The following is a 144,179-nucleotide window of genomic DNA, read 5'->3' as shown; positions in this document are numbered from 1 at the left end:
GCTAACTACACTGAAACTGTAAACAGCTATTGTTTACAGTTTCAGCCTTAATGAGCCCACTGGAGAGCTCTATTGTTCTTGTTGTTTGCTTTGTGTCTGATGATGGAATTATAGATGGGGGAAAAGATGATGTCTAAGGCCCACATTCCTGTTTAAAGAAAGATTGTCTTTCCTAACAAAAATAGCTTCTTTAACTCCCCTCTCAAACCATTTCTTTTCTCTGCCTAAGATCTATACATCACTATCTTCAAAGGAGTGGTTAGTGTCTTTGAGATGGAGATGTACAGCAGATTGTGGTCCAGAGGAGCTCTCACGATGATGTTGGCTATGGATCAGACCTGGACGACTGAGGGATTAAACAGACATAAATTGACATAGCTAACCTGCTAACCGCCGTGTTCCAAACATCGACTCTGGCTAAAATTCACTTTCTATTGAAAAACTGTGCCCCCTCTCTCTGTAACTGCTGCTGTCAGACTTGTCATTTTGGTCTTAAATGTTCATATTGACCCACTTTATATAATGCTATTTTTAATTTTTTTTGTTATTATCATTATTTGCTACATTAATATCAGACAAATCAGGTGCCTTCTTTCCCTGAGGTTGCTCCCGCTAACGTTAGCAACAGGTTTGATTGCAGATTGGAAGGGGCATTATCTTCGACAGCCTCGTTCCAGATTGGCTTTTTGGTTGCTATGATACTCTCAGTCAAAATTCCAAATATGGAACGATGGGAAAATGAAGAGATGACAGTGGTGCAGGTGTGGTTGCCCTAAAACTGGAAGGTTGGTGGTTCAATTCCAGCTCCGGCTCCGACCTTTTACCCATGTTGTCTTATTGTGAATGTGATGTGTTTGTCAGAGAGGTTCTTGGAGCAGATTAGCATCATCAAGAGTTCTGTTCTGTAGCTGTTTACAAAGACCAAGTGTGAGACAATGTACTGCAACTTTGACTATCCAAAAATGTGCCAATATAAAACAGATGTACGATAACTGAACAAAGTGAAATAAAAGTGGTAAAAGTAGCAGCAGCAGTTGGTGTAGCAGTACTGAGAAACGGTTTCTGAATGATATGTCCTTGGCACCATCCTCGTCTGACTATGATCTCAAACAGACTCCACTTCAAAAGGGCCCATATTACTCTATTTTCTGATCTATGTTATAATGTTGTTTCCTCGTCAAACACAGACCTGGAGTCTGTTCCACCTTGTGATGTCATCATGTGGTAATACAGGAAGTGCTCCACTGTGTTTTTAAACTCCACACACCTTCACTAGAATCATTTCAGCTCTGGAATTGCCCATCTCTACTGAGTTAAAGGTAAAATGTAGCTGTTTACACTTCATGACATCACAAGGTGGAACAGAGCGTTTTGAGCTTTGGAGATGTAACAGACTAATAATAAAGGATTGCTGAAACGTGTGTGAATGAAACAAAACACAACTCCAGGTCTGTTTTTGAGGAGGAAACAACATTAGAACACGACTTAACGCTCACCAGAGTCCATTTTGTGTAATATACGAACTTTAAAGTGCACTATATGTACGAATTACATTAAACATATCTCCAGGGAGACAAGCAAATTACACCACTTGACCAAGTTACAGGTCAGATCTGTGGAGAGACAACCCTGCTCACAGTAACAATGCATACTGTGGAGCATTCCAAGCAAAGACATCTCCATAGAGACAAGAAAATGTACACATTACAGTTTTAAATAGAGTCTGTTTGTGCTCTTTGTTACTTCTGTTCAGTGTAGGTGAAATGGTAAATCTGAAATTATGGTGCATGGGAAAACTATTGTATGTCCGGCCTCCTTCACATTAAATATAAGACAGATACAACTGTACAACTGGGCACACACTCATCATTCTAAAACCCACCTCTCCCTGGTATTTAATAGTAGCTAGACAGGATACTTTGGTGTTTTATGGTTATAATGTCATATTTTTTTGTGAAAATCAAAATAAAATGTTGCACTACAGCAATAATAACTCAAAAAAGAACTGTTATTAAGATGTCAAATATGTTTTTCTGCATAAATCTCTCACTTGTGTCGCCTGCTCTGCTTCTGAGCTGACTCTTGTGTTGATTCAGCAGTAACCAATTTAAAAATCCATACAAATTGGAAAGAAAATGATTCGGCTCTTTTAAAAAATGAGATCTTCATAAGCTTAGGCTTCTGCCTATTCCTTTTTCAGACTTTGTGTACTTTGATTTGCTTTTGTTGACTTAAGACAGAAATGTCTGAAACAAATAAATAACATAACATAACATAACTGGATCCATGAAAACGCACTCATCGTTCTAAAACTCACCTCTTCTCCCTGGCATTTAATACTAGCCAGACAGGATATCTTGCCGTTTTATTGTTTTAATGTCATATTTTTTTGCGAAAATCAACAATAATAATTCAAAAACTAACTGTTATTAAGATGTCACATATGTTTTTCTGCATGAAACTGTCACTTACAGTTTAAAAATCCATAAAAATTGGACAGAAAAAGATTCGGTTCAACAAAAATGAGATCCGGATCTATGAAAATGCACTCATTGTTCCAAAAACCCTCCTCTTCTCCCTGGCATTTAATACTAGCTAGACAGGGTACGTTAGTGTTTTATTGTTTAACTGTCATATTTTTGGTGAAAATCAAAATAAAACATCGCGCTACAACAATAATAATTCAAAAACTAACTGTTATTAAGATGTCAAATATGTTTTTTCTGCATAAACCTCTGTCATAGCTTAAAAATGATTCGGCTCTTTTAAAAAATGAGATCCGAATCCATGAAAACACACATTATTCTTCTCCCTGGCATTTAATACTAGCTAGACAGGATATCTTGCAGTTTTATTGTTTTAATGTTTTTTTTCTGTATATCTCTTTGTGTTTTACGCAAACGACTTTGAGCAGCTTAAGTCGCATTTTAAAGCTGCTATACAAACAAAATTGAACTGAACCGAGAGCCGTCCCTGGACACTTCTGCAGGATCTTTGACTTGAAACCATTTGTCTTAGAGCTATTGATTCGGGGCCGGCGTCTTTAGCATCAGAGGAGCTAACGCCAGTGTTCCTGCTGCTGAGCGACCGGGCTGACCAGCATTGGCAGACTGGCTCCACTCTCACACTGATATACTACTGACCACACAGACTTTCAGCACACATCAGCTTTTGAGAGCACATCAATTATTCAGCCTCACTGTGGCCTGTTGTAATTACTTTGCATTGATAGGCTGCCAGGCGCCCCAGCCGTAAGTCAATGAAATAAGCACCCAAATGCAAAACCGAGATCTTGTGCTGCAGCCAACTGGATTCTGATGAGGTTGTTAGTTTAGTTTGTGGTATGTTAAATCAAGATAAAGACACAAGAGTGTAGCGACTGCTTTAGGCGTGGACTTGGACGGTTGGTTGGTTCAGTACTGACCTCTCCTGATGGTATCTTTTTCGAGAATACCGTTATCTTGCTTTGGTCTGTACCGTTGAATACAAAACTGATTCAACGTGTTCCAATTCCACTCACGAATCAATAATAAAGAGATTAAAGGCACACAATGGGCCGCACAATGGCACTTATTATGTTAACGACTTCAGCGGTTTAGCAGAAGAAGAAGAAGATACAAGGGTGACAGTGGCTTAGTTGGTAGAGCGTTTGTCACGGGCGTATTCCGAGACGACAATGCCAGGATTCATCGGGCTCAAATTGTGACAGAGTGGTTCAGGAGCATGAGACGTCATTTTCACACATGGATCGTCCACCACAGAGTCCAGACCTTAACCCCATTGAGAATCTTTGGGATGTGCTGGAGAAGCTTTGTGCAGCGTCAGACTCGACCAGCATCAGTGCAAGAGGTGGAAAATTAATGCAACACTGGATGGAAATAAATCTTGTGACATTGCAGAAGCGAAATCAAAAGAATGCCACAGCGAATGTTTGACGTAATCAAAGCTAAAGGTGGAACAACCAAATATTAGAGTATCTGATCTTTTTTTTTGGTAGCAAATTTTTTTGGCCAAGCTTTATATTTTATAATTTTTTTTATCACACAAAGCTCCCAGTGTTTTTTTGTTTTTGTTTTTTTCTGTGGGCTCTATAGGGATTAAAGGTTGCTGACCCCTGCGCTATTCAAACTTGCCTTGCCTATAAATCATCAATAATCATGCTCATTTTGTTGCATTTGAGTGTCCTTGCGTGGCATTTCATGTTTTATAATACTCATACATATCAAAACATGTTACTTGGATGAACAAAAACAGCATTTTAGCAACATGACTGGCCTCTTAATATACAAGTAATACATTTGAGTGAACACATTTTGAGTATAGAACTGCTCAGATCAACTCCGGTTTATGGTTTATGGACTGTAAAATACTGCAGCGTTGTGGTTTTTGTGCACTCAGAGGAAGACGGCTACATACCCGGATTAATAAAACAAGCCTGAATGAAGCAAAAATACAACTCCAGGTTTGTTTTTATGAAGCATGAACTCTAAGTCAATAACTAAAAGTTTTGCAAGGTAAAAGAAACTTCTCACACATCACGCTGGGGTAGCTTAGAAAAAAAAAAAAAAGCGCAAACCGTAATCATGGGTTCTCCATTCCAGTGCCCTTGAAATCTTTGGGCTCGGAAGAAAGTCGTGCAGAGGCAGAACTACAGAGAAAATGCAATCAAAACTGCAGGGGAAAAGCTAAAGGCCATGGTTCAGAAATGTGCTTGTGTGTTTCAGCCAATTGGATACTGACGAGGTTAGCCAGCGCCAAACCAAGACAAAAGAACAAGAGACTTACATCCTTTCCTCAGCTCTGACGAATGTAAGTTTCCAAAGTTCCTTGTTCCTCAACATTCATTTCCAGAAAACGAAATCCCTTCAGCGACCCGCCTCGAATCGTAATGAAACCGAAACACACTTGTCAGCCAAATCCACACAGAATTATAGACTGACATAAATAGAGAAAAACAGAGCAAAACGCCGCCCCAATCTTCCAAACGCGAAAGCTAATCAATGTCTTCCTGTTTACACTGCGCTCGCCTTCAGTCTCACAAAGCCCCGGTAATCGCACCAGAATATAGATCGTCCAGTTGCTAGTCAGTTCACGAGCGACGTCATAAGAGATAGCAAACATAGAAGAAGAAGAAGAGAGAGAGGACCGGAGAAACACGCCGTCCCAGTGTCACCTTTCGGAGTTTTATCGGGCGGGTGAATGTGTGCTCAAGCAGACAAGGGGATCAGGAAGTAAAGAGGAGGGTTAACGAAGGTGATAGTGGACAAATGGAGAGTCAGCGTGAAACAGATTGAGTTGTAAGCATGAAAAAGTACGAAAGAGGATAAGTAAGGTCATGGTTGTATAAGTCTATAATGTCATACAGGGGTGTCCAAACTAAAGCCTACATTGTCCTGGGATGGACTTTTTATTGCTAGTTTTAAATCGTCCACTTAAATGCAGTAGCGAACCATTTTTCTGAGCTTTTTCGTCATGTTATAATGGTTTTACCTCCTCAAAAACAGACCTGGAGTTGTGTTTTGGTTCATTTACACATGTTTCAGTAACCATTTATTATTAGTCTGTAACATCTCCAAAGCTCAAAATGCTCCGTTCCACCTTGTGATGTCATGAAGTGGTAGTTTTCATTTTACTTTTAGCCTTTTGTTCAGTAAAAATTGGCAATTGCAGGGCTGAAATGATCCAATTGATTCCAGTGAAGCTCTATGGAGTTTAAAAACACAGTGGAGCACTTCCGGTATTACCACATGATGACATCACAAGGTGGAATGGAGTGTTTTCCGTTTGAGAGACTTATTTGACTTTTTTGAAGCAAGATATATGGAATTATGTAGTAAAGAGAAAGAGATAAATAACTGTATTCAATATTTTTCAGCAAAGGAAAGGCTCTTTGAAGATTTTGAAGACTTTGATGATATAATTCCGTATATCTTACTTCTTATATTTGATGTTTTCTGTATTTATCTGAAATGTAGGAAGTAGTAAAAATTAAGAAAATGAGAGGGTGTGTCCAAACTGTTGACTGGTTGTGTGTATGTATGTTTCAAATAAGTTTGGACACCCCTGTTGTAACACTACAAATGTCTTTGGGATAATAGGTTGTGTTCACAGACGCCACAACGTCTAAAACTGCCCATAGTTCTTGATGATGATTTCTTTATTTTTGGTTAATTTACACAGACACTGGGGCTGTTTGCAGCAGAGTATGAAGTGGCTGGGATGAGAATCAGCTCCTCCAAATCCACGGCCATGGTTCTCGACCGGCTTGCCCTCTCCAGGTGGGTGGAGAGTCTCTGCCCCAAGTGGAGGAGTTCAAGTATCTCGGGGTCTTGTTCACGAGTGAGGGAAGGATGGAGCATGAGATTGACAGGCAGATCAGTGCAGCGTCTGCCGTGATGCAGTCGCTGTATCGGTCCATCGCGGTAAAAAAGGAGCTGAGTCGAAAGGCAAAGCTCTCGATTTACAAGTCAAGCTACGTTCTACCCTCACCTGTGGTCATGAACTCTGGGTAATGACCGAAAGGACAAAATCGCAGATACAAGCGGTTTCCTCTGCAGGATGGCTGAGCGCACCCTTAGATATAGGGTGAGGAGCTTGGAGTAGAGCCGCTGCTCCTCCACGTTGAGAGGAGCAGCTGAGGTGGCTCGGGCATGTGCTCAGGATGCCTCCTGGGGAGGTGTTCCGGGCATGTTCTCCCGGGAGGAGGACCCGGGGAAGACCCACTGGAGGGACTATGTCTCCCGGCTGGCCTGGGAACGCCTTAGGGTCCCACTGGAGGAGCTGGAGGACGTGTCTGGGGTGAGGGAAGTCTTGGAGTCCCTGCTTAGACTGCTGCCCCCGCGACCCAGCCCCGGATAAGTGGAAGAAAATGGATGGATGGTTAATATTTTTTCAGTAATTTACATAATTTACAGTATATAAACATACTTTTTTTTACCCCAAAAAAGGAATACGCTGACGCAATGCTTATATATTGCCTATTCTGTAAATAAATCATTATTTAACCAACTCAAGCGTTAAAAATCCATTCCGCTTCCATGTTCATTTGAGTTGTGAACAGATTTTGTCATGTCTTGGTGTTTAAAGGTGTTACAGAGGTGAGAGTGTGTGGGGCGGCTCCTGTTGGCTCTGCAGTGTGTCACATATACTGTAGAGGTAGTGCACATACGAGTAAATGCACATCTGTACACATACTTTGAAGCTATAAATTGATCCGTTACTACATGGAGTTTTGACCTGGATTTAAAGCCTGGTCAGATTTACTGAGGTTTTATCTATAAAAAAAAAAAAAAGACACATTTTTGAGTCTAGTTTACACAAATACAAGTAACATATCTAAATTTACCTCTTTAAAAGTTTTTGGATATAATATTAAAAAAATGAACCAAGGATTATTCATATTTATGGACACATAACACTTTAGAGCGTTTTTATATAAAACTGCTTCTTTTATGGAAATTTTTAAATATACACAACTTGCATATCTTTTTTAAATTTACTTTTAAGACTTTTTCCTATTCGCTGCAGTGTCTGGCCTTAATATTTCTTTTCCAAATGTACAAAAAACACTACATTTGGTGGAGAATAGTTGGCTCTTCTAAGGTCTGGAGTGTTCCATTGTCTGGTTGTTTACCGGGGACAGAATGTACAGCATTCCACAAACCTTGGATTTTTTGTTTGGAACAAAAACATGGCATTGGAACTGAACCAAAGTACAGCCACTTTAGCCCAAGGTCGATTAACTTCTGAACGGATTCTGTGGAGAAATACACAGTGGCTCAGTTGGTAGAGCGTTCATTGTCTGATCTGAAGGCTGATCCGAATACTGTCGTTGTGTCCTTGCGCAAGACACTTAATCCATCTCACTCCCCTCAAACGTGTGTGAATTAGGGATGGGACGATAAACAATAATATTGTTTATTGTGATAAAAAAGGTTGACATTTTATATACAGTATTTTCCGGACTATACGTTGCTCTGGAGTATAAGTCGCACCAGCCAAAAAATAAATAATAATGAAGAAAAAAAATATATAAGTCGCATGTTTTGGGGGAATTTATTTTACAAAATCCGAGACCAAGAACAGACATTTTATCTTTAAAGGCGAGTTAAAATAATAATAATAAAATGGCTGAATATCAGAGCATCACGCTAACGTAACACATTTATATTTATTCAACTACATGAAGCACAGACAGAACTGAACACGTGTCTGGTTTGTTAATGTAAGATTTTAACAGTTAATCAGATAAATAAAGCAGAAAAAACAAGCAACAAGTTTACTCTGGATCTCACTCCGAATCAATAAATCCTTTGAACTCTTCATCCTCGGTGTCGCTCCTGAACAACTTCACCAACTCTGGAGGTCGATGAAACGCCACTTCCTCTTCAGACTCAACAAAATACGATTTGATTTTTGGGGCATTTCCTGTTCAGTCTTTCTCAGAGGTATTTTAAATTACCATAATATTGACATTTTAAATTTTCAGTGGTACAGGAGTAGTAAATACTTATACACAAGTCTGAAGTGCATCCGCGCAATCGTCAGTGTGACAATAACAAAGATGCGAAATTATATATTTGAATAATTTCACGTATAAGTCGCATCTGAGTATAAGTCGCACCCCCGGACAAACTATGAAAAAAGTGACACTTATACTTCGGAAAATACGGTAATCATGATAACCGCCGACAAAGCTAATCGCTGTTGTATCACCTGAATGTGCAGAAAAACACGACTTATCCACAGGGGAGTCAACTGGAGGGACAAAGGGGTCTATTATCCGGGGCCCCAGGGTTTTAGGGGGCCCAGAATTGTACCGTCTTCCTTTTAATTTGTATTACACGGGGGCCATGTGAGGCTTATTACCCCGGGGCCTCCAAATTTCTGTTGACGGCCCTGCTCATCCATAATATTCTCTGTTAAAGTTATAATTATTCACATCCATAACAACTTTAATAATTATCGTGATATAATCGTTAATCTCAATTATTTTGGCCATGATAATTGTCACACAAATAATGTCTAGTGTGAATGTGTGCGTCGTCGCTTGACGTAAAACGCTTTCAGTGCCATGAAAGTGGATTAGCCACTGTATAAAAATGTGACCGTTTACCATATTCTCTCCACATTATCCCCGGAATTCCACCGCCGATAACGTTCATTATCCGATCTAAAGCCGTTTGCTCTAGAAATGATACTAGTTACACTCGTATTTGGAAATGTTATGGGTATTTTGTATTAATTCCAGATAAGTAAGTCCATTTTCACAGCTCAATTGGCCCAGTTTATCAAATTCGTTCACACTGCAGACTCGCGCGTTAATCTATGGGACCATTGTGAAGGCGTTTCCAAGTTCGTCTATCTCCCGGTATCACAGCTGGAGTGCGGAGACGATAAAACCATTTCTGTTATTGGCTCTCCCTCGGCGCCCCCCCCCCCCCCCCAAAAAAAAAAGAAAAGGAAAAAAATACCGAGGCTCTACGGACTAATATGGATGTGTTTTTGGCCCGCGCTGCCAGAGAGGGCACTGTTTCAGGAAGATAAGGAATCCAATGGACGTTCACACCGGGACAACCGATCTGCTGCTTCTGCGGGTCAGTCGTTTGTAAAGGGACAGATATTTAGAGCAATGAAAGATACACTTAGGCATTTACACGGATTATTATGAGAAGGAATTTCACTAACCGCTTTCCACGCGGCGCTGGAAGAGGATTATACTGTAGATGAAAAAAGTGGAGAGCAAATATGACGTTTTGATTGCATTTTAAAGGTGCAGGATGGAAGTTTTCTTGTGGTTTTATACGCCGCCGGGTTGTCTTCTTGTAGATTTGATTGCTTTGTTACAGTACGACATCAAACTTCTATCTATCTGGCATTTATTGAATTATATTTGCTACAAAAAACACATCAGATAACACAATACACAGGAAAACAACAATAAAACACCTGTATATCCTGTCCAGTGTTAAATGCCAGGGAGGAGAGGTGGGTTTTCAGTCTAGTCTTAAACTGCGTTAAAGACTGAGAGGATCTGACAGGCAGAGGGCGCTGTTCCATAGTCCGAACGCTGCCACAGAAAAGGCTCGGTCATCTCTGGTCTTGAGCCTGGCTTTGGTCAGTTGACCTCTGACCTCAGGGCTTTGGGTGGAGTCTAGGGCTGCACACGTTTAAACACAATCAAACAAAACCGTGATTACTGCTCAAGGTTAATGTTTGTTTTATGGTTAAAATGAAGCGAACTCCTGGTTTTGTAAGTAGCTAATGCTTTGTTTGAGCTGTGTGTGTGTGTTGTACGTGTGTGATATTGTGTGAGTGTGTTTGTCTTTGATTGTATGCTTGTGTGTGTGTAAGATATTGTGTGAATGCATGTGTGTGTTATATTGTCTGAATGTGCTTGTGTGTGTGTTATATTGTGAGTCTGTATGTATGTGTTATATTGTGTGTGTGTGTGTATGTGCATGTACGCATGTGTTATATTGTGTGCGTAGGCGTGTTATATTGTGTGAGTGTGTTATATTGTGTGAGTGTATTTCTGTTCTATTATGTGAGTGTGTTTGTAAGTGTGTGTGTGAGAGTGCGTGATGGGGTGTGCATGCGTGTGTGTGTGAGCGTGTTGTATTATGTGAATGTGTTTGTGTGTGTGCGTGTGTTATTGTGCGTGTGTGGGGGTGTATGTGTGTGTGTGATATTTTGTGAGCATGTATGGGTGTGATATTGTGTCAGTGTATATGTGTGTCTGCATGTGTGTGTGAGTGTGTTAACTTGTGGGTGTGTGTGTGTGTGTGTGTGAGTGTGTATGTGCATGTGTGTGTTATATTGTGTGTGTTTGTTTGTGTCAGAGAGTGGACAGTGTGACTTCTTATTGTTGACTCCGTGTAATCATGTTGTATAGTTGTGTAGTTGTACAGTTGTATAGCTGTACAGTTGTATAGTTGTACAGTTGTATAGTTGTATAGTTGTGTAGTTGTATAGTTGTATAGTCGTATAATTGATGTGTGTAAATCAGGTTCTGCAGATGCAAACTGCTCTTTATCTCTAATCTGGTTAGAACATCTCTGTTTAACGAGCTTAATGTCTCTGCACATTGTCCCTTCAAATTAAGACTAAACTAAACTAGATCTGACCATTAACTCCTCTGGCACCTGCTTTTCTCCACGGAGCTACAGTAGATAAGTTTAATGCCGTACTGTGAAACTTTCCAGGGAAACAAAATGCCCCTTTAAGGTATCATTAACTTTTACACAAGATGAGACTTAAAACCTTTTATAAATAACCAGAAACAGGGCTGTGTGTAGGAACAGACAGGCTGATCGTTTATACACTGACAATAAAACATTTTGTAATCCTTGCCCCGTCTCTAGCTATTGGTAAGATTCAGAAGATTTCAGCTGTTTTAGTTTCAGTTTCAGGGCGGGCTGACTTAGATGTGGCTGCTAGTCAGTGGTTATGGCTAGAGATGCACCGAGACCATACGGGTATCAGATATGTGCACCGATATTGACAATTTTGGTGGACTGAACTAACCCTTAGCAACGCTGTCAATCAAACCCGTTGCTAACGCTAGCTGGAGTGGCCTTGGGGAAAGAAGACGCCTGATTTGTTTATTTGTTCATTCACTGCCCCAGTATCAGTTGATATCGGGTATATCAGATACTTAAAGGCAAAGTATCGACATCGGTATCGGAACAGAACAAACTCGATCGGTGCCTCCCTGGTTATCATTTCTCCAAATCCTCCCAAATATAACCAGATTCATCCAGGCTGGTTGTGTTTTGCTCAAGGACATCAAATTCTACCACTTTCTCTGATTGGCCTTCGCTCACTATGCAGCTGGTTGAGTTCGGGAGGGCATCTCACTTAAAAACAACAACTTATTTTGTACAGACGCAGTTACGGCCCTTTGTGCTGAATTCATTGTGAGAATAAATCCCGCCAAATCAAACTTGAACGACAGAGTCAGAGATTTCAAGCGTTATTATCGTTTCGACTTTTGTTCCATTGAGCATCCGCCTTTTGAGACTCGACTCGTGCTCATCGCAATTAGTCCTTTGTGCGTTTTTGTAAAGCAGAATTCAGGGACACCATGAAAATCAACAGCAAAATGGAGCAGGTGTGTGTGTACATGTGTGTGTGCTTGTGTGTGCATGTGCTATGTGTGTACGTGTGTGCATTTGTGTGGATGTGCTGTGTGTGTGTGTATGTGGATTTGTGTGGATGTGTGTACATGTGTGTGCAGGTGTGTGCATGTGTGTGTGCAGGTGTGTGAATGTGTGTAGGGGTGTGTGTGGGTGTGTGTGTGCAGGTGTGTGGGGGTGTGTGTGGATGTGTGTGTGCAGGTGTGTGTGGGGGTGTGTGTGCAGGTGTGTGTGGATGGGGGTGTGCAGGGGTGTGTGTGCGTGTGTGTCGGGGGTGTGTGTGCATGTGTGTGTGGAGGTGTGTGTGGGGGTGTGTGTGCATGTGTGTGTACATATGGGGGTGTGTGTGTGAGTGTATATGTGTGTACATGTGAGTGTGTGTATGTGTCTGTGTGTGTATGTGTGTATATATGTGTGTGTATGTGTCTGTGTGTATGAATGTACATATGTGTGTGTACATGTGTTTGTATGTGTGTGTATATGTATATGTGAGTGTGTGTATATATGTGTATATGTGTGTGTACATGTGTTTGTATACATGTGTGTATATATTTATGTATGCGTTTTACTTCAGTAGATTTTGGGATATTTTTGCTTTTACTTTTAGTATTTTTTGCTCCAGTACTTTTACTTAACTAACAAAACTGACACCACTGACTCTAACCCTGCAGCAAAAGTCATATGTTTTATTATCTACCTTCATGTGAATTGTCTTCAAACACTATTGTACAATTTTAAGGCTTGGAAATGTTGTGTGAGAAAGACAAGAAACTACATTTATTTTTTTATATATTTTTTTATTTTTTATTAATGCAAAGAAGCGTTCTCGCTGGTTCTTGTGTTCCCGGATCTAAGGTTTGGAAGGCCCAGATGTGGTGGACCTTTTTGAAAAGACTGAGATGCGTTTGATCCATTTCGGTTTTGTGAAGAATGGTTTGTTTTGGCGGCGTCGCAGGAGCTTGCACAGTCTTGAAAATAGCACACGCAGAGGACGAGGAATCAGTCTGCTGAATGTGGACTTGGAGGCTTTTTCTGTCCCAGTTAGGATCTCTGTGACCTCTGAATCCTGTAACAGGTTGGTGATGTCCTCCATTGCAGCAGCAGCAGACGGGTCCTCATTGATTTCCTCTAAAACTGTAATTATGTCCAGTTCATTTTGCTGGACATAAGCATCATCAGGTTTAGATACAGTCCGATTTGTTTCACAGTTGACAGGTTCCTCTTGAGCCTCTGTAACTTCCTGAAACAGAGTCTCTATGTCCTCCAGTATCTCAGTATACTCAGGCTGTTCCTCCGTCTTTGACTCCAAAACTGCAACCATCTCCAGTCCATTTCCTGGCTCATTTTTCTGGACGTCATCAGGTCCCTCAGCTTTAGAAGCCATCTGTGTTGTTTCGCATTTGACGTTTGGAGCCGGGGTTGTTCTCTCATCAGCCTCAGCCTCCTCGTCGACTGTTTTTTCTGTAGTTGCATCTTCAGATGAAACTAGTCTTATTTCACCAGGAGATGTATTTTGGCCAATAGGATCTCTTGATTTGTTCGGTTGACCCTTTTCTCCACTGGACTGAGAGGCCACATCTCCATTGGTTTGGTAATGTCCAGTTGATCTTTGAGACTGGCAGACTAATATCTCACCAGGGGAACCAGTTTCATCAGCCCCATTAAAGAAGCTCACACTAGTAGAGCCGTCATCTGTGAAGCCGGTGAAGTCATTTGCAGCTAATGCTTCTTCTTTTTGCTTTTCCTCAATCTTCTCGAGGCTCTCTCGTTGCAGTTTCCAGTTGTTGTTTTCTAAGACAAAGTACTCCTGGGCGTACATTGCCTCGTCCAACAGTTCCTTTGCTGGTGTTCCCATGAAGTGGGCGAGCTTTGTCATGTTGTCAAAGTTGGAGAAGCCAAAGAACTCTGCTGCGGTCAAATAGCAGAAGAAGAAGAGGCAGCAGGCCAGACTCCACATATCTACAGCCTCCCACAGAGGCAGCCCCAGTGTCACCTCTGGAGCACGATCAAAAGGGGGCTGCATCGTCTGTCCAGGGTACACTTGGTCAGAGCGCTTGGCCACACCAAAATCTATCAGCTTCACCTTAAATGGCTGTTCTCTGTGGTTCACCAGCATTATGTTGTCTGGTTTGATGTCGGCATGAATCACGCCGACGTCCTGCAGTCCTTGCAGAGCTATCAGGAGCTGCTTTGCTATTGGACGAGCTTGGCTCAGTGAAAAAGGGAACTCCTCCTGCATGAGGTCACACAAACTGATGTCCAGCATCTCAAAGACCATAGACTGACGGTCTTGGAAAACAAAGGACTCGATGAATTTCACGAGGTTGACATTTTCTCACATTTCTCTCTCGTTTAAACTCTCTCAAAGTTCAAACCTTCGTAGGCGTCTTTGTCGGTGCAGAACGTTTCATCGACATTGTGGGTTTTGTCGGGAAGAAAACGAATTGCAAACGTACAGCACTTCAGAGTCACACTTCGATCCAACGTTTATGTAAATTTGTCTGAACACATTCTGTACTGTACAGGAGACACGGCACGGAGGAGACTGATGGACAATGGTCTACAGTCCAACAGCCAATCAGGACACAGGACACAATGTACGTTCATACAGTGTAAAAAAATCTGTATGTATGTGTGTTTATGTGTGTGTGTGTGTGTATGTGTTTGTATATATGTGATTTAGCATCTTCAAAGCTGCCACAGGAAGAAAAGAGCCCTCATCCACAATTGGGACAGGGCCATAAAGGCTGAGGGCTGTAAATCTCTGCACCCATGGGAGAGATGTGGGTGCTGTTACAGTGAGGGCAGTGTCCGAGCGGGGCCCAGAGCGCAGTCGGTTAAAGGAGTAGTAATAATAAACATGCAGGGGACGGGGCAGCTGCGAGAGGAGATAAGAGAGCTGGCAGAAGAAGGGAAGTCAGCAGTAGAGTGTAGAAAGTGCTTAGAAAGAATAGTGTTTGGAACAGAAACACGAGGAGAACAGTGAAAACAGATGTTAAACAGACACATCAGCTGACATTAAAGGGCCCATATTACGCAATTTTATGATCTATGTTATAATGTTGTTTCCTCATCACAAACAGACCTGGATTTGTGTTGTTTTGTTTCATTCACACACATTTAACACACAAACAAACCTGCATATTTAGGCTGAGGTCTTCTCTCAGACTTAAAACACACCGTTCTACCTTGTGATGTCATCAGGTGGTTATACAGGAAGTGCTTCAGTGTTTTTAAACTCCACACACCTTCACTAGCATCATTTGGATCATTTCAGCTCTGGATTTGCCAATCTCGACTGAAATAAAGATAAAAAGGAGACGTTAACTTGAAAACTACCACTGACATCATGACATCACAAGGTGGAACAGAGCGTTTTGAGCTTTGGAGATGTAGACGAACTAATAATGAAGTGTTACTCAAACATGAATGAAACAAAACACAACTCCAGGTCTGTTTTTGAGGAGCTAACAACATTATAACACAGCTCAACGCTCACACGAGTCCATTTTGCGTAACATGGGACCTTGAAATTGAGCCATCAACTTGTTCACTGACCTGATTATTATACAACACATTTTCTTCCTCTCTCTCAACATTAACTGGCCTGATTCTTAAAGAGCGAATTTTACAACAGCAGAAACTTGGCCCATTGAAGCGCTCGCCTTTGTCTGTTATTATCTTATGATTTTATGGCACAAAGCACAAACGCTCAGTATTTGGCATTTGTCATTAAAATCTATGGGTAGAAAGCTTCAAAGACCCTAGATTTTATATTACAGGGACAAGTGAGCCCAGTCTTAAATGTGTTTTCAAATAGAAGCTGCAAGGTTAGCCTGAGATGTTGTTGTGGAAGTTGGAGATACTATTTTGCAGATTTAGTTACACGTGACTGGACGCCAACAAGAAAATACACTTATTATCATTGTGCAGGTTCTAGATACAAGTAACAAGCGATTTCCATGTTATGATCAGGGGAGGTGACAAAGGGGTCTGTTGTCCCGGACCCCAGTGTCTTACGGACCCAGAATTAATTTATATTAGAAGGGGGCCCATGTCAGTCTTTCTGCCCTGGGCCCCCCAAATTTCTGTCACTGGACCTGCTTCTTTCTGCTTCATTCAGTCGTGTTGTGTCCAGTTAAAAACCTGTCGTCGTGCTGTTGTTTTCCTAGCTCTCATGCTGGATGCATCCTAGCTCTCATGCTGGATGCTGGATGCATCTTTCAAGGTGTATTGTGGGAAATTTTAAGCACATTACTTTTTATTCGGGCACCTAAAAATGCTGTGACCCCAATATATTGATCCATAGACACTTGAATATTGGCTCTAAATATGGACCCTCTTCCTATTATTTTATATTGAGGGGGCCCCATGTGATATTTCTTGCCCCGGGCCCCCACATTTCTGTCTACGGGCCTGGTTATGATATAAACCAAGGGCCCGCGGGCACCATGTCGCCCCAAGGACTACATGAGGCGCCCACAGACCAGTTCTAAAAATGGCACAACTCAATAATGAGCTGCATCTAAAATAAAATTGTATTCTGTTGCTATCACCGTTGCATTTATATAGATTTAAAAATGACAATATCTTAAAAATATGTTCATTATACTTGACGTTTACATAAGTTAAGGTGAACTCTGACCTACTCAGGTCAAAGGTCAGTATTGTGCGTGTGACAAAACCAGTGTGAAGATGTGCTAAATGCAGTTTCTTACCCCGAAAACATGGCAGAAAAAAAAAGATCACTTTAACAACAAATTTTACGCCTGTAAAAGAAACCTGCGGAGCGACTGTGGCGACGGCAAAAGCAGCACAATGTGGAGGGACACTTCACTACATGTCACAGAGCTCCACACTAACTCCCCACGGCACTACGGGCAGAACAAGCCCAGAGGTAAACGCAGCTTTGGGTAAACAACAGGCTTTTTTCACGAGACCAGCGAAAAAGTCACAAAAAGCAACCCAGATTTATTTAAAAATATGTAAGTTGATTTTTCTTTAAGATTACATAATTGATAACTTTTTGAAACATGATGCAACATGTTTTATGTTTTGTTAAAAAGGTTTTTCCGTGGCTCGTGAAAATGGGACATTTTTCCTCTGAGATGTAGTGATGTAAGTGTCATCTGAAAATTTAACAATTTCTAAGATTAATAAAGTTAAAGTGATGAATACTGATATCTGTTTCACACCTTCTGTCATTGTTGATTGTGAGACATCATTAATGTGATCAGTGTCTTCACGTAGATGATTATCTTTAATCATTATTAATAATGTAGAACTAAAGGCAAACTGAGCAAATTTGTTATTTCTGAAGAGAGACTCAAACTGGTCGCCCTTCGTGCGACTCAGTGCCCATGAAGTAGCTCTCAGTTTCATATATAAATAGACCTATTGCTCCTTATATGGGCAACATACTGTACTTATGAGAATGCAAATAATAATAATAATAATAATAATAATAATAATAATAATAATAATAATAATAATAATAATAATAAGAAATAAAATAAAAATCTGATAAAAATGATATAGATATTTTGACTATAATCCTAATACATCCATAATAACTGTACATTTTTGGAGTGGAAATCCAGCTTTTTATGTTGTGCTGTGTTTATGTATTGTTCCTTGTACGGGCAAAATACTGTACTTTTGAGAACTGGAATAAAAAATAAATAAAATAAAAATCCGAAAAAAAATATATAGATAGTTTGACTATAGTCCTAATAAATACATAATAACTACTAATAATAACCAACATTTTGGGCGTGAAAATCCAGCTTTTTATGTGGCATTATGTACTTGAGAATGCAAAATAAAAAAAAAAAAAAAAAAATGCAAATAATAATAAATAATAAAAAAATAAAAATAAAAATCAGATAAAAATTATGTAAATATTTTGACTATAGTCCTAATAAATACATAATAACTGTACATTTTGGGAGTAGAAATCCATTTTTTATGTTGTGTTGTGTTTATGTATTGTTCCTTGTATGGGCAAAAAACTGTACTTATGAGAACTTGAATAAAAAAATAAAAAATAAAAAAAATCCGATAGAAATAATATAGATATTTAGGCTATAGTACTAACAAATACATATTACATTTGTGGAGTGAAAATCCTTTTTTTTTTATGTAGCAGACTATTCATAATGATCCAATTTCAGCTTCAGCTCAAACCATCATATCCTCTCACCACAATTATGCTCATTTCTCTTGTTTCTCTCCGAACGTGATGCAAATATATGTAAATCCTCTGTCCCAGTCCATATGTTAAAATGTACGGGCAAAACTGAAGGGCACATTTAAGGCTCGGGCGTGTGAGTTTAGAGTCAGCGTTTTTACAGCAGATAAAACAAGGTGCTTTTGACGAGATGTCACGCCCCATGTGAACGTAGGAGCGAGAGAGCGGAGAGCCAGCCTCCTCACTCTGCGCAAATAAACACTGGAGAAAACAATATGTAGATCAGTGAAAATGACTGAGATTCTGAAAATGTTCTGAGTAAATGTGACTGTTTTATTTTTAGAGTTATTGCCGTTTTAAAATGATGAAGTTAAACCTAGAAATCTGAAGGTGACTTGCTTAAAAATACATATTATGCTTACATTTTATACATGTTATTTTATGTTAATTGTACTGTTTGTCCAAAATGACATAATAATAGAAACAGACGCTTTGACTTCTGGTTTAAAAGTAAAATGAAAATTCAAATCGATCAACTGGACAAAGGTTTTAGAGTGAAGACGTTTCCCTGTTCATCCCAGACGCTTCTCCAGTTCTGATCAGATTACTGCTGGATACTGCGTTATATCTGTCTGAAAATAACTAAACCACTAAACTTTTTGCACAGAGGGTCAGATTTGATGAGGTGAAAAGGTGAGGAGGCCGAACATTCACCCTGATCATTCTTTGACATGAACTATTTAATTATTTTTTGATTTTTATTGCAATTGGCTTTCACCTTTCAAAAACAAAATGAACTATACCCCGATTATAAATATGAAAAAGTGAACATTTAATCTGTGGTTTTGATTATCACAATAAAGTAAATTCACAGAGATTTTCAAATTTATTCACCTCAGAAGGAAAACAAATAAAAAACTGAGACTGAAACTGAGATCTGGACTGTAGTAAATAGGCCCGGTCTGGCTCAAAGACGGTGGTTTGGATCCACAAAACGTCACACAGGTGAGTCAGGCTTTTCCTCACACGGTTCTTGTTAAAGTTCATACACAAGAACCAAACAAACTCAGCATTTTCTTAGCAAATGTTTGAATTTCTTTAAACCTGTCTTTATCCACTTGGCGATAAAAGTCAGCGAGAGCGCAACCTTGGAGCATCTTCTGGTAAAATATAATACTGCTTGTACATGTGTATTTTACATTTGTCAACAGTGGAAATTTGTACACGGGCCGCAATTGGCCGGACTTTGGGTATGCCTGAACTATACTAACTAAAACTGCCTCTTAAACTCTCCTCTCAAACCATTTCTTCTCTCTGGCTGAGATCTGTACCTCTCTGTCTTCAAAGGAGTGGTTAGTGGTTTTAAGATGGAGATGAACAGCAGCTTGTTGTCCCGAGCTGCTCTTGTGACACGTTGGTACATTCTCTTATGAAGTGGCTGTTTAGTTCTTCCTATTTAACACTCACTGCAGTGTATCACACCAGGATGACAGAGGGATCACACAGACATCTTCTGTTTCAAAACTCATCTAATCCTGGCCATGTTTTTTCACAGTAGAATTTCACCGTAACAAGCTGTAGATTTTCAATTACTTGTTTTTACTGTTGAAACTTACATAAAAACCCGGCATATACGACTTTTTAAAACTTGAATTCAATTTTATTTATGTAGCACATTTAAAAGGACTTAAGCCTAGAGCCAAATGCAGAGAGATAAGGGTTTGGTAAAAGTGCTTCACACAACAGCGGTAACACGATACAACTGTTTACCTAAAACAATACAGGCCTCATTATGAATCTAAACAAGTCAACACAACTCAATGGAAGGTATCAAATATTGGTTCAGCCAATATCCCATTTTGATCTATTCATTTGTGTAATAAGACGATTTACTGGACAATGATGTTGGTTCAAAATGTCTCATATTATTAGACGTACGAAACTGTTCAGTCGTTACAAAAAATACTTTTTCTTTAAAGCAGCTCTGTGTGAACAAGTCTCTCCATGGACCAGCACCAAAGAACAGGACTAAACCAGGACTAAACCAAGACTAAACCAGGACTAAACCAGAACTAAACCAGGACTAAACAAGACTAAACCAGGACTAAACCAGGACTAAACCAGGACTAAACCAGGACTAAACCAGGACTAAACCAGGACTAAACCAGGACTAAACAAGACTAAACCAGGACTAAACCAGGACTAAACCAGGACTAAACAAGACTAAACCAGGACTAAACCAGGACTAAACCAGGACTAAACATGGACTAAACCAGGACTAAACCAGAACTAAACCAGGACTAAACCAGGACTAAACCAGGACTAAACCAGGACTAAACAAGACTAAACCAGGACTAAACCAGGACTAAACCAGGACTAAACCAAGACTAAACCAGGACTAAACCAGGACTACACATGTTGAATCAGCATTTCCGTTTTGTGCAGTTAAAACCTGGAACATTCTTCCTGAAGATGTGACACAGACCTCGACTTTGACAATGTTTAAATCCAGACTCAAACGGTTCAGTTTATCTGTGCATGTGACTGAAAGGGGTTTATTCTGCCTCTTCTCTTTTAATGTTCATTTTATGATGATTATTTATGTTTTGATTTGTTGTATTGTGATTTTAATGCCTTTCTTATTCTGTAAAGCTCTTTGAATGACTTTGTGGACCAATCGTGTTACACAAATAAACTTGCCTCAGCACATTTGGATATTTTTTACCTCATGCCATTTGTGTTTAAAGGGAATGAATTATATTTTCAGTCTTTGTCTTAGTACCGGTTGATATCAGCAGAGAAAGCCAAAGTATCGGCGTCGGTATCTGAACACAAAAACCTGGATCATCTCCTCTCAAAATTAAACAGTTTTGTAGTGTCCATGTTCCCTCACTGTCCCAGCGACGTCTTTGTTCAAACTTTGTCATTTAAGCTTCTGATTTGACCTGAAGTTGAGACGAGATTGTTTTTGAAAGGTTCAACAGACACATCTGCACACACATCCACACACCCGCACACACATCCACACACCCGCACACACATCCACACACCCGCACACACATCCACACACCCGCACACACATCCACACACTCACATACACACATCTGCACACACATCCACACACCCGCACACACATCCACACACTCACATACACACATCTGCACACACATCCACACACCCGCACACACATCCACACGCCCGCACACACATCCACACACACATCCACACACCTGCACACACATCCACACACCCGCACACACATCCACACACCCGCACACACATCCACACGCCCGCACACACATCCACACACACATCCACACACCTGCACACACATCCACACACCCGCACACACATCCACACACCCGCACACACATCCACACACCCGCACACACATCCACACACTCACATACACACATCTGCACACACATCCACACACCCGCACACACATCCACACACCCGCACACACATCCACACGCCCGCACACACATCCACACGCCCGCACACACATCCACACACACATCCACACACTCACATACACACATCTGCACACACATCCACACACCCGCACACACATCCACACACCCGCACACACATCCACACACCTGCACACACATCCACACGCCCGCACACACATCCACACGCCCGCACACACATCCACACACACATCCACACATCTGCACACACATCCACACACCCGCACACACACCCCCACACTCACATACACACATCCACACACCCGCACACACATCCACACACCCGCACACACATCCACACACACATCCACACACCCGCACACACATCCACACACCTGCACACACTTGCACACACATGCACACACACATACACACACATCCACACACACATGCACACACACCCCTACAGTCATACACCCACACACATATACACACACCTATACACACACACAGATATATACACACACACTCACATATACACATACATACACACCCCCACACACAAACATATACACTCATACACACACATATACACACAAACAGAGGTTCAAATGTGCCGTTGCTCATTGTGATTCCCGCCGCAGCCATGTTTGGATGTTTTATTCAATGGCAGTATCTTCCACATCACGTCCGCAGTCGCTCCCATAGGAAACATACAGGCGGTGTATGCAAACGGATCACCACGATTGTAGCGACAAACAGCCATTATGGAAGGAACGGCCCGGCGCTGCTCGCTGTATACGGCCATTTTGTCACGCTGATGTATTTAAAGGTACACTATGGGGCTTTTCCTGCTCGTCTCCATGGAGGTGTTATTGCTTCGCCTGAAATGTTTCAAGATGGCATCAAATGGATCTATCATTTATTTATTTGTGTAATATGCTTTTGTCTGCTATAGTCTACAGTTATAATCTGTTACTCACCTCAATCGTGACTTTATATTTTGTTCATTTTAAATCTCAAACATCGTCATAACAAAGTGTCGCCCTGTTGGACCCATAGACTGTATATATAAATGCACATAGCTAACCTGCTAGCGGCTGCGTCCTTAATAAGAAGTGAGCATGGGCGCGCTTTTGTTTCCATCGACTCTGGCTCCAATTCACTTTCTATTGAAAACCCTTCGCTCCTCTCTCTGTAACTACTGCTGTCAGACCTGTCACTGTCACTTGTAATTGTGAAGGAAGAGCTTGCAAACCAGGTAGAGCAGGGGCGTCAAACTCATTTTCACCGAGGGCCACATCAGCAAAATGGCCGCTATGAAGGGCCAGATGTGACTGTGCGGCAGGATAAATATCACTAAATGTAAACAAATGCCATGTAAAATAAATGTAACAACTTTTAAACTTGTTAAATAACTGTTTCTGTATTTATTAGTTATTCAAGTTGCAAATATTACGTGTCTGTGTAACTGTGTATTTTCCTGATAAAGCCTTTTTTAATAACAGACAAATCAGGCGCCTTCGTTCCCCCGAGGTCGCTCCTGATAACGTTAGCAACAGGTTTGATTGACAGTGTTGCTAGGTGCCCGTTCTCTGAGAAGGGGCGTTACCTTCAGCGTTGTTGTGGATTGGCGCTTTGGTTCCTATGATCCTTGCAGTTGGAGTTCCAAATATGGCACTTGGCTTCAGATTCGCCTTGCTAGCATCGATGAGCCTCATGAGATGGCTCATCGATGCTAGCAAGGCAGTGGGCGTGTCTGATGGGCGGGGATAGGGGGATTTTCTGAGCGATAGCATCTTTCTTGCAGGCAGGAAAATAAAGAATAGTCACAAATACATAATTCACTTAAAATACAACTTGAACTGGGTTAATGATGTCGGGAAACCAGGATATCATAGTTAAATAGTTATTTTTTTGTATAATGTCGTAAAAGTGCTGTTTTTATTAATCAGAAGTACTTCGAAAAACATACCTACATCCTTACTAGCCTAACTACTACTCACCTCTCCATAGATCTGACTTGAAACCTGTGATTTAATGCCATACTGTGGAAAACTTAAGGCAATTATTTATTCTATTTATTTTTATAATAATGTTTAAAATACAGACAAATACAAACAAAAGAAATAAACATATATAAGTCCATTTAAAACATTAAAAACAGGAGCAGACAGACAAGCAGCCACCTAAAAAGTTCCATACTGGGTCTTTTTTGTACGTACAGGAGTATATTTGATGCATTTATTAGAGGGACATGTCCTACTCCACTTTAAGTATGAATATGTCAAATTTAACCTGCAGTAAAACCAAATGAGGAAATCAGCCATTATAGACTTCTATTTCTAAAACCAGCAGTGGGATAAGCACCATTAGGATTAAGTGGATTTCATTAATAATGTGGTTGCCATGGCACCCGGCGGAGTGTGGTAAAATTGGGGGAAGTGGCCGTTTGGTGCTCAGAGCCAATGTGTTAGCAGCAGGACGAATGTGTGAAAATCTAAGTGCTGGTAACAAGGGCAGCTCCAGAAAACACTTTTTTTTTTTTTTTTCCTACAGTCTCGCTTCACTTCAAGGCCGTTTCATATACAACGAGGAATTTAAAATGGATTCAGATTTCAAGGTTTAAACAATATGCCGACTTTCACTTCAAAATACCCAAATGAGTGTTCTGCATTTGACCCGGTTATCAATACTGCTGGGGCAAGTTTCTGGGTACAACGCCACTTTGCATTTGGATTAATGAGGATCAGAATGTTAAGAGGTATTAGAAGGGATTTGAGAGGTGTTTTAGTATATTTTGAACAGCTGATGACATTAATTTATTCGTTCATTCATTTATTATTTTAGTTTAGATCAAATTTGCATATTTCAATATTTTAAACTGTATAAAGAAGTGAGCTGAGCGAGTGTGACGTGACCCACAGCGTTCAGCTCCAGTGAAATGAAGCTCGTCGAGGCTAGAGCGGTTATAGTGGTGAATTTTGAGCCAATTTCCATATTACGTAGTCCAACCGTGAGTATCATAGCAACCGAAGAGCCAATCCAGAGCGAGGCTGTTGAAGGTAACGCCCCTTCCCGTCTGCACCGCTGGTTTAGCAGGGAGCGGGTGCTTAGCAACGCTGTCAATCAAACCTGTTGCTAAGGCTAGCAGGAGCGACCTTGGGGAAATAGGCGCCTGATTTGTCTGTTATTAGCGAAACAAACATAGCATGGTCATACAGAGCGGGTTAATATGAACATTTAAGACCAAAATTACGAATCTGACAGCAGCAGTTACAGAGAGACGGGCGACAATGTTTCAGTGTAAAGTGAACTGAAGCCAGAGTTCATGCATGTCTGGAATGGATACACACTAATCTCTCTTTGTACTTTTTACACAGACGGATATCATCACGTCTCCAACCAAAATCAAAAATGAACGTCCAATCACATTTGTTTTTTTTTTCAGTGACGCACGTGAAACGAAGGAGCTCATTGGTCAGCTATCATTTCCCTCACCTCAGATTAACAGACCTTTGTCCTTCGCTCATCGGTTCTGCAGAAATCAGCCATATTTTTCAACCCCTTGTGACATTTCTTTCCTGTTATTTTTTCCTTGTAAGCAGCCATATTTGTTCTGATACGGATGGACGATGCGTGTCTCCGATTGGCTAATCCACCTGTCAATCACGCCCACCTGAACTCAACGGGATTCGCCGGTGACCAAACCCACAACTTCGTCTCGATCCAAGGCAAAACCACACAGCCCTGATCTGTCAAAGTGACTACTAGAGTCACGTTTCGACTTTAATTTCCTCAGGCTGATTTCTGAATTCAAACATATGCGCTGTTCAAGTTAGCGACGCAGATTTGTCCCATAATAAGTCTCTTTGTGAAGCAGTGGCAGCTTTAAAAAACACTCCACACTTCCTTTACACAACATGAGCTGAATATAAAACTCCCAAACAATGTCCCAATCCCCTTTGCTGTTTTTCAATTCCACTTTGATGTACTTTTTATTAAGTCATAAAAACTACCTCTGTATACATTTACTTTGACTATTCCCACTGCTGAGAAATACCTGCTTGTTCCTATCCGGGCTACAGGCCGTAATATAGCTAAGGCTTTGGATATTCCCAGTCGTGCAGCTCGTAAAGCAATTCTCTCCGGGGCTGCACACAACACACATACTCCACCTGTCAAAAGTTTGGACACACCTTTTTTCTCAATGTAAGTAAGCTAACTGCTACGAGTAAAGTATCCAACCTTTGCTTTGTCGGCAGCTCAAACTCTTGTCCTTCTCTATGAGCTTCTTGATGAAGTCTCTTGAAATGTTTTTCTCTTCACAGCTAAGCCACATCAGGAGCAAGAAACGACAAAAGTGCAAATCAGGGTTTAAAGCAAAGGGTAAAATGTTGAGTTTATGTTTTGTTTACTACACTACACATGTGTCACTCATAGTTTTGAGAATCGAAAGTGTAAATAATCATGGAAAAAAAAGAAGAAACAGAAATGAAAACATTCACAACCAGTGTCTGTGTAATCCCTCAGTCGTCCAGGTCTGATCCACAGCAGAAGATGAAGTTTGAATCTGTGCACTGGACAAATCGTTGTGGGAGTGAAGACGTTTGGCTGCTCATCCAAGCCGCTTCTTCAGTTTCAACACCGTAGTGAGAGCTGCTCTGGACCACAATCTGCTGTACATCTCCATCTTAAAGACACTAACCACTCCTCTGAAAACACTGAAGTTCAGATTTTAGCCAAAGAAAAGAAATGGTTTAAGAAGGGAGTTAAAGAAGCTATTTTTGTTAGGAAAGAGAATCCTTCCTTAAACAGGAATGGGGGCCTTAGACATCATCTCTCCTCTCACTCCATCCTCAGACCCAAAACAAAGAGAACGATAGCAGGGTCGTTAAAGGTTGAATAGGGTAGTTTCAGCTGAGACTGGAGACAATAGATGTTTACAGTTTCAGTGTAGTTAGATCCTCTCTTCAGACAAGGCAGTGTCCAGCAGTAATCTGACCACAACTGAATGAGCTGACAAACGTCTTCACTCCTACGACGATTTGTCCAGTTGACAGATTCAAACTTCATCTTTTTCTATTCATAACCAGTCAAAAGTTTTGCGTCGTTGATTCTCACTGAAGCATCAAAACATTTCTCCTCCTCTTTCCCCTCTTCTCTCCCTCTCTCCCCTTTCCTCTCTCTCCTCCTCTTTCTCTCTCCTCCTCTCTGCTCCTCTATTTTAGACGTAGACAATCAAGAGATCTTATATTAAAAGTTCTTCTCCACCTCTGCTCTTCCCCTTCTCCTCTCTCCTCTCTCTCCCTTTCCCTCTGTCCTTCCCCTCTTCCTTCCCTCTCTCTTTCTTGCACTGCCTCTCTCCTCCTCCCTCCCTCCCTCTCTCCTCCTCTACTCTTCAGTTTTTAGCTGTAGACAATCATGACATCTTGCATTAAAAGCTCTTCTCCACCTCCTCTCTTCCCCCTCTCATCTCTTTGTCTCTTCCTCTCTCGTCCCCTCCTCTTTCTCTCTCCTCCTCTAACTCCCTCTTTGTCTCTCTCTCCCTTTTTCCTCTATCCTTCTCCTTCCCTCTTCCCTCTCCTCCTCTATTGTTCAGTTTTTAGCTGTAGACAATCATGACATCTTGTATTAAAAGTTCTTCTCCACCTCCTCTCTTCCCCCTCTCATCTCTTTGTCTCCTCCTCTCTCATCCCCTTCTCTCTCCTCCTCCCTCTCTCTCTCCCTCTTTCCTCTATCCTGCTCCTCCTTCTTCCCTCTTCTCTTTCTCTCTCCTCCTCCCTCTCTCTCTCCCTCTTTCCTCTATCCTTCTTCCCTCTCCTCTTTCTCTTTCCTCCTCCTCCCTCCCTCTCTCCTCCTCTAGTGTCCAGTTTTTAGCCATAGACAATCATGAGTTCTTATATTAAAAGTTTCTGTATCAAAGTTCAACAAACAGGTGAGATATTGTCGTCATCGTCCCTCGTAAACACATTTTATAAACACATTTACACAGTGTTGTTCTTCTGACAAATGCGACGGCCGACCTACTTTTCCATAGAGTGAACGGCGATGGGTTTAAACTCATCACCTGTTCTGAAGGGCTGAGTGAAAGAGAGAATCTACAGGTTTAAAACAGAGGCTGAAGTCTGTGTGTGGATTATATCTCCATAATCTAGTTCAGAAACAAAGCTTCCTTGTACATTTTCTTTTCTGTAATTCTGTGGGACACTCGATTTATTTCTATATACAAACTTAGGTAGACTTATTGTAAAAAACGAGACAAAAAATATCACCTTTTACACATTTTAAAAGTCACTTCGTTGATGAGATGCTGATGAAACGTCGTAAAAAAGCATCTGCCAGACACAGCTGACGTAGTGTTTGCTGAGAACCATGTGGAAACAACTGCCTTGGACATTTTTGCTTGTTATGGCTCAATATATTAACTTGTACAACACCAAATCTTATCACAAATCAGAAAAAATAGCACTTAGATCTTGTTTTCTTCTTTAAAACTTCAAAAACGTGTGAATCGATCGTCGTACCAAAGACCCATCGCTCCAGTCAGCCTCTAATCTGAATAAAGTACAGACAAATATCTTGCTTTTGTCAAATGAGTTTGCTTTAAAGATACGAAATAAACTTCTCGGCGCGAAAGTCTATACATTCATATTCAGAGAGCATTTGTTCTAAAACAGAAACATTGCAGATGTCAAAACAAGAAGAATCGCTGGCGTCGGACGAGACGGGCTGAGAAAAAGACCAGGATGTTTATGAAGACAAAACGATACAAGGTTATGAAGGCTGCATCCAAATGACATCATCACTCAAAACATCACTCCTGCTTAATAATAAAGAGGAGTGCGCTACAGGAAAGGAATCCGCGCACATTAGCATACGTAACTCAATCTGCTCGCGTGGATGTAGCGATGTTCATGTTTGGAGTTTATTGGGGCTCTTTGTAATAATCTTGGGGGGCCTTCGTTTGCCAAAATGGAAATATTACATAAGCTCCCATGATACAACGCTGCAGTAATTCACAAGCTTCTACAACGCAACGCTGTTTGAAGTGAGAGTAAATGTAACGTTTCAGAACTGACCCTTAGGAGTAGACGGGCAGTGTGCCAAAAGCATTGATCTCACATTTTTAAGAGATTATACAGTAGATTATGATTTTTATTCACAAAATACGTAACGTTACCTGCTGCTTCTGTGAGTTCATATCTAAATATTTGCATAAAACTAAAGCTAGCTCCATGGAAAAGTGTGTTTTTAACTTTCCGTTTGTTGTTTTTGTTGTTTTTAGGGATGCAAAGATCCAGCTTTTTCAGTTCTGATACTGATTTCGATACTAGAGCATCAAGTAACTGCCGATATCAACCAATACCAGGGCCTGAAAACAGCATTTATTTCCTTAAAACAAAAATAAAATAAAACAAAACTAATCCAAAGGTGTTACGGAGTTGTTTTGTATCTCTCAAGTAACCACAGAACAGCTTTGTATAAATAAAAACTCAAACATTATGAGACTTTGTGCCAACTACGCTAAACGTTAATGTGTAGATCCAACCAGGATATGGATTTAACCGATATTTGAGAGCCGATATCTGATCCAACAAATGTTCTAATATCTGATCCCAGTGTTGGATTGTTCGTAGCTGCTTTAACAGAGAAGCAGTGACTCACAACATGAAAATGCACCAAAATGTCTCTATTAGGTCAAATTTTGTATACCGTAAATTTCTGACTATAAGCCGCTACTTACTACTACAAAGGTGCGGCTAATTTATAGATTTTTACTGTCTAACGGCCACCAGGGGGCACTCTCTAGCACTAAACGCAAACGTGAGACAAACGTAGGGAAAGATTATGCAGTGAAGAATACATGAGTTTTGATTTTGAACTGTCATTTTGGGCCTCATCATGGAAAACACATGAAGAAATGAAAATGATGCAGCTTTTAAGAGAAAGGCGATGGAAAAGAAGGAAATAGAGCCACTGCACGTAAGTTTGACGTTAAAGAAGGAAATAGAGCCACCGCACGTAAGTTTGACGTTAAAGAAGGAAATAGAGCCATCGCACGTAAGTTTGACGTTAAAGAAGGAAATAGAGCCACCGCACGTAAGTTTGACGTTAAAGAAGGAAATAGAGCCAATGCACGTAATCTTGACATTAAAGAAGGAAATAGAGCCACTGAACGTAAGTTTGACATTAAAGAAGGAAATAGAGCCAATGCATGTGAGTTTGGCATCAACGAAACGATGGTGCGACATTGGAGGCAGCAGCAGGAAGAACTGAGTCAAGGTAAAAAGAAGACAAAAGCTTTCAAAGGAAAAGAGGATGCCGTGTTGATGCCGATTTTCAGACACAGTTGGTGAAAAAAACCTGTCTTAAATTAAAACTCAAAAAACCTCCGTGCACAGTCTTTCTGTGTAAATATAATATACAACATATTTATAACATGCGACTTATATTCAGATGCGGCTTATATATGTGCAAAATGTATGTTCTTTTAAATTTTGCTGGTGTGGCTTATATTCACGTGCGCTCAATAGTCCAAAATTTATGGTAGTTTAAATACACATTATTTATTCATTTGTGTTTTTTATGTATTTTTGGTTACCAGGAAACCGTAGGCAAGGTCACACTATGCCTCACCTACCCAGTGACAAGGTCTGACTCGCAGGGTGCAAGGGGGGGCGGAGGGGGCGGGGCGCCGGAGGGGGTCTGTGCTGTCTGTCACACCACTCCCCGCTGGGACGCCTGTATCTGCACCTCCACAGGGGGCAGCAGAGGGGCAGGACGAGGCAGGAGAACAGAAGGAGAGAGTGAGGGGGAGGTTGAGTCAGAGCTTTGTCCTGATGGCTGCTCATGAATACGGAAAACAAAACAGGTCAAGAGGCATCGGTGACTCGGCTCTGTCACTGCAGAGCCCAAAGCCACAGGAGGAGGCAGAGACACCGGGGCCAATAACACAGTATTATGTGGCTCAGTGCGGACAGGAGCTGGTTAATGTGGTTTGGCTGCTCTGTGCAAAACCAGTTCAGCGCATAATGAAATCAATTATTCTAATGACTTTGGAATTGCTTGTCAACCTGCAAGCTTTTTCCTCTTTGTGACTAAACAGGTTTTATTTGTCAGAAATATTTCAATTTGACCTTTCAAAACATCGAGTGTGAAACATCTGTCAACCTTGCAAATTCACTATGTGCTTTCACTTAAATTTCATGATTTTTGTTTACCTGACAAACTAATCTCTCTGTGTTTTTTTGTGTGTTTTTTTATGCAGATTGAAATCAGTCTGGTCCTCATGTCCTTTGCTGTGTCTCAACCCCGGCCAAATGTGATCGTCCAATCAGATCTGTTTGTTTCAGTGATGCAAGCGAAATGAAGAAGCTTATTGGTCACCTGTGATTTACAAATAAAATCAAATGTATCTCACCTCAGTTTAGTTCTTCGCTCACCGATTCTACAGAAACCCACCATGTTTTTCAGCCCCCTGTGACATCTTTTAACTTAAATTTTTTCCGATACCGACTGACCACAAGTGTCTCTGATTGGTTTATCCACCTGTCAATCACGCCCATCTGAAAACAAAGACCAGTGACTCACCAAACTTTGTAAAGTATTGGAGAAATGTGCATTATGGATCCCAGGCAAACATCATTACAGCTTTGTCCAACCTTTAATGAACAGGCCAACAGTTTATATTAGTGAGTTTGTGTATATAGACCTTTTATAGACTTTAAAGGTGCACTATGTAACATTTCTGGTGAGAGTTCTCTACCTGTGTGTCACCATGGAGATGTTATTGCTCTGTCTAGAACAAGGGTCGGCAATCTTTAACACCCGAAGTGCCATTTGGACCCGGTTTCCAGGGAAAAGAAAACACTGGGAGCCGCAAATACTTTTTGACATCTAAAATGAAGATAACTCTGTATATATTGTTTTTTTTTACCTTTACTCTTTGTATAAACAACTATAGTGTTTCAAATGAATTTTAAAGCTGAACTTAAATCAATCATGTAGCAAACTAAAAATGCCGTGAGCCTCATCCTCATATCTCCTTTGGGCTTTCGGCACATGTAGCGGAGCCTTGACCTGAATTAAAAAAAATAAAGTGAAAAAAAACCAAACAAAACACTATGTCACTAAACGATGTAAAATAAATATTTGCAAAATATCTGCTTAAATATTTGTTTTACCTGGTTAATGGGACGTCTGAACCTCTGCAGAATGTCTGCAAATCGGGGATGTTATGAAGTCACTTTCATCTTTATGCAGGACGGTGAGCTGTCGTCTGTGAGGCGTGAGCGCTGTTGGTTTTTAAAGTTCATAGTGGAGAATAGCTGCTCACAACTGTGGATCTGAAGATCGACAGGACTCATGCAGATTTCTTCATGTTTATGTTGGTGACGGGATGGAAAGTCTCGATAAATGCACGGCGTTTTGTCGGGTATACAGGCTTCTGCAAGTGTGACGCTTATTTTGAGCGACGAAAAATGATAAAATATGATTTTATTTTAATATTTCAAGATCACAATAATCTTCCAATGTAAACATAAAAAAATAATAAATAAATGAATAATAATAATAATAATAATAATAATAAATAAATAAATACAAGAACCAACACAAATAAAATACACTTAAATAAAATACTTTAATTAATAATTTATTTATAATAATATATTTAATGAATTTATTTATTTAATTTATAATTTATTTTCCAAACCACATGGAGCTGCAGTATAAGGATGACCCCGACACCTGATCTAGAATGTTCAACAGTTCTTGCATTTATTCAATCAGGCAACAGTAGCTCAGTGTGTTTGTCCACTGATCCAAAGGTTGGCAGCTCGAATCCAGCTCCCACAGAAGAATACTATTGTTGTGTCCTTGGGCAAGACACTTAACCCACCTCGCCCCCAGTGTCTGTGTACACTGGAGTATGAATGTGTGTGTGAATGGGGGAGTTTTGAGTGACTTGAAGGTGAAAAAACACTGTATAAAAATGTGATAATGTAACCTTATAGTTATTTTTATAGCTCCAAAACATCTTGAAAAAATTCTTACTGTAACTTACCTGATGTGACCTGTAACTTGTCTCGGTGGCATCAAGTCCTTGTCCTTGTCTCCACTCCAATCTCTAATGCCATAAGAACCTCTGGCTGACATTAAACACTTTCAAAATGTTTCAGTATAAATGCTTCAGTGCTTTGATAAGAGAGTAACGCCCCTTTGTTACTGTACTTTGAGTGATTGAATCTTCTCGTATCTGGAATCTTCTGACCGAACCAAACTTTGCCAGAAAGGATGAGCTGCCCATAATAAATAACGTTGTGTGTAATGCTTTGGCGTGGACCTCAAGCCAATCCGTCTTAAGTGCTTTGAGTCACCTCATTGAAATCCATTATCATTTGGCCTGGAGCAAACCTAAACAGTTTGCTCATTTCCACGGGTAATAGCCTTCCTTATTTCACACAGTTCTACTAATGCATTCACTCGTATTTGCAGTTTTACTAAATGGAAGCAACAAACTTCTTAAAATTTACCTTGAAATCGCTGCAGGGAATAAACGTTTAAGTCCGTGTTACGCTGAGACGTGTCTTCATTACATGTAAACGCAAGATTTATGTGTTTGTAGATAAGATTAGCTTGTATTAAATGGTAAAGAAATCAAATGTAATGCGTTTTAGTGCGCACATTTACAAATATCTAAGAGCTAGCCAACATGCAGCTGTTTTACTAGCAAAGACTATGCCACAACAATGGTATATGATAAAGATTGTTACGGCCAAAGGATGGATCAAAACATATTTAAGAACGACACAGGAGAACAGAGGTAAGGGTTCAAAGCTGTTTATTATTTTGGTAACTTCTGGTTCTTGTTAAGTTTGAAAGGTGTTGGAAAAAAAAAAACCTGACCAAACCCGTGCCCAAAAAAAACACTTCCCTAACGAAAAAAACAACCCATAAACTTTCCCTACACAAAATAAATAACGAAAACAGGACGTCCGGACTCACCAGGCCCAACAAAAGACGTTAAGCTAACTAAAGCTACAGACCCGGCATGGAGACACCAGCAGGGGGCAGCACCGGACCCAGAGGGAGCTACTAACTAACTGGAACTAGAAAAATATAGAGGAAAAAAAAATGCGAACAATTAAAACTGGGAAAATGGTCCTGCTCCTGAATCTCAGCTCACCATATTAACTCCATATATTTGAAGAAAGGTGGAGAGTCCTTGCATCAGGTACAGGAACTGAAGAAGCGGCTTGAATGAGCAGCGAAACGTCCTCGCTCCTGCAACGATTCGTCCAGTTGACAGATTTAAATTTCATCTTTTGCTATGGATCAGACCTGGACGACTGAGAGATTACACAGACATCTCGACTCTTGTTCACGAGCGAGGAAAGGGTGGAGCGTGAGATTGACAGGTGAATCGGTGCAGCGAGTCCAGAAGAAGGAGCTGAGTCCAAAGGCAAAGTTCTGGGGTGAAGGAACTGTGGATGTCCCTGTGGAAGAAATGGATGGGTGGATATTGGAAGGCTGTGGTCTTTAGCATAAGCAGATGGAGGCCAACGCTTAAACACCACAGCAGGTGTCATGGCCCCTGTATAAAGATTAAAGGGTAGACTATACGCCATAGAGTGCACATATATTCCCCCTGCTGTTCTGATCCAATAAACAAACTCACATCAGAATCCAACTATCCACGTACTTGAGTTTAGCTGTAGGATCTTATTTTTGTCCGTAACTACAGGTTTTCAGATTGTCATATACAGCGCGAATAGAGTTCTTTGTTTTACAGAATAAACACGCAGCTCAGATCTGGGACAATATTTGTTTTGACACCAATTCTGTGCAAAAAAAATATTCAGTAGTGATAGATTTGAGCTGAAGAGCGTTTAGAAATAATACATCCAAAATGTGACGGTATAAACTGGGACAGAAGTGGCTTGTTGATGGTTGATTCCAGTTCTGACCAGCGCACATTATTTTATCGTTGGGCAATACGTACACATCTCCCCATCATGAGTACGAATCCCATGTGTATGTACAGTGTATGTATGAACTGAAAAAAATATAATACATGCATTGTGTTGTGCGTCCTGATTGGCTGTTGGACTGTAGACCATTGTGTTGTGCGTCCTGATTGGCTGTTGGACTGTAGACCATTGTCCATCAGTCTCCTCCGTGCCGTGTCTCCTGTACAGTACAGAATGTGTTCAAACAAATTTACATAAACGTTGGATCGCAGTGTGACTCTGAAGTGCTGTACGCTTGCAATTTGTTTTCTCCACCGACAAAACTCACAATGTCGATGAAACGTTCTGCACCGACAAAGACGCCTACGAAGGTTTGAACTTTGAAAGAGTTTAAACAAGAGAGAAATGTGAGAAAATGTTAACGTCTGTGTGAGAAAAGTGTATAAAGTGTGTGGTGAGGGGTTTTACAGACAAAAACATAGAGAATAATGTAAAAAATAAAGCTGATACTTCGCGGATTGAACCTATTGCGGGTTATTTTTAGAACGTAACCCCCGCGATAAACGAGGGACCGCTGTACAGGGGCGACAGTTGCTCAGTTAATCTTCTGACCGAACCAAACTTTGCCAAAAGGATCATCATAAAGTTAACATTAAATGAGAAGAGTGCAGAAAAAAAACAACAAAAAAACTTTGTCCACTGATCTGGAGGTTGGCGGCGCTTTGAGTGACTTGAAGGTAGAAAAGTGGGTCTAATCGAGGGCAGCTGAGACCATCACCAAACAAAATACGAGAATTTGTCTACTTTAAGGGCAAGGAGTTAAAACGCTCTGTTCTTTATTTGTCATCTTGAAGAGAACTGAAAAAAAATATTGTAAATGTAACGTTTAAAGGTGCAGTATGTATCTTTCCTGGCAGCAAATCAGCCATTTGCTTATTTTCATGGAGACCTTATCGCTTTGCCTGGAATGTTGCACAGTATGACCTTAAACGTATCTATGGAGACAAGAAAGTGACACCACCAGATGCTGACAGTAAGAATACATGTTTTTCAAGGTAATTTACAGCTGAATAAATGTAAGATAGACAAAGGTTAATGCGTCATTCAATATTCCTGGCCAAGCAATGACATCTCCATGACGACGCCTGAAAAGCAATATAGTTGAATAGAATTGTAAATCAAATTAGTACAGTTAGTGTTATATATGACTCATTGTGGTATTAGTACTTTAAAAATGTGATTATTTTCAGAAAGAATTGTTGCTAAGTGGACTAAGTGTGACGTCACTCGCAGCGTTTGACTCATTTTAAGACAAAATGACGAGTCTTTTCGCAGCAGTTACAGAAAGAGGGGGCACAGTTTTTCAATTGAAAGTGAATTGGAGCCAGAGTCGATGGAACTGGAAGCGCGTCCATGATCATTTCATATTTGTAACGCGGCGGCTAGCAGGTTAGCTATGTCCATTTATACATACAGTCTACGATACACACACTGAATTATTTGGTTGTTGTTGTTGTTCAGCCTTTTAGAGCAAATAAAATGTCTTCTTTAGTCACTAGTAAAGAAATATACAGATAACACAGTACACAGAACAATAAAACACCAAGATACTAGCAAGGGAGGATATCTTGTGTTGAATTTTACGTGAAACACTTTGGTCAGCTCAATGCACCATATAAGTTTGAACTGTCTTTCATTATTAAGTGAGTATGTGTGTGTTTGTCCCGTCCTCAGCTGTGGAAAAAGCCCATAGAGTAAATGGACATAGCTAACCTGTTAGCCGCCGCATTACAAATAGGAAGTGTTCATGAGTGAGCTTCTGCTGCTGTCACTTATCATTTTGGTCTTAAATGTTCGTATTAACCCGCTCTACACCCAATCCTGGTGTTTTAGTTTCGCTATTGTGTCCGTAACTCAAGAAATAAACATTAATAAGAGACAAATTAGCTGCCTTCTTTCCTCGAGTTTGCTCCCTCTAGCCTTAGCAACAGGTTTGATTGACAGCGTTGCTAAGGGCCCGCTCCCTGTTAAAACCAGAGAGGGTGTTGAAGGGGCGTTACCTTCAACAGCCTCGCTCCAGATTGGCTGTTTGGTTGCTACGATACTACACGGTCAGAATTCAAAACGTGGAACTCAGCTCCAAATTAGTCGCTATAACCGCTAGCCTCGATGAGCTTCATTTGACTGGAGCCGAACGCTGTGGGTGACATCGCACTTCTTTCTACAGTCTATGATAAAGTCTTACTCTGATCTGTTGGGACGTCGTGCCAAACCTCCTCCTCCTCCTCCTCTTTGTTTTCTCCTCGCGTGATGCCCTCAGATGGGACGTCCCACGGTGCTTCAGTTCATTTGCAAGGCTGAGTTCGAGATTTGGTTTTTGTTTCATCAGACACTCCATAAGCAACTGTACTCCACTGTCGCCTGAATGAACTTGAAGGCAACGGACTGGTATAAAGAGAAACGAGCGAGTGCGAAGAGAAGCCACGACTTTAAACATCCTCGGTGCGACTCCATAGCTTCAAACTCGAGGATCAATTTGCCCATCATTTCTGCTGTCCATTCCCAGTCCATTATCAACATTAACACAATGGTGCCTGCCTCCGATTTGAATTAGCATCTTCTAATTAACATGAAGAGAAGTGTAATTAGCGATGTCACTGGTGCAAAAGTTCAATATGTTAATCCTGCTTCACAATTCGTGGCTAAAGGTTGCGCGCTGCATCCTGACTGCTAATAGACAAACCCAACGGAACAATGGCTAAAATATGCAGTCTATTAAGAATTTGAATCAGTCTGACGGAATAAAAGCCTAAGAGTTTTTCTCCAATTTGACAGATTTTTACATTTTTTATTTTTTCCATTTAAATTTTAGATTTTTTTGGCTAAGAAGGATAAGAACTGGTGGAAGACACATGGAACTAGCTGGTTGGCGAATAGACCGTCCGTGCTTTTCTGTCTGGGTCCAGGTCCTCTCTCAGGTTCCAATGAGCAGAGAAACGTCTACGTGTCAAAAGAATTAACAAAAACATTTTAAAATAATTTAGAGGACTGGGAAATAGCACAGACTTCTGCCAAGGAAAAGCTTTAGACACTGAATCTGAGGGAGGATAAGATACATATTTTTGAATTATATGTGAACAGAAATTAACATCTTGAGTACATCACCCAGAAACTCGGCTAATGAGGTTAAAGATTTAAGTGTTTTATAATCCAGAACACTGCTGCTCAGGTCCTGACTAGAACCAGGAAGTACTTCACACATGTGTCCTGTGGCTCAGGTCTCTGGCTCCTGTGGCTCAGAGACTTTAAAGCAGCTCAGTGTGAACAAGTCTCTCCACGAACCAGCACCAAAGAACAGGACTAAACCAGGACTGAACAAGGACTAAACTAGGACTAAACCAGGACTAAACCAGGACTAAACCAGGACTAAACTAGGACTAAACCAGGACTAAACCAAGAGACTAAAGCAAGACTAAACCAGACCTAAACCAGGACTAAACCAGGACTAAACCAAGAGTAGACCAGGACTGAACCAGGACAAAACCTTAACTAAACTAGGACTAAACCAGGACTAAACCAAGACTAAACCAGGTCTAAACAAAGACTAGACCAGGACTAGACCAGGACTAAACCAGGACTCAACCAGGACTAAACCAAGACTAAACCAGGTCTAAACAAAGACTAGACCAGGACTAGACCAGGACTAGACCAGGACTAAACCAGGACTCAACCAGGACTAAGCCAGGACTAAACCAGGACTAAACATGGTCTAAATCAGGACTAAACCAAGACTAGACCAGGACTAAACCAAACCTAAACCAGGACTGAATCAGGACTAAACAAGGACTAAACCAGGACTAAACCAGGACTGAACCAGGACAAAACCGACTAAACCAGGACTAAACATGTTGAATCAGTGTTTCTGTTTTGTGCAGTTAAAACCTGGAACATTCTTCCTGAAGATGTGACACAGACCTCGACTTTGACAATGTTTAAATCCAGACTCAAACTGTTCTGTTTATCTGTGCATGTGACTGAAAGGGGTTTATTCTGCCTCTTCTCTTCTAATGTTCATTTTCTGATGATTATTTATGTTTTGATTTGTTGTATTGTGATTTTAACGTTTCTTATTCTGTAAAACACTTTGAATTACTTTGTGCACTTTGTGCTACACATAAAAACCTGCCTTGCCTGTATCTGACCTATAAACTCAAAGCCTTCTACACACACACGTGCAAATGCTCTGCCACACTATTTTCTACTTTCCTGCTGTGGCCTGGACTCCCCACATTCATACAAACATAAAAGTCCCAAAGAGCGCTTCTTCAAATCTCCTTGTTAGCCTCGACCTGCTGTTTAATGGCTTTGTTTGTTGTGGTAACCTGACTATGTGTTCCGTAACTTAAGGTAATGGCGAGACATGGTTCTACCTGAATGTCCTTTGAGCGTATTTTCTGATACGCCAACACAAGCCCTGCCTCTGATAACACTGTAATGCTTGAGAGATCACTGCTGCTGTTGTAAACCCCCATTTTAACCCCTTCAGGATGCTGCAGATGCCGTGTGTCCTTGTCTTTTGTGCAGAGGTCAAAAACACTTGCGATTATTGGAGCTGCTCAGCCTTTAATCCTGCTGCACCTGATGTAAGCACAGACTGAGGACTGGACAGGACCCTCGGGTGGAGAATGCTGATGGAGCTGATGGAGGTGACAGAGGACACAGATGAGGGGGGTGGAGTGTGAGGGTTGTCATGGAGGAGGGAGAGACAAGTCCTAATCCTCTGCCAAGAACGGGGAGAGCGTTTGGACCAGGATTACAGCTGTGCGCCAGGCATCGCCCAAGATAGAAACAGAAAGTGCCATGTCAGCTCTGAATGCTAGCCTTTGCTTTTTCACAGTGAAGAGGACTGACTGGTTATTATAGGCACAGCACGGTCTGCAGAGGGACATGGCCTGGCGTGAGGGAGAAACTCTACTGGAATGGTTCGACTTTATGTGCAGATTTTGCATGTTTCAACCCCAAAAGCATGTAGAATAGAAACAAATCCTCCAACTAAAGTAGTCCTGACAAAGCCCAGATCTGGAGGTGGGTCCCTGTGTAAAGGACTGTCACAAGAAATACTACATCGACTTATCATTCCATGAATACTGTTGTTGTGTCCTTGGGCAAGACACTTAAACCACCTCACCCCTGTGTCTGCGTACACCGGTGTATGAATGTGTGCGTGAATGGGTGTGTGAATGTGTGTGTGAATGTGTGTGTGAATGGGTGATGTTCCTAAGTGTTCTGAGAGTCTTGAAGGTGCAAACGGGTTATATAAAATGTTACCGTTCACCAAAACATGTTAACCAGGTCATCTGTTTTGTTTAGACCTGAGTTTAGAATTGGTTCTTGGTTCTTGGTAAGACCTGGGTTAGAACTGGGTTACACCTGGGTTAGAACTGGGTTAGACCTGGGTTAAAACTGGGTTAGACCTGGGTTAGAACTGGGTTGCACCTGGGTTAGAACTGGGTTAGAACTGGGTTAGACCTGGGTTAGAACTTGGTTAAACCTGGGTTAGAACTGGGTTACACCTGGGTTACACCTGGATTAGACCTGGGTTACACCTGGGTTAGAACTGGGTTACACCTGGGTTACAATTGGATGTAAAGTATTTTGAGTGACTTGCAGATGGAAAAGCCCTATGTAAAAATGTGACCAAATAAAACAATACTTTTTGGGGGTCAATATTTGCACTATGGACGGACCATGTCTGTCCCTGATTGGCTAATCCACCTGTTCATCATGGCCATTTGAAAACGAGGAGATTCACCGGTGACCAGGCAACTACTATTAATCATTATTTATGGGTTTTATTGTGCTATCAGACAGTATTTTAGGCTAGTCCTTTCCCGGTAATCAGAAAGCAGTTCATACGTTGCACGTTAGACTCGTCAGACTCTTGTAAACGCTGTCATCCTAATCCCACTCGGAGGTTTAGTCCGGGATTACAGCCTCGCTCAGATTATTCCAAAGAGCAGTGTGAAGGAGAGGAGCTGTGTCAGACATTACATCAGCCGCTCAGACCTGATGTGACAGACCTGCGGTACTGAGCCATAACCACTGCACATATGGCCTTCATGATGGTGAGCTAGCACTGTGTCAGCTAGCATTATCATAAAACGGATTTCACGCACAAAAGTCCATCACCTGTCGACTGGCAACCACCTGTCTGTCAAACTAGTTGCACAGGAATGCTCGTCTAGGGTTAGATGGGGGACGCAACTGGATCCTGTTACTTTATAGAGATTGATGTAGTGGTAGCGAATGTAGGAATAAAGGTTGTAGTTTTCAGTTTGTGTAGTGTTTGTCCGCTGAATCAAAGGTCGGTGGTTCGAATGCCACTCTCCACATAAAAACATCATGAGCATTTTTAATAAGAATCATCTCGTGGAGGCCATTACGGTCCTTCAATCACTCCCTTAAGCAGTTTAAATATAGACTACAGTTTTGCATGTTATATTTTGAAACACAAAATTAACTGCAATTCTAGCCACAGAATTTGCATAGACTAAATGTATCTTAATACTATATAACAGATACTAATACTAGTACTAGACACTTCTATTTAAAATGTCTGTGTAATTCCGCAGTCGTCCAGGTCTGATCCATAGTTTTGTCAACTGGACAAATCGTTGTAGGAGTGAAGACGTTTCGTTGCTCATCCATGGTGCTTCTTCAGTTGTGGTCAGATTACTGCTGGACACTGCCTCATATCTGTCTGAAGGGAGGAGCTAGCTACACTGAAACTGGAAACAGCTATTCTTAACAGTTTCAGCCTTAATGCCCTCCATTCAACCTTTAATGGTCCTACTAACTCGCCGTATTGTTCTCTTTGTTTTCTTTGTTTGCTTTGGGACTGAGAATGAAGTTATAGATAGATAGACTGATAGTTATTGTAGTAGTAATGCAACTCAAGTTTACTTATGTAGCTTCAAATAAAAGTCAACAAAAAAACAAACAGGTGACACGATACATAGGAAAATATACAAAAAATATACGCTAATACGCTAGCTATGATGGGAAACGGTCCTTTCCCATCATTCTGAAACCGATGGATATCACATAGATTAGCACAACAACACTTGCTTATATAAGAAAAAAAAAAAACACAATTATTTGCTGTTAAAAATGACATTCAAATTTATTTAAAAAATGCCTTTAATTAGCATAGTGGTGTTGGAATCAGTATGAAGTGTTCTCCTTAGCATTGAAATGAGCTCACAATTAGCCATAATGCTAGTGTTTGTTTTAAAGCTCACAATACACTATTACACCTATTGAAGCTAATCAGCAATCAACCGACAATGAATCAAACGCCCATTGTCCCCATGTCCCTCCCACAGACTCCGGCTCTTCCAAAGACTCTGGCTCTCCCATAGACCTGGCTCTCCCGCCGACTCTGGCTCCTCCATAGAGTCCGGCTCCCCATACACCCCGGCTCTCACGTCGACTCCGGCTCCCCTATAGACTCTGGCTCTCCCGTCGACTCCGGTTCCCCCATAGACTCCGGCTCCCCCATACACTCCGGCTCTTCCATAGACTCTGGCTCTCCATAGACCCCGGTTCTCCCATAGACTCCGGCTCCCCCCTATACTCTGGCTCTTCCATCGACTCTGGCTCTCCCGTAGACTCTGGAGGCTCTCCCATTGACTCTGGCTCCCTCAAAGACTCTGGCTCTCCCATAGACTCTGGCTTTCCCTTAGACTCTCCCATAGACTCTTGCTCTCCCGTAGACTCTGGCTCCCCCATAGACTCCGACTCTTGCATAGACTCTGACTTTTGCATAGACTCTGACTTTTGCATAGACCCTGGCTCTCCCATAGACTCTGGCTCCCCTATAGACTGTGGCTCTCCCCCATAGACTCCAGCTCTCCCCTAGACTCTGGCTCTTCCATCAACTCTGGCTCTCCCTTAGACTCTGGCTCCCCCATAGACTCCGACTCTTGCATAGACTCCGACTCATGCATAGACTTTGGCTCTTGCATAGACTCTGGCTCCCCTGTCGACTCTGCCTGTCCCATAGACTCTTACTCCTCCATCGACTCTGGCTCCCCCATCGACTCTGGCTCCCCCATAGACTTCAGCTCCCCCATAGACTGTGGCTCTTTCTCTGTATTGCACCTGTCCCGCTGGCACTATCGACGCAGGACGAGTGGATGGTGCTGTGGTGGTCCCTGATTGGCGCTGCGTCGAGGCCTGTAGGGTGGAGGTATATGTGTGTTAGTCTGTGTGTGGGTGCGTGGGAGTCGACGACGCCTGTGGTCAGTCTGATTAACCCTGATTGGAACATGTGTAAAAAGAAAGAGTGGAGCTACAAAGACACTGGCTCTACTTACAAATAAAATGGCTGCCATCTACTGCTGCTTGGTTACGTCTCTGCTTTTAAACTTTTTGACCAGTTGATGGAATCGGATTGTTCTTTTACTATGGACCATGTCTGTACGACTGAGGGACAGGCTCAAACATGGCCGTGCAATCAGATTTTTGCTTATGTTGTTTATTTCAGTTACAATTACAATAAAATAAAAAAATAAAAAACTCTCACCTCAGATTAAGGAGTTATTTTCTGATCTCTGTTCTAATGTAGTTTCCTCATCACAAATCCTGCATATTTAGGCTTCTTTAGTGTAATTCTGAAGGAAGCGATTGCAGAGATAGAGAGTTGAGAGCGTTGAAAGTTTTATTTGATACCAGACGAGTGTAAATACGGACAGTGCGCTACATAATAAAGGAGCCTCCAGTATTTATATCCCGAGAAAGGTCCTATCTATAGAAGGCAGGTCCTATAAGGAAACTAAATTTACATACTGTCCTTACAAGGTCATAAATGGATATACTGTTAACCTTTTATAGCAAGGTAGGATATGTCACTAAAAAAGATGCTTGCAGTCACTGAAAAGATGTATTACAAAACCTCTAGTCAACCAAAAGATGAAGATCTGTATCCTGTAACTGAAGAAGCAGGTTCCAGTGTAAACATCTTAAAATAAGTGTCACATTCTTACTGAGAAACAAGTTCACCTCAGTGGCTGTAACACACAATATTCAACACAAGGTTTACGAGTAAGGGAATAAAATAGAAATCATACTTTCATTTAGTTCTTCTCTCAAACTGAAAACACTTTGTTCCACCTTGTGATGTCATCATGTGGTAATACAGGAAGTGCTCCGCTGTGTTTTCAAACTCTACACACCTTCACTAGAATCATTTGCACGTGGTTTCAGCCCTGGACTTGCCAATTTCTACTGAACCAAAGGTAAAAGGAGCTGTTAACTTGAAAACTACCACTTCATGACATCACAAGGTGGAATAGAGCAGAGATTTTGAGCTTTGGAGATGTAGACAGACATAATAAAGTGTAAAATAATAAAGTGTTACTCAAACATGTGTGAATGAAACAAAGCACTCCATATGTTCATGTCGAGAGCGGTATTCGAACCACCAACCTTCGGATCAGCGGACAAACACTCTACCAACTGAGCCGCTGTCACCCAGGAGCCCAAATGATCCACAACAAGTGCCTTTATAACCGATATTTCTGCTGCTCCAGATTTAGCCCTTCCCTGCCTGCTGTATCCATACATTCCTGTGTGTATTTTACCCACCTCCACAAACAACATGGCCGCCCCTGCTGACAGCGTTACTTCTGTGCTGCGCCTGCCTCTGACACCTCACGAAGCCTAAATTGGATTGTAAGAAATTTCATAGCGCTGCAGTGGGCTGAGAGATAGCGCGTGTGTCACAAGCCTGTTTGAGATGCACTGCTCCGCTCGGGCCAAGGGTAATGTATGCGCGCTCACGGACAGCTCGGACACATGTGGAGAGGGGTCAGATCTTCCGCCATCCTCTGGAATTAGTCCGTTCTCTCGGTCTATCGCATTATTCACTCACTGCATGCGTGAGCCGTCCCCGCGCCCGTGTCGAGGCAATCAGCTAATCACCGCTAATCAAGTAATCAAGACTTTGCATGTATCAATGTGACAATTAGACGACAGAAAGCCTCAACGAGTCCCACAACGGCGTAATGGAAATCCTCATTAGATTTGTTTAGCGCTTCGGTTTGTTTTGGGGAATGGGAAAAGATGCTTCTCTGTCACATGTCAGCGCTGTTATTGGTTTTAATTAACAAGAATGATCTAATAAAGTTTTTATAGTTTAGGATATGGTTTTCATTAGTTTTGCTTTCTTGTCGGTGGTTGGCGTAGCGAACGGATGACACGGGGATGAGTGAGGGTGACTTTTTCTAATTCTAATTTAAATTTTTTGAACCAAGTCTGCAATCGCCTTCATTTTGAATCATGATTTTGAGCAGATGAATTTGACACAGATAATGGTGTGGTCAAGTCCAGTGTGTAATAAATAACACTCAGGATCCATCATTGACAATGTGGGAGTAGCTCAGTTGGTCGAGTCCTCTAAAGGTCAGATTCAGTGGCTTTGTGATCCCAGCTCCCACAGATTAATACTGTCGTTGTGTCTTTTTGCAAGAAACTTACCCACGTCACTCTCAGTGTCTGTGTACATTGGTGCTATATATATATATTAAAAAAAAGGTGTTTGCCAGCTGCTTAAATCCATAGAGATTGTATTGCTTTGTGTGGAATGTTTCAAAGTATGGTCTTTAAGGTATCTGTCTCCAAGAAAACAAGCGGGTAACCATGCCAAGTTATAAGACTGATATGATGCAAGCCCACTCACAGTAAGAATACATGTTTTTCAAGTAGTTTTAGCAACGCCAATAGAAAAAGCAATAGAAAAACCACAGGAAAGGACATTTACAAGGTCGAAGAAAGTGTCCAAAATATGAAACCTCATTGTCCTGATGTGTGATCGAGGTTCAGGTTCCATTTGGAGACCTCTCAAATAATATGAATAATATGTCCAAAGCATTCGTTACTACGTTGCAGGCAGGGCCGGCCCAGCCTATAAGCGAACTAAGCGGTTGCTTAGGGCCCCGAGGCCTCAAGAGGGCCCCCAATCTGGCAACCCCCCACAATATACATTGCGTTTAGTGCGCGTGCAGTATGCGCTACTGACGCATCTCCGCTGTAGCGCAGTAAGTGCACTCTGTACTGCACACATGATGTATTTGTTTTGACAATCTGGCAACCAACTGAATGACGCTACACCTGATCTTGTGATGACTGGCCAACTTTATTGTCAGCGAGCACGAGTGTGGAGTAAACAAATGCATAATGGAATGGTACTGTGCCAGACTGTTCCGAATTCGTTTTCATCATCTTCATCATGTCCAAACGAAGCTACCCATCGGGTTTGGAGAAGCGTAAAAAGAAGAAAAAGGAAGAAGAGAAGAAACATTAATCTAGAGATAATGTTGAGTGAATCTTACAAAGAGGTTAATGCAATTGTTAATGTGACAAGTTACGTTATCATCATTTCAACTCACAAAGTCACCACTCACCGCTATCTCGAGTATGTCAACATGCTATTAGCACTTAGCATAGTATCGCAGCGGCAGGTGTAGTAGCAGGGGGTGGGGCCCAGCCCAGGCCCAGCGCAAGGTGGTGTTACTGTGTTTGTGACCGACCGCACAGCCTTCTTCCCAGTAGTGAAAGTGTCATTATGAAACATAACATGTTTACGATCGTGCCTGTAAATTATGTGTGTGTGTGTAGTATATTGTTGTTAGCCAGTTAGCGTCAAATCTGCTGTTGTGCATCTCTTAACATTAGATCCAGGCTAAGGCGTTGCTGTCAGTGTGTCTCTCTGTCGCTGCGGTGTTTGGTGCTACATTGCTCGACTAAATTATCGAGAGAGCCTGGGCATGGAGCTAACGGGACGCTGGTCTTTCACATTTGTAGAAGACCTGAGCAGCATAATAAAGCCACGGTTAGTAACAGTCTTATTCAATGCAATTTATAAACTATATATAACTATTATATAATTATAATCCCTATCCCTAAACATTTCACTTTTTTTTTTTTAAATTAATGCAGATTCATAGATACAATACTCATTGCCTATGATCCAGAGGCTGTAAAGTGTAGAGCCATGTGGATCGTGACGGCAGAAACTGTATTTAAAGACAAAGAGTTTAAGGAAATGTCTGATATTTCAGGGTAATGTTTAATAATCTTTCAGTTGTTGGATGTTTTATTGAATATTAATCCATCTTTGAATTCACTTTTTAAGTTGCATAAATGTCATTTTTTATCCAATGCACCACCACAATGTTCAATTTTATGTATTCAAAAGGTTAATATTTGAGCTTTTTGCCTCTTCCTGCACCTGTTTTTTTGGTTTGTTTTTTTGTATAAACTATGTCCTTTTGATTGTTATTTGTTATACGAGTGCTAAAAATAAATAAATAACGTAATAGTCACAAATAATGGCAAAGTGCCTGTGATAAAGCCTAAAAATATTTCATTTCATCATTATTGTCATTATTCAGAAATTTGGATTTACATTTAGTCTGACTGTTTTATGTTTTTTCTGCAAAGGCTCTATGGACAAGTTCTTTGCCGTTGGAGATGAAGTGACATCCACATCTCAAGATGCTGCTGAAGATGCTGAAGCTGGTAAAGCCTGGTGATAATAACTCATTACTAAAGTAATTTATCAAAGTGTACACATTAGTAATTTATTAATATAAATAAATACAATATGGTACTTTTTTGTGATATCAACACAGTTTGACTCAATGTTATGGCCAATATTGTATTAAATTATCTATACTAATCTATCAACAACTGACTTCAGTCACTTACTCGTGGCAGTGTTTATCATATCAAACATAAATATATAAAGGACAAAGTATATTTAGTGGGTCTTATGTTAAAACTGATTTAGTCTAAACAGCTGTTTTTTGTAAAAATATTTATCATATAGCTTTTACAACCTGTACGTATATTCTCACTTTAGCCAATAGGGCCACATTATAATGCACCACCTGTTTTGATACTGTGTCTGACTTAAGATTCTTGATGTCTATGGTGTGTTATTTATAAGCCTGTAATCTGTAGAGATCTGTGCAGTATCAAGATGCAATGTGGGATTTGTGTTGCTGATGTGGTGAGGGCCCCCAAGGCAAATTCTGCTTAGGGCCCCCTAAAGGCTAGGGCCGGCCCTAGTTGCAGGAGTGGAAACTTGCAGGTCATGACTTGGACTCCAGTCATACTTGAGTCACTACTTAGAGAACTTGAAACTTGACTTGAGAAGACTTGGGACTCACTTTGAACTTGAAGAGCAATGACTCTGGACTTGATTTGGTCTCGGACTTGAGCCCCGTGACTTGATTAATGCTTCTCCTCAAAAAATATTTCAAAGATGTAATATAAATGTGTCTTCTCTGCTTAATTTTAAAGAAGCAAACTGGAACATGACCCTTCGGCTTCTCTATTTGTTACAAGACATTTTTTAAGAAGGACCATGAACCAGAACAAAAATACGAGCTGCATTTGGTCGTTCAGTTTAAAGACTTGAAGTGACAAAGTTCAAAGCAGAGGACTTGGATTTGTGGGCCGTTGACTTAGGACTTGACTTGGACTTGAGATGAATTGATGCTTCTCCTTAAAACATTTATCAAAAATACAATAAAAATATGTTACATTTTTAAAAAGAGCCATAGACCAGGGTGAAAATCATATAAATTCCAAAAATACGAGCTGTATTTGGATGTTTGGTTGGTTGAAGCTCAAAGCAGAGGACTTGGACTCAACTTGGACTTGTGGGCCATTGACTTAGGACTTGACTCAGACTTGAGCCCAAAGACTTGAGACTTGCAAAACCATGACTTGTTCCCGCCCCTGCCATATCATACAGTATTAAATCACTTGTATTTAGTCTGCGTTTAATCTTTGAGCACTGTTGGCTTGGCCCTTGATTGAGAGACCCCCCTCCTGTCCCCAGGCTGAAGTGGTACATACAGGCATTAGTTTCATTGTTTACTAGTGCATGACGTAGATACAAGGCAATAAGGCTTTGCTAATTACCGCTGAGCACAAGTGGAGTCAGTGAGTCGGACTGCGTTACCGAGATGTGTGTAGCTGTAAGGCCTAGATAATGATTATAGAATTACCATGGCAGAGACTGTGATGGGTATCCTAACGATTTCATGTTAGTGTAATTATCGTTAAAGAAATCCTGGTGCACGGGGGCAAAGGGAGGCAGAGAGCTGGTTGGAGAAATGTAGGAGAGGTTTGCAGAGGGTGGGGGCATGACAAAAGACATGGGGAGAGAGGGAGGATGTTCATTAACTAAATGAGGATGGATCGTAGGAAAGACTCAGGCTCCTTCCATTTCGCCAAAGCTCCTCTCTCCGCTTTTCTCTGTCTGTATCTCTGCCACCGGCGCTGCAGTTAGATGTTCTTGTAATTAATACTATATTCTTGATCGTGCAATTAATCCAATGGTGTCAGTGTAAATCTGCTACGGGCTAACTGGACCAAAAGTGTGATTTCCAGAGGGAACCAGAGAAAAACTACGCTGCAAAAAAGTTAGAGCTAATTTTGGTTGAAATGGTGACGCCTCACGGAAAAGCTTTATGTGGTCAGGGAACTGAACCCAGGACTTTGTGGTTGCGAGGCGAGTGTCTTGACCGCTTAAAGGCTTTTCAAACCCACAGTTGCCGAAAAGAAGCTAAAATTACTGACAACAAGAAGATCAAGTTTTATGTTTTATTCGATATATGGGACCGCCGGACTTCTGCGTTGTGTTATTTTGTGTAGTTTGTGGTACGTTAAGGAGCCATGGGACACAGTGGGAACTTTTGAAGGCGCTAATCTGGTTCAATCTGGTTTAATCTGGTTCACAATAATAGAAAATAGGATCAATATGTGCCACTGTTTATCGGTCCAGCCCAAATGACAGGGCGACGATAAAGGACAGAGTTAGCATCTTTTCAACATCTCCACATGAGTAAATTGAAACAACAGAGCAACATCAGAGCTCAATATGAACAAAAATACAACAAAAAATATAATTATGGATGATAATAAAGGCGAAATAATCACAAAGGGACAAAGTAATACCTCAGTCATCCAGGTATGAGCCGTAGTGAAGGAAAAATTCTAATCTGTCAAGACGTCAAAAAGTTTTTAAGGTACAGATCTTGACCAAAGAAAAGAAATGGTTTGACAGGGCAGTTTAAGAGGTAGTTTTTGTTGGGAAAGACAATCCATCTTTGAGCAGGAATGGGAGACTTAGACATCATCTATCTCCCATTTATAACTCCATCCTCAGACCCAAAGCAAACAAAGAAAACAAAAGGGCTAGTCTGTATGCTAATAGAAGCCCGAACGATTATGCAAAATATGACTCAGGCGCAGTTCACATCTTGTGTAGCTCAATAGACCTGCCGGCAAACTGAAACTGTAAATAATAGGTGTGTTTCAGTAGTTTCAGTGTAGTTAGCTCCTGCCTTTAGACAAATACAAGGCAGCGTCCACCGACAATCTGATCAGAACTGAAGAAGCGGCTTGGATGAGCAGCCAAACGTCTTCACTCTAAATTTTCGTCCAGTTGACAGAATAGAATTTTTGTTTTACTATAACAAAGCAAAACTTAAACCATGAGATTACAATAGATGACTGACCTCTTCCCAATACTGGATTTACAAAGGGACAAGGCCAGGGATGAGGCGAAGGTTTCACGAAGAAGAAACAAAAACACAGAAGAAGCAACTGGAGGGCCAAGGCTGCACAGGAAATGAAACGCAAGGTATGAACAAAACTGCAATAAACAAAAGCACAATTTTGTGTAATTATATAGATATGTATGAACCGGTAACATATACGCTTCGGCTGCGCATATAAGAACGTTGATGGTTTATTTCCACGCGTGATATTTCTATTAGTTTTTACCTAATGACATCTGTTGCACTGAGCCTGATGTGTGAGCCTGGTTTGGAGCATCATTTTCTCTTCCTGGTGTGTTTTAATTAGCACCTTATTGTGTGCTGCCAAAGCTGTGATTACATAAGATAAATCCTCTGCATTCGCGTTCTCTCGTTTACTCGTGAAATAGCCACGGATAACACTGTACACAGAGCAGCAACAATGTCATTAAATACAACTTAAGTCAACAAACTGTGGCACGGCCGTGTTGTGTAAAAGTCTTAAGTGCAGAGAATTAATATAAATGAATGTGGGAGCTAATAAAACTGTCCTGGATATCAAATGTGTCTCGATTACTGCCAAAGGAGGTGGTAGGGGTGTTACTTTTACAGATAGAAATTGTGTAACCAGTTTATTGAATACTGAATTAGGCTCCCATTCCAGCATTGCCTCGTCTTTGGCTCGTTCTCTCGCCTTGCAACAAGAAAGTCTCAAGTTTGAGTCCCAGACCTGGTGTGGAGTTTGCATGTTTGCTTTTCTGGGTTGGTTTACTCCAGGCCCGTCGACCTAAAACACTGCAAATCCTCCAGCTAGGTATTCCCGATCATACAAATTGCTTCAGATCTGGAGATAGTTGCAGACTGTACCTGGTTGGTTACTCTGGCGATATTGAACAATGGGTCCATTTGTACATTTTTTGGTGAAGGATCCAAAACCTTCTTTTTTCATTCCGTCATTGCCTCCTCTTTGCCAAGTTTTCTCGCCTCACAGCACCTGACCTGGTGTGGAGTCTGCCTGTTGTCCCCACCGGTTCCCCCTTTTTAGGTAGATTTCTTCCAGGCCCATTAACCTAAAACATGGCTAATCCTACCGCTAGATACTCCTGACCATGCAAATACTTCAAGATACTGACTGCACCTGGTTGGTTACTATTACTTAACAATGGGTCCATATGTACAGTTTTGGTGAAGGATCCGAAACCTTCTTTTTTCACTCCTCCATTGCCTACTCTTTGGCTATCTTTTTCTCAAGTCCCAAGTTCGATTCCCAGACCTGGTGTGGAGTTAGGGTCCAGTACAAGGTCACCTTACCTACTCCACCTTGATGGTTGGTGATATTGAAAAATGGGTCAAATGCAAAGGACAAATTTCTCTATGGGGACAATAAACTGTACTTTAAAGGGGAAATATGCACGTTCTTTGGTGAAGGGTCCAACACCTTCTTTTCCCAATGGAGATGTTGTTTTGTAGAATGTTCCACAGAATGGCAATCCCCATGGAGACAAACAAGTACTTTTTTGCCAATATGTATGGGCATTACTTTTATAGGTAGAAATTGTGTAACAAGTTTATTTTTAAAACCTTTGTTCTCAATGGAAATGTTGTTTTGCCTAGAATGTTCCACGGAATGTCAATCCACGGAGACAAGCAAGGACTTTTTTCTCAATAAAAACATCTGTAACTTTGAATAAAGATAGTTTGGTGAAGGGTCCAACACCTTCTTTTCCCAATGAAGATGTCGTTTTGTTGGATGTTCCACAGAATAGCAGTCCCCATAGAGACAAGCAAGTACTTTTTGCCAATGTACGCATGGGTATTACTTTTACAGGTAGAAAGTTGGCATTTGGCATCTCTCTGGCTAGCTTTCTCGCGTCACAACAACAAAGCCCAGACCTGGTGTGGAGTTTGCATGTCGTCCATCTCTGTTGTCCCTTTGTTTGTGGGTTTCCTCCAGGCCCATCCTAAAGCATGGCTAATCCTCCAGCTTGGTATTCTTGACCATGCATAGCTCAAGATTTGGAGATGGTTAGCTACTGTACCTGGTTGATTATTGAAGAATGCGTCAAATGCAAAGGGCAAATGTCGCTATGGGGACAATAAAGTGTACCTTAAAGGGGTAATATGTACGTTTTTTGGTGGAGGATTTGAAAAAAAACCTTTATTCTCAATGGAAATGTTGTTGTTTTGCCTAGAATGTTCCACAGAATGGTAATTTACACAGAGACAAGCAAGGACTTTTTTTGCCAATAAAACATCTGTAACATTGAATAAAAAGAAAGTGTGGAACATTCCAGGAAAAGCAATAACATTTTCATGAGACTGAACTTCCTGCATATTGCTCCTTAAACCTTAATCTTAATGAACATTAGGACTGGTACAAAACAGACATATTTTAACAGAGGATGAGTAAGGTTAAGTTATACAGATGTACTTTCCAAAGGGAGCGTTCTAGCCGTTCTATTCTGTTTTTCATTGTTTGAGACGTTCTGCATACATCTGAAAACAATTGTGTATTTTACATGCACATTGCCCGAGGAGATTCTAACCATTTGCCGTACTGAATCAGGCTCTATTGTAATTTACATATTTTCCTTATATCTCATTCCCATACACTAAAATCCAACCAAGATCTCAGTCGCTTCATCCACAAACCCAGCAGTTCAACATTAAAAACGGCGATCGTAGGCTGAGGCTCATGATGTCTGGTGATGTGGAAAAAGTATTCAACTATTTTTGTGGCGAACTTGAACTTTTGAGCGTTTCTGTCATGTGTCTTTCATATCCTTATTATTTCTCATAAATATGTAAAACTGGTCAGCGGAGGGCTTAAATGTAACTCGATCCAGCATTTTGGGTTTGGGGGTTTTGATCCACACAAACCGTTCAAATGTTCACTGCCTAATTCCTGTTGAGTCACGTACAGCGTTTGTCAGATCCTCGCTCCGTGTTCGGGATTAAGCTAAGCCCGTTCAGAAAATTACAGTTAGCGTTTCTGCGTTGGTCCAGCTTTGGTTTTTCACGTTACTGCGGCCTCCGAACGCCTTGGTCTGACGTTCCACTGACTGAAGAGCGGTTTATTCTCTTAATGAAAGCGAGGGGGTATTTGCGTGCTGGTCTAATCCGGTTGTGTCTGTATAACTCGTGCACTGGAGACCTCTATATGTCACTTAGCGTTAGATGGTAATACCTCCGTCAGCACAGAGCCGAGCAGCGGACACTTTCAGCGCGCTAATAATGACCTGCATTAGACCGTGCTCATTTGGGGCTTATCTTAACCCCGCTCTGGAGCTAAGCACTAATGGTGACTTTAATTCACACTCACAGACAATAGAAGCCTGCGCACAAGACTCATTACATGTGATTTTAAACTTTGAAACAGCGTTAATGCTATAGAGATAGTCTAATATGTATGACAAATATCTAGATCTGTTTCAGTAATGATGATATAATACAAATTCTATGTTCAAATTGTGAAAAGTTTTGTTTTGCCAGATTGTCAAAATACTACTGAAGCTACAGTACTGAAACTGATTTTTTTTTTATATTTGGAAAATGGGCCTGGGACCGGATCAGATTGTTTGGGGGCCCAGTCTGGCTGGCGGGCCACAAGTTGAATTGCTGGGTTTCAGATTCAAAATGTTCTATTGACCACCAGTGTCCAAAATATGGCCCTGGGGCCAAATGCGGTGCTCTGACCATTTTTTGTTGGCCCTCAGTCCTCCTGCTGAATTGGCCCAATGGATCATAGGTAGTACTTTTTGCTTGTACAACTATAACAGCAATAACATCACATTATATTGTGATACAAATCTAAAATTAAAGCCGCAAGCGGCATCGAACGGCCCTCGCGGGCCACATCGCCATGGCAACCCAATGAAAAATATGACATGGGTCTGATTGACTTTTTTGATCAGGATGACAAGAAGAGTCATGGTGCCAAATTTCACATTATTCCATGAAACTAATATTTTTCCCATGAATGGGAAAAATTGGGAGGTTTCCCATTAGGATAACATTGGCAGTTTGGCGCATCACCATGGCAACACGGTGCAAAAAACGACATAGGTCTGAATGACTTTATTGATTGGGATGACCCAATGGAATTTTGTGTCAAATTTGGTAACATTTGGAAAAACTAAATTTTCAGCCTTCCATACAAATTTATTTGTTATTCTGTAGGGGGCGCTATCGCGCCAATTTAGTTTCTATCATAATGAGTAGCTTTAGGCCCAAAAGTTTTACAACTGATTCGAATTTGAGCCAAATCGGACTTTGCATGCGCAAACGGGAGCAAATTTTGACTTTTGAAAATTGCAAAAATTCCGATGGAATTTTGCGGCTTCGCCGCACGGAAACCATAATAGGGATCATCATAAATTGGATAACTTTTGATGCCCCACTTGTCTAGATGATGTACAGTGAATTTCAGCCCTGCAGGTGAAGCGCCTTCAGAGGAGTTGACGAAAATGCGACGTCAGCAAAAACGCTGACTTTGCATTTTGGAATTTTCAATCCAAGATGGCCGACTTCCGGTGCGTCCGAGGGCGTGGCTATAATAATCTTTTTTTTTTGGCATCACTTGAAGAATGCGTGTACCGAATTTCGTGGCTCTACGGCAAAGTTGACGTCGGGACGTCTCCCATTGACGCAATGTATTTTGACTTTTGCAGGGGGCGCTGTCGCGCCATTTTTTTATGCCCAATGATGCACCACATAAAAAAATAAATTTTTCAGCAGACCTGAATTTTGGGCAAAATTTGGTGAGTTTTTGAATATGTTCAGGGGGTCAAATTCCTGCTCAAAGAGCAGAAGAGGAAGAAAAAAAAAAAAAATAAATAATAATATTTTTAGCAAAAACAATATATCCGATAACATTAGAATGACATATTATACGTTTTTTGAAAGCTCTCGACTTTCCCCACATCACCGTGGGGTCAATGGCGAATGACGAGCGCTAACGCGCTCGTCATTCGCCATGGCGTCGGGGTCCGCCATTGACCTCCCATTGACTTCCATTAATTTTAGCAGTAACAAGTATGGCCCATGCCTGCGACATGGGGGCTTGGATAGGGCTCGATGCCAGGAGTGTGTTTGGAGACATTAGCGCTTCGCGCTGCGTCAGCGTCAACATTGAGTCAATGGGCTTCGCCCATTGACTCAATGTTGACGCTGACATGCTAGCAAGAACAAATATGCATGTCCCATGCCTACGGCATGGGTTGCTAGGACACAGGAGTCTGTGCAAGGTCGCGGTGCTGCCACGAAGTTGCGCGCTTCGCGCGCAACTTCGTGAAGACAGTCTGCAACGATGAGTGCGAAGCACTCATCGTTGCGGAAGCAATAGGCCCTACGCCCTGTAGGGGCTCGGGCCTAATGAGTGTTCCAAGGTTTTTAATACGTACGGTGGCTCTGTCAAGTCTGTGACACGTTGTACTGTCTGAGCACCTGTCTGTGGCCCTTTGCTGTATGTTTCCATATGTGGCCCTCAGTGAAAAAAGTTTGTACTATAGACCAGTAATACAGATGTGGGTGTGGTTTACATTTTTTTGCGATATAGCAAGTTCTAAGGTCCAGTCACTCAGAAAGATAAGGTTTAACATTTATACATTTATTATGTATTAGAATACAGTGAAATGAATACAAAAATATATATCTTGCTTCATATATCTATGTTTTCATAGGTGTCTAAAATGTAGAAAGTACTAAACATAAAGAGGAGGAGGGGTGCCCAAACTTTTGACTGGCCATGTACATTGTAAAGAATGCAAAATAATCTGTCTCTTGGCTCTATCTGAGAGTCTGACATCTGCTGTGACAACCCAAAACAACATAAAGAGAAGTGAGATACATATCGTGTGTCAGACGTCGGGACACCAAAACATTTACCCCGCGACCTTTGACACTTGTTACCATGCATCACTCCTGGGTGAATAAGGGATTACAGGCTTTACAGTGTACACTCTAACGTCACATGGTCAAACATCCAGATATGCACCACCACTATTACATGCATGCAAAAGTGAAAGTGAAAAATACCAGCGCTTCAGTGTGTTTATTTGTGGGACGGAAAGCAAATAACATGAGTAAAACAGTTCGTAGGGTGTCTGAAAATCAAATGGTCAATGTAAATGAGATGTTGTTTATCTGTGTCTCCCAAAAATGTGGTTATTTGTGTGATAGTCATTTTAAGCAAAGTTATAGTTGCAAAGTTTTAGTGCTAATGCTAAATTAATATAGGCTCTTGAATGTCTGCATGTAGACTGGGACATGGGAGAAGCGGTGGACCATCACACCTGGAACTGTGTTGAAGGGCCTGAAACTGATGGGAATAAACTGGGAAGAAGTGAAAAAGTTGGTAGGGGACCAAAAGATGTGGAGTAAACGTGTGACCCAATACACAACAATGAACAAATATTGGTTAAATAGGTGAGTAGTGAGACTGGGACAAGACCAGTTTGGTTTTGGGGCAAAGACAATGGCTGTGCCCGAATGTCCAGGGGTCGAGAAAATAGTGCATGCAAAATTTCCCACAATGCACCTTGAAAAGTCACTAGACAGGTCTTTAACTGGACAGGACTGAATGAAGCAGATAGAACCACTATTATTGATCCTGATTATGAATAAAACACTCTTAAATGAACCGTTATGGTCTAAAGTTGCTAGCGTTAGCCACTTACTTTAGCTGGAGCTGTTAAAAGAGCGAGAATTTCCACATCTCAAATAATCTAATTCGATCCAGATCCAGTTTTTAAAGAAATGTGCCAGTACAATTTGATCATTATTACAGAAATCAAGTTTATTCTGAGTTTAGCAGGGTTTTTTTCACCCTAAGAGTCGCATAACCTTAAAGTATTGAGCTGAGTGGCTGAATCGCTCTGTGAATGAGGCTGCTAAATAGTGCAGGCCTGTGTAGTGAATGAGGGGTTAGGGGCTGGGGGAGACATTCACACACAACCCATTTGAATGTGGCTGTTCAATACACTCCGAGCTCGGTGTGTGTACATGTTGTGCGCGTTGTCACTTTATGAGACTTAGGAGTTCTTAACTTTTGTACTTGGTTCACCTTGTTATTGTTAAAGGATCACAAAATGTACAGCAGCGCTATAATCCAGATTAGCACCTTCTCTAATATGGGATTACCGCAGCTCAGGAGAAATTTTGAAGGGTGACAGTGGATTAGATCGCTCAACACAGATGGATCCCGGACTCACAGGACATGACTTTGCACAATGAGACTATTTCTTATACGTGAACCTCCGCTAAACTCCCGCGATGGTAAATTATTGTTACGATGCCGTGTTTTGTTAAACCTAAGCATTCCTTTTAGCCCGAGGAGAACTTCAAAGTGCTATTACTGTCCTTATTCTCGCTCATTTCGCAGTCGTTTCTCGCTAACAGCCGTGTTTTCTGCCTGTTTGCTGAGCCCTGACCCACTTCCATGTTGTTTTACACAGTTTAATGTTATTCAAGATGGATTTGCCTCATGTTTAAATGCTTAAAGGAAATCAATTTTACGTCATAAGTCTTTTTCCAGATCTCTAGCCTGCAGAGGATGTTTCACTTCAGATGCCATGTCTAAAACAGGCGTAATCCTTAGTAATGTGTTCAAGCATGCATGTAATAGTCCTCACTACTGGAGAGCGTAGTTGTGCAGAGTCAAATCATATTATTTTCTACATTTATTTGTATGTGTAAGTATCTGAAGCAAATCCTTGTAAGTACAGGCCTTAAAATTCAAGGGGAAGGAGGAAATAGATGTTTGACTAGTCCTTAGCTTTCACAAACCCTTTTGGCGTTTTGTGTTCACATGCAACGATTTTTGGGGTTGTTTCAAATTGCTTTTTCAGACTGGGAAGCGAAGCAGAATGGACTAGATATGGGCCATTTGTATATACATGGACTGTATATATAAATGGACAGCTAATCCACTAGGGCGCACTTCCGGCTCCATCGGCTTTGGTTCCAGCTTTGGTTAAAGATGTTCGTATTAATCAGGCGCATTTGTTCCCCACGGTCGCTCCCAGTAGAGTTAGGAACGGGTTGGATTGACGGTATTGCGGTCCAAGCTAAACGAGCGTTGTGGGTGGGAAGAGGCGCCGGATTGGTGACCTGATGACGTGAATATACATGAGGTTAGAACTGCACAAATGGTAAATGGTCATGTTTTTATATAGCACTTTTCCACCTTCAAGGCTCTCTGAAGGGCTTTACATCAAGGAGCCACTCCCCAGTTCCACTCACACATTCACACACCACTGTACACAGACACTGGGGGTGAGGCGGGTTAAGTGTCTTGCTCATGGACACGATGACAGAGTCAACCTGCGAGTTAATGGACAAACACTCAACCAACCAACCAACTGAAGTATTATTTTACCGTTTTACTGTGTTGTACCCATAGACCAGGGGTTGGCAACATTTAACACTGTATATATTGTTTTTTTTTACCTTTACACTTTGAATAAACAACTATAGTGTGTTGCTTATGAAATCCATGACGTGCTACAGAAACTTCTGCACAGCATCTGCAAATCAGGGCTGTACGAAGTCAGTTTCATTTTTACGCAGGACTGTAGCTGTCGTTTGTGAGGCGTGAGTGCTGTTGGTTTTTAACACAGTTCATGGTGGAGAATAACTGCTCACAGACGTATGTGGATCTGAAGATCGACAGGGCTCCAAATGTCAGACTCGTCATTTTCATCTCTATTTTTATTTCACTATTGTGTCTGTTAATCAAGATATGAACATTAATAACAGACAAGTCAGGCGCCTTCTTTCCTACTTCAACAGCCTCACTCCACATTAGCTCTTTGGTTGCTATGATACTCGCAGTTGGAATTCCAAATATGGAGGTCGGCTCCAAATCCGCCGCTATAACTGTTAGCCTCGATGAGCTTCATTTGACTGGAGATAAACGCTATGGGTGACGTCAAACTCCACTTTTTTATACAGTCTACGCTAAAACAAGTGTGTCATTCATAGTTTTGATGCTTAAGTGAGAATCTTCTACGTCAATAATCCTGGAAAAGATAGATAGTAGAGTGTTTGTCCACTGATCTGAAGGTTGGCTTTTCGAATCCAGCTCTCAACGTAAACATCATTGGTTCAGCGGTAAGATCCACTGACCCACAGGTTGGCGGTGCGGTTTTAGCTTTAGCGGTTCCTTGACTGTTCCATGACTTGAAGGTGGAAAAACACTATATGAAATGTGACTATTTACCGTTTAAAGTTCCTAATATTGTTTTAATATGTCAGAAAACCGGACACATATCCGCAAGTATCTTTGATGAGCCTTATGCTAAAGGTCTTTATTTATTTCACGTTTTAGATTATTGCCTGTGGTCAAACATCATAATGAAAATATTCCTCCGTTACATATAAAAATTGTGAGTGGGCCGCAGTTTGTTATGATTCAAGCTAAAATAAAACACTTTTGAATACAGCACATCCACTCTCTCCAGCAGCAGTTGTTTTCTCCCTGCGAGTGTGCGATTACCGGCCCCTCGCTCAGATAAAAATACAAAACGCAATGGTTAAAAAGCGGAAATTGACAGCGAAAGGCAATACGGAAACAGCGTAATTAAAGTTAAGTGTAGACAATGGGTTGAAAAAACACACAGCAGATGTAGTTTTCCAGCTGCCGCCATTACACAAATAAACAATCCCCGTATACAAGAGCGCGTTTGTAGTTTCCGAGAGCGACGGAGGCAGAGTGGCGAATATAATAGGGAGGGGGAGGGGCCATAACGAGAGGAGGATGAACAACTGCTGCTGAGTTTGGAGATGTCAGCAAGAAATGAACGCACGCGGGTTTAAAAATGCGTGCCAATTCAGAATGTCAGTTTGAGATGAAAGAAAAGGTATAAATACGAAAAGATTCACTGCGGAACTTTTCTGTTGCAGGGTAGGCCACCAGGTTGACGTCTTAGAGATGTTATTGCGTTGTGTGGAATGTTGAAAATCGCATAACGCTCGTTTATCTCCATGGAGACAAGCTAGGCAGAGCCACCGGGACAAATTACAGGTCATATCTGTGAGCGGAGGTCCCATATGCAGAAAAAACACATTAATGGGTTATTTTCAAAATGTCTGCTAGCAAAGAAAAACACCTCTAAATGACTAAATGGAAGAGATTAATGAGAGTTTAATGCCATATTGTGGGAAAATTTCAATATAAACATCTCTATAAAGACAATAAAGTGGCATACCCTCCACTCAACAGTTGCATAGTGCATCTTTAACTGTACTTTCAGGACAATTTGGAGTATAATACTAATAATACTACAAATAGTAATTCGATATCCACAATTTACATCCCATCCCATACTGTTGATGTGCCCTTGAGCATGACACTTCTCCCTGTATGAGGATAACTGGTAGAAATGGTAATGGGTGATGTATAGGCACAAGATGACATCCACATTTCCATAGCTTTTTCTTTTTTTTCCTCAAGATTTGTACTTTCTTGAGCAGCTGATAATGACGTCAATAGATCAGCCATTAATTATGAACTTACTAATTTATTACTGCTCGATGTACAACCACAGACTGTATAAAGAAGTGGACTAAGTGAGTGTGACGTCACCCACAGTGTTCAGCTCCAGTCAAATGAAGCTCATCGAGGCTAGAACAGTTTTCGCGGTTAATTTGGAGCCGAGTTCCATGTTTGGAATTCTGACCACGAGTATCATAGCAACCAAAGAGCTAATGTGGAGTGAGGCTGTTGAAGTAGGAAAGAAGGCGCCTGACTTGTCTGTTATTAATGTTCATATCTTGATTTACAGACACAATAGTGAAATAAAAATAGAGATGAAAATGACGAGTCTGACATTTGGAGTCCTGTCAATCTTCGGATCCACATACGTCTGTGAGCGGTTATTCTCCACCATGAACTGTGTTAAAAACAAACAGCACTCACGCCTCACAAACGACAGCTACAGTCCTGCGTAAAAATGAAACTGACCTCGTACAGCCCTGATTTGCAGACGCTGTACAGAAGTTATTGTAGCACGTCATGGATTTCATAAGCAACACACTATAGTTGTTTATTCAAAGTGTAAAGGTAAAAAACCCCCAATATATACAGTGTTAAATGTTGCCAACCCCTGGTCTACGGGTACAACACAGTAAAACGGTAAAATAATAGTTCAGTTAGTTGAGTGTTTGTCCATTAACTTGCAGGTTGACTCTGTTATCGTGTCCACGAGCAAGACACTTAACCCGCCTCACCCCCAGTGTCTGTGTACAGTGGTGTGTGAATGTGTGAGTGGAACTGGGGAGTGGCTCCTTGATGTAAAGCCCTTCAGAGAGCCTTGAAGGTGGAAAAGCGCTATATAAAAACATGACCATTTACCATTTGTGCAGTTCTAACCTCATGTATATTCACGTCATGCCGATGGGCTATTTTTCTAATCACAAACTAATCTCATATTTGCCAAAATGCCACCGATTCTTTTTTTCCGTCTGCATCCTGCGCGGGTCACAACAGCCCAAATATTATTGATTTGTTTTCCGACTCACTTGATTTTTTAATTTCATCAAAATGTCGCCGCGAAGTGAGTAAATGTTTTTGTGGAAATCGCTCTGGCCCAGTCGCACCGCTGCGGCCCCCTTTTGGTATTTCGAGGCGTTCAGTATTCAAGGCATGGTCAGTCCTGGATTACCTCTGGCTGTGTGTGTGCCCTTTTCATCTGCTCTTATTGGTAATCAAGACACATGAGACTTACACAGCCCAACAAAATGGCCGACTTGTTCTTCCTCCTCCGCTCTAAATGCACCAATGTGATTTATTTGACTTATTAGCAAGCCCCAACCAGCAGGCTCCATCATTTGAATTGTAACTAAGGATTACGCTCAGGGCTATGATATGACTGGGGGAGGAAATTGACCATGTCTTTGGCTTCCTGCGCACCAGATTAGCACGCACACGCAGAGAAGCACAAATATGAAGCGAAAAACAGATAGGGAGGGAGATTCAGGCTGGCTGGGGTCTATGGAGGGCTGCGCTTAGATTGGGAATGTCTATTAACCTTGGCAACCCATCAACACGCTGTTAATGAGGCCGCAGATAAGGCTACGCACAAAGAGCCAATCACACAGCGTCCGCCCTCCAGCCTCTTGGCCCAAATGAGTTTTTCAAAATAAATCGCACCCGGCATACACTATTAACTGTATTATCCACGGGTTTGTGCGTAATGTTTAAGAGTGATTGAGAAATTTTACGTGTGAAGCTTTGAACATTTCTATCTCGAAGGGCACTTAATGTGTCGTTGTTGTTGTTGTAATCTAGTTAGCTCCTCTGTGTTTTTGACAGTGCGAGAGTAGCTCAGTTGGTAGACTCTTTGTCCGCTGACCCACAGGTTGATGCTGTCATGCGCTGTGTCTCAATTCGATGGTTGCGCACTTCGAAGTACGTTGCGTCACCTACCAACCGTAACGGCTGCAAACTAACGAGCTAAACGTTTAAAATGGACACGGAAATAATTACATTTTTACTTTATTTATTAAGTATTTATTATTTAATTGAAGAAGAGTCAAGGTGTCACTGTTGCAGGCGTTTATTTCTGTTTAGATTGAATGAAGTAAAGAATTCATCTTTCCCTTTGAATATCAATAGGGAAATATAAGGTTATAGGTCTTTGCTTCCCAATTGCAGTGAGTATTACATAACTTTGAGAAAATATACCTTGTTTCTCCCGTAGAAGAAGTCACGCGTGTTGCATGATCGGATACAGAAGTGCACGAAGTCTGCTCGGATGCACGCTTCGTTCACGGCCGATCTCCATGGAAACGCAGGGCACATTTGTTGGGTGCATGAAATGGGACAAGTAAGTAAGTGACGTAAGTGCCCTTCAAATGCAGACGACGAAGAGTGAAACCGTCAAATTGAGACACTGTAATGGTGTCTTGGGCAAGGCACTTAACCCACCTCACCCCCAGTGTGTTTGTGTTCACTGGTGTATGAATGTGTGTGAATGTGTGAGTGTTTCCTTGTTGTAAACTGCTTTGAGCGTATACAAACTTGCCTGTGGTGCGTGGCTCAGTACTTTTGCGTAGCGTCGGTTGTTTTAGGTCTGTATGGGCTACTTCACTTTTCATTGCACCACCCAGATGCTGTTCTCTCTGATTTCACTATTTGAAACTTGGGCCTTCATGTCCAAAGTGTATTGTTAAGAATAAATCATCATTACAGTTGTTATCGGCAAAAGCTATATTTGATTTGAACATGTTTACCTCGTCTCTGGAGACAGGTAGGTTATGTTTATGGAATTTAAAATCAAAATCTTACATACATCTTGCATACCGTTCATTTAAAACATGTGTATTATAATTTAAGTTGCACTACAGGGAATAGTAAGGGCCAGGTTTCAAGCTCATAACACAGATTGCCCAATGCAGAACCTTAAAGCACTTTTCCTGTTGCTTCACTCAAATGTCCTTCCATATTTTTTTGACTATTAAATATGAGGTATTTATATATTGCATATATTTCTGACAGATGCCCTCCCTGAACTGTCTCATTAATCTTGACTTGGGATCATCTTACACTTGCTCGTTACTTGCCTGTGACTGATACACTGTGATTCAGATAATGATTTCTCACATGATCATTTCTTCAATAAAACCTACAGACGTGATCTCTTCGCTGAAGTATGTTTAAGCAGGACACTATGAGCATGTTTCAGAGCAGATTTCAAAGATGCAAAGCTCCTTACCTCCCTGTTTGACACAGATTTATGCTGCAGACCAGAAACCGACTGATTAAAGAAACCCCTTTGAACCTTGGGAATACAAGTCCATTGCCAACTAAAGGGCAGACGCCGCTACTGCTGCTGCTAACTAATTGCAAAGCCTGACAAACAGGAGAGTTTTCCCTACACACACACACACTTACGGCATGTATCTTCATTTTGTACGATTACAATCCTGCCCAGACAGATTTATTGACATAAGTAAAGCAGATTTTACAAGGAGTAGATATCCCACACTTTTCAAAAACATTTAAGATGCTGCTTACTCTTCACATGTTGCCAAATGAACAGCACATTTCAGGTAATATGAAGAAAACAGAAAACTATAAGAACTGTTAATACAACCATTACTTCTACATGTACTACAAGGCGTGTACTACTACGACTCTAGTGTTTGTCCACTAATCTGAAGGTTGACAGTTGGAATCGCATTCTCGACATAAACGTCACTGGTTGAGCCGTCATTTTCACTGACCCACGGGTTGGCGGTGCGATTCCAGCTCCCACAGATGAATGCTGCAGTTGTGTCCTAGGGCAAGACACTTAACCCATCGTATTTCTGCGTACATGTAAGAGTGGGTGAGTGGTTCCTTGTTCTAAAGCGCCTTGAGTGCCTTTAAGTTGGAAAAGCGCTGTATAAAAATGTGACCGTTTACAATTGTAGTACTACTATTACAGCTACTAACAGGTTGTTAATATTACCACCACCAATACTAGTACAGCGCTTGTACTACTATTAGTATTACTGCTACTACCACTAACACTGCTCAGCGGCTGCCACTGCTACCACTAATTGTTTTGCGCTGAATTACATCACAGATAAGACATGGTGAGACGAGAATTTTAGTTATTATAATTAATTTTTTTTTATAAATTGTGGAGTTCAGTTCATTTAGTTATTATTATTATTAAGCCCGAACCTGGGACAACGTCCCGGCGAGGGACGGCATCCGGAGCATGGAAAATGGCAAAAATCAAGTAGTAAACACGCCCCGACATGGCAGTGAGTGGTGTCAAAAATTAGAACTCGACGAGCTCTAACTGTCACAAAAGATCCCGACAAAAAATATCGAAAGTGGACTCGGTAGCGCCTCCTCAAACTTTGATTTTCATGGGGCCAATGGGAGCCCGACTCGGAAAAAAGTCAACGTAAAAATCTGGAACTCACATCAAAAAATAGGAAATGCCAGGACATGACAAAAATGATATTATGGCCCCGCCCTAAAATGTACAGGAAGTCGGCCATATTGGATCAAACCCGGGAATGACAAAAGTGCACACCCTCACATTCAGGACATTTTCTCGCCCAGTTTTCATCACAAACACTTCAAATTTGGCCAAATCCCTCTAAACCCATGTGTGATTAAAGATTATCAGTTACATTTTGATTATGACTTTGGGTGTGGTCAGGGTGAATTTTCAACAAAATCAAAATATTTGGAATATTTCAATAAAATATTTCTCATTCACACATTTTTTGTTGGGAAAACACTAATACAGCGTTTATGCACATTTGTGAGCTGAACGCAATGATATGCAAATCAAGGCACTATTTCATAAAATGACTCTCTAGCGCCCTCTTCAAATTTCATTTTCAAAAATTCATAGAAGACAATTGATTTGTTGTGGACTTATGAAAAAATTCACAGGGGCCTTATTTGTGAAGGGGCACAATGTGAGAAAGTCACATGACTGTAGATGTTATGGTTTAGGAGAAAAATAATGGGTGGAAAATGCGTTTCCATTCTTTCTTCTTGTTAGGCCCGAGCCTGGGACTACGTCCCGGCGAGGGACTCATTAAGACCGCGTCCGGAGTCGGCCATATTGGATCAAACCCAGGAACGACAAAAGTGCACACCCTCGCATTCAGGACATTTTCTCACAGTTTTCATCACAAACACTTCAAATTTGGCCAAATCCCACTAAACACATGTGTGATTAAAGATTATCAATTACATTTTGATTATGACTTTGGGTGTGGTCAGGGTGAATTTTCAACAAAATTGCAAATTTTGGAATATTTCAAAAAAAATATTTCTCTTTCACACATTTTTGGTTGGGAAAACGCTAATACAGCGTTTATGCACATTTGTGAGCTGAACGCAATGATATGCAAATCAAGGCACTCTCTCACAAAATGGCTCTCTAGCGCCCTCTTCAAATTTCATTTTCAAAAATTCATAGAAGACAATCGATTTGTCATGGACGTGTGAAAAAATTCACAGGGGCCTTATTTGTGAAGGGGCACAATGTGAGAAAGTCACATGACTGTAGCTGTTATGGTTTAGGAGAAAAATAACGGGTGGAAAATGCGTTTCCATTATTATTATTATTTTGGTGGCCGCTTTGAAGCCATTTTTGACCCCCTGAACGTTAACGAAAAGTCAATTTTATTGGACCCAAAATTCAAGATGGGTGAAAAATTTTGTTTTTTGAAATTCCTACTGAAAAATATTGAAAAATGACTCGGTAGCGCCCCCTAACAACCCCAATTCATTTTTTTGTACAACGTTTCTCTTAGACAATTGAAATTTGGCACATATATCCTTCTTCACATGCTGATCAAAAAAGCCAAGGAGAACATACCTCTATTTGCAACCATGTTACCGTGGCAACATAATAAATGTGATCATTGAAATGAATGGGGTTCAGAGTACTGGACTTTGTTGTAGACTAAATAGATGCTCTACACGAATCAAACTATGGCCTAAAATTCAATATTGGCAAAAAATGTTGTATTTTGATGTTCAAAAAAATTTATGTTTCAAAATGACTCAATAGCGCCACCTCAAAAATCAAAATACATTACGGCAATGAGAGACCTTTTTCATCGTAGACAAATGTAATTTGGCCATTGTGGGCGGAACCCCATTAAAAAAAAATGTTACCTCTCACATTTGAATTTTTTGTGCCTCGGATTTTCATTCAAGAAACTTGCAAATTGGTCAAAATGAACTAGATCCATGTGGGAATATAGGCTACTCTCCCAAATGTTTTTAACTCTAACTAAAATGTGGGTGTGACCATCCTTCAAAGAAAAAATACGTTTTTTGAAGTTTTAAATGGCCAGTACCTCAAACATGCAGTGTCCTATGTTCCGTCATTAATATATATTTTGTTCAAAATCTTGATCTGAGTGCATAGATATGCAATTTACACATGTCAAACATTACATTGCTCCACAGCGCCCCCTTGAACTTTTGAATTGTACTCAAAAAAAATTAGTTTGTCACAAGCATTTCAAAATTTGGCATGGACATCCCTATTGTTCACGAGTGAGGGAAGGATGGAGCGTGAGATTGACAGGCGGATCGGTGCAGCGTCTGCAGTGATGCGGTCGCTGTATCGGTCCGTTGTGGTAAAGAAGGAGCTGAGCCGGAAGGCGAAGCTCTCGATTTACCGGTCAATCTACGTTCCTACCCTCACCTATGGTCATGAGCTTTGGGTAATGACCGAAAGGACAAGATCGCGGATACAAGCGGCTGAAATGGGCTTCCTCCGCAGAGTGGCCGGGCGCACCCTTAGGGATAGGGTGAGGAGCTCGGTCACACGGGAGGAGCTCGGAGTAGAGCCGCTGCTCCTACACGTTTAGAGGAACCAGCTGAGGTGGCTCGGGCATCTGCTCAGGATGCCTCCTGGACGCCTCCCTAGGGAGGTGTTCTGGGCATGTCCCACCGGGAGGAGGCCCCGGGGAAGACCCAGGACACGCTGGAGGGACTATGTCTCTCGGCTGGCCTGGGAACGCCTTGGGGTCCCACCGGAGGAGCTGGAGGACGTGTCCGGGGTGAGGGAAGTCTGGGAGTCCCTGCTTAGACTGCTGCCCCCGCGACCCGGCCCCGGATAAGCGGAAGAAAATGGATGGATGGATGGATCCCTATTGCCATACTGAACAAAAAAGCCAAATAGAACATACCTCTATTTTCAAAGGTGTTGCCATGGCAACGTCTGACATTTCTCATTGAAGTGAGCCATATTGGATAAAAAAAATCCTACATAGCTCAAATTTGAATAATAATTGTGGGATCTGTACTTATACTTCATACTTAATCCTCAGTGCTACAGCGCCATCTATAGGACTGGGGAGAAAAAAATGACTTTGACAGAAATTGTCCAAATTTAGCTGAAAATTCCTTTATGTTTTAGGTTTTTGCTCTAGGGTCATCCAAACTGCTCAAAAATATATATTTAATCATCATAGACTTACAGAGACATTTAATGAAAAAAAAATAAAAAATTTTACCAAGTTTTGCTTTAAAAAACAATGAATAAATCTGTGATATACTGGCATTCATAGGTAACTATAGCAACACACTATGTGACATCACCTGGCAACACCTGGCAACAAGTGACATCACACATTCTATTTCTTTATGACAAAACAAAGATTCTCTTTGAAACTCTGTAAGTGTAGGACAAGTCCTGTAAAACCTCATTTGAACTCAGCACTCGAACGAGCACGCAGCAACAGAACTCACTGAAGTAAACATGTCCAAAAACTGGTGCGATTATACTTCTGAGGACGACGAACTCCTCTACAGCCAGGAATTCAACCTGGAGATGGGACTCGCCAAACAGGACCAGACCTCTGGACCATCTGAGGAGGTGGTCCAAACCTCTGTAACTCTTGAAGAGTTGGAGAGGGAGCAGTTGGGGCCTCAAACCCAACAGAGGTCTGAAGAGGAAGAAGACCAGGGCTTGGTCTTAAACATGCTTGAATTTGAAACGGCCTCTAAACTTGCTCAGGCTTTAGATGCCAGAGAGGAACTTCTCCAAGAACTGGAAGACCTCAGGTATGTTCGAGAAATTGACCACGAACAGCACCAGGAGGAGAAGCTCAAGTTATTGAACAAAACTGAGCTGATCATTGCAGGTCATAAGAAGCAACTCCAAGGCTTCAAATCTGAACTGCACACAGTGAAAAAGGAGAACAGACAATTAGTGAGAGAATCTGAGGAGCTGAAACGTAGGATTCAGAACAAAGATGGAGAAGTAAACCAGCTTGTCGAACAGCATGAGGAGGACAAGAGGAAAATGAAGCGGATTATTCAAGATCATAACACTGAAATGAAGAAAAAGGACAGAATAACCCAAGAACTCAAAATTGAACTGAACAACGTGAAAGAGGAGAGAGCAGCACTTATACACCAGTCAGATGAACTGAAGCACCAGCTTCAGTCCAAAGATCGCAGTATGGACGCACTGCAGAAACAAGTTTCTGAAATGAAACACATGTTGGAGCAAATTCGAAAAGATTCCAGACAAAAATCCAAACAGTGGGAAAAGGAAAAACTGAATCTTCAGACGGACGCTGCCAATATGAAATCCAAACTCCAGAAAAAATCTTCAGAAAATACAGAGCTGACTGAGCAGAACTCTCAACTGAAGCGTGCACTGGCAGATTTCAGAACGAACATGTCTGCTCTGAAACATGAACTGGAAACCAAAAAACAAGAGGCGGCTGTCCAGAAGGTCCAGATGTTGCGGCAAATGGAAGACAAAGATACGCAGATCCGAAAAATGGACGAGGAGAAGGACGCCACTTTGAGGACCTGTGAGGAGGTGAAGGAGGATCTCAGAAAGACACAAAAAGAGCGCTCCCTGCTGCTGGAGAGATGCAGTGCATCAGACCAGCAATTGAAAAGAGCAGAGGTAGAGCGCTCCCTGCTGACGGAGAAATGCAGTGTGTCAGACCAGCAATTGAAAAGAGCAGAGGAAGAGCGCTCCCTGCTGACGGAGAAATGCAGTGCGTCAGACCAGCAATTGAAAAGAGCAGAGGAAGAGCGCTCCCTGCTGACGGAGAAATGCAGTGCGTCAGACCAGCAATTGAAAAGAGCAGAGGAAGAGCGCTCCCTGCTGGTCATTAAGAACAACGGGTTAAAGCAACAGATAGAAGAGGAGAAACAAATCAAAACCGAACTAGAGGAGGAGAAGACGGCTCTCTTAAAGACCTGTGAGGAGCTAAAGGCAGAGCGCTCCCTACAGGCTGAAAGATGCAGTGCGTTGGAGAAACAGCTGAGGAGCACAGAAGAACAGCGCTCCCTGCTGGAGAAGATGAGCATAACACTGGAGCACGAGCTGGAGAAGAGGAAGAGGAAATGGTACAGGAGACTGTCCCGCGTTTAGACCCTTTCCTTTTTGTGATCAAATTTTTTTATTGTTTACATAATAACAACAAAAACACAATACCCCCCCCCCCCCCCAAAAAACAAAAAAAAAAAACAAAAACTAAACAAAAACATCCCGAGCTCATGGTGATATCCTACCCCCCCCTCCCTGGGCTCCACATGTACAAGATAAAAAATATATATATATATATATATATATATATATATATATATATATATATATATATATGCATGCACATTATATATGTATTCCTATACCCCTATACATTACTATACATACTATACTTATATTATACACTTACACATATATATATATATTTAGTTTAGACCCTTTCTCAACCCCCCACCCTGTTCTACACATGGACAATAACTCAAAAAAAAGGTTTTTGAGTTATTGTTTAATAAAAAATAAAAAAAATCCATTCATTTTTTTGTCTTCTTTTGGGTTAATTATTATTTGAACCACCTTATCCATGGTTTAGTCTATTTTAGGTGTCGGCAATATTGGGTTAAACTTGAGTCTAAATATCTAAAATCTAGCTAATGTACTTTAACAAACTTGTCGTAGGGTTTTTATCTGACAGACTCCAAACAGAGGAGCCTCATCAGGACATATAGTCGACTCAACATAATGACATCTTAACAAAACAGACATTTTGAAAGTATAAAAATCCATGTGACTTTTGCAAAAATGATCGGATCTGGATGGACCCAATGTAGCACTTGTGTGGTTTGATGAGCTGGACATAATGATTTGTGAATTAAACTTGTACCTTTAAAATGTCTCTCCAGCGCCCCCTGCAATGCCATCTGCCATCACAAGGGTTGGGGACCTTTATCACACTTACAGTTTTAATTGTGATTTGAGTCTTGTGGTAAAATAGCTCTCCAGCACCCTCCACAGAGTTAAAAGGTGAGGGAAAAATCTATTTTCACTGTGGCCATTTTGAATCAAATGTCAAGCCAGAGTCGATAGGTAGCCCTCCCATTGAAGCGTGCCCTTCTGGACCCTTTATCACTGCTTGCGGTTTTAATTTATATGTTTTATGGTTTTTCAGAGTTCATACGAGTATAACTGAACTGTTCAACTTACTTTTCAACATGATCTGTCCCAATCTAAGACTAGATTGGGATGTTTCATTGACATTATTAGTCTGAGCCAGTAACAAAGAAACTGGCTGGGGCTAGTTAGGCCCGAGCCTGGGACTACGTCCCGGCGAGGGACTCATTAAAACCGCGTCCGGAGCGTGGAAAATGGCAAAAATCAAGTAGTAAACACGCCCCGACATGGCAGTGAGTGGTGTCAAAAATTAAAACTCGCTGAGCTCTAATTGTCACAAAAGACCCAGAGAAAAAATATCGAAAGCCGACTCGGTAGCGCCACCTCAAACTTTGATTTTCATGGGGCCAATGGGAGCCCGACTCGGAAAAAAGTCAACATAAAAATCTGGAACTCACATAAAAAAATAGTACGTGTCAGGACATGACAAAAATGATATTATGGCCCCGCCCTAAATTGTACAGGAAGTCGGCCATATTGGATCAAACCCAGGAATGACAAAAGTGCACACCCTCACATTCAGGACATTTTCTCGCACAGTTTTCATCACAAACACTTCAAATTTGGCCAAATCCCACTAAACACATGTGTGATTAAAGATTATCAATTACATTTTGATTATGACTTTGGGTGTGGTCAGGGTGAATTTTCAACAAAATTGCAAATTTTGGAATATTTCAAAAAAATATTTCTCTTTCACACATTTTTGGTTGGGAAAACGCTAATACAGCGTTTATGCACATTTGTGAGCTGAACGCAATGATATGCAAATCAAGGCACTCTCTCACAAAATGACTCTCTAGCGCCCTCTTCAAATTTCATTTTCAAAAATTCGTAGAAGACAATCGATTTGTCATGGACGTGTGAAAAAATTCACAGAGGCCTTATTTGTGAAGGGGCACAATGTGAGAAAGTCACATGACTCTAGCTGTTATGGTTTAGGAGAAAAATAACGGGTGGAAAATGCGTTTCCATTATTATTATTATTTTGGTGGCCGCTTTGAAGCCATTTTTGACCCCCTGAACGTTAACGAAAAGTCAATTTTATTGGACCCAAAATTCAAGATGGGTGAAAAATTTTGTTTTTTGAAATTCCTACTGAAAAATATTGAAAAATGACTCGGTAGCGCCCCCTAACAACCCCAATTCATTTTTTTGTACAACGTTTCTCTTAGACAATTGAAATTTGGCACATATATCCTTCTTCACATGCTGATCAAAAAAGCCAATGAGAACATACCTCTATTTGCAACCATGTTACCGTGGCAACATAATAAATGTGATCATTGAAATGAATGGGGTTCAGAGTACTGGACTTTGTTGTAGACTAAATAGATGCTCTACACGAATCAAACTATGGCCTAAAATTCAATATTGGCAAAAAATGTTGTATTTTGATGTTCAAAAAAATTAATGTTTCAAAATGACTCAATAGCGCCACCTCAAAAATCAAAATACATTACGGCAATGAGAGACCTTTTTCATCGGAGACAAATGTAATTTGGTACAAACATAGCACATGTCAAGACAAGTAAAAAATTATATTATGACCCCACCCTAAACCCTACAGAAAGTCGGCCATTGTGGGCGGAACCCCATTTTTCCAAAATTTTATCTCTAACATTTCGAATTTTTTATGCCATGGATTTTCATTCAAGAAACTTGCAAAATGGTCACAATTTTCTAGATCCATGTAGAATTATAGGGAACTCTTTTGGAATTTATAAGTTTTAAATTATAAAATGTGGGTGTGGCCAGCCTGCAAAGAAAAAATACGTTTTTTGAAGTTTTAAATGGCCCATAGCTCAAACATGCAGTTTCCTATTTTCTGGCATTAATATACATTTTGTTCAAAATCTTCATCTGAGTGCATAGATATTCTCAAGAGGAGTTACTCAGCAAAGTGAACCCTTTCTTTATCCGAGCCTAATGTAATGTGCACAATCTTGAGGTATTTTTATCTCTCGAGATCTTGTAGCACGAGATCTTGTCCCATCCCCAATCACAAGCCATAGTATTGGTGCAAATTGATTGTATTTAGTTTAATCGACCGTAGGCAAACCCCACGCGGGTCAGAACCACCACTAACATCACATCAGATCTTCAGTCTCCACACTGCGTCTACAGCAAAATGCAACTGGACACTTTGCCACGTGACCTACATTTACAGAGAATAGAGCCATATGAACACAAACCTCTGTAGCACAAAATAGAACATTGTATTAGGCAAAGCCAGTCATCCGCGCAGATTGGCCCTAGTGTCAGTGGCTCAGCTCTGATTCACGTTTAGGTCAATACTCGGCTAGACGTGGCTACAGGCAATAACTTCTTCTCTGCTGCTCACTTTGAGTATTAGCGATGGCACAGTTTCACTCTAGCCTGCAGCAAACAGCTAACCCAATAACAGCCTGCACCCTGACTGCTGCTACATTTATTAGATAACACTGGTCCTAATATCCCGCCATCTGATTGTGCCTGAAAGGGGGCGCCACTGCTGTCACTACTGAGATTACAACAACCGCTGCAACCAATTTTAATACACTACTACACTGAGCGTGACAGCAAAGCCAAAAGTTATACGATTTGCTTTTCCGAGTAAACATTCAAGAGGTAGAGTTATTTTTACACAGTGTGAATGTCTTGCTTCCAAATAGGCTCCGTGCAATAACGTCTCACTGTTAGCGTCACTACTTCCTGTACGGTTTTATCTCTATGGCTGTGTCCGAATGTCCACACTATTCCTACAGGGGGCACTGTTTAGGGGTCACAACTTTTTTAATGGTGTTTGAATGTCCAGTTGGTGAGAAAACACCTCAACCTGCACTCAAAATTTACCACTAAGCGCCTTGAAAAGTAGTGTCCAGCGCTGGTCACTACTGGAGCTGTCAATGTAGACCACAATGCATTGCAAGAGTTGGAAAAATAACACCGAATGAAGCAGATATAAGCGCTGGTTTATCACATTGTTGGTCCTGATTATGAATAAAACACTCTTAAATACACCGTTGCTGTGTAAAGTTACTAGCGTTAGCCGTGTACCTTAGCTCAAGCGGTTAACGGAGTGATAATTTTCACATCTCAAGTTAAAAAAGTGAATAATCCAGTTGGTTTACGTGAGATCCAGCTCGACAAAAACATGTTTATTATTAGTCTATAGTTGACGGATAAATTGACATATTAATTATCATGACAGGCCTAGCTACAACTAAAGATGCTACTAGATGAACTTTCTGTCACCTGATCTTTCTTCGTGGAGTTTGCGTGTTCTTCTTGTGTCTGCATGGGTTTTTTCCAAGCTCTCCGGTTTCCCCTATCAGCCCAAAACATGCAGAGGTGGCCCTGACCAAGACTGACTCAAAAAGATTGAGAGATCGGTTCCAGACAGCTCACGGCTCCTGACAGATTAACTCAGTGGCATTGGGTGAAGGATGGGTCCAATGCAGAGAATGGATTTCCCTCACGAGAGATTAAAGAGGGGGTATTTTACTTCTATGGGGTATTAAATGGGGGTATTTTACTTCTATGTGGTATTAAATGGGGGTATTTTACTTCTATGGGGTATTTACTGTAACACATAACATATTTCCATGTTTCCTTTTATTGTTTTGAAAATGCTAAACTCACCAAAAACAACATATTAACATGTTTTATAAGTTTCACTTTCATTTTTGCCGCTCTGAGTCCAAAGCCCCGCCCCCTTCACAGCCATATCACATTACAATCAGTGTTAATGAAACTACTGCACATCACACCAGGTTTGTGAAGTTGTAGTGTGTTGTTTTGTATCATGTTTTTGTATATTTATGGAGAATTGTCGTGTGGGAGCATGGGTGATGTAGGATTTTGGGCGGAGCCTTGGACAAATCTTACAGCTAATCATAAAGAAGGTTCGAATAAGCCCCCGGGAGAGATCACTAAATTGCTCAAACATGCATGGATGACATCTAAAACCTCTTCAGACATGTTTTTGATGAGGGATCAATGTTATGACAAAGCAGAAAGCTCCAAAAATTGCAGAATACCCCCTTAATGAATAAATAAATAACATTACAGTTGTCCACGTTCACGTGTACGTTTGCAATTTGTTTTCTCCCCGACAAAACCCACAATGTCGATGAAACGTTCTGCACCGACAAAGACGCTTACGAAGGTTTGAACTTTGAGAGAGTTTAAACGAGAGAGAAATGTGAGAAAATGTTAACGCCTGTGTGAGAAAAGTGTATAAAGTGTGTGGTGAGGGGTTTTACAGACAAAAACATAGAGAATAATTGTAAAAAATAACGTTGACTACTTCGGCGATTTCGCTTATTGCAAGTTATTTTTAGAATGTAACCCCCACGATAACCCCCCACTGTAGTTCCCTTCACAACACGGTCAATTATTATAACCATTTATTACTGGTAGTACTGGCGGCTCAGTTTAACTTTCACCTTTAGCTTTGCAATAACCCGACGCCAGCCTTCTTTCTCGCTGTTGTTTGGTGTATACGAAAAACATTGGACCCTTTTTTGCCCTTTGGAGACTCCACCGCCGGTCTCTTGTCTCGGTGTTTGTGCTCAGTGTTGTGGATGTAAGTGGAAGGAGCATAGATCAGAAAATAACCTTATCGTCCAACTCAAAAACCTCTGACATCCAATCAGAAGAATCGATAGTCCCTCAAGACAATCTCTGCAAGATCCCCTTTAAAGTTGGCCAATATTAGCCAGCCAATTCCATGAAGCCATTAGCGGTTCAAGGGCAGGTGTAGTGGAATCAATAGGAGGCCATACACAGCGCTGGTTTGGGGAGCAGAGGAGACAGAAGGACTATAGCTCTGCATGTTTTCTGTGTCGTGGAGAAAGCAGGATATGAAAGTCAATAGATTTTTTTCTCTCTTTTCAGGAACTGACATGGATTCTGATGCAACGAGTGGTAAGTGTTTTTTAATCTCGTGTTCAAACGTCAAATTGTAAAGGAGTGACACACCAGGGTGCCTTTTGTGCGGGTCCCAAGTCTGTATAAATAGAGAGCTGCGTTGCCAAAGGAAATAATTGGCGCGCAAAATATTTTACCTAAATTAGCTATACCGAGCGTTATCGAGACAGAGACGGCATTGATTTAATTGACGGATGCTGCTGGGTTTACAAAATTCTCTCAGGCCAGTGAATATAAAGCAGGTTGTTGCTATCATCAGCTAAGACAATATCTATATATTGATTGTTTCAGCTCATGGCTTTAAAACCGAAATTTGTCTTCCTGTTTTGGCCAATAAACAGTATTTGATATATAGATTGATATTTCATGGGAAGGCTGTCAAATTCTAACTGAAGTTGTTGTAAAACACATCCCCAGCGTCACTGCTCTTTCCATTAGAATTAGTGATGTGGTGTCTGAGAACGAGTCGGCTCTTTTAACACGAACAGTTGGATCTCATTTTTGAACAGAGACGAATCTTTTTCTTTCTAATTTGTTTGTACTTTTATACTGATTAACACTGAAACGACAAGAATCAGCTCAGAAGCGAAGCAGCCAACACAAAAAACATATTTGACATCATAATAAGAGTTAGTTTTTAAATTATTGTTACTGTAATGGGACATTTTGTTTACTTTCTGCATCATTTGAAAGGTTAAACTCACTCCTGCTCTCAGTTTGAACCATTTGAAACACATTTAAGCCTTGGTTGTTTCTCTCTGTGATCAATTCGTTGTTAAAATGAGTTCACACATTGGCTTCCGTCATAGAAATACACAGTAAAAGAAACCGATCCAAAAGATTCGGATCACATAAAAGAGCTGAAAGTCCCATCACTAATTAGAACTAAAAAGAACCAATCCTATTCTTCCTGGCTGTGATTTTGGATAAAAAGGAACCACTGATGGACCACACAATCACAGAAAGTAACACCCGGTAATCTCATGTCATTTTGAAGATAAAACAATATATTTACCAAAGCATATGAAGAGATCATGTGCAAAAACAGTTAAGTGCCATTTGGAAAAGTCGGTGGCAGCTTGTAGTTTACTTTTAGCGTAGTAATATTTTCAAAAGCCAAATGTATTTTACTGCTATTGAAATATAATTCCATCCCTTCTTGATAAAATCCACTTTATATTATTGTCATGTTAATATTTCTAGAAGATGGTCACGTTTGGACATCGCGCTTTTCCGCCTTCAAGTCACTCAAAGAACTTTACATCATGGAACCACTCACCCATTCACACACACATTCATACACCAGTGTACACAGTGTCTTGCCCAAGGACAGAACAACACCATTCATCTGTGGGAGCTGGAATCGCACCGCCAACCTTCGGATCAACGGACAAACACTCCATCAACTCAGCGACCTCTTCATATAATTATACATTTCCAAAAACAATACAGGACACATTTTCGCTCGAAACATTTGGACAGTTTCCCAGCAAAGTGTCTGTTTCCGGTTTGTTCTCAAGTGAACACTAATCCCCATTGAACCCGAGGCTGCAGCCGAGGTTCAGAAGTATGGATGAAATGGATGAAAGCCCCCCCTCCCTCCTTCTCTTCCTCCCTCCCTCTTTCCATCCGTCGGTCCTCCCTGCATATTAACACTGCTGTAATTGGGCGAGCTGTTTGTTTGTGGCTTGGCTGTTTGCTTAGATTGTGTTTGAAGCCTGGCTTAATTAAATCGCGTCCTTGGTGCGGGAGCTTGTGAACATGTGGGAGGCACGCAGCCCGACTCCAATGTAACTCATTGATTTGGGAGAGTTGAGTTTGTTCCGAGTAGACGGCCTCGCATTCTGTGTAATGGAGAGAGGCTATTGATGCTCTGGTGAGTCAGTCTTTGTTGTCTTTTATGGCTTTATTAAAGAAGAGATCAAGTGCAAGTGGATTAGACTGCGTTCCGTGTTTAGAAGTGATTACACAAACCAGTTCAGAAGTGGTCTAATTACATAACAATTAGTCATGTAGCGTTCCATTATGTAAAGGACATATCGTTCTCATTGTGTGCCCTGTCAACCAAACGCAGGATGTTCTTATTCTTGGTTGATTGTCTTCCAAAGCCATTTATGCAGAGAAGCTAAGACCTCCATCGTCCCAGGCACTTCCTCTTGGAACTAGGGTTGTCAGGAAAATCAATACCCACATACCAATCAATACTAAGACTAATACTGAAACTAGATGCTCATTTGAACAAGCATTGATAGTGACAATCTAAATAGGACGAGGTGGGACACTTCCTCAAAGCAGTAACAGATGAGATGAGCACATGTCTTTTGGTATTGAATTTGGTATTGATTCCCAGCCCAGCCCTTTTTGTTGGTGTCAAAATCAAGTTTGAAATTTTAATATCATGACAGCACTACTTGTCATTCTAGCTGCAGTGATTCAGAAACCAGCTCTCTCGCCTTCCAAAAAACACCCCAAAAAAACGTACTTCCTTGTCTGTCATTGAAGGCTGGATCAAATGTCTTACTTCTTACACGGACAATAATCTCACCTTTTATCACCTTACCTTCTCCAGCTTCTACGCAGACGCCCAGGTGCAAGTATGAACTTCTGAAAAAAAAGAAGAAACAAGTCACATCTGCTGAATCTTTAAATGTGATGAAGGAGCAGCGTCTCTACTCTAAGCTTCTCTGGGTGAACTGATCTCATTGTATGTTCACAATGGCATTCGTCAACCTTCAGTTCTGTTTAAATCAAGTTTATTTGTACAGCACATTTAAAACAACTTGAGCTGAACAAAGTGCTTCACCAAAAAGTCAACAAAAAAAAAAAGTAAATATATATAGAACACACTACACAAGAAAAGAACAATAAAACACCAAGATATCCTGTCTAGCTAGTGTTAAATGCCAGGGGGGATCGGTGGGTTTTCAGTCTAGTCTTAAACACTGTAAAAGGATCGGCAGAGGGCGCTGTTCCATGGCCTAGACCAGGGGCGTCAAACACATTTTCACCGAGGGCCAAAGCAGCAAAACAGTCACTCTCAAAGGGCCACATGTAATGCAAATAAACTACTTTTTTTAACTTGTTCATTAACTGTCTCTGTACTTTTTTCTTATTCAAGTTACAAATATTACATATACATATACATTACATTTCAATAGATGTAAAAATATGGCTGTATAACTGTATCTCCTGATAAAATGACATTTTAAGACAGTCAAACCTTTTAATTTATCTCGTTGTGGGCCACATAAAATGACGTGGGGGGCCACATTTAGCCCGGGGGCCTTGAGTTTGACACATGTGGTCTAGACGTTGAAAAGACTCGATCACCTCTGGACCTCGGCGCTCTGGGTGGAGTATAGCGCCGCAGTAACTCCCTCAGATAAAGAGAACCCATAGAGCGCACACATGTAAACACAATCGGTGACATTTAGAATTGACCCGATGTGAAACAGGAGCCAGAGCAGGGGTCACGGCACAGGCCTGACGCGCTCTTGTCTTTTAGTTCTTGTCAGCAGACGAGGTGCAACCTTGTGGAAGAAACTGATTTAAACCATTTAGGATCACCGGGTTGTGAGTGACTTTACTTGGTGATGTTATAATCTATAATATTTACAATGGAAATCTCCAACCAATGAGGAGGAAGGACAGGGGAGAGGGAAGTAGCTGCTTCTAGGTTAATCGCACCAGCCAAAAATGCATAATAATGAAGAAAATAACATCACATCTGAGTATAAGTCGCCCCCCCCCGGCTAAACTATGAAAAAAGTGTGATTTATAGTCCAGAAAATACTGTATGTGGTATAAAATGTAGTGTTCCTGGCATGTCCCAGCGGGAGGAGGCCCCAGGGAAATCCCAGGACACGCTGGATGGACTATGTCTCTTGGCTCGCCTGGGAACACTTTGGGGTCCCACTGGAGGAGCTGGAGGAAGTATCTGGGGTGAGGGAAGTCCGGGAGTCCCTGCTTAGACTGCTGCCGACCCCAGATAAGTGAAAAAATAAATAAAAATGGATGGATGAATAAAATATGGTATTTTTTGTGCTTTCTGATTTCAACCAAACTGACGATTCTTTGACATTAACTTGACGTTGTAAGTCACATGTGTCAAACTCAAGGCCCGTGGGCAAAATTCAGCCCGCCATGTCATTTTATATGGCCCCCGACAAAGTACATTAAAAGGTATGACTGTCTTAAAATGTCAGTTTATCAGGAGATACACAGTTAAAGAGTTATTTTTTTATGTCTATGCAAATCCACATGCAATATTTGTAACTTGAATAAGTCATAAATATAGAAACGGTTAATTAACAAGATTAAAACATAGTGACATTTACCTTACAGTAACATCTGGCTCTTTCAGATGAACGATTTTGTTGATGAGTTGAGGAGTTTGACACCCCTGTTGTAAGTGGTCAACGGTCAGCGCTTTCTTCGCCCGGGGGGAGCTGGAATTGCACCGTCAACCCGTAGGCCACGGTCCAAAGAATATCGCCACGCTTTGGATTGTTCATAACATTACATACCTACATCAAAGCAGCCAGAGCATATCCTATTTAATAATTGAATTTCACATAAACGCAAATGATGGATGATTATGGAGTTGATTTTCTTGTGTAGGAACAGGAGTCTAGAGAATAGTGTATGTTTCATGTCCACAGTTTCCTCTCTGCCCTGAAGCCAAGTCTCTGAGATGAGTGGCCATCTCATGCATCACTAATACTGCACTTATAATGAGGATCACTGCAGGAAGGTTAGCTCGGGTACTGCTGATGCTACGCTACTACTTAAGGTCATAGCGAGAAAATACATTTGCTGAATTGAAGTTGTTCCTTTTGTGGATGAATCCTTCCCGTTTAATCTTCATTTCAAGTGCGTATGACAGATTAGACTATTCATTTTGCATAATTATATTCAAAATTTTACAGAGAAATGCTTAAAAGTTTGTTTTAGCTCAGTTGGTAGAGTGTTTTGTTTGTGAATTCGAAGGTTGGCGGGTCGAATCCTTCTCTCAACGTAGATATCATTGGTAGATCCACTGATTCACTGGTTGGTGGTTTGATTCCAGCTCCCACAGATGAACGCTGTTGATGTCGGACACTTAACGCGCCTTGTATGAATGTGTGTGTGAATGGGTGAGTGATTCCTTGATGTAAAGTGCTTTGAGGGCCTTGAAGGTGTAAAAATGTCTTGCATAATAGTGATGAGATGAATAAGAAATAAATGATGTGTTGATGACAATGGTAGAGGTAGTGCTTATAATGAATGCGCCTGCTTATTACCTTGTAGAAAACACCTTTCAGCATATTCATAAAACTTTGAAATTATGTCCAGCAATCTGCGCCAACAACTCTTGAGTAATCATGCAACAAAGCCAAGGTGAATGGAGTGTCTAGCCCAAGGGTACAATGACAATATGAACTGATTTGAGCTGGGATTAAAGCACCAACCTTCTGAATTAACCTTGTAACCACCAAATAAAGACCAGCGCTATTCCTCGTAATTGCTTTGGAGGATATTGAGGAGGTGTCTGTGGAGAGGGAAGTATCTGCTTCTAGGTTATTGTGCTCACCATCCAATTTAGCAATATAACTATCCCTCAGTCTCAAATCACCTAATATATACGGTATAAAATATGGTGTTCCAGGCGTGTCCCACAGGGAGGAGGCCCCAGGGAAAACCCAGGACACGCTGCAGGGACAATTACCGACGGCAGCACACTTCGTTGGCTGCATTTGAAAGGCACTTACGTCACTTCTGGCGTGACCATTCCTGTCCCATTTCATGCACCCCATGAATGCGGCAAACAAATGTGCCCTGCGTTTTCATGGAGATCGGCCGTGAACGAAGCGTGCATCCGAGCAGACTTCGCACACTTGTGTATCCCATCATGCACAGTGCGTGATTTATTCTACGGGAGAAACAAGGTATATGTTCTTAAAGTTAAATAATACGAGCTACAATTAGGAAGAAATCACTTTTAACGTTATATTTGCCTATTGATTTTCAAAGGGAAAGATGAATCCTTCCTTCATTCAATCGAAACAGGAATAAACAGCTGCGACTACAACACCTTGACTCTTCTTCAGTTAAATAATAAAGAATTAAAAGTAAAACTGTAATTATTTCGGAGTCCATTTTAAACATTTAGTCATTAGTCAGCAGTCATCATGGTTGCTAGGCGATGTAACGTAAGCGACATAACGCAAGCACACGGACAGCGGTTGACATACGCTCCATGGTATTGGCCTGTCCCACTTCGTCAGGGCCTTTGTGGTCAACGGAGGCTACACGGAGGAGCACGGTACTTCAGACGGTACTTCAAAGTGTGCAACCGTCAAATTGAGACAAGTGTCTCTCGGCTGATCTGGGAACGCCTTGGGGTCCCACCGGAGGAACTGGAATGGAAGTGGAAGTGTCCAGGGTGAGGGAAGTCCGGGGGTTCCTGCGTAGACTGCTGCTGCCTCCGGATAAGTGGAAGAAAATGTTTGGATGGATAAAATATGGTATTTTTTTGTGCTTTTTTCAACTAAACTGACTATTCTTTGGCACTAACTTGTCATGGTAAATGGTCAACGGTCACATATTCATCCTGACCTCTAAACCAACAATGTTTATGTCCGACCTTCAGCTCAGTGGACAAACACTCTACCAACTGAGCCACCGTCGCCCCACTTCCCCCTCAGCCCTATTTACTCTGATGAAATATTTCCCTCCATTTCAATCACCCACTTTTCAACTCGCGCTGAACTTCCTGATGATTGAGTTAGCGAGTGCATAAAGAAACCAACCAGACCGTGAATTTAACCTTTAGAAAGTACCATTTAGAGCTGTATACCCAAAATGCATTGCAACCTCCTCCTCTGCAGCTTGTGTATATATATGTATGAGCCAGACTTACTCAGACAGTCCACAGAGACAAACTAAATCCTGATGATGCGGTTTAAGAGCAGGCCCTAAAAGCACAGACATAATCACTGGTCTTCTTAATGGCCATTGATGTCATTATGGAAGATGACTGTTTGATCCTGCTGTGCCACTGCAGAGGAATCAGACTAAATGCTCCAGTAAACAACAAGAAGAGGCAGTGAAGCCATCTTAATCACATATGCAGACAGTAACAGACCTCGGGCTATCACGAGGCGCATACGGCTTTTAAGGTCTGAGAGCCGTAATGGGGAATGCAGTTATGTATCTCCGAGAAAGTTGCAGAGTGTTTGAAATGAACTATAGGTAATTTGGTGTATTTATTCTCTATAAGTCCTTTAGAAGTTGTCCATTTCTTAGATTTAGCATAGGTATTTACATGAGAAACCATTCAGCTAACAACGAGTACGCGCTTTTTGATGTTTTGTGGATAAGATGGCGACTTTATCCGACTTACAAATAGAAAGTAAAATGTACTGTTGTAATGATACAGAAAAGAATTACACTTCAATAAGTTATTTAATCAGTAGCGGAAGAAGTACTCAACTGTGTTTCTTAAGTAAAAGTACAGATATCGGAGCAAAAAGTATCCGCGTAAACGTAAAAGGATCAAATGAAGAAATCTACTTAAGTAAAAGTATCAAAGTACTCATTTAAAAATGCACTTAAAGAATAAAAAGTAAAAGTATTTCACGCTGATTTTGAGATCTTATAAATCTTCAATCCTTAAAACGCTTCGAATGCTTAAGGTTTTCATAAATAAAATGAGTAGAATTCAAAGCAAATCACGACAACTTCACAAACCTGATGCGATGTGCAGTAGTTTAATTCGCTGACTGGGTTGTGATAGCGCTGTGAAGGGGGAGTGACTTAGTGCAGGGAGCAAGGAGAGGGGAGACTCACGGCGTCAAAAATGAAACTGAAACTTATAAAACATGTTAATACGGTGTTTTCGATGAATTTTGCATTTTTAAAACAATAAAAGGAAACATGGTGATGAAGTAAAAGTACAGATATCGGAGCAAAAAGTACTCTAAGTATCACATGAATAAATCTACTTAAGTAAAAGTATTAAAGAACTCGTTTAAAAATGTACTTAAAGAATAAAAAGTAAAAGTATTTCATGCTGATTTTGATTCTTATAAAGCTTCAAATGCAGTGTTTTTTTTATAGATTTGTGCTGAATTTTCTTCAATAGAAACAACTGAATCAATCTTTTTTTTTCCTTGTGTATTTTAGTTTGTCCAAATTATGAACGTGTTAAAAATAAACTCCTCAGATTTTCAGCAGATCTCAGACAGTAATGAAAAATACTTTTACTTTTTAGACCTGTTCAAAACTATAGTGGAGTTGAAAGTACAGAAATACTGACTTAAGTAAAGTACAGACACTTAAAAATTTGAGTTCAGTACTACGATGGAGTATAAGGGTCATTTAAATAAAATAAATTATGCGGGTGCTATGAAAATAAAGCCGTAGCATTTCAACTTTAAAGACGGAATTTTACGAGAATAACGTCGTAATATTAGGAGAATAAAGTCGTAATATTAGGAGAATAAAGTCGTAATATTAGGAGAATAAAGTCGTAATTTTAGGAGAATAAAGTCGTAATTTTAGGAGAATAAAGTCGTAATTTTAGGAGAATAAAGTCGTAATTTTAGGAGAATAAAGTCGTAATTTTAGGAGAATAAAGTCGTAATTTTAGGAGAATAAAGTCGTAATTTTAGGAGAATAAAGTCGTAATATTAGGCGAATAAAGTCGTAATATTAGGAGAATAAAGTAATGATATTAGGAGAATAAAGTCATAATATTAGGAGAATAAAGTCGTAATTTTAGGAGAATAAAGTCGTAATTTTAGGAGAATAAAGTCGTAATTTTAGGAGAATAAAGTCGTAATTTTAGGAGAATAAAGTCGTAATTTTAGGAGAATAAAGTCGTAATTTTAGGAGAATAAAGTCGTAATTTTAGGAGAATAAAGTCGTAATATTAGGCGAATAAAGTCGTAATATTAGGAGAATAAAGTCATGATATTAGGAGAATAAAGTCATAATATTAGGAGAATAAAGTCATAATATTAGGAGAATAAAGTCGTAATATTAGAAGAATAAAGTCGTAATATTAGGAGAATAAAGTAATGATATTAGGAGAATAAAGTCATAATATTAGGAGAATAAAGTCATAATATTAGGAGAATAAAGTCGTAATATTAGAAGAATAAAGTCGTAATATTAGGAGAATAAAGTCGTAATATTAGGAGAATAAAGTCGTGATATTAGGAGAATAAAGTCGTGATATTAGGAGAATAAAGTAATGATATTAGGAGAATAAAGTCGTAATATTAGGAGAATAAAGTCGTAATATTAGAAGAATAAAGTCGTAATATTAGGAGAATAAAGTCGTAATATTAGGAGAATAAAGTCGTAATATTAGGAGAATAAAGTCGTAATATTAGGAGAATAAAGTCGTAATATTAGGAGAATAAAGTCGTGATATTAGGAGAATAAAGTTGTAATATTAGGAGAATAAAGTCGTAATATTAGAAGAATAAAGTCGTAATATTAGGAGAATAAAGTCGTAATATTAGGAGAATAAAGTCGTAATATTAGGAGAATAAAGTCGTAATATTAGAAGAATAAAGTCGTAATATTAGGAGAATAAAGTCGTAATATTAGGAGAATAAAGTCGTAATATTAGGCGAATAAAGTCGTAATATTAGGAGAATAAAGTCGTAATATTAGGAGAATAAAGTCGTAATATTAGAAGAATAAAGTTGTAATATTAGGAGAATAAAGTCGTAATATTAGGCGAATAAAGTCGTAATATTAAGAGAATAAAGTCGTAATATTAGGAGAATAAAGTCGTGATATTAGGTGAATAAAGTAATGATATTAGGAGAATAAAGTCGTAATATTAGGAGAATAAAGTCGTAATATTAGGAGAATAAAGTCATGATATTAGGCGAATAAAGTCGTAATATTAAAAGAATAAAGTCGTAATATTAGGAGAATAAAGTTGTAATATTAGGAAAATAAAGTTGTAATTTTAGTTATTATTTAGAGTATAGGCTGCTGTGCGTGAACGAGTGACTAATGCGTTATACGTTATGGAGAATTTGAAACGTTTTGTTCAGATAAACTTTCAACTGGGGTTTATGCGCGATGAAATACTGTGTCTTTTAGCCCACCATCACCACACTATCATTGGTATAAGTACTTTGAAGGGACACTGCAAGAGTTTGAGTTTGTTTAGTCGGAGGAATCATACAGATTTGGAAGAAATTGCTATATCTGAACAAAATGCTCCAAGTTCTTAATAACGCACTGGTCACTCATGCACGCACAGCAGCCTATATTCTCATAAAACTACGACTTTATTCTCGTAGTACTATGACTTTAGTTTCATAAAATTACGTCTTTAATGTCGAAATGCTACGACTTTATTCTCTTAGCGCCTGCATAATTTATTTTATTTAACTGACCCTTATACTCCGTCGTACTACTTTGTTATTTTGCATGTCAGCGCTGGTATTAACAGCTAACACGACATATTTCGATATACCTTCGATATTTGCTCCCCGTGCTAAGTCACCCCCCTTCACAGCGCTATCACATCAGGTTTGTGAAGTTGTAGTGTTTGCTTTTTGAATTCCACTCTTTTTACCTATGAAAAAAGTCGATTTCGCCCCATACCTCCTCTTTAATGTATATGACTTTAGAACCTCAAGCCTCCGAACTCAAAAATCACTCAAACACATGACCTCCTTCAAGACCCAACAATATTTAGCACTGCCAGACAGGCCCGAACCTTCAACCTGCTAATGCTTTCAACCCTGACAGTTCATTTCTCTGCTTGGTGCCATTTGTTTAAGTGAAGGAGAGATTGAAGACATCATAAATACAGATAAAAATGACAAACTTCACCCTCAGTTTGGATTAATTAGAATCTCTGGCAGTATAATTAAATTTGTCTAAAGTCCAAGTCCCAGTGTCACCAGTGCCAGATTGTCACTAATGTTGATGATCTGTCTGTGGTAGAATCTGTTCTGCTGCGACGTCGGCTGCTGCCAAACATCCAGCATTCATCAGAGAGTGGAGACCGTGGACTGTACATATGCGTGGACGGAGCTAACCCGCTAGCCGCCACGTTCCAAACAGGAAGTGAGCGTCGACTCCGGCTCCAATTCACTTTAGATTGGAAAACTGTGGCAACTGCTGCTGTCAGGTTCGTTATTTTGGTCTTAAATCTTCATATTGACCCACTCTACACGGCGTTAGCTTCTACAGCCTCGCTCCGGATTGGCTCTTTGGTTGCTATGATACTCGCAGTCGGAATTCCTAGTATGCAACCTGGCTCCAAATTCGTCCCTTTGAGTAGTAGCCTCGATGAGCTTCATTTGACTGGAGCTGAACGCTTCTTTACACAATCTATGGTGGGGACTTTGGACTCAGGCACGTCCTTTGGCTCTGACTGTTTTTTTAATATCAGAGGAACAAGTGTCTGGTCACACTTTACATGAGTGAGAGGAGTGCGCTTCCAAAGACTCAACCTTTGGGCTCTTGCTTGCTTCAGTCCTAAACCATGCATTTTGTAGGAATAATAATAATAATGATTTTTTATATGGGTTTGGACTGTAGGAAACATCATTTATTGGACATGGGGACATTTTATTGTGTTTAACTCCTAATGTCAATGATGAACTTCCTGAGACCTGAGCTCTTTCATGGCTTTATTAATTTCTCTTTGTTATTTGGGCTGATTGGACCTGATGAGAGTAAAAACAAAGAATTACCTTTTTACATTATGAGAAAATTGATGTCCACATATGAAGTCATTCGTTCTACTTTTTAATCATTTTGATGGAACATTTGAATAATGATTTAGAAAAGCTATTTATTAAGTGGCTGAACACAGGAACATTTGTCCTGAGTAAAAACAATTGTGCCTGTTGGAACGATGTGTCCCCTGTGAAGTGCTGCAAACAGGTGCAGAAGACATGTGCAAATAAATAAATAAATAAATAAATAAATAAATAAATAAATAAATAAATAAATAAATAAATAAATAAATAAAGAAAGAAAGAAAGAAATAAATAAATAAATAAATAAATAAATAAATAAATAAATAAATAAATAAATAAATAAATAAATAAAATTCTGAACACTCTAAATTTTTTGTATGCTGTTCTTCTTCTTCTAAAAATTTGCATTGTGGCCAACCCAAAATGTGTTGTCCATATATGAGGAAACCAGGTCCCAGGAGGATAATGTAATTGTAATGAAATGTGTATTTTAATGTGTGTCCACTGCCCAGAGACCGCGCAGGGAAAACAGCAGTAGCTAAATCTGGTACAAATCATCTTTTCTTTTGTAAGATTAATGCATTTGTAAATGGTCCCTGACAAACAAAGAATAAAGGCAGAAATGAACATTTGGCAGGAGTCGGAGATGCCTAGACGTCCCTCTCCACGCACACTTACACCACGCTCTTCTTTGGGGAGGTGTTTCCAGACCACAGAGAGTTGTAATCCTGTCTTGGGTGTTCCCTGTGGGACATGTCCAGAACAACTCCTCATGGAAGCACCAGGAAGCATAAACAACAGAAACTCGACGTGGAGGAGGAGAATGAGTCAAGGAAAACAATAGTGCGAGCCAGTATGCTAACAGGTGTGAGAGCAGCCATTAGGGGCCTGGAAGATTATGCAAAATATGACTCAGGCACAGTTCACAGTTAGTGTAGCTCCACAGACACAGCCAACGAACAGAAACTATAAACAACAGGTGTGTTAGTTTCAGTGTAGTTAGACAGATATAAGGCAGTGTCCAGCAGTAATCTGACCAGAACTTCACTCTGCTGTAGCTCAGACCTGGACGACTGAGGTAAACTAACCACAGTCACCGGGTTAAACTAAAATAGTCAAGCAAAAGTAAGTATGCACAAGTTGCTTTCAACATTTTCCACATAATTTCCATCTCCCTAACAGCTCAAACTTTAATTATTTCAGTGGACCATCTGCATCTGTGGCCCAAACTCTGAACTTGTAAATAATTGTACGATCACATGACACGTTTGTTTATCAGCACTCGCTCGCTCGTGTATTTTGGCTTCCGCTGTTTCTCTCTGCAGCGCACAAATGGACTTGGACGCGTCTGCACAAACCAGGTGGCTCATTAGGCCCGTCCTAAAATAACACGCGAATAAAATAAAAGTAGTTTCTGCTCCAACAAACCGTTTGGACCTTGGCATCAGTGAAGACGAGACGTGTGTTTTAGACTTTCTGACAAGACGTTCAGTTAACTTTTATGTGTGAAAATGTGATTACTTCTGCCTGAAACACAACGGAATAAGAGTTGCTACTAAAGATTTATTTAAAATCAACAATTCCTGATTATTGGTCTGGACCTGGGGTAATACACTACAGCTTCACAAACCTGGTGTGATGTGCAGTAGTTTCCACACTGGTTGCATTGTGATAGCGCTCTGAAGGGGGGGGTGACTTAGCGCGGAGAGCAAAGGGAGGGGAGACTCAAAGCATCACAAAACTAAAAGTGAAAGTTATAAAACATGTTAATATGTTGTTTTTGGCTAATTTAGCATTTTCAAAACAATAAAAGGAAACATGGAGATTTAAATATGTGATGTGTTACAGTTAATACAACATAGAAGTAAAATACCTCCTCTTTAATACCCCATAAAAATCAAATACCTTCTCTTTAATACCCCATAGAAGTTAAATACCTCCTCTTTAATACCCCATAGAAGTAAATACCTCCTCTTTAATACCCCATAGAAGTAAAATACCTCCTCTTTAATACCCCATAGAAGTAAAATACCTCCTCTTTAATACCCCATAGAAGTAAAATACCTCCTCTTTAATACCCCATAGAAGTAAAATACCTCCTCTTTAATACCCCGTAGAAGTAAAATACCTCCTCTTTAATACCCCATAGAAGTAAAATACCTCCTCTTTAATACCTCATAAAAATCAAATACCTCCTCTTTAACACCCCGTAGAAGTAAAATACCTCCTCTTTAATACCCCATAGAAGTAAAATACCTCCTCTTTAATACCCCATAGAAGTAAAATACCTCCTCTTTAATACCCCATAGAAGTAAAATACCTCCTCTTTAATACCCCATAGAAGTAAAATACCTCCTCTTTAATACCCCATAGAAGTAAAATACCTCCTCTTTAATACCCCATAGAAGTAAAATACCTCCTCTTTAATACCCCGTAGAAGTAAAATACCTCCTCTTTAATACCCCATAGAAGTAAAATACCTCCTCTTTAATACCTCATAAAAATCAAATACCTCCTCTTTAACACCCCGTAGAAGTAAAATACCTCCTCTTTAATACCCCATAGAAGTAAAATACCTCCTCTTTAATGGAGGCCTAAAATGAAATTTTTGAAGTATGAAGCAGCGGGATATTATTACAAGAAATGTCAGACTCTGGTGTTTTCTCTCTCTGGAAGACAGTTGCTGCTTCAATACTTATGCAATTCTCTATGGAGTTGTTTTGTTAAAACTGGTTGGGCGTTTTTGTTGTTGTCGTACCAGAGCTTTTTTTCCAAGATACAGCGCCTTAAGTCCCATAGTTGCTGTCATGATTGCCAATGAAATGCAGTCCTTGAATATAACATCTGGAGGTGATCCAGCGAGTCAAGCGTACTGTGGAAATGTCACCAAGACGATTCTGTTGTTATGTCCTTGGGCAAAACACTTCATGAACACTGCAAATGATACAGTCAAATGTGGCGCCTGTTGCAGAAATGAGAGGGTCTAGTTTATATAAAAATATCTATTCATGATGTTCGCTGTGAATTAAACTGGGTCAGATAGAGCTGAGACTATCTGAAGCATATGCCCCAGTGGCACTGTAGCGGTGAGGGCCCCCAGACCACATTAACTTAGGGCCCCTGATGGTTAAATCCAGCTCTGCCTATGACTGAGAAAAAACATGAACAAAAATAGTTCAATGACTCACCACAGCAGTAGTAGCTCAGTTGGTGGAGCGTTTGTCCACTAATCTGCAGGTTGGCGGTTTGAATCCTGATTATATAAAATGTCCCCCAAACGATTATTGTCAGTCCTTTTTATCACGATAAACGATATTATTGTTTTATTGTCCCATCCCTAATTGCTTTACAGTTCGTTGCGAGTGCAGTCAAAACGTAAATGGTCCGGTGAATTCCAATTAGTGAAAGGCTCCAGTAAGGCTTTTTCCAACTTCGTGCACCAGTTTTACCCAAATATGTTAATTAATGTAGTTATATTTTTGGTCTATTTAACAGGGACAGTGTACATTAATCAAAATGTCTTTAAATGTACCAGAATTAGCAAAACAGGCTATTTTGTTTATCTGTAGTCACTGGACAGATTCTAAAATGGTCACCCCAAAAACACTACAATAAGAGTTGGCGGTTCGAATCCTCCTCTCGACGTAAACATCATTGGTTGAGCGGACAGATCCACCGGCCTACAGGTTGGCGGTGCGATTCCAGCTCCCCCTGAAGAACTGAAGAAGGAGCTTGGATGAGCTGCTAAAACGTCTTCACTCCTACAACGATTTGTCCAGTTGATCGATTTAAACTCGGTCTTTTCCAGCAACTACAAATGAATGATGCTGTTGTGTCCTTGGGCAAGACACTTAACACACTTTGCCTCCATTGCCTGAGTACACTGGTGTATGAATGTATGAATGGGTGAGTAGTTCCTTGATGTAAAGTGCTTCGAGTGTCTTGAAGGTGGAAAAGCGCTAGGTCAATATACAAATTTGACAATTTACTATTTATTAAGGAACTATATGAGCCGAAAATACAGATTCAGAATAGTTTTCAACATGTAGCATATTCCAGTTTTCTTACATTCAGTTCTATTTTAATCCTTCCTCTCAACGCTGAACAAACACACTACCATGCTGTTCTATTTTTACCATTGTACGTTGGTGAGCACATTTCTTTGCTATGTTAAACTACCATTTCCGACGCATTCTTGTGGCCAAAAAAAATCCCCAGCTCCAAAAGTGTGAGTGTGAGAGAAACAGTGAAGCGTGGCCGTCCTTGTTTAAATAAAGTTTGATAATTTTAGCTCCGGTTTTGCTTTTGAGGCACCGGCTCCTGGTTTGCATGGATGTGCGAGTGCCTTTGTGAACTCTTTTGCTCCTTTTCCCACTTGATGCCACAGACACTTGGCTAATTACAGGCTGGATTAGAGCAAATCTGGACCAGAAACTCCCTTGTTGTGGAGTTTGCAGACAGCTTTTTCTTTTGTCGAAAACTTAATCCTAGAGTGGGTTTTCGGCGGATGTAAGGTAATCCATTCATTTCCAAAAATGTCTGAAAATACTCGAAGTTTGATGAAAAAAAATGTCTTGCAGTTTTACTCTATAGTCTGCTGGGTAAAATGTAGATCTCAGCTATTTTAAACGTTTCAAAATGCCAAAACATGCAAAGTGCGCATTACATTTGGTGGAATGGGTCTTAGCGGAGGATTTATTGCTATGATTGGGTTGTTTATTAGGTCTGGAAAAGCAGTAGATCACAAATTGGATTCTTTAAAACCCTGTGATACCAATGGTGTCTAAGGGAGATTGCCTTTGGAGAATCAGTCAACTCTCATATTCTTTACAAAGTCGGGTTGTAGGAAATGGTATGTAGGGTATATATTGTGTGTAGGCGTGGGACGATATTAAATAATAATAAAAAAATAATCATTGTGATCAACAGTTATATCACGGTAATGATTAAAGCTGTTATGGATGTGAATAATTATAACTTTAACAGAGAATATTATGGATGAGCAGGGCCGTCCGCTGAAATTTGGAGGAACGGGGAAATAAGCGTCACATGGCCCCCGTGTAATACAAATTAATAGGAAGAGAGTCCAATTCTTGTCCCTCTAAAACCCCGGGGCCTGGGACGACAGAACCCTTTATCCCTCCCGTGGATAAGTAGTTTTTTTGTACACATTCAAGTGATACAATGGCGTTTATCGTTGTTGGCGATTATCACGATTATATAAAACGTCCCCCGATTGCCGACCATTTTTATCACGATAAACGATATTATTGTTTATTGTCCCATCCCTAATTGGTTTACGCGTCCATTAGCAATGCAAAACAAACATAAAATGAACAGTTCGTAGCGAGTGCAGTCAAAACGTAAACGGTCCAGTGAATTACAATTAGTGAAAGACTCAGGTAAGGCTTTTTCCAACTTCGTGCACTAGTTTTAGCCAAATATGTTCATTTATTTATCTATTTATTTGGTCTATTTTACAGGGACAGTGTACATTAATCAACATGTCTGTTTAAATGTACCAGAATTAGCAAAAGAGGCTATTTAATGTATAAGAAAAGAGACATACTGCACCTTTAGATAAGCATATGCATTCACTTCCAATTCAATGTCTATTTTTTATTGTATACCCTTTAATTTATCATAGTTTATATTTACTATTATTCATTCTTGTATATTGCACTCCGCCGAAGCACGTTCCTCGCTAGTTTGTTCATTTTATTCACTGACGATGGCAATAAACCCTTTTCTGATTCTGACTTCACTGCACAGTTTGGAGCGTTATTTATATACTCTCCAGACAAACTCAAGAGGAAGCGTGCCTGCCAATGTGCTCACTCACCAAAAACACAGTCCCAGGGAATCAACAGCAATGTGTGTGTTTTCAAAATGGATAACGAGTCCAACTCAGCTCCTTTGGTCCAATCGAAAACTGCTCTGGCTCCGTTTTCATTTGATAGTTGTTGTACTTTACGAATAGAATACAGACATTATGCAGGCTTTAAAGATACCACCTGCGAGTTTGTGTCACCAGTAGAGGGCAGATGTGTAACCTGTTCCCCCATCCCCTCACCTGGCCCCTCCCCCCGACCTTTGTTCAGACTCACCTGTGCTCTCTGTTCTTCTTCTATGCGATAATACAGCAGGGGGATATTATGCAAAATATCAAAAACCTGCCTGAAGAGGTTCAAATGTCATCCATGCATGTCTGAGTAATCTGGCGATCTCTCCTAGGCCCTGTTCGACTACAGTTAAGCTGTAGCCATCGTCTGACCCTAACCCCCTGACCCACCTGCACCTCCCTGTCCACTACCTGATCTTTAAATTGTATTTATTTTAGCGTGACTCGGCAAAAACACAGAGATAAAACAGGACAGGAAGTAGTGTCGCTAACAGGAATTAGTGATGATAACAGGAAGTAGTGTCGCTAACAGGAAGTGGTGACGCTAACAGGAAGTAGTGATGATAACAGGAAGTAGTGACACTAACAGGAAGTGGTGACGCTAACAGGAAGTAGTGACGATAAGAAGAAGAAGTGACGATAACAGGAAGTAGTGACGATAACAGGAAGTAATGACGCTAACAGGAAGTGGTGACGCTAACAGGAAGTAGTGACGATAACAGGAAGTAGTGGCGCTAACAGGAAGTAGTGACAATAACAGGAAGTAGTGACACTAACAGGAAGTGGTGACGCTAACAGGAAGTAGTGACGATAAGAAGAAGAAGTGACGATAACAGGAAGTAGTGATGATAACAGGAAGTAGTGATAATAAAAAGAAGCAGTGACGATAACAGGAAGTAGTGACAATAACAGGAAGTAGTGACGCTAACAGGAAGTGGTGACGCAAACAGGAAGTAGTGACGATAAGAAGAAGCAGTGACGATAACAGGAAGTAGTGACGCTAACAGGAAGTGGTGACGCAAACAGGAAGTAGTGACGATAACAGGAGGTAGTGACGATAACAGGAAGTAGTGGCGCTAACAGGAAGTCGTGACGCTAACAGGAAGTAGTGACGCTAACACTGAGGTTGGGGGCACTGTTTTGCACAAAGCTAAATGTAATAGCGCTGTGAAAGGGGAGTTAAACTTATAAAACATATTCACGCGTTGTTTTCAGCAAATTTAGCATTTTCAAAACAATAAAAGCTAACATGGTGATCTAAATATGTTATGTGTTAGCAGTGACTACACTATAGAAATAAAAAAAAACTATCTTTAAATAAATAAATATAGAGTAACAGAGATGTTTTGTGAAGTTGTCTGAAGCTGACAGCCTCCATGTGCCGGTGTGGACTCAGCATGTGGTATTACCTGGGATACGCACCATATGTACTCCGTATAAACATGTTTATGTCACTTAAACGCATGTAAATCTCTTCAACATCTGTAGAAGGGGCCCAGGCATGTTTTAAAGCAGCGTTTGACAGCTGCTGTAGAAGGCCCGGTATCACCGCTCACACCTGCTCTGCTCATCCAAATGTTAACAGCACCATCATAACAAACCGCTACTACTTCCTTTTCTCTAATAATCAAATGTTTGGTCTAAAGAAAAGCGCTGGAAATAGGTGTGTGAAATGAAACTCTGGTGCACTTTTTTTGAGGTATAAGAAAAGGCTCGCTCCATCAGTCACTGTGACACCAATGGAATTACAAAGATGGACCTTTACAAATGAGTCACTCCAGACTGGAACTTCGGGCGGGTTTCTGATTACGTTTTTAGCAGATCCATTTAATATTTATTACAAAAGGCGTTCTTAATGACATTTGCTGTGTCAAGGCTTTTGAGATATGGTTATATTCTTGCAAAATGTCAAATAAAAACAACTGAAAGTCCATACACTGCCTAATTTATGGTGGGGCAAATAAAACAGTTTGAATTTAAGTTGAAATTATGCTGTATATTTTTGGTGTCCTGTTCTTTTTGTGTCCTGTGTAGGTGCAACAATGTGGGAAACACCCTGGACAATGACCATTTGGGTTCATTCATACTTGAGTTTGAGTTTAAGCCAGATGTAGACCAGGTTTGGTTCGTTCCTGGTCCTGGTTTAGTCCTGGTTTAGGTTTAGCTTCAAGTTTAAAGGTCCTATATTACACAACTCTTATGAGGTTTAAACCATGTTCTAATGCTGTTACCTCCTCAAAAACAGACCTGGAGTTGTGTTTTGTTTCATTCACACATGTCTGAGTAACCCTGCATTATTAGTCTGTCTATATCTCCAAAGCTCAAAATGCCCTGCTCCACCTTGTGATGTCATGAAGTGGTAGTTTTCAAATTAACAGCTGCTTTTACCTTTTGTTCAGTAGCAATCGACAATTCCAGTGGCTGAAATTATCCAAATGATTCCAGTGAAGCTGTGTGGAGTTTAAAAACACAGTGGAGCACTTCCTGTATTACCACATGATGACATCACAAGGTGGAACGGTGTGTTTTCAGTTCGAGAGAAGAACTCAGTTTAAACATGCAGGGTTTGTGTGTTAAACATGTTTGTGATGAGGAAACATTACAAAATAAAACAGCGTAATATGAGCTCGTGTATAACAGTTTTCACGTGACGGTAACTCTGAATTCATTAGTTTATCCCAAAACGATTTAATAATAACCAGCGTTTGCGATATTGCCTTGTCAAAAGTCAAAATATTACTGAGAATTTTGAAACATGTTGAATAATCACTTGAAGAACAGTGAGTACATGGATTGCAAATGGGAAAACGTGATTATATTCAACACGGAAAGTAGAATTTCTTCTTCTGGTGGTTTTCAGATTGTAGACGGTGATGATGTCATACTCTCAGACGGAGCCAGGCTTTTCCCTATTGATTACGCTGCACTTTGCCATGAAATATTCAAAAGATAAATCTACAATGGTTGAACCCGATCATTTTCCATCAGTGACTAGACCCAAGAGCTCACTGTATTACAACACAAATCCACATTTTAACAACGTTCATTTTAGCCGTCCCCCCATCTGTATTAAACATTATTGGTCTATAGAATGTGGCGATGTCATCAGAAACCTAGCAACACTGTTAGCCTATAGCTACAATATCATAATAAATGTAGTTTATAGAAGTTGATACCATGATAAAACCAGATTGTGAAAGTTCCATTTTACTTTCCCCTATTATCCAATGCATTCATAAACCTATAGAGACGCTATGGTAAAACGGTCATGAACACATTTTTTATTGCAATTTTCCACCTCAAAAGCGCTTCACATCAAAGAACCGCTCATTCACACACACTTTCAAACACCAGTGTACACAGACATTGGCGGCGAGGTGGGTTAAGAAGTGTCTTGCCCAAGGACACAACGACAGCATTCACTCGCGTCGCCCCGTTGGCTGAGGAACCGATGGGGCGACGCAACCATCTGTGGGATTATGACTGAACGCCTCTAAGTCAGAATCCCCCCCTAAACGTGATGATTCCGTAGCGCTGTGGATCTTTGCGTGGTCAAGGATGGCCGGCCCGTGGGAGTTGGTGAGCAGAGGTGTTTGTGACAGGACTGGGGCGCGGTCAACACGGGTCGCCCCTCTCCTATCTCGCACCTCATGTTTGTGGAGAACCTGGTGCTAAATTGCTTGCAGATGACCTGATTCTGCTTTTATACAGATGAGGAGGATGAGGAGCTTGGTCACATGGGAGGAGCTTGGACTAGAGCCGCTGCTCCTCCACGTCAAGAGGAGTCAGCTGAGGTGGCTCCCTGGATGCCTGGGGAGGTGTTCTGGGCATGTCCCACCAGGAGGATGCCCCGGGGGAGACCAAGGCCAGGACATGCTGGAGGCACTATGTCTCTCGGCTGGATTGGGAATGCCTTGGGGTCCCAATGGAGGAACTGGAGGATGTGTCTGGAGTGAGGGAAGTCTGGGAGTCCCTGCTCAGACTGCTGCCCCCACGACCCGGTCCTGGATAAGTGAAAGAAAATGGACCTCTAGTTGGCCATTTATTTTGCCTTTTTAGTTTCATCTGAAATTGGGCAGATTGAATCTCCATCGGAAATTCTCCCTGAAAGACCAACCAGCAGCTCAGTGTGCCCTGGTTTACGTGAAATGGAAACCACTGGGGACACAATCTCGATGTTTAAAGTCAACTTGGCCAGGAACTTGGGTCAAAAATTGCCAAACCCATGGGTCAGTGGAGTGGGATTTGACCCGGCAACCTTCCGATCAGTGGTTGAACGCTCTACCAACTGAGCTTCTGTCGCCCATATGCAGACTACACACAGAAATAAAATCCGTACCTGAGTTAACCCCACACCTTCCCTTGAGAGCAAAGTGCTACTCTGTGTTTTGTATTAAAGTGATCGCTCCCTTCAGCTCATTTACACTATAAAGTTAGAATTAAACATGTCAGATTGGAACCTTGTAAATGAAAGTACCATATGTCTGAGAGCATGAGGAGTAATACAGAGTGAATGGTGGTGGCCTTAAGCTGTAATTGAACAACAAACCAGTCAGAGTTAAGTAGAAAAGCTGAGAAGAAACCTTGAAAATCCATTGATATTATTTCATTGTAACTTTGTAGACAGGGCAAGGCTGTCTGCTGAGGCCTGGCAACTTTTAAGTTGATGTCATCACTGTAACCATAGCAAGAAGTAAAAGAAGTACTGCAGGTATGCTATGTAAGTACTGAGACTTTATATGTAGGTCTATGTGATGTAGAGATAGAAGTCCTCAAATAGACTGTATATTTAAATGGACATAGCTAACCTGCTAGCCGGAATTAACTCCTAACAAAAGATGAATTCAGTTCTGGCGACTGGACAGAAGATTTTAGACCTTCATAAGAAGGAAAATAATTTTGATAGCCAGTATGCTAATAACAAGTATGCTAACAGCCAGTGCCATTAAGGGCCTGAACCATTATGCAAAATATGTCTCAGACACAGTTCACACTTAGTGTAGCTCAATAGACCTACCCAACAAACAGAAACTGTAAACAACAGGTGTATTAGCTTCAGTGTCGTTATTTCCTGGCAAATCCAGACTGATCCCTCTTTATTTTTTATACAGATTGAAATCAGTCTGGTCCCTACGTCCTCCACTGCATCTCAAACTCAGTCAAACATGATCGTCCAATCAGATTGGTTTTCTCATTGACACATGTGAAACAAAGGAGCTCATTGGTCACCTGTGATTTACAAATAAAATCAAATTTATCTCACCTCAGATTAGCAGAATTTACTGATTCACTCATTGATTCTGCAGAGATTTGCCATGTTTTTCAGACTCCTGTCATATATATATATATTTTCCTGATTCAGACAAACCATGTCTGTCGCCGATTGGCTAATCCACCTGTCAGTCACACCCATTTGAAAAAGGGGAAATTCACCAGTGACTCGCCCGACTCACATCTTCATAAAGTGTTGAAGTAGTAGTAGTAGTTAGCTCCTCCTTTTAGACAGATATAAGACTGTCCAGCATTAATCTGACCAGAACTGAAGAAGACGCTTGGATGAGCAGCGAAACGTCTTCATGCTAAAACTTTTGTCCATTTACAGAATTTTAATTTCTTCAGCTTTGGACAACTGCAGGACCACACACACATCTAACCTCAATCCCTTAATTAATAAGCAGGTACTAAGCCTACTATCTGTTCATTATGAATTAAGTCTTTTTTTGTGTTCAATTCAAATTATTAAAGTGGTACCAACGCATTCATAACTACATGAAATTGAAATTCATCTCACCACGGCCCTTAACACGGCACAATAATTGCTTTTAGTCTCACATGTGAAATGAAGAGCATGTAATGGGAAAACGCATCGATCCGGCCGTTAATACCATTTTTTCCCAGTATAACAGTTATTCTAAGTAAATCCCAGGGTCGTGTATAATCCTTTAAACCATTTCTTTATCTAAGCTCCGCTCCACACCAAGGTCACATACATGCACTCGACCAAAGTCATCTCAGATCCTCCCCAGGGGCCCGCTCCGTCTGACCACAAAGAGATCGAACGCCGTGGAACAAAACATGTCAATTTCTTTGCGAATTCAATTAAGAGAAAAAGCAGCGTATGAGATAAAGCTGGTGCTATTTATCATGGTAAATGTACGACTCAGTATCGAGCTATGTTAATTAGCCGTCCGCACCTTGAACCAGCGACTGTGGGAAGCAGCATTTCCACAAATACTTTGCACCAGCCCACACCGATCGATCCTCAGAACGCTTCAGTTTTCTGTGGAGTGCTGTGAGAACCATTAATTACTCGTCGAGCTTAAGTCAAACGTGTAAATCTAATTGGACAGTCACATATGTTTTGTAAACTGCTCAATACCACAGACTGTGTAAAGAAGTGGACTAAGTGAGTGTGACGTCACCCAGAGCGTTCGTGCAAATGAAAATGAATGCAGTTACAGCGGCCGATTTGGAGCAGAGTTACATATTCGGAATTCCGACCACGAGTATCATAGCGACCAAAGAGCCAATCAGGAGCGAGGCTGTTGAAGAACCTCCCTTCCCGGTCCATTTGTGTCAAAAGCAAACATGGCTGCTAAGAAAACAACATAAACAACTGAGAAACAGTAGATTTTTATTTGTTCAGAATGATACGAGATAAAAATATCGAAGGGACTGGCTGGTCAGGAAAGGTTCTTAGGGGCCCAGAATTGGAACCTCTGCCTATTCATGTATATTTTAGGACGGCCATTGTGAGCCTTCTTGACCCCGGCCCCCAAATTTCTGTTAACGGGCCCAGCAACACTGCACATAACCATTTAAATCTAGTTAAAATCTATTTTTTGTTAGCTATTTATGTTGTTTTTGAGTGCGTATCTCTTCTCTGCTGTTTCTGACCTTTCCAAAGTTTCACACCAAATAAAGGTTCTTTCATCTTATGTTAAACAACTAAGTTATATTACTGTGTTTTTGTGTTGTTGTTTTTTTACATTTTTTTATTGACAAACCCTAGGAGTGAATGATGCTGTTACTGTAGTTTCAGTGTACAATGGTCCTTCGTTCATCGTTCTAAAAATAACCCGCAAGGAGTTAGCTTTATTTTTTACCAATTACCATATTTTCTGGATTATAAGTCGCACTTTTTGTCATAGTTTGGCCGAGGGTGTGACTTGTACTCAGATGCAATTTATATGTGTTTTATTTATATGTTTTTTTTCTTCATTATTATGCATTTTTTGGCTGGTTAACTTATACTCCCGAGAATACAGTATTCTATATGTCACCACACACTTTATACACTTTTCTCACACAGGCGTTAACATTTTCTCACATTTCTCTCCCGTTTAAACTCTCTCAAAGTTCAAACCTTCGTAGGCGTCTTTGTCGGTGCAGAACGTTTCATCGACATTGTGGGTTTTGTCGGGGAGAAAACGAATTGCAAACGTACAGCACTTCAGAGTCACACTGCGATCCAACGTTTATGACACAGCACGGAGGAGACTGATGGACAATGGTCTACAGTCCAACAGCCAATCAGGACGCAGAAGTCAATGTACGTTTATAAGATGTAAAAAAACATGAAAAATTGTGCTAAAAACATCCGCGAAACAGCGAGGAACAACTGTAGCTAGCTCCTCCCTTCAGACAAATGTTTCTCTTTACTTCTTCAATATCACACAAGTACTAATACCATTACTACTACTACAATGCAACTCAAAATACTGCTACTGCAACTTTCAAATATACAGCCAAGTTTCTCTCAAGCCAAACAATTTCCTGCATTTTTCTTTTCCGTAATCACAAAACAACTTGATTCAACGACTCAAGTGATCCATACATATCTATAGGCTCGTATAATTGTCGGTGAGAGCGGCGGTTTGCTATAGGGTGCGTTGCGTTACACGGGAGACAAACACATGCGAGTTTTGATTAGACCGGGCGAGAAGCCGATAAACTCAGCTGCGAAAGAGACTGAAAGCGATGGAGAGTCAGAGAGGGCTCTTTCTAATGGAGCTAATCTCATGTTTCGCTAAGACTCCGGCTCCTCCACATCATGTTCTGCTTTGAGATCCACTCCACAATCAAAGCATTTCACACGAGACAGGTCTGGAGAATCGGTGGCAGATTACACTGTGTCACCGCAGTGAAAATCATTATATTGGTTTTGCTCTTGTGCATAATGCTGTTGATGCCACATATTTGTTTTATAATGAGATGTGAACTGCAGTGGGCAGCAAAATAGAAAGGGAACGGAAATAGAAGGTTTTGCGGAGATATGGGTTTTATTCGGACGCTTAGCAACGCTGTCAATCAAACCTGTTGCTAACGATAGAGAGAGCATTGTCTGGGGAAGAAGGCGAATGTTTTTATCTTGATTTACGAACGAAATAGCGAAATAAAAGCCCCAGGATCCTGTAGAGCGGGTTAATACGAACATTTAAGACCGAAATGATGAGTCTGACAGCAGCAGGTACAGAAAAAGACAACAGTTTTTCAATGTAAAGTGAACTGGAGCCAGAGTCGATGGAGCCAGAAACGCAGCCCATAATCACTTCATATTTGGAAAGTGTCCATTTGTGTATACAGTCTATGGTTTTATGCTATATTGTGGAATATTATGGCAAAAGAAACAACATTTTACATGAAGAAAAGCATGTGGAGTCCCTCTTTCTATCCAAGTAAGCTCAGGTTTGTGGAGATGCAAGCCCGCTCACAGTAAGGACAATTTTTTTCAGTTTTCAGTGTGATAAAAACATAACAAAAACATGCCATCCATCTATGTTTTTCAATTTTTTTAAAACATGTTGTACAACGCTTTGGACACACCTTCTGATTCAGTGTTGTTTTTTTTTAGATTTTTTCTTTTTTTTTAGTTTTTTTTTACTGCTTTTTACTTGTTATATACACACAGAGGACATCACATGTATGAAGCAAGATATATGGAATTATGTAGTGAAGAAAAAAGTGAAATTACTCAACTAAATATTTTTTTTTAAAGTATATATAAAGTTATTTACCTTATTTCATTACTACATAATTCCATATATCTTACTGCATATATCTGATGTCTTCTGTGTGTGTTTAAAGAAGTAAAAATAAAGAAATAAAACATTAATGATTGTTCTTTTACATATTTGGTGGAGCGGCTCGTGCCATATTGTACAGTGATTGGCGCAAACAAACAGGATGAGGTTCATGTTTCTGCAGATGGCTGTATGTAAAGTTTTAGTGTTTCCTCGGTCCCAGGGAAACGTGTAGACAAGCAGTTTAGCATCTGTGCTAAAGGCTAATGGGTAAACAGGCCCCGTTCAAAGAGCTGCCAGGAAGTTTGAGAGCTCGACTAAACCAGACGGTACAGCACTCCGAACGACTCCAAACGACTTTAAAAGTGAGAGGAGCGAGGGAGGGAGGAGGGAGGGAGGGAGGGAGAGAGAGAGGGAGAGGAGGGAGAGACAGCGAGAGAGAGGGAGGGTCAGAAAAAGAGGAAGGAGTGAGAGCTCGACTAAACCAGACGGTACAGCACTCCGAACGACTTCAAACGACTTTAAAACTGAGAGGAGCGAGGGAGGGGGGAAGGAGGGAGAGAGAGAGGGACAGGAGGGAGAGACAGTGAGAGAGAGGGAGGGTCAGAAAAAGAGGAAGTTTGAGAGCTCGACTAAACCAGACGGTACAGCACTCCGAACGACTCCAAACGACTTTAAAAGTGAGAGGAGCGAGGGAGGGAGAGAGAGAGGGAGAGAGAGAAGGAGGGAGGAGGGAGAGACAGTGAGAGAGGGAGGGTCAGAAAAAGAGGAACGAGTGAGAGCTCGACTAAACCAGACGGTACAGCACTCCGAACGACTCCAAACGACTTTAAAAGTGAGAGGAGCGAGGAAGGGGGGAGGGAGAGAGAGAGGGAGAGGAGGGAGAGACAGTGAGAGAGGGAGGGTCAGAAAAAGAGGAACAAGTGAGAGCTCGACTAAACCAGACGGTACAGCACTCCGAACGACTCCAAACGACTTTAAAAGTGAGAGGAACGAGGGAGGGGGGAGGGAGAGAGAGAGAGAGGGAGGAGGGAGGGAGGGGGCACAAAGGAAGGAGAGAGAAAGGGGGAGAGAGAGAAAGGAGGCAGAAAGAGAGGAGAGAGGGGGGGAGAGAGAGGGAGGAGGCAGAAAGAGAGGGAGGGAGACAGAGAGAGAGGGAAAGGGCAGAAAGAGAGAAGGAAGAGAGAGAGGGGGCAGAATGAGAGGAGGGAGAGAGAGACAGGGAGAGAGAGAGAAGGGAGAAGACAGAAAGAGAGGAGGGAGAGAGGGAGGGGGGGAGAGAAGGGAGGGAGAGAGGGGGCAGAACGAGAGGAAGGAGAGAGAGGGAGGAAGAGAGAAGGGGGGCAGAAAGAGAGGAGGGAGAAAGAGAGGAGGGAGGGAGGGAGAGAGAGGGGACAGAGAAACAAAGAGAGAAGGAGCAAGAGGGACAAGGCAAGAAACTGAGAGAGGGAGAGAGAAGTTGGGACAGAGATAGGGAGGGGGCAGAGAGGAGGAAGAGAGAGGGAGGAGAGAAAGAGAGGGAGGAGGAAGAGAGAGAGGGAGGGGGCAGAGAGGAGTGAGAGGGTAAGATAGAGACAGAGAGGGAGAGAGAAGAGGGGGCAGAGAGAGAGGGAGAAGAGGAAGAGAGCATGACGATAGAGGGGGTGAAAGCAAAAGAGAAAGAAAGAAAAAGAGACAGAGTGGGAGACAAGGGCGAGAGAGGGGGGAGGGAAAAAGAGGTACTGGGCAGAGAAACAGAAAGAGCAAGGGTGTAAGAGGGAGAGGGTTATATACGGAGAGAGATGAGGGAAAGAGAGGGAGGGCGGCAGGGAAACAGAAAGAGAGAAGGAGTAAGAGGGAGAGGGCGAGATAGACAGAGACGGAGAGAAAAGGGGGCAGAGAGACAGGGATCGAGGGAGAGAGAGGGTGGAGGGAGAAAACAAAAGAAAGAGAGAGAGAAAGAAACAAGACAAAGAGAGGGAAAGTGAGAGGGAGAGAAGGAGAAAGAGTAAGATTAGGAGAGAGGCAGAAGGAGAGAGAGAGGTGACAGTTATTAAAGCAGCCGTCACAGACACAGTGGCTCTGAGCAGTGGCACAAACACGAGGCCTGATCGATGGCGACTGCACCAGGACACACTCTGATAGATTTTGTGGAGAGCTCAGAGGGACGACACTTAAATGCCTTTCATTATTGTCGTAACGGTGCGGATAGGACCAAAGGATGCAGACCAGAGCAGTTTTAACAGTGTTTATTTACAGCGGTGAAAATGCAGTCTTTAAACAGGTCACAAGAGCAGGTACAGGAACCGGGGAGCGGGAGACGGGTCAGGCGGGTGCGGTGCAGGTAGAGGCGGGCAGGACAGGACCAGGACGGGGATAGAAGCAGGTGCGGTACCAGGGCAGGCGGATCAGACGAAGACCAGAGCGGGGAGCGGGTGACAAACCAGAGACCAGGACCGGACAGGAGACGAGACGAGCAGGAGACGAGACGAGCAGGAGACGAGACGAGCAGGAGACGAGACGAGCAGGAGACAAGACGAGCTGGAAGCGATACCGGGACTGGAACGTGGCGGCAGGAGCTGGGCGAGTAGAGGCAGGAATCTGGAGGGTGCATAAATCCAAATGAGCATTTGCCGGAAAGTACCATATAACAAAGCTTAGCAAGAAACATTCACGTTTTACACGCGGACGGTCTGGCACCGAGTGTAGACTGCCAAGCCTTCTTGTACTCAGCAGCAGGTGGTGGTGATTAGGCTGATGCACCCCAGGTGTGCACGGGAGGAGTCAGGCACTCCACCCAGCTCCAGACACACAGGTAGGGGAGGGGGAGAGAGCACGGGAGGACAGGGAAACTGACATCATGACAGTACCCCCCCCCTAAGGTCCACCTCCTGGTGGACCCCCAGGCTTGTCAGGATGAGCGCGGTGGAAGTCTCTCACCATGTCGGGGTCCAGAATGCGTGCCCTGGGCACCCAGGATCGCTCCTCCGGACCGTAACCCTCCCAATCGACGAGGTACTGGAGGCCCCTACCACGGCGACGAACGTCAATCAGGCGGCGGACGGTGAACGCCGGGTGGCCGTCAATGACTCGGGCGGGCGGTGGGGGATCGGCCGGAGGGCACAGGTCGCTGGTCCGGACTGGTTTAACCTGGGAGACGTGAAAGGTCGGATGAATCCGGAGAGACGGGGGTAACTGGAGGCGCACCGCCGATGGATTTATGATCCTCATGATCTTAAACGGTCCCAGGAATCGGGGGGACAGCTTACGGGAGTCCGTCTTCAGCGGGACCGTCTTGGCGGAGAGCCAAACCATCTGGCCAGGTTGGTATACGGGCGCCGGGACACGGTGGCGATCGGCCGTCGCCTTAGTGCGCGCTCCAGCCCGAAGAAGGGCCGCCCTGGCCTTCTTCCAGATCCGGCGACAGCGCTGGAGATGGCGCTGAACAGACGGGACGGCGAGGTCCCTCTCCTCCGTGGGAAAGAGAGGGGGTTGATATCCCAGCGATGCCTCGAAGGGGGACATACCAGTGGCGGAACTCACGAGGGAGTTGTGAGCGTACTCTATCCAGGGTAGGTGAGTACTCCAGGTCGCGGGGTTGGCGGAGGCTGTGCACCGTAGGGCCGACTCCAGGTCTTGGTTGGCCCGCTCCGTCTGCCCATTAGATTGTGGATGGAACCCGGACGTGAGGCTAACCGTGGCCCCCAAACTGTCGCAGAAAGACCGCCATACCTGAGAGGTGAATTGGGTCCCTCTGTCGGACACGATGTCCACCGGGATGCCGTGGAGTCGGAAGACATGACTGGTCAGCTGGTCGGCAGTTTCTTTGGCTGTGGGGAGCTTAGGCAGGGCAACGAAATGGGCGGCCTTGGAGAAGCGGTCCACAATGGTGAGAACCACCGTGTTCCCCTGGGAAGGGGGAAGGCCCGTCACGAAGTCCAAGGCGATGTGGGACCAAGGGCGACGAGGAACTGGGAGAGGATGCAAGAGACCAGAAGGGGGTGAGTGGGAGGCCTTGGCCCGAGCACATACCTGGCAGGCGGCGACATAAGCCCGGGTGTCTGTGTCCATCGTGGGCCACCAGAAGCGTCTCCTGAGGAGGGAGAGAGAGCGACCGGCACCAGGATGGCAGGCGAAACGGGAGGCATGGACCCACTGGAGCACCTGAGACCGGACAGAATCGGGAACAAACAGTTTATCTGGAGGGCCGTTACCTGGGTCGGGGTCGTTGGTCTGGGCCTCTCGGACGGTGTCCTCGATATCCCAATGGACCGCGGCCACCACACACGAGGAGGGGATAATTGTTTCTGCGGTGACCGGGCTATCCTCCAGGGCGAACTGGCGGGAGAGGGCATCTGGTTTGACGTTCCGAGATCCGGGGCGGTAGGTGAGGAGAAAGTTGAAGCGGCTGAAGAAGAGGGACCAACGAGCTTGACGGGGATTGAGGCGCCTGGCGGACTGGATGTACTCCAAGTTTTTATGGTCGGTCCAGACGATGAATGGTTGCTCCGCCCCTTCGAGCCAGTGGCGCCACTCCTCCAAGGCCAGCTTTACGGCAAGGAGCTCCCGATCCCCCACATCATAATTGACCTCGGCCGAGGACAATCGCCGGGAAAAGAAGGCGCAGGGACAGAGGCGGTTGTGGGGGTCGAACCTCTGCGAAAGCACGGCCCCCACTCCCGAGTCGGAGGCGTCGACCTCCACGATGAATTGCCGTGAAGGGTCGGGCTGGTGCAGGATGGGAGCGGAGGTAAATAGTCTCTTAAGCTTCTCGAAGGCTGTCTGCGCCTCAGGAGACCAGGCAAACGGCAAAGCAGGAGAGGTGAGTTTAGTTAAGGGCGAGATAACCCTACTAAAATCCCGGATGAAACGTCTATAAAAATTGGCAAAGCCGATAAATCTCTGGAGCTGTCTCCGGCTGGTAGGAACGGGCCACTCAGTGACAGCCTGGATCTTTTCAGGGTCAGCTCTTACTTGGCCCCGCCCCACAATGAAGCCCAAAAAGCTGACCTCCTCTGCGTGAAACTCGCATTTCTCAGCTTTCACGAACAGTTTATTCTCGAGGAGGCGCTGGAGAACCTGGCGAACGTGCTGATGATGCTCCTGGGGGGACCGCGAGAAAATCAAGATGTCATCCAAGTAAACAAAGACGAATCGGTTAAGGAAATCACGGAGCACATCGTTGATGAGGGCTTGGAATACGGCAGGGGCGTTGGTGAGACCGAAGGGCATAACCAAGTATTCGAAATGTCCCAGGGGTGTCTTGAAGGCCGTCTTCCATTCGTCTCCCTCCCTGATACGCACCAGGTGGTACGCATTCCGCAAATCCAACTTTGAGAAGATGGTCGCACCGTGGAGGGGCGTAAATGCCGAGTCCAGTAAGGGAAGCGGGTATTTATTCTTTACGGTTATATTGTTCAGACCCCGGTAATCAATGCAAGGCCGCAGGGATTTGTCCTTCTTAGCCACAAAGAAGAACCCCGCTCCCACGGGTGAAGTGGACGGGCGGATGATTCCGGCAGCCAGGGACCCACGGATATAGTCCTCCATTGACTCGCGTTCAGGTTTAGACAGGTTATATAGCCTGCTAGATGGTAGTGGGGCACCCGGCAGGAGGTCAATGGCGCAGTCATATGGACGGTGGGGCGGTAAAGAGAGGGCCTTGCTCTTGCTAAAAACCTCCCCCAGGTCGTGATATTCAGCAGGCACCGAGGACAGATTGGGGGTGTCTGGGGACGGATCAGCGACAGGAACGGACCTCCCGGCCGGAGGGAGGGCGGACCGAAGGCACTTGGCGTGGCAATCGGGACTCCAGCCCGAAACTCCGCCCCTGGCCCAATCGAAAACAGGGTTGTGGGCGCGTAGCCAGGGGTAACCAAGGACCAGAGGAGAAGCGGAGGAGGACAGGACATGAAACTGACGGTTCTCTTGGTGGTTGCCGGACAGAATCACGGTGACAGGTTCTGTGATGTGAGTGATGTGCCCCAGAAAACGTCCATTGAGCCCCTGGGCATTTAAGGGGCGTTCGAGGGGCTCCAGGTAGACCCCGAGCTGCTCCGCGACTTGGGCATCAATAAAGTCCCTCTCAGCCCCGGAGTCGATAAGGGCGGAAACGCATAAGGTCTCTGTGCGAACGCACAGGGTGGCGCTGAGCCGCAGTCTATTAGAAGAGTCCAGGATGTGTTGCTCGCCCACCAGTACTCCCAGTGCTACTGGTGGGCCCCCCCTTTTGGCCGAACTGGGCAAGTGACCACATAATGTCCGCGCTCACCGCAGTAGAGGCAAGCCCCGGCCAGACGACGCCTCCGTTGACGCTCCTCGGTCGACACAAGGGTCCTGTCGAGTTGCATGGGCTCATCCGGCGGGGGCGGGGCAGCGCGTGGCTCCGGCGGGACCGGTGACCGGCGTCTCTCTCGGCGACGAGCCCGTAGGCGGTTGTCTATACGGTGAGTGAGGGAGATGAGGGTCCGCAGGTCGGGGGGTTCGTCCCGGGAAACCAATTCATCTTTCAAAGTCTCGTTCAGGCCCCGCACAAACACAGCCCGCAGCGCGCTGTCCGTCCAGTCCAGCTCCGCCGCATGTGTCCAGAATTCAATGGAATAATCCGCTACCGTCCTGGAGCCCTGGCTGAGAGTCAATAACCGGGAGGCAGCATTGTCCTGGTAGTGCGGGTGGTCAAACACCAGCTTAAACGTGGACACAAATTCATTAAAATCCAGGCTATCCACAGACGTCTTCATTAGGCGCGCCTCTGCCCACTGGAGAGCTCTGCCCCGGAGTAATCCACATATATATCGGATCTTGGTGGCCCCCGAGCTGAAACGAGAAGGGCATTGCTGGAACATGAACTCGCACTGGAACAGGAATCCGCGACAGAGGTGAGGTTGTCCAGCATACGGCTCCGGATCCGTGCCTCTCGGCTCCGGGAGGCATGGTGGCGCTCCAGCTGCAGCAGGCGGGGTGACGAGGAGCGCGGCCACCTGGTGGTTAAGCTGTGCCACCTGCTGGGACAATGTCTGATTTAGCTCCAATAGAGTTCGAATGGATTGTTCGTGCTGACCCAGCACCGCCTCGGGGTGAGAGTGCGTGAGGCGGCGCATCTGGTCCGGATCTGAGCCTGCTTGGTCCATAGTGGCCAGACCGTTCTGTCGTAACGGTGCGGATAGGACCAAAGGATGCAGACCAGAGCAGTTTTAACAGTGTTTATTTACAGCGGTGAAAATGCAGTCTTTAAACAGGTCACAAGAGCAGGTACAGGAACCGGGGAGCGGGAGACGGGTCAGGCGGGTGCGGTGCAGGTAGAGGCGGGCAGGACAGGACCAGGACGGGGATAGAAGCAGGTGCGGTACCAGGGCAGGCGGATCAGACGAAGACCAGAGCGGGGAGCGGGTGACAAACCAGAGACCAGGACCGGACAGGAGACGAGACGAGCAGGAGACGAGACGAGCAGGAGACGAGACGAGCAGGAGACGAGACGAGCAGGAGACAAGACGAGCTGGAAGCGATACCGGGACTGGAACGTGGCGGCAGGAGCTGGGCGAGTAGAGGCAGGAATCTGGAGGGTGCATAAATCCAAATGAGCATTTGCCGGAAAGTACCATATAACAAAGCTTAGCAAGAAACATTCACGTTTTACACGCGGACGGTCTGGCACCGAGTGTAGACTGCCAAGCCTTCTTGTACTCAGCAGCAGGTGGTGGTGATTAGGCTGATGCACCCCAGGTGTGCACGGGAGGAGTCAGGCACTCCACCCAGCTCCAGACACACAGGTAGGGGAGGGGGAGAGAGCACGGGAGGACAGGGAAACTGACATCATGACAATTATAGTTTTTTTTTAATCTCTTTAAGGGCCTTTTATGCAGTTAGTTTGTTTCTTCAGGTAAAAGCCTTTCCGACCATGAACTGTAACGTAAAAGCAGCTATTTTGAGACAGAAAAATGAGACTGAAGGACACCACTTATGATCAGAAGCATTTTTCTATAAGAAGAAACATACAGGTAAATGCAGGGGACAGTTAATTGTGTCCAGTCTGCCACTTTGTTGAAGGAGAGCGATGTAAAAACAGCTCTCCATGACTATTCCAGGCAGCTGTTTGTTTGTCACGGTCCAATGTCTGAGAAGTTAGAGAAAGAACTACACACCACAGTCCAAACGAAAACTGTTCTTCAGTCAAACTCTGGCACGGGGCCTATAAGAGTATTTATGCTGTAAAGTCGTAGTCTGCCTTTGTGTAAATGAAAGTGACTTCTGCCCGAAACCCAAACCACCAGAACACAGAAGTAACTCAGCGACTCCTCCAGGAAACACTCTGTCTTCAAGTGTCAGAGATGATCAAGGCAAAAGGCAAGATTATTTGTACAGCACAAGTGTTTTACAGAATAAGAACGACAGTAAAATCTCAATACAACAAATGAAAACATAAATATTCACAAATAATCATCATAAAATTACCATTAAAAGAGAAGAGGCAGAATAAACCCCTTTCAGTCACATGCACAGATAAACAGAACCGTTTGAGTCTGGATTTAAACATTGTCAAAGTCGAGGTCTGTGTCACATCTTCAGGAAGAATGGTCCAGGTTTTAACTGAACAAAACTGAAACACTGATTCAACATGTTTAGTCCTGGTTTAGTCCTGGTTTAGTCCTAGTTTAGTCCTGGTTTAATTCTTTTTTAGTCCTGGTTTAGTCTTAGTTTAGTCCATGGTTAGTCCTGGTTTAGTCCTGGTTTACTATATATTTAGTCCATGTTTAGTCCTTGTTTAGTCTATGTTTAGTCCAGGTTTAATCCTGGTTTGCTCCTGGTTTAGTCCATGTTTAGTCCATGTTTAGTCCTTGTTTAGTCCACGTTTAGTCCACGTTTAGTCCTTGTTTAGTCCATGTTTAGTCCATGTTTAGTCCTGGTTTAGTCCATGTTTAATCCATGTTTAGTCCATGTTTAGTCCATGTTTAGTCCTGGTTTAGTCCATGTTTAGTCCTGGTTTAGTCCTGGTTTAGTACATGTTTAATCCATGTTTAGTCCATGTTTAGTCCATGTTTAGTCCTGGTTTAGTCCACGTTTCATCCTGGTTTAGACCTGGTTTACATTAATAACAGACCAAATCAGACGCCTTCTTTTGCCGAGGTCACTCCCGTTATCGTTAGCAACAGGTTTGATTGACAGCGTTGCTAAGCGCCCGCTCCCTGCTAAACCAGTGGTGAGGGTGGAAAGGGGCATTACCTTCAACAGCCTCGCTCTGGATTGGCTCTTTGGTTGCTATGATACTCACAGTCCGAATTCTGAATATGGAACTCGGCTCCAAATTCACCGCTATAACTGCTCTAGCCTCGATGAGCTTCATTTGACTGGAGCTGAACGCCGTGGGTGACGTCACACTCAGTCCACTTCTTTAAACAGTCTATGGTCCAGATCTTTATAAAGTAGTGGAAAAGTGTGGACTCTTGGCAAACAACAACAGTCATTCCCCGACTCTTCCTGCTCATGTTTCAGCTTCTATAGGAGGGTCAATGCAAATCCAACCTTGAAATACCTCCAGGGGCTGTCGCAGAATATGGGCTCTGGAAACAGGGCTGTCGGGAGGTGAAAGAAATATGGCGGCGTGTCACGACGTCAGAAGACCCAGGCCAAACAACAACTCGACTAAAGCTATACACCCCAGAGGAACAATACAGCCTGACGTGCTCCGAGCTCTGAGCCCAGAGAGACGGTGGGAGGACAGGTCCTGAAGAGCCAAGGATGCACGCACAATCACAGAGCTGACAGCCACAGGGCCAACGACATGCAACAACCAGCCAGGATTATACAAGGAGGTGACAGCAAAACACAGGCGCTTACTCAGGGAATGCTTTTTCAGAGAGATATCGTACAGACGGGGAATAGCCAAAGTAAATGTGTTCAATGTTTGTGCGGCAATTTAAAATCTTAAATTCAGGATTCAAAAATAAACGCAAAGAGTATTATATAACTTTTCAATCTTAAGTTTAAGAAAGACTTCAAAATTGTCAGAAATATACATCAGAGGGTTTTGAACAAATGCTAAAATGCAAAAATATTGGATTTAGCACGACAGCACAGGGTAAAACTTTGCAAACTCGTTGTCTACTAGTGATGTGACCTTCGTGAACGAGTCGGCTCTTTTGAATGGTTCCTAAACGTGAACTGTTAGAACCGGATCTCATTTTTTTAAAAGAATCGTGTCTTTTTCATTCCAGTTTTTATGCATTTTTACACTGATTAACCCTGAATCAACACAAGAATCAGCACAGAAGGAGCGAAGGTGACACGAGTGAGAGGTTTGTGCAAAAACGACATATTTGGCATCATCTTACTGCAACTCCCACTTAGTTTGAACCATTGTAAACAAATATGAGGCTTGGTCATTTCTCTGTGATTAGTTTTTTTTTTTTTTTTTTGTTAAAATGAGTTCTCACATCGGCTTTAGTCATATAAATAAATAGTAAAGAGCCAGTCTTTCGAACGGCTCTTTATGGATTCAAAAGAGTCGGATCTCGCAAAGGAGCCATCACTATTGTTTATCAGTCCGGCAGGCCCAGTTTTCCAAAAGCTCATTATATAATATTTAAACACAAGATTCAAGATTCAAGATTTCTTTTATTTGTCTCCCTTAGGAGAAGTTTTTCTTGGACCAATGGGCTGTTCACACCACAGTAAACAACAGAACCATACACAGGGTGCAGTACATCTCTCTCCACACACCGTCACTCATTTTTACATCATTTATCATTTAACAGTTTCACTGAAACAGGTACAAATGAATGTTTATATCTGTTATATCTACACAGTGGTGCCCTGTACCTTCTCCCTGAACTCAACAGTTCATACTCAGGGTACAACACATGTGTCGGGTCAGAGAGAATGCTCCTGGTCTGTCTCCTCATGGTCTGTTTGTAAAGTTCTTGAGGGCTCAGAGGGACAGCACAGCCCATCATTTTCCCTGCTGTCCTCACCAGATTTAAAATTTGAGTTTTTGATTTGACCAGCAAGTTTCCAAACCAGCTGGTGATTCCATATCTTAGAACTGACTCAATGGTAGCTCTGTAGAAAATGAGCATAATGTTGCAACTGACACCAAATAATCTGAGCCTGCGCAGGAAATGGAGGCGCTGGTGTATTCTGCTGCAGACAGTGGTCACCTGTGTGTTCCAGCTCAGATCTCTGTCAATATGGACTCCCAGATACTTAAAGGAGCTCACCTGCTCTATGTTATGGCCATGAATGGTCACTGGGCCATGGTCACCAGCTGCTCTGGGGTCAATCACCATTTCTACTGTTTTACTTGTATTAATCTGCAGTTTGTGTGAGTCACACCAGGCCACAAGCTTCTCTACAGCAACACCATGAAACTTTACATCAGATGTCTTTGTCAACAGGCTGAACTTGAAAAAACTGTCATGGTGCATGTAAGAGACAGCAAGAATCAGAAAAACTTAAATAATTGTGGTGAAAATAAACAATTAAAATATATTATTAAGGTAAGATATACTTTAGTGTCCTCATAGGGAAATTTGACCTCTGCATTTGACCCATCCTTCAGTGTTACTCAGGGGAGTTGATGACGGGACAAACGGGTCTGTTGTCCCAGGGTCTTAGGGGCCCAGAATTTGAACCTCTGCCTATTCATTCATATTAGAGGGGAGTTTCTTGCCCTGGGCCCCCAATTTTCTGCCGACGGGCCTGATGTTGCTTCATGGGGCAACCTGTCCAGAGCCCGGGAGTTGAACCTGGAACCTTCTCGCCATGAGGCATAAGTGCTCGCTAATCATCCGTCATGTCCCTAGCTAGATGCATGTATGGATGTAATCTTGTGTTTAGATTCAAAAAGCTGCTTTTACAGACGCCTGAACTCGATAATCACCCCTCCTCCCTCCGTCTATTCCGTCTCTCTCTCTTCCTCACTGTCTATCACGTTCTCTCTCTCCCTCTCTCCCTTTATGAGCTGAGCCTCCTGGACTCTCCGCACTTTAATATTTATCAAAGCAATTCCAAGTGCCATGTTGTTTCTGTTTTAACCAGACCGCATGGCCTCGGGATAGTATTTGTACCCAGCGAGCTATTGCCAACATGATGCCTGCTATTGTGGAAGTGGGTAATGCATACAGATCCATAGAGACTGCTGCAGCCAAAAATACACTGGATCACTTGTCTGTTATACACAGTCGCACTTAAGTGATATTTTCCATGGACTAAAGTGAACAACAGCAAAGGACTAAAGTTAGACTAAGACTAAGACTCGAGGATGGGCCAAAACAGAAGAATTAGGCCAATCCGATCTACTATAAGCAACCAAAAACATGGAAAACACGTAAAATCCTCCAGTCCAGACCAAAAACAAGCTCAAGATCTGGAGATGGGTCAAATGCAGAGGATAAATTTCCATACGGGGACAATAAAGTGTTCTTCGCATTACCTTAAGTACCACCGCCATCTACGACACTCCACCTTAAAGGAATTCTGTCCAAAGGTTTCAGCGCAATTCACACAAGAAACGCATTTTCGCTAAACAAAACAACAAAATAAACGTGTTTTCTTATATTTTTATTTGTCACATAATAGGCACTGTAAACAAAAATTACAGGAAGAACAGTTCTAAACACGGTGACGTCACGCGGGGGAGGGTTCTGTCCAAAGGTTCAACACAATTTACACAAAAAAAACAAATTTTCCTGACACTTTAAATGTGATTTCAACAAAATAAAGGTGTTTTCTTGTATTTTTATTTGTCAAATAATAGTCACTGTGTACATTAGAGGAGTTTTGATGGTTGCCAGGTAACAGTTATGGAATTCCTTAGTGTGATGTCATGATTTCCAACCAGGAAGTAACATTTGAAACCTAAAAAAATGGCCAATCTGAGGAAGAAATTTTAAAATTGGTTGTAAAATCTTACATATAATGAGTAGAACGGTCCAATATTACGCAAAATGGACTCCTGTGAGCGTTAAGTCATGTTATATTAATGTTGTTTCCTCATCAAAAACAGACCTGGAGTTGTGTTTTGTTTCAATCACACATGTTTGAATAAGTGCATTAATAGTTTTGTCTATATCACCGAAGCTCAAAATGCTCTGTTCCACCTTGTGATGTCATGAAGTGGTAGTTTTAACAGCTACTTTAACCTTTAGTTCAGTGGAGATTGGCAATTCCAGGTCTGAAATATGTGTGTCAAACGTGTGTGAATGAAACAAAACAGAACTCCGGGTCTGTTTGTGATGAGGAAACAACATTAGAACATAGATCAGAAAATAGTGTAAAATGGGCCCTTTAAAAAGTGTAATATGGGCTGTTTAAGTTTCACAGCTCAGTGAGTTATTCAGACGTATCTTCGACTTACCGCGTCTCAGTTTCCTGTAATGTCTCCTGCATGGGAACTTACCACTCTCAAGTCAAACATAAAACTTTTGCAAACCGGTGATGCATGGACTATCAGTGTCAGGAAGCCTATATTACACACTTACAATATTGTTCTAACACTCGCAAAACTCTTATGAGGTCGTCAGTTTAAGCCATTTAAGCGACGTGGCGTGCATAATAATGTAAGCACGCAGTTGTAAATAACACATTTTGACAGCAAAGTTCAGAACGATGATGTATGGACTTAAAGACTGTGCGGAAGACCTTCGAATGTGTAGCTGCGAAGTAACAATCCAGGGAATATTTTAACAGAGTGATTACTAAAGCGCAGAACAACACAAACAGGATTAATGAAACAAGCGTGAATGAAGACAAGGCATGTTTGTATATCATAATTGGTTCACAAAGTAATTCAAAGCTGCTTTAAAGTCTATTCTCTGAGCCACAGGAGCCACAGACCTGAGCCACAGGACACATGTGTGAAGTACTTCTTGGTTCTAGTCAGGACCCGAGCAGCAGTGTTCTGGATGTTCTGTTCTGTCTTAAGGCTCGTTTGGAGAGTCCAGTGAACAGGACGTTACAGTCGTCTAACCTACTGGACACAAATACATGGATAAGTCTCTAAGTCTGGTTTTGACAGTTTACCTTTAATTTTTGCAATGTTTTAGATGGTAAAAAGCTGCAGATGTTATTGATTTGATGTGGCTGTAAAGTTCAAGTCTGAGTCCATTATTACCTCTAGATGTCTCGCCTGATTTGAAGGTTTTAAAGAGAGAGACTGGAGGTGACTGCTGACACTTTCTCTTTGTTTTTGCGAGCCAAAGATGACGACTTGAGTCTTGTCTGAGTTAAGCTGGAGAAAGTTGTTTTGCCTCTACACATTGACCTGTTGATGCAGTGAGTGAATCCACTGGTCCATATTCACCTGCTGCCAGGACATAGATCTAAGTGTCATCTGCAGAGTTGCGTTGGACACATTATTATATATATTAAACGGCCGAACAGCAACATGTAGAGATTGAACAACAGGGGTCTCAAGATTGACCCCTGAGGCACCCCAGAGCTCAGGGCTATTTTACAAAGTACGAGACCAGGTCCAGAACATCACCAAGACAAGTCTACATCAGGCTCAAACCAGAAACAGCAGGAAAAATGTGAACACGCTAAATCCATACAGTATTTCCAGGTCATTTGTACAAACTGATTAAACTGTTTATCACTGTAATTGCCAAATGTGGTAAATAGGCGTTTAAAGATTTACTGCTGTGGCTACATAATTAATAGTCTTCCATTGTCTTCGCTGATTACAATTCATGCCATTATGTTCTATAGGTCTGCGTATGTGTCGCATTAATAACAAATGTAATTATAAACATGCTTTTCTCAGCTCTGACTGGACTCGCATGCATGTAATAGTTTTATGAATAATTAACTGAGGCGTGGGCTGCTCCGTTTCGAATACTAAATATTTATAGCCATCTAAGCTATATTCTAAGATATATACGCTCTCATGATTCAAGATTTCATACAGTATGTTAGCTGCTGAATAACTCAAGCGCAACACATCAATCAAACTAATGCAATCTGTAGTTAAAGGTCCTGTATTACACAAAATGGATGCCGTGTTTTAATGCTGTTACCGCATCAAAAACAGACCTGGAGTTGTGTTTTGTTTCACTCACACATGTTTGAATAATCCTGGATCATCATGCCGTCTGCATCCCTAAAGATCAAAATGCTAACTCAAAGTGAACAGCTACCTTTTAACTTTTGTTCAGTCGAGTGAGATCATTCCAGGGCTGAAATCATCCAAATGATCCTACTGAAGGTGTTTGGAGTTTGGAGCACTTCCTGTATTACCACATGATGACATCACAAGGTGGAACAACTGCTTGAGAGAACTAAATATGCAGGCATTGTGTGTTAAACATGTGTGAATGAAGCAAAACACAACTTCTGGCATGTTTTTTATGAAGAAACAGCATTAGAAAATAGCATAATACAGGCTCTTTAATCAAACTCAGCGGAGTTAAAGGTGGACTATGTAACTTTCCTAAACAGGGTCCAACCGCTACTTACCACCATGGAGATATTATGCCTTTGCCAGAATTTTTCCATAAAATTTTAATTATCTCCATGTAGACAAGCAGGTGATGCCACTAGGCCAAGTTACAGGTCAGATCTGTGGAGAGGTGACCCCGCCCACAATAAGAATGCATGTTTTTCAAGATATTTTTGTAGCAATAATAAAACACATGTAATGAAACAATCTATCACTTTTATGCAACTGATACTTTGCAGCTGACGTCATCAACATTCCCTGGGGGTGTGATGCTAACTGTAGGCACTGCTCTGTCTGAGACTTTGTTATTCTAACACAATCCGATCAGAAAAAACTAACTTAGCTGGTACTACAACAGGTGAGCTGATTTGTGCTGTTAAAACAAGTCCCTCTTAGACCTTAACAAGCTAGCTAGCATTAGTCAACAGTTTTTGAGTTAGACCCTCTCACCTTTTTGTTGAAAATCAAACTCTTAAACAGGACCATGAACGCTCGGATTGATCACAGGCTCCTGAAAATGTGCTTTATAAATCCGTTTTGTATTTTTTCTCGCGTTTTCTGACAATCTTGAAACTTTTTTGTCAGTGTTTGCTAACGTGTGCACTGTGTCACCACGGCAACTGCTGAGCATCTACCGTGAACATGTAGAACACCCCCAGCGCGATGTCACCGCAAAGTATCAACACTGTCAGACATTCCTGCCAAAACAATGAGAATAGCTGGAGAAAGAAAGAAAAGTTACATAATTGACCTTTAAAATGATATCACCGAGTCATTTCTCAAGTTTATGTTGCAAGTAAATAGTCTTTTTTTTATCTTCCCGTGCCTCCTCGGGCTCAGTTTCCAGACCAATGAAAGACATCAATCATAGGAGCAGACACTTGGTTGGACTGAATATTGATATGGTTTTTAAGATGTCGGTCGTGAAGTGAACCTTGCCCTCCATCAGGGAGCCTGGCAGCTGTCCGTGTGCTTGTCTGGGCGTTTGACCATATCAGATTGAAAAGGACGTTTAACTTATACTCACAGTTAGGCCAGGCAATGGAAGGTTTAGTTTCTCAACGTTATTTCTGCTGCTGATACATGTATTTCTGTGGCGGAACGTTTCGGCGGTTAATAAGGCGACGCACACACATTAGCAATTTATTCATACTAGCGTTCAGGCGTTTCGAGTCCATCAAAAACGGTAAGAGTGACTGTTGGCTAACGCTGGCTAGCTTGTGACTGTAACGTTATTTGAGAAGAACAGCACAAATCCACTTAATTGTTGTATTTTCAGCTACTAAGTCTGCTGTTTATGGTCAGATTGTGCTCAAATAAACTTCAAATTAAAGTCTAATTTGAGTAAAAGAGCTTCAGACAGAGCAGTGCTTCCAGTTAGCGTCACACTCCCAGGGAACGATGACATCAGCTGCAAAGTATCAGCAGTGACACATGCGATATTGCTAATACACTAAAAGCATATTGCACACAGGAAAGGTTATGATCTGCTTTTAGTGAATGCAGGCAGGATTTATCCACTTATTTTAAAGGGGCACTGCGTAACCTTTCTGATGGAGGACGCGCTTTTCCATTTATGTTTTTCATTGCTGTGATTATTTACACTGCGCATTCTCACTGAAGCCATCAAAACTATAAATTAACTTGTGTTATGTGTTCAGACAAATTTACATAAACGTTGGATCGCAGTGTGACTCTGAAGTGCTGTACGTTTGCAATTTGTTTTCTCCCCGACAAAACCCACAATGTCGATGAAACGTTCTGCACCGACAAAGACGCCTATGAAGATTTGAACTTTGAGAGAGTTTAAACAAGAGAGAAATGTGAGAAAATGTTAATGCCTGTGTGAGAAAAGTGTATAAAGTGTGTGGTGAGGGGTTTTACAGACAAAAACATATAGAATAATTGTTAAAAAATAAAGCTAATACTTGGCGAATTTTGTCTATTTTTAGAACATAACCCCCGCGATAAACGAGGGACTATTGTAAACAAAAAAATAAATTCAAAATAAGTCAAAACTAATCTAAGTTTTCGATTTTTAACTATATAAAAATGAGCGTTTACCCTTTGTTTTGTGTCCTGCTTTGCACTTTTGGCATGTCTTGACCCTGACGTGGCTCAGCTGTGAAGTGAAAACCATTAAATAAGAGGGTGTGTCCAAACTTCTGACTGGTAGCATACTGCGCTATCCACTTTTAGCTGTTGCCTAACTGTCCCTCAGTTTCAGTGGCAAACAATATGACAGTCCCGTTTGAGTTTACATTTTCCATAACAGAATTCCCCCAGGACCTGTGAGGAGCTGTTCATTATTTCCATATTATAAAAGAACAATGTGTCACTCATTTACTTCCCTCTGAACGTAAACCCAAGGAGCTCCAGTGTTTTGGAACAGCTCCACGATTGGAAAAAGCAGCATCATCATCTCCATAAATAACAGGAGCACTTCAGTTGGCAGGCTCCTGCGTTTATCCCCACACAGAGATTTACGGCTTCAGATGCCATTTAAGAACCCATTTAAATCAACACGCTTTCTGTTCTGCCTTAAGAAAGATGGGAGCGCAGATAAATCCAAATCTATGCAGGGTACAAAAGGTGGATCCATGGCACACTCGTAAAATTTAAGAGCGCCGCGAGTTCTTTCACTAAATTGTCCAAAGCCAGAAGCTACATTAGATATTAAGACTCTGCGCTGAATACTGATGATCAGGCCTCTTATAACCTCGCCGCCACAAAAGAGGTTTCATTGTCTGCTTCAATTAAAGATGAGCTAAGTAACTTTTCATCTGCTTGTTTCCATGGAGATGTTATCGATCTGTCCGGAAGGATGGTCACATTTTTATAAAGCGCTTTTCCATCTTCAAGGCACTCAAAGCGGTTTACGTCAAGGAACGATTCACCCATTCACACCATCGACTGTACAATTATCCCTCACTATAATCGTGGTTCATCTTTCGCGGTCAATTTTTTTTACATCGTATGAATGTGCATTGTGTTCTGCGTCCTGATTGGCTGTTGGACTGTAGACCATTGTGTCCTGCGTCCTGATTGGCTGTTGGACTGTAGACCATTGTCCATCAGTCTCCTCTGTGCCGTGTCTCCTGTACAGTACAGAATGTGTTCAGACAAATTTACATAAACGTTGGATCGCAGTGTGACTCTGAAGTGCTGTACGTTTGCAATTAGTTTTCTCCCTGACAAAACCTGCACTGTCGATGAAACGTTCTGCACCGACAAAGACGCCTACGAAGGTTTGAACTTTGAGAGAGTTTAAACGAGAGAGAAATGTGAGAAAATGTTAACGCCTGTGTGAGAAAAGTGTATAAAGTGTGTGGTGAGGGGTTTTACAGACAAAAACATAGAGAATAACTGTAAAAAATAAAGCTGATACTTACGGATTTCGCCTATTGTGGGATGTTTTTACGTAACCCCGGCGATAAATGAGGGACCACTGCATATATATAAATGGACATGGCTAAACTGCTCGCCGCCACGTTCCAGCTCCATCGACTCAAATTCACTTTATATCAGACTCGTCATTTTGGTCTTAAAATGTTCGTATTAACCCGCTCTACATGATCCTGGGTTTTTTTATTTCACGATTATGCCTGTGAATCAAGAAATGAACATTAATAATAGACAAATCAGCTGCCTTCTTTCCCCGAGGTCACTCCCACTAGTGTTAGCAACAGGTTTGATTGACAGCGTTGCTATGGGTGACGTCACACTCACTTCCACTTCTTTATACAGCCTATGATTCACACACACATTCATACATCAGTGTACGCAGACACTGGGGGCAAGGAATGTTAGGTGTCTTGCCGAAGGACACAACAACAGTAATCATCTACCTATGGGTCGCTCTACCAGTGATTTTTTTTCTGGTTAACAGCAGGATTTGAACCGCCAACCTTCAGATCTGTGGACAAACACTCACACACACACTTTACACAGATTACACATATCTATCTTGGATTTATTCAATTCCAGATAACTCTAGACAGGATTAACACAATCTCCATGGAGACGACCACATGGCGAGTCCTTTAGCTAAAAAGTTACATAGTGCGCCTTTACATTCTGGGGTTGGATATTTGTAGGAAGCATCAAGCTAAATAAAAAATGGCAGAAACATGTGTTAGGAGCTGGTGTTTACATTCAGACTAGGGGCTGTTTTGATTCATGAATTTATGCATTTTTCAATGAGTTGCCAAAAACGAGTATTTCCGACTTGACGACTTGTGGCTGCAGATCTTGTTTTCGTAATATTGCAAAAAGAAGTAGTTTGTTTCTTGGCCCATTTCTAATTCAGCTTTAAATTCAGTTCATGTTTTTTTTTAGCACATTTAAAACAACATGAGCTGACCAAAGTGCTTCACATAAAAGTCAACAAAAAACGCACATACAGATCACACAAAACATTGGAAAAAAACAATAAAACACCTGTATATCTTGTGTAGTGTTAAATGCCAGGGAGGAGAGGTGGGTTTTCAGTCTAGTCTTAAACTGCGTTAAAGACTGAGAGGATCTGACAGGCAGAGGGCGCTGTTATAGTCTGAACGCTGCCACAGGAAAAGCTCAGTCACCTCTGGTCTTGAGCCTGGCTTTGGTCAGTTGACCTCTGACCTCAGGGCTCTGGGTGGAGTACAGTGGTCCGTTGTTTATCGCAGAGGTTACGTACTAAAAATAATCCGCAATAGGCGAAATCCGCGATCTATCAACTTTACTTTTTACAATTATTCTATAGCTAAAAGTGGATAGCACAGTCTGAAGTTTGGACACACCCTCTTATTTAATGGTTTTCACTTCACAGCTGAGCCACGTCAAGGTCAAGAAATGTCAAAAGTGCAAAGCAGGGCGCAAAACAAAGGGTAAACGCTATTTTTTACATAGTTAAAATCAAAAACTTAGATAAGTTTTGACTTATTTTGAGTTTATTCTTTTGTTTACAGTGGTTCCTCGTTTATCGCTCGGATCACGTTGTAAAAATAACCCGCAATAGGCAAAATCCACGAAGTATCAGCTTTATTTTTTAAAATTATTCTCTATGTTTTTGTCTGTAAAACCCCTCACCACACACTTTATACACTTTTCTCACACAGGCGTTAACATTTTCTCACATTTCTCTCTCGTTTAAACTCTCTCAAAGTTCAAACCTTCGTAGGCGTCTTTGTCGGTGCAGAACGTTTCATCGACATTGTGGGTTTTGTCGGGGAGAAAACAAATTGCGAACGTACAGCACTTCAGAGTCACACTGCGATCCAACGTTTATGTAAATTTGTCTGAACACATTCTGTACTGGACAGGAGACACGGCACGGAGGAGACTGATGGACAATGGTCTACGGTCCAACAGCCAATCAGGACAAAGAACACAATGGTCTACAGTCCAACAGCCAATCAGGATGCAGAACACAATACGATGTAAAAAAGCATGCAAAATTTCACCCAAAAAATCCACGAAACAGCGAAATCGTGAAAGGTGAACCGCAATATAGTGAGGCACAACTGTATAGGGCTGCAGTAAGTCCCTCAAATAAAGAGGACCCTTTGAAGTTGAAGTTTTTTTTTACTGTTGTTCGATATAAAATGATGTAATCTCTATACTCAGATTAGCCGGTAAAATAATCCATTACAGAAAAAGAACATGTACACCTGTTCTTCTCATTGGTGGTGTTGTGCAGGTTTAAAGCCACAGGTGCTGCTGTTAAAACCTTTGACTCCCACCTGCTGCAGTTTTACCAGGCCACCAGGAAGAGGCTCATTACTGTAATGTGCAGCATTCAGGAGCAGAGCACAGCAGTTACACCAATTATCCTCACTATACTCTCTGTTAGTCCGAAACACCGCGACGAGGAAGAACAAGCCGGGGTTTGTAGAGGGAATTATTTTTAAAGGTCCCATATTACGTCAAATTGACTCTTGTGAGCCGTGTTATAATGTTTTCACCGCCTCAAAAACAGACATGGGGTTGTGTTTTGTTTCATTCACACATGTTTGAGTAACATTTTATCATTAGTCTGTAACATCTCCAAAGCTCAAAACACTCTGTTCCACCTTGTGATGTCATGAACTGGTAGTTTTCAAGTTAACAGCTCCTTTTATCTTAAGTTTAGTAGACGTTGGCGATTCCAAGGCTGAAATTATCCAAATGATTCTGGTGAAGGTATATGGAGTTTAAAAAGACAATGGAGTACTTCCTGTATCAACACATGACATCACAAGGTGGAACAGAGTGTTTTCTGTGCAGGGTTTGTGTGTTAACCATGTGTGAATGAAACAAAACACAACTCCAGGTCTGTTTGTGATGAAGAAACATTAGAACAGAGATCAGAAAATAGCATAAAATGTGTTCTTTAATGTAGCTTTACTTTATATAATATCTTGGTTTAAGCTAATTAGACGTAGCTAGTTTTGCACCATATTAGCATAGACCACTTCTGTTTCATTATTTGGTAAATGGAACAAAAAAATCAACTGTTATAACAACATTCCCTCATTGATTTTCTAAAGGTTTTATTTACATGGGTTGTTGTGTGTATGTCTGTGTAATCCTGCATGTTTTTTAATTTGAATATTACTCCCGTATTTTCTGGATGATAGGTAATGAACTGTATGAAAACTTTATATTTTATGAAACGCAGACGATCTGGCCCCGTGTGTCTGGTCCTGGCTCCTCTTATCCACGGCAGGTAGCGTTGATTGCGCTGATGGGACGCAGGTGCGCACGGGAGGAGCCAGGAACTCCACCCAGCTCCAGGTTCAGGCAGGTGGGGGAAGGGAAAAGCACACAGGGAAACAAGGAAACAAGACCAGGAGACAGAAATGCGTGGATCATGACAAAGTCGCACCCCCGGACAAACTACGAAAAACAGTGTGACTTATAGTTTCGGAAAAAATGGTACACAAAAATACAAACGTTTGTTATTTGCGATGGCATCAGTCCCAGTTCTCCATCACTCTGAAATGGGCATGTTTGTACGTACATAGGGTGAATGGGTGATGCTACAGAGCTCTTTGTCGATGCAAATGCAAAACAAGGCTGTTTTATGCCGGACATTACCTGTCTCCAACACATAAAGCCACTGCTGGAATATTCATGAGGCGTGCGTCCCATGTATCAGCTGTATCAGTGGAGCACAGAGTATCCAGTGAAGCCATGAGGGGGTTATTGTCCTTATCTACAGTCCTACAGGCAATAAAACTCTTGTTACCGTGGTGATTATGGCTTTAAATGTGCGCTGTGGGATATGGACAACATACCCACACACATTTAAAAGTACGAAACATGGAGCTAAACATAATCTTGGAAGTTGTGGGCAAAATACAGTCCAAAAACATTATACTGAAGTTTTGGAAGTTTTGGAGTCCATCAGGGTGAAAAAGGTGGATGCTGCGAGTAAAACAAATCCATAAATAAACTATGGCTTGAGACACAATTGGGTGTATATTTGAAAGTAGCAGTAGCAGTATTTTGAGTTGCCTTGTAGTAGTAGTAACCGTATTAGTACTTGTGTGACAGTTGTATGTGATACTAAAGAGGTAAAAAGATCTTCCTCAGTTCTGACAGGGTTCTGTAAGTCACCGCCTGAAATATTTGTCTAAAAGGAGGAGCTAACTACAGTTGTCCCTCGCTATATCTTGGTTCCCCTTTTGCGGTCTCGCTGTTTCGTGGATTTTTTTTCGTGTGAGTCACTATTAATTAATTAAACAAGAGAGAAATGTGAGAAAATGTTAACGCCTGTGTGAGAAAAGTGTATAAAGTGTGTGGTGAGGGGTTTTACAGCTGCAAAACATAGAGAATAATTGTAAAAAATAGATCTGATACTTTGCTGATTTCGCCTATTGTAGGTTATTTTTAGAACGTAACCCCCGCGATAAACGAGGGACGGCTGTACATACGGTTTAAAGAAGTGGACCGAGTGAGAATGACATCACACATAGCATGGAAAGAAGGTTCATATCTTGATTTACGGGAAAAAAATGGTGAAATAACAATACCAGGATCATGTCGAGCGGGTTAATATGAACATTTTAAGACCAAAATGACGAGCGTGACAGCAGCAGTTACACAGACAGGGGAAACGTTTTTGCAATAGAATGTGAATTGGAGCCAGATTTGATGGAGCTGGAAGCGCGCCCATGCTCATTTTCTATTTGCAATGCTAGCGGTTTAGCTATGTCCATTTATATAAACAGTCTATGATTTAAACCCGCAGCATAAGGTCACTGACACTCTAGATGCATCTTCTTATTTACTGCTGCAGACCTGAGTTTTAAGAGACCACGTCGATAATACATATGTTTATCCTTCAGTGTGTACCTCTCGTGTTATAAATCCACGTTCGCTTCATAGAGTTTGACTGCAGCCGTTGGCTCAGTCTCAAGGAACAGATGAGCAGCCCATCAAAATGATGTATCCCCTCAGCAGTAGCAGGGACGTGTTTTAGTTTTAAGGTAAGCACTGGCAAGGAGAAACACTCACTCCCAGACCTTCAGTGTTTATGATCCCAGTCCAAACTTAAAACGCCCATATTACACTATTTTCTGATCTGTGTTGTGTTTTTTCCACATCAAAAACATACCTGGAGTTGTACCCATAGATGAAATAAATGGACATAGCGAACCTGCAGCTAGCCGCCTGGGGTTTTTATTTTGCTATTGTGTCTGTAGCTCAAGATATGAACAGGAAGAGGGGTTACTTTCATCAGCCTTGCTTCTGATTGGCTTTTTGGTTGCTATGATACTCGCGGTCGGAATTTCTAATATGCAAATTAGCTCCAAATTAGCCGCTATAACTTCTATCCTCGATGAGCTTCATTTGACTGGAGCTGAACGCTGTGGGTGACGTCACACTCACTTAGTCCACTTCTTTATACAGTCTGTCATTTTAATCACTTACATTTACATCTAAAGGTCTTATATTACACAAAACTGACACCTGTGAGGTTTAAGCCAATTAAAATATAATTATAAAGTTGTTACCGCCTCAAAAAAACATAAGGTTCCACACAATATACACAAAAAACAAAATTTTCTGACACTTTAAACATGATTTAAACAAAATAAAGGTGTTTTCTTATATTTGTATTTGTCAAATAATAGTCAATGTGTGCATTTGAGGAGTTTTGATGGTTGCTAGGTAACGGTTAGGGATTCCCTAGTATGATGTCATGATTTCCAACCAGGAAGTAACATTTGAAACCTAAATAATGGCCAAACTAGAGAAAAATTGGGAGTAAAATCTTACATATAATGAGCTTAAATGTTTTATATTATGCAAAATTGACTCTTGTGTGTTAAGTCATGTTATAATGCTGTTAGACCTGGAGTTGTGTTTTGTTTCATTCACACATGTTTGAGTAATCTTTTATTATTAGTCTGTAACATCTCAAAATGCTCTGTTCCACCTTGTGATGTCATGAAGTGATAGTTTTCAAATTAACAACTACTTCTTTAGCAGAGATGGTCAATTCCAGGACCGAAATGATCCAATTGATTCTAGTGAAGGTGTGTGGATTTTAAAAAGAGGAGCACTTCCTGTATTACCACAGGGTGACATCACAAGGTGGAACAGAGTGTTTTCAGTTTGAGAGAAGGACAGTCTAAATATGCAGAGTTTGTGTGTTAAAGATACACTGTGTAACTTTTCTGTTGTCGATCTGCCATGTTCTTGACTGTGGTGATGTTTGCGTTGTCTCTGTTATTCCACAGCACTGAATTAAACTTTAAAAAAATAATTATTGCCAAAAGTACATTGAAAAACATGCTGCACATACAAGGTCGTAAATAGATACACCTTTAAACTGTTTACACAAATGCAAAATATGTCACACAAAAGGTTAGTTACAGAGACGCAGGTTGCCGTGGAAACATCGTAAAATAATCATGTTTATCATTTTCATTTCGTTTATGTTTTTGTTTTGTTTCATTTTTTTTGTTTATCATTTTTACAAAAGAAACAACTTCATCTCAATGTCTATTTAGCATAAGTTTAAACAGCAAAAAGACTAGATAAAAACATCATGCGTTCAGGAAGCGGGCTCGCCTCTGCACAGACCTGGTATGTCTAGGCCTGTCATGATAACTACTATATCGAGTTTTTTTACGTGATAATGTAAGCTCTGAGATGTAGAGGGTTGAATAAATCACTTATGGCTTATTACCATAGTCTGTGTAAAGAAGTGGACTAAATGAAACTCATCGAGGCTGGGGCAGGTATAGGGGTCAATTTGGAGCCAAGTTTCGTATTCGTAGAGTATCATAGCAACCAAAGAGCCAATCTGGAGCAAAGTTGTGGAAGATAGTGTCCCTTTCCGCCTCAACCACTGGTTTAGCAGGGAGTGAGCGCTTAGCAATGCTGTCAATCAATCCTGTTGCTAACGCTAGCAGGAGCAACCTCTGGGAAAGACGGCAGCTGATTTGTCTCTTAGTAATGTTCATATATTGATTTACAGACACAAATAGTCCAGGGGCGTCAAACTCATTTTTACCGAGGGCCACATCAGCAAAATGGACATCAAAGGCCAGATGTGACTGTGAGGCAGTGTAAATATCACTAAATGTAACTGAATGTCATGTAAATTAAATGTAATTACTTTTTAACTTGTTAAATAACGGTTTCTGTGATAAACTGACATTTTTAAAAGTGTGTATCTGGTCGGGACACATCTACTCACAAACCTTCAGCTCTGCTTCAAATACAAACTTTTACAGCCTTTTAATTATTGAAGAATTTGTTTTTTCTTGCAGACTAACTTTTGCGTACTTAGCTCCGTGTTTAGTGTCAAAATGTCGACGTAGATTGTACCGACCCCGCCTCATAACACAAAAATCATACAGTTTTTCTCCTCAAAGCACAAACTTGTATTCACATTCACCTTTATTCCTTCCACGCCGACAATTTTCCTCTTCATGAACATTTTGTGATGATTATTTGCAAATATTTCTCAGTTCCACTTGCTGGGAAAATCTCATTATTTTATTGTCAGTGCACACATTAAAGCAGCATAGACTTATTTTAAAATGACAGTCATGCCTTTGAATTTATCTTCTCACGTGCCACATAAAATGACATGGCGGGCCGCATTTGGCCCCCGGGCCTTGAGTTTGACACATGTGCAATCGTCAAATAAAAACACCTGGATCATGTAAAGCGGGTTAATACAAACATTTAAGACCAAAATGAAAGCGTGACTTTTTTGTTTCATTACTTTACTCTTAAACCTTGTGTTGAATACTGTGTGTTACAAACATTGAGGTGAACTTGTTTCTCAGTAGGAATGAAGTACATGCTTATTTTAAGATGTCTACACTGGAACCTGCTACTTTGGTTACATGATACGGGTATTCAGGTTGACAAGACGTAATCCATCTTTTCAGTGACTGCAAGCATCTTTTAGTGACGTATTTTCCCTTCCTGTAAACAGCTAATGGTGTATCTATTTACGACCTACGTAAATAGGACCAGTCTTCTATAGATAGTACCTTTCTCGGGGTATAAGTACTGGAGGCTCCTTTATAATGTGCCTGCTGTTTATGTCTACACTTCTCTGATATCATATAAACTTCTCTACCTCTCTACTTGCAGCAGTTACAGAGAGGGGCTACAGTTTTCTAATGTAAAGTGAACTGGAGCCAATGGAGTCAGTGGAACCGGGAGCGCCCCATGATCACTTCCTACTTGGAACGCCGGGGCTAGCAGGTTAGCTACATTATGTCCATTTATATATACAGTCTGTGCTCATAATTGGTTCTTTCTGCTGTTTATTCCTCACAACTCAGGCCTTTTAATGATACTGTCCGTTAAAAATGGTTTAGCCTACTATTTGTCTCCATAGAGATAGATAATAATGGATTTTATGTATATAGCGCTTTTTCTAAATACTCAAGACGCTTAAACATTAATGCCATACAGTGGAACATGCAGCCAAAGCCATAGAGACTAGTCTACGAGGAGCACTTTGTTTTAATGCAGAAAGGCCTGGAATCAGACTATAAACCACGTCAAACAACTGTCATAACCTGAGACGGTCCAACCACAGCTGCTGTTTGAAGCATGTGCCTCAAACGCAGAAAACATTTCCTGTGGATTATTCCCGAGATGAAAATATGACCCGGATACAAGTGTTTAGTGCGTTGTTTGTTGATTTTATAAGAGAACATGATGTTATTCAGTCCTGCAGTGTTATTATTGTACTTGGAAGCCGCCATGTTTGTTTTTATGGCCTGTGCGTTTCTCTGATTGGTGAAAAAAACGATGACACGTTCTATGTTCTAACGTTTTCTCATCACAAACAGACCTGGGGTTGTGTTTTGTTTCATACACACACGTTTAACACACAAACCCTGCATATTTAGGCTGAGAGAATGCTCTGTTCCACCTTGTGATGTCATCATGTGGTAATACAGGAAGTGCTTGACTGTGTTTTTAAACTCCACACACCTTCATTACAATCATTTGGATTATTTCAGTGCTGGAATTGCTAATCTCGCTTGAAATAAACGTAAAAGGAGCTGTTAACTTGAAAACTACTACTTTATGACATCACAAGGTGGAACTGAGCATTTTGAGCTTTGGAGATGCAGACAGATGAATAATAAAGTGTTACTCAAACATGTGTGAACGAAACAAAACACAACTTCAGGTCTGTTTGTGATGAGGAAACAACATTATAACATGACTTAACGCTCACTAGAGTAAATTTTGTGTAATATAGAACATTTAAGCTTATTATATGTAAGACTGTACTACCATTTTTTACATTTTCTCACCAGTTTGGACATTTTTTAGGTTTCAGATGTTACTTCCTGGTTGGAAATGATGACATCACACTAGGGAACTCCATAACTGTTACTATAGCAACCATCAAAACTCCTCAAATGTACACAGTGACTATAATTTGACAAATAAAAATATAAGGAAACACCTTTATTTTGTTGCAATCGTGTTTAAAGTGTTAATAAAATGTGTTTTTTGTGTAAATCGTGTCGAACCTTCGGACAGCTCTCCCCCGTGTGATGTCAGTTCTCTACTTCCTGTAATTTTCGACGTGTTTTTATGTCAAAATCCGCCTCTCAATCTCACTTTTTTGAAAATGAGGAAGCAGGATGCGGTTCCAAACTAAACGTCACTAAACTCGCAGGTGGCGGACTCTCCATTGCAAAGTTCCATGTTGCACCTTTACCCGTCCTCGTTTGTTGTCATGGTGACGTACGTAGAGCTGTTGTCGGTCACAGCCCAGTGGCTCCGTTGGCTCCTGTCTGACCCCTGCAGTCTGAGCCCTGTCCATCCTCCACACTGTCTGAACACTGACCAGAGAAACAAACAGAAGAGCGGCACAAACGCAGAGAGCTGTGTCCGAGCGGCGAGCAGCGCGTAAAGAGACCGCTACATGTGTCTGCTAACTGACACTGACATCTCTGCCCTGTCCGACATCCAGAACATAAACACACATCTCTCTCCTTCACTCCCAATCTCTCTCTCTATCATTTTTTGGAGCTTTTTACCACATTATAACCATAGACGGTAAAAAGACGTCACCCACAGCGTTCAGGTCCAGTCAAATGAAGCTTGTCGAGGCTAGCAGTTATAGCGGCTAATTTGGAGCAGAGTTTCATATTTGGAATTCTGACCACGAGTATCATAGCAACCAAAGAGCCAATCAGGAGCGAGGCTGTTGAAGGTAACGCCCCTTACCACCTGCACCGATTGTTTAGAAGTGAACGGACGCTTAGCAACGCTGTCAATCAAGCCTGTTGCTAACGCTAGCAGGATCGACCTTGGGGAAAGAAGGCGTCTGATTTGTCTGTTATTAATGTTCATATCTTGAAGTACGAACACAATAGTGAAATAGAAATACCAGGATCAAGTAGAGCGGGTTAATATGAACATTTTAAGATCAAAATGATGAGTCCGACAGAGAGAGGGGACACAGTTTTTCAATGTAAAATGAATTGGAGCCAAAATCATGGAAGCGGAAGTGCGCCCATGATCACTTCCTATTAAAACGCAATGGCTAGCGGGTTAGCTATGTCCATTTATATATACAGTCTATAGTTATAACATTGTTCCCTCATCAAAAACATGTCTGAAGATGTTTTAGATGTCTGTGGAATGGAAGACGCATGTGGAACCCTCCTTATGGTCCAAAGCTCCGCCCACAAGCCTACATCACCCATGCTCCCACATAACAATCTTCCATAAATATACAAAAAACATGATGCAAAACAACACACTACAACTTCATAAAGCTGGTGTGATGTGCAGTAGTTTCATTAACGCTGATTGTAATGTGACATGGCTGTGAAGGGGGCGGGGCTTTGGACTCAGAGCGGCAAAAACGAAAGTGAAACTTATAAAACATGTTAATATGTTATTTTGGCTAATTTAGCATTTTCAAAACAATAAAAGAAAACATGGAGATTTAAATATGTGATGTGCTACAGTTAATACCCCAGAGAAGTAAAATACCTCCTCTTTAACACCCCATAGAAGTAAAATACCTCCTCTTTAATACCCCATAGAAGTAAAATACCTCCTCTTTAATACCACATAGAAGTAAAATACCTCCTCTTTAATACCCCATAGAAGTAAAATACCTCCTCTTTAATACCCCATAGAAGTAAAATACCTCCTCTTTAATACCCCATAGAAGTAAAATACTTCCTCTTTAATACCCCATAGAAGTAAAATACCTCCTCTTTAATACCCCATAGAAGTAAAATACCTCCTCTTTAATACCCATAGAAGTAAATACCTCCTCTTTAATACCCCATAGAAGTAAAATACCTCCTCTTTAAATGTATCTTTTGCTCATTATCTCATCTCTCACAGTCCATCCTGTAAACTTGGACAGATACGCCGCACGGTCAACAGCATTTAAGCTAGCTTGTCTCCATTTCCCCGTACACAGACCCCCCACCTCCTCACACATCCAGCTGCAAACACAACCGCGACACAACCACCTGGGACTCCACCTGACAGCTCCATCGTCGGGGTCAGTGGCTGCACCTGCCGACACCTTCCTCCTCACGTTTCAGCCGTAAAAAAAACAACAAAAAAAACCCTCTTGTTCTGCTGTAATTGTGCTCCTCACTCACACAGGAACAAGCCGTGTCCGTGTACCTGTCAGACGCCCGTTCGCTTTCACAAGGTTTATTTGGGTCGCGTTGAGAACACACAGTACTGCTGGAGATGCTACTGCTGTTATCTGGATACAGCGGGTTTCAGTGAGTACACAAGCTGCAAAGGCGTTAAAGTGGACAAAAAATGCACCCTAGTAAGATTAACGCGACTTCAGAATAATAGTAGAAGTACAAAGTAGTGGTCCAACTGTCTGGTTTGATTTATAATTCTGAGTTAATGTAGTCTGAAGGACAAAACATTAAATATTGCACAAAATCTGGTATTTTCAAAGACACAAAATGAGAAAAAGTAAATCATATCTGAAGAAGCGCTGCAAGAAAAGGCTCCTTCAAATGTTCAAATCGTTTCATATCGTCGACATAAAGCTTTTGTCACTTGTAAATTTAGAGGAACCACAGCTTTTACTCAAGTAAGAGTACTGTTACTTTAATAAAAATATTCAAATATAAGTGTTACGTCGCAGCTCGGTAAAGGTCAGGGAGGTAAGAAAAAGCAAGATGGAAAAATGGTAAAATAACAAAGTAATTTAATGAACGGGATTGTAAAAAGCAAAGTAACAAAAGTGGTTTAAAGTATTTACGCACATGTATAAACCAAAAATAAGTGGTTTAACAGATAACAAGTTTTGTGTCTCTCGGAAAACTGGTCACATAGGTCTGTTAAAACTATTAAAAAGTGACTAAATAAGGGACACATAACACAATATCAAACTATCAGTACAAAAGATCACACAACACATAACAGACAGATACTAAAAGGGAAAGAGACCTTAAGACCTGGGCCCGTAGCAATGAGTAGAAGTAAAAGAATACTGTTAGAAAAGTAGTAAATGTAACGAAGTACAGTACGGCCTAACTCTGACAAGCTCATACCATCTACTTTTCAGTTCTCATGGCCAACAGTCGCGTTTTTTTACAGCCCTTTCCCACCTTCAAGGCTCTCAAAGAACCGCTCACGTATTCACACACATTCATACACTGTAAGGGGGGGAGGTTAAGTGTCTTGCCCAAGGACACAACAATAGCATTCATCTGTGGGAGCTGGAATCACATCACCAATCTTTGTGTCAGAGCGGCGGTGTCGGTCCGTTGCGCATTTGCTACCGGGCTGCATAAAAACGGTAAATTTATCAGCGGCCGCATCTTCTCCGACGTAACTTTCGCCCGTCCCTCATGACACGCTAATATCTGTGGTAGACTTGCTCTTGTCGTCCGCAATGACGTATCTCGTGTAACGCATCAGGCACGTCGCCCAAAAGTAGAGCCACAAGCGACTGAAAATGAGCCAAAACAAAAGTCTTTGGAGAGGTTTTTTGCAAAGGGGAAAAGGCCAAAAATGGAGCGAGAAAAGGAGACTACAACCTCCAAGAAAAAGAAAGATACATTTAACAGACAACACCAGGAGTCCTACTTAAAATATGGGTTTGTCGCTACAGGTGAGTCTCACGCAAAAGCAAATGAGGCAAACCTGAAACCTTTAAAACTGCTTCGGCACATGGAGACTAAACACCTGGGATTAAACGATAAGCCTTTAGAGTTTTTTTAAAGAAACAAATGTGAAGAAGAATAAAGAAGAAACACTGATTCCGCAGTATAGTGAGTTGTGTTTTTTATGCACTTAAGTTATTTTTGCCATATTTATCTGCCACAAGTAGATGGTCCATGAAAATAAAACCTACATAATTCCGGTCTGTGGTGCAAAAAAGGTTGGGGTCCCCTGTGTTAATGGATGTGACACTTAAGATTCAAAATTCAAAGCGTCAACCTTCAGCTCACAGGACGAGCGCTCTACCAACTGAGCCACTTCAGGACAAATGGTCTGACCAGAGAATTAATGAAGTGAAAGGTTCATTTAAGTCGTCACCGTCAAGACAATTTGCAAAAAGAAGTTGGAGCATCCACCGCAGAGAAAGTTAAACATGAAAGTCAAAAATATTCCATCCTTTTGTTCAGTCTTAGTCTTTGCTCAGCGTCAATAAAAAAACAATATTGCGTTTTAGTGTTGATAGATTCATTTGTCACGCTCTTAATCAACAAGCACAATGTCTGAAGAATATCCCAGCTCTACTTAACGCGTGCTTGTTCGTGGGCTGTTGGCGCTGCAGGCTCCAGTGTAGATGCATGGTCTGGTATTTGCATGTGAATGGTGACATTAAAGAAGACTGGTGTATTCAGAGGCATGTTCCTCCGACTGTAACGCCGAGGACAAGATGGATTTGGAACCATCTCTGTACATGAGCAGAATCTGTCTCTGTCGGCCTGTAAATGAAGCAGCTCATGTGGGGGCCTTATACTGGTGTAATGCCTGCCTTATATTACTGGTATTTATCACGGCGAGGCGCTCACAGCAGACACAGCCCAACACTCTGTCAGGCTGGAGCTGCAGATTTGTCTCACCATATGTGCAATGTGAACGATATGAACGAGATGAATATGGAAACAGGCTCCAGATTTCATGTGCTCCTCTCACACAGAGCTGTGATCTGCATGAGGACTTCTCTGTTTCCTCTCAGTCTTCTGCAGCTTAAATGTTTGATGAATCTGGTAATAGGCCAGAATATAATGAGGAAGTGGCCTTTCACACTGAGAGGGGGATGAGGAGGAGCGGCTGCTCCATAAGGTGCACACAGAGATAAAATTGGTTTTGTCTAAAAGTGAGAGAACGTGCCCTGCAGCGGAGAGGCTCACTCCCTCTCTATTTCTCATCACGTCCAAGAAGATATTAAAGAAACACCTGTGGTTTGAGCAATGATGCTACACACACTTTACTAAGATCACACACAACACACACACACATCACACACACACATCAGAGACATCACACACACATCACAGACACATCACACACACACATCACAGACATATCACAGACACACACACATCACAGACATATCAAAGACACATCACACACATCACAGACATCACACACACACATCGCAGACACATCACACACACACATCACACACACACATCACACACACACACCACAGACATCACACACACACATCACAGACATCACACATCACAGACACATCACAGACACACACATCACACACACATCACAGACACACATCACAGACACATCACACACACACATCACAGACATATCAAAGACACATCACACACATCACACACACACATCACAGACACATCACACACACACATCACAGACACATCATACACACACATCACAGACACATCACACACACATCACATACATCACACACACATCACAGACATATCAAGCATCAGTCTCCCTGGGACACCTCCAGTCACCTGCCTCCTCCTCTTCACCTCCGTTCACCTGCCTCTTCCTCACCTCTCTCTTGCCTCCTCCTCTTCACCTGCTCTCACCTTCTTCCTCTTCACCTCCTTTCACCTGCCTCTTCCTCACCTCCTCTCACTTGCCTCCTCCTCTTCACCTCCTCTCACCTTCCTCCTCTTCACCTGCTCTCACCTTCCTCCTCTTCACCTCCGCTCACCTGCCTCTTCCCGACCTCCGCTCACCTGCCTCTTCTTCACCGCTGCATCTGAGCCAAAGTCATAATGTGTTGATCAGACAAAGCAGATGTGATGCTAATAGAGCGGTACGTGCGTGTGTATGTGTGCCTATGTGTGTGTGTGTGTGCGTGCGTGCGTGCGTGTGTGTGCTTGGATGGGTATTTAGCACTGTGGAACTAAAATATGTACACACACACTCGCATCATGGGGACCTGCCTCATTTTGTGTGTGTCTGTATGTGAGTGTGTGCATATGCGTGTGTCTGTGTAAGTGTGTGTGTCTGTGGGTGTGTGTGTGTTTGTGTGTGTGTGTGTGTGCGAGCAGAGAGCAGAGGGAGCACATCAGAGACACATGGAGCTAATGCAGTGGTGACAGCTGCAGCCTCTGAAGGTCAAAGTGAGCTAAGGTCTTTCCCACTGAACACATGGGTCTGCGTCAGGGTGCATGATGGGAAAGACAGAGGTGGAAATGGTTAGGACTTATATCTTCTTAACTTTTCCGGTTAGTTACCAATCGTAGCTGTTTAATCGTTAAAAATACCTTGGGCTTGTCTCTCCACATGTCTGACCTGTAACTTGGCAAAGTGTCACGTGCTTGTATAGACTGTATCTTTGAATAGACATAGCTAACCTGCTAGCCGCCGCGTTGCAAAAAGGAGGAGAGTATGGGCGCACTTCCAGCTCCATTTCAACTCTGGCTCCAATTCACTTTCTATTGAAATACTGTGGCCCGTCTCTTTGTAACTGCTGCTGTCAGACTTGTCATTTTGGTCTTAAAATATTCCTGGTGTTTTCATTTTACTCTTTTGTCCGTAAATCAAGATATGAACATTAATAACAGACCAATGAGCTGCCCTCTTTCCCCAAGGTTGCTCCTGTTAACGTTAGCAACAGGTTTGATTGACAGCGTTGGTAAGCGTCCGGTCTCTGTGGTGCGGGAAGGGGCTTTACCTTCAACAGCCTTGCTCCAGATTGTGTCTTTGGCTGCTTTGATACTCGTAGGCGGAATTCCAAATGTGGAACTAACTCCATCCATTTTCTTCCACGTATCTGGGGCATGTCGTCCAGCTCCTCAGGTGGGACTTGAAGGTGTTCCTCGGCCAGCCCAGAGACATAATCCCTCCAGCGTGTCCAGGGTCTTCCACGGGGCCTCCTCCTGGTGGGATATGCCTGGAACACCTCACTAGGGTGTGGAACTAACTATGGAACCAAATTGGCTTTTCCACCTTCAAGTCGCCCAAACTGCTTTATGTCAAGGAACCACTCACCCATTCGTTCTACAGAGACACTGGGGGTGGGGTGAGTTAAATGTCTTGCCCAAGGACACAACGAAAACATTCATCTACGAGAGCTGGAATCGCTCCAACAGATGAACCTCCAACCTGCGGGTCGGCGGACAAACACTCTACCAACTCAGCTACCGTCGTGGATTTAAACGTTCTACCAATTATATCTATGTCGAGAGCAGGAGTCGAACCACCAATCTTCAGATCGATGGACAAAAACTCTACGCACTGAGCCACTGTTGCCACAAAGATGTAATGATCCCGTAGCACCACAGATCTTGGCGTGGTCCTGGACATTCTTCAAAACCCAGAAATCCCGAAATGCCTCGACAGTTCTACCAGCTCTATTTTAAACTTTCTACATTCCCCCAAAAGCTCAACCCCACCACTGTGTTCTGTCGCCAGGGGAAGAGACCGCCTTCAGCCCCGAGGTACCAAACTCTAAGAACGCTCTCTCGCTTTCTCTCTTCTAACCATTGTATCTCCTTTCGTCCTTCTTCTCTCTGCCCGTTTCATCCACCCAGCATTTTGTTTTGCTTTGGTTCCCCTCTGACATCTCCTCTTTGCCTGGATTGAGATAAATATATCCCCCCCTCCTCGCTTCACATCGCTGAATCCGCGGACATAAAGCGCCTCTTCCCATTCATTGAAACGCATTACCTGGCACTGCCGCTCTCACGCAGGTGGGGGTGTGTTAAAGCATGAACGATATGGCAGTGACACTAGTTGTGGAGATGCTATCGGTGTTGTTTGCTCGGTGTTTTCTTGTGGGAGCAGGATGAGGCGGAGTGCAAACAGGCCTGCGAGTGATGAAACCAGGGGACATGCGGCGGCGGCGGCGGCGGAGGGCGGGGCAGCTCGACTTCTGTCAAAACAAATGATAAAACAACGAGAAAGGAGAGGCGTGATCGCGCTGTTCAAATGCGAATGGGATCTGTGATGTAGCTCCTCTGGTATCTGTGGATTTAATGGGATTTATGCTTAGTCAATGGAGAGGTTTAAAGAGGAGGTATTTGACTTCTATGGGGTATTAAAGAGGAGGTATTTGACTTCTATGGGGTATTAAAGAGGAGGTATTTGACTTCTGTGGTGTATTAAAGAGGAGGTATTTTACTTGTATGTGGTATTAAAGAGGAGGTATTTTACTTCTATGGGGTATTAAAGAGGAGGTATTTTACTTCTCTGAGGTATTAAAGAGGAGGTATTTTATTTCTATAGGGTATTAAAGAGGAGGTATTTTACTTCTATGGGGTATTAAAGAGGAGGTATTTTACTTCTCTGAGGTATTAAAGAGGAGGTATTTTATTTCTATAGGGTATTAAAGAGGAGATATTTTACTTCTATAGAGTATTAAAGAGGAGGTATTTTACTTCTATGGGGTATTAAAGAGGAGGTATTTTACTTCTATAGAGTATTAAAGAGGAGGTATTTTACTTCTATGGGGTATTAAAGAGGAGGTATTTTACTTCTATGGGGTATTAAAGAGGAGGCATTTTACTTCTATGTGGTATTAAAGAGGAGGTATTTTACTTCTATAGAGTATTAAAGAGGAGGTATTTTATTTCTATGTGGTATTAAAGAGGAGGTATTTTATTTCTATGTGGTATTAAAGAGGAGGTATTTTATTTCTATGTTGTATTAACTGTAACACATCACATATTTAAATCTCCATGTTTCCTTTTATTGTTTTGAAAATGCAAAATTTGCCGAAAACAACGTATTAACATGTTTTATAAGTTTCACTTTCGTTTTTGCCGCTCTGAGTCCAAAGCCCCGCCCCCTTCACAGCGCTATCACATTACAATCAGTGTTAATGAAACTACTGCACATCACACCAGGTTTGTGAAGTTGCAGTGTGTTGTTTTGCATCATGTTTTTGTATATTTATGGAGAATTGTCGTGTGGGAGCATGGGTGATGTAGGCTTGTGGGCGGAGCCTTGGATGAATCTTACAGCTAACCGTAAAAAGGGTTTGATACGGCCCAGGAGAGATCGTTAGATTACTCAAACATGCACGGATGACATTTAAAACCTCTTCAGACATGTTTTTGATGAGAGAACTATGTTATAACACGGTAGAAAGCTATAAAAATTTGATTCTTTAAAGCTGCCGTCTGTAATTAGACTGGTTGACCCTTTTGTATTCTCATATAACACCGCTAGATGCTGTCTACGTTACTACAGACTGATAGTGTGTTTTGATGAGTTATAACGTTATAACATGGTAGAAAGCTCCAAAAAGTAGTGATGTGACCCCCCACTATCTCCTATATATCAATTACTTCGCACTCTATAGGCCCATAATACTTAATACACAACAGAAATGATCAGGTTCAACATTTGTGCTTTTACTTTTTGAAAACTACATGGCAAAGTACATGATAGGAAACAGACTTGAGAGCGCCCCACCTGGGATTATGACATCAATACATTCTGCAACCTGAAAACCACCAATTGTGCGCTTTTGCTGTGCATTTGAGCAAGACACTTCACACGCCTCACCTATACATGGACTTATATTGTGATGAATAGGGGATGTGGGTTGAAGTTGCAGAGTGGAAAGTGACTTTGCCTGAAAAAAATGGATATAAAACTGTCCCGTTGATTTTACATGAGTGTATTAAAGAACATTACATTATTGTTGTTTATCGCGTTGTTAAATGTTTGTACTTTTAGTTAGAGAATCAACCAGAGCCGGATCTAAAAAAGGGGGAAAAGGGTCCACTCCAACCTCCGTATTGAGACTTAATGGAAGCGTATTACGTTTGGACGCCTTTGAAACTCAAATACAGTTTGGTCTGGACCTGGAATCAACAATAACATTTAAGCTTATTATGATTTTAATTATAATGTCTACGTTCAAACACAAGGACTTGTCTGGACGACTTGTTGCTGCTGCCTCCGTGTTTCTCTGTCGCGTCACAGTGGACAGTGTTTGGTCCAGTTCCAGCTCCGGGTTTGTAACTCGCTCTGCTCCAAATCCACATAAACACTGGGATTCATTCGGAAGTAAACAAGGGAACACTTCCAGAGATTTCGGTTTTTGGTCAAAATATACAGCCCAAAATGAGCATTCACATAAGCTCAAACCTCTCAAACTTGAACGAGAGATTTTCAGATCGGTTTGACACAACTAAAAGAACTGCTTTGACTCACAGAACATCACTCACATAAAGATATACTCATGATGTTTACTGCAGACCAGAACAAAGCGTTGGGCCTTGGGGAATCGTTTGCTTCAGCCACGCCCACTCTCTGATACTCACTCCCACAGTTCATTACAGAACTTTATGTCACTGCTTAAACTTTTCTGATCTCCACTTCTTTGCGCGTCCCTCGGGTGCTGTCTCTGTTCTCTGTATTGATTCATAATGCTGTACGCGCTATATAAAGTGATTGATGTCATCGTGGCTTCATTCATTTGTTTTGTGGATGGAATGTTCAAAGCCGTTAACTGATGCCAATGAGTTTCACTTTAAATGTGTTCAAATTCTTTTACTATAAAGCGTTTTACCTTGGCATCATTATCTTTGCTCCACCCCAGCTTCAAGTGATCCAAAAACTGAATATGTGTGAAGATAAACATAATTTGGAGATGGTTTAGTTTTAGGCCATACACTGGAGTAACATTTTCATGGAAACAAGCAGGAGGATGAGGCGCTTCTCCGGGTCAAATGAGAGTCAAGTTTGTGGAGATGCAAGCCCCAAGCCCACTCATAGTAAGGATGCATGCTTTTCTATGTTTGTCAGTGAAATAAACTGTTTTTATTTTTGTTTTTTTTAGTCTATCTGCCTCAAGTGGAGGAGTTCAAGTATCTCAGGGTCTTGTTCTCGAGTGAGGGATGATGGAGCATGAGATTGACAGGTGGATCGTTGCAATCTCTGCAGTAATGTGGTCAACCAGGGCCAGCTGTTTCGGTCCGTTGTGGTAAAGAAGGAGCTGAGTTGAAAGGCAAAGCTCTCGATTTACCGGTCAGTCTTTGTTCCTACCCTCACCTATGGTCATGAGCTCTGGGTAATGACCGAAAGGACAAGATCGCAGATACAAGCGGCTGAAATGAGTTTCCTCCTCATGGTGGCTGGGTGCACCCTTAAAGATAGGGTGAGGAGCTCAGTCACACGGGAGGAGCTCGGAGTAGAGCCGCTGCTTCTCCACGTCGAGAGGAGCAGCTGAGGTGACTTGGGCATCTATTCAGGATGCCTCCTGAACGCATCCCTGGGGAGGTGTTCCGGGCATGTCCCACTGAGAGGAGGCCCCGGGGAAGACCCAGGACACGCTGGTGGGACTATGTTTCTTGGCTGGCCTGGGAACGCCTTGGGGTCCCACTGGAGGAGTTGGAAGACGTGTCTGGGGTGAGGGAAGTCTGGGAGTCCCTGCTTAGACTGCTGGCCCTGGATAAACGGAAGAAAAAGGATGGATAAATTTTAGTCTATTTTTTTGTCTGAAAGGTTAAATACGACTAACCTCAATAAGAGGGATCCTCATGATATTTGGTTCACAAACTCACAAGAATCCATCTTGGCGTTGCCTCCGCTGGTGCGTTAGGGCAGGTGGTGCGACCAATCACAGAACAGCACTGAGGTCTGTGCAGAAACAAAAGGAAAATCGCTCAAGGAAATCACAATAACCTAAACAAACATGGCGACGCCGACAGACTTCAGCCTATTTTAAAATACAAACTATTTAGTTTGTGAAACACGTGCAGAAGGTCAGAGCAGTGAGCATTTGTGGAATAGGGATGATGTCTGAGCTTTTCTCTCAGCTGGATGTAACAAAAGTTTGATTTTTCATCTTGTTCCGCTGTTGTGACGCTGCTCCGACCAATCAGACTCAAATAATCGCCAAGACGTTGTGCGTTTTCTGATAACTTTCAGCGAGAGCCGTGCCAGATTGATAAACGCAGAACTCACTTCAGACGGACACATCTCAGTCTGGCGTGAGCAGGTTCATACTGGAGCTTTAAACTATATCTCCCAGTCAGATTTCAAACACAGAGTACCAGCCTCTCTCGGTCAGATCTCAAACCCAGAGAGCACCCGCATTCTCCCCGAGCAGCAGGAGCACCTCACGCCTCCAGATTACTCCTCATTAGTCCCACAAAGACAGCAGCACTGCCCGCAGACGCCCCCCCTCCGACTGGCACATTGTTCCCCGTGAGAGGGGAGCAGAGCGGTGACAAAAATGGTGGAGGTGTAGAAGAGGGTTAGAGGGAGTGGAGAGCGACAGAGACAGCAGCAGTCTGTTCACAGTTTGTCAGCCTGCGATGAGGTTGTGAAGAAATAATTTGAGAGGAATCAGAGGGGGGAAAGCATAAGGGCGCTTTGGAGTATTCATGAGTCTACAATCGAAGGAGGTGGTGGAACAGAACTGTGCAAAATGTTTTTTCAAGGCTATTGTGAATAAAACTGATCCAAAAACATGAACAAAACACGACTGAAAGATGGAGTAATAATTAGATCTGCATCATGGCACTGGTCCTTTCTTACAATGACAGTAAATATAATAAAATGATAAATAAAACGATAATAAAAGATGCTATCAGCCTATGTAGATGTCTAAATACATTCCTCTATGGAGCAGCCTCTGTGTAAGTCCAGAAATCGATTTTTGTGTAGTTATATGAGCCAGTGTGGGTACTCCTAAATCGTTGGAGTACCCTTTGTCCTGCACCGGTGTTTTTAAAGTCATTATAAATCTGTTTGCTCCGTATAATTACAATTCTAAGTGTTATATCGTCTTGTTTTAGTGTTATTGATGTCCAAATTCGTCCCACAGAAACATTATTCATATAAAATGTACTGCAAATAGCATTGTATATTTAAATACTATTAATTAAACAGTTTCTTTTAAATCTGAAACATTCCAAGTAGCCCCTGGTAAGAGCTTGCGGACCTCCAGAAGTCCCCATACACTTGGTTGGGAAACACTGGTGTAAGGTTCAATATGTGTTTGATGGAACAATCATTTTTGGGGTTGATATTTACTGTGAGGGCTTTTTCTTAGTG

This window comes from Periophthalmus magnuspinnatus, chromosome 3 (genome assembly GCF_009829125.3).
Source record: "Periophthalmus magnuspinnatus isolate fPerMag1 chromosome 3, fPerMag1.2.pri, whole genome shotgun sequence".
In the NCBI taxonomy this organism is placed as follows: Eukaryota; Metazoa; Chordata; class Actinopteri; order Gobiiformes; family Gobiidae; genus Periophthalmus; species Periophthalmus magnuspinnatus.
This window is presented reverse-complemented; position numbering follows the sequence as displayed.